The sequence below is a fragment of the Oncorhynchus masou genome, unplaced genomic scaffold (assembly GCF_036934945.1).
Source record: "Oncorhynchus masou masou isolate Uvic2021 unplaced genomic scaffold, UVic_Omas_1.1 unplaced_scaffold_1467, whole genome shotgun sequence".
In the NCBI taxonomy this organism is placed as follows: Eukaryota; Metazoa; Chordata; class Actinopteri; order Salmoniformes; family Salmonidae; genus Oncorhynchus; species Oncorhynchus masou.
In genome coordinates, this window is record NW_027004660.1 from 457 (window position 1) to 144,635 (window position 144,179).

Here is a 144,179-nt window from a genome sequence, read left to right on the forward strand (position 1 = left end):
TAGTCCAGGCCTGTATCTGACTATTTGATGTTTGTAGTTCCTAGCGTGGGACAGTCCAGGCCTGGTATCTGACTATGTGTTGTAGTTCCTAGCGTGGGACAGTCCAGGCCTGGTATCTGACTATTTGATGTGTTGTAGTTCCTAGCGTGGGACAGTCCAGGCCTGGTATCTGACTATATGATGTAGTTCCTTAGTCCAGGCCTGGTCTGACTATATCATGTGCTGTAGTTCCTAGCGTGGGACAGTCCAGGCCTGGTATCTGACTATATCATGTGTTGTAGTTCCTAGCGTGGGACAGTCCAGGCCTGGTATCTGACTATATCATGTGTTGTAGTTCCTAGCGTGGGACAGTCCAGGCCTGGTATCTGACTATTTGATGTGTTGTAGTTCCTAGCGTGGGACAGTCCAGGCCTGGTATCTGACTATGTGATGTGTTGTAGTTCCTAGCTTGTGACAGTCCAGGCCTGGTATCTGACGTGTGTTGACAGCGTGGGACAGTCCAGGCCTGGTATCTGACTATGTGATGTTGTAGTTCCTGGCGTGGGACAGTCCAGGCCTTGTATCTGACTGTGTGTTGTAGTTCCTAGCGTGGGACAGTCCAGGCCTGGTATCTGACTATGTGTTGTAGTTCCTAGTCAGTCCAGGCCTGGTATCTGACTATGTGATGTGTTGTAGTTCCTAGCGTGGGACAGTCCAGGCCTGGTATCTGACTATGTGTTGTAGTTCCTAGCGTGGGACAGTCCAGGCCTGGTATCTGACTATGTGATGTGTTGTAGTTCCTAGCGTGGGACAGTCCAGGCCTGGTATCTGACTATGTGTTGTAGTTCCTAGCGTGGGACAGTCCAGGCCTGGTATCTGACTATGTGATATTTTGTAGTTCCTAGCGTGGGACAGTCCAGGCCAGGTATCTGACTATGTGTTGTAGTTCCTAGCGTGGGACAGTCCAGGCCTGGTATCTGACTATGTTGAGTTCTGCTCCAGGCCAGGTATCTACTGTGGACTGCTGCCCTGTCTCACTGCTGCACTCTCACTGGACTGCACTCACTGCTGTACACAGGTACACACACACACACACACGTAGAGATAGAATGCTTATACAGTGGAATTCTGAAGTTTACATACACCTTAGCCAAATACGTTTAAACTCAGTTTTTCACAATTCCTGACATTTAATCCTAGTAAAAATTCCCTGTCTTTGGTCAGTTAGGATCACCACTTTATTTTAAGAATGTGAAATGTCAGAATAATAGTAGAGACAATTATTTATTTCAGATTTAATTTCTTTCATCACATTCCCAGTGGGTCAGAAGTTTGCAATCACTCAATTAGTATTTGGTAGCATTGCCTTTAAATTGTTTAACTTGGGTCAAACATTTCAGGTAGCCTTCCACAAACGTCCCACAGTAAGTTGGGTGAATTTTGGCCCATTCCTCCTGACAGAGCTGGTGTAACTGAGTCAGGTCTGTAGGCCTCCTTGCTCGCCCACAAATTGTCTCTGGGATTGAGGTCAGGGCTTTGTGATGGCCACTCCTACCTTGACTTTGTGGCCTTTTGCCACAAATTTGGAAGTATGCTTTGGGTCATTGTCCATTTGGAAGACCCATTTGCGACCTGGTTTAACTTCCTGACTGATGTCTTGAGATGTTGCTTCAATACATCCACATAATTTTCCTGCCTCATGAAGCAATCTATTTTGTGAAGTGCACCAGTCCCTCCTGCAGCAAAGCACCCCCACAACATGATGCTGCCACCCCCGTGCTTCACGGTTGGGATGGTGTTCTTCGGCTTGCAAGCCTCCCCCTTTTACCTCCAAACATAACGATGGTCATTATGGCCAAACAGTTCTATTTTTGTTTTATCATACCAGAGGACATTTCTCCAAAAAGTACGATCTTTGTCCCCATGTGCAGTTGCAAACCGTACTCTGGCTTTTTTATGGCAGTTTTTGAGCAGTGGCTTCTTCCTTGCTGAGCGGGACTTCAGGTTATGTCGATATAGGACTTGCCCTTTACTGTGGATATAGATCATTTTGTACACTTTTCGCACCAAAGTACATTCATAGGCTAATTGACATAATCTGAGTCAATCAGAATCTTCTAAAACCATGTCATTTTCTGAAATTGTCCAAGCTGTTAAAAGGCACAGTCAACTTGGTGTATGTAAACTTCTGACCCACAGGAATTGTGATACAGTGAATTATAAGTGAAATAATCTGTCTGTCAACAATTGTTGGAAAAATGACTTGTGTCATGCACAAAGTAGATGTCCTAACCGATTTGCCAAAACTATAGTTTGAAAATACAACCTAAGTGTATGTAAACTTCCGAGTTCAACTGTATACACAATAAATACGTAGTGTATTCTACGTTGATGTGTGTAAAGTATCTCTGTAAGATGGTGTAAAAACAAATCAATCAATAACATACACAATAAATACGTAGTGTGTTCTACGTTGATGTGTGTAAGGTATCTCTGTTGGGATGGTGTAGGGTACCTAGAGTGTAATAACAAATCAATCAATGACATACACAATGCTCCTAGAAGCATTTCAGGGAAACATCAGAGCAGTATAGAAATGTAACATGGTGATCTGTGCGTCAGGTCTGCAAGCTTCCCTGTGTCTGAGCCAGGGGGGCGTGGTCTGTCATCGCTGGAAGCTTTCCCGCCCCGCCCATAGAGGCCTCTTCCTGTTCCTGTTGAGAGGGGAGGCAGGGTCTGGTAATATCACTACTACTGTAATATTATAATACCACTACTGTAATATTACTACTGTAATGCTATAATACCACTACTACTGTAATACTGTAATACCACTACTACTGTAATATCACTACAACTGTCATACCACTACTACTGTAATACTATAATACCACTACTGTAATATTATAATACCACTACTGTAATATTATAATACCACTACTGTAATATTATAATACCACTACTGTAATATTACTAGTGTACTACCACTATTGTACTACTGTAATACCACTACTGTAATATTACTACTATAATACTGTACTACCACTACTACTGTAATAATATAATACCACTACTATAATACTGTAATATCACTACTACTATACTACTGTGATACCACTACTACTATAATACCACTAATACTATAATACCACTACTACTGTAATGCTATATTACCACTACTGTAATATTACAACTGTATTACCACTACTACTATAATACTGTAATACCACTACTACTATAATACTGTAATACCACTACTACTATAATACTGTAATACCACTACTACTATAATACTGTGATACTACTACTATAATACTATACTACCACTACTATAATAATGTAATACCACTACTACTGTAATACTTTAATACCACTACTATAATACTGTAATACCACTACTACTGTAATACTATAATTCCACTACTGTAATACACCTACTGCAATACTATAATACACCTACTGCAATACCACTACTGTAATACTGTAATACACCTACTGTAATAACTACTGTAATAATAATACACCTAGTACAGTACTGTAATACTATAATACACTGTAATACCAATACTGTAATACCAATACTACTGTAATACTATAATACACCTACTGTAATACCAATACTGTAATACCTACTGTAATACTGTAATACACCAGCACTGTAATACCACCTACTGTAATACTATAATACCACTACTGTAATACCAATACTACTGTAATGCCACTACTGTAATACTGTAATAACTACCCTACTACTATAATACTGTAATACTACTATAATACCACTACTGTAATGCCACTGTAATACTATAATACACCTACTGTAATACTATAATACCACCACTACTGTAATACCACTACTGTAATACACCTACTGTAATACTGTAATGCCACTACTGTAATACTGTAATGCCACCTACTGTAATGCCACTACTATAATACTGTAATGCCACTACTATAATACCACCTACTGTAATGCCACTACTACTGTAATGCCACTACTAATAATACTGTAATACTATAATGCCACTACTGTAATGCCACTACTGTAATGCCACTACTGTAATGCCACTACTATGTAATGCCACTGTAATGCCACTACTAATACTGTAATGCCACTACTGTAATACCACTACTGTAATACTACTATAATACTAATACCACTACTATAATGCCACTAATACTATAATGCTGTAATGCCACTACTGTAATACTGTAATGCCACTAATGTAATGCCACTATTAATGTAATACTGTAATACCACTACTGTAATGCCACTACTGTAATGGCACTACTATAATACTGTAATGTCACTACTATAATACTGTAATGCCAACTGTAATGCCACCAATACTGTAATGCCACTGTAATGCCACTACTGTAATACCACTACTGTAATACTGTAATGCCTACTAATACTGTAATGCCACTACTGTAAAACTAATGCCATTGCTGTAATACCACTGTAATACTGTAATGCCACTACTGTAATACTGTAATGCCACTACTGTAATGCCACTACTATAATACCACTACAGTAACATTACTGTATTTCTCCCCAGGTGATACCATGGACAGACTGAGCGTGCTCCATGACCTGCTGATGGAGGCAGCTGATTGGTCCAGAGTCATCCAATCAGCTCAAAGTGTTCCAGTGCTGCTGCACGTCTACTTCAACACAGTTACCACGGTAACACACACACACACAGGCTACAACCAGAATACATCAGAGATAAAACATGTATTTTGTGTATATAAGTATAGCTTTGATGTGTGTGTGTGTAGGTATCAGATGAGAGGTTGCTGGCCCAGCTGGTGTTGGTGCTATTGGAGAGAAGCAGTCTGTTGCTCAACATCCCCAAATACACTGCAGAGATACACAGGTCAGTACACACACTGCATCACACACTAATACACTGGTCAGGACACACACTGCATCACACACTAATACACTGGTCAGTACACACACTGCATCACACACTAATACACTGGTCAGGACACACACCGCATCACACACTAATACACTGGTCAGGACACACACTGCATCACACACTAATACACTGGTCAGGACACACACCGTATCACACACTAATACACTGGTCAGTACAAACACTGCATCACACACTAATACACTGGTCAGTACACACACTGCATCACACACTAATACACTGGTCAGGACACACACTGCATCACACACTAATACACTGGTCAGGACACACACTGCATCACACTAATACACTGGTCAGGACACACACTGCATCACACACTAATACACTGGTCAGTACACACACTGCATCACACTAATACACTGGTCAGGACACACACTGCATCACACACTAATACACTGGTCAGTACACACACTGATACACTGGTCAGGACACACACTGTATCACACACTAATACACTGGTCAGGACACACACTGCATCACACACTAATACACTGGTCACACTGGTCAGGTCAGGACACACTGCATCACACACTAATACACTGGTCAGTACACACACTGATACACTGGTCAGGACACACACTGCATCACACACTAATACACTGGTCAGTACACACACTGATACACTGGTCAGGACACACACTGTATCACACACTAATACACTGGTCAGTACACACACCGCATCACACTAATACACTGGTCAGTACACACACTGATACACTGGTCAGGACACACACTGTATCACACACTAATACACTGGTCAGGACACACACTGCATCACACACTAATACACTGGTCAGGACACACACTGCATCACACACTAATACACTGGTCAGTACACACACTGATACACTGGTCAGGACACACACTGCATCACACACTAATACACTGGTCAGTACACACACTGATACACTGGTCAGGACACACACTGTATCACACACTAATACACTGGTCAGTACACACACCGCATCACACTAATACACTGGTCAGAACACACACCGTATCACACACTAATACACTGGTCAGGACACACACCGCATCACACACTAATACACTGGTCAGGACACACACTGTATCACACACTAATACACTGGTCAGTACACACACTGCATCACACACTAATACACTGGTCAGTACACACACTGCATCACACACTAATACACTGGTCAGTACACAAACTGCATCACACACTAATACACTGGTCAGTACACACACTGCATCACACACTAATACACTGGTCAGTACACACACTGCATCACACTAATACACTGGTCAGTACACACACTGCATCACACACTAATACACTGGTCAGGACACACACTGCATCACACACTAATACACTGGTCAGTACACACACTGCATCACACACTAATACACTGGTCAGGACACACACCGTATCACACACTAATACACTGGTCAGTACACACACTAATACACTGGTCAGTACACACACTAATACACTGGTCAGGACACACACTAATACACTGGTCAGGACACACACTGCATCACACACTAATACACTGGTCAGTACACACACTGCATCACACACTAATACACTGGTCAGGACACACACCGTATCACACACTAATACACTGGTCAGTACACACACTAATACACTGGTCAGTACACACACTAATACACTGGTCAGGACACACACCGTATCACACACTAATACACTGGTCAGTACACACACCGTATCACACACTAATACACTGGTCAGTACACACACCGTATCACACACTAATACACTGGTCAGTACACACACCGTTACACACTAATACACAGGTCGGGACACACACCGTATCACACTAATACACTGGTCAGGACACACTGCATCACACACTAATACACTGGTCAGGCACACACACACTAATACACTGGTCAGACACACACCGCATCACACACTAATACACTGGTCAGGACACACACTGCATCACACACTAATACACTGGTCAGTACACACACCGTATCACACACTAATACACTGGTCAGGACACACACCGTTACACACTAATACACAGGTCGGGACACACACCGTATCACACTAATACACTGGTCAGGACACACACTGCATCACACACTAATACACTGGTCAGGACACACACTGCATCACACACTAATACACTGGTCAGGACACACACCGCATCACACACTAATACACTGGTCAGTACACACACTGCATCACACACTAATACACTGGTCAGTACACACACTGCATCACACACTAATACACAGGTCGGGACACACACCGTTACACACTAATACACTGGTCAGTACACACACCTGCATCACACACTAATACACTGGTCAGGACACACACTGCATCACACACTAATACACTGGTCAGTACACACACTGCATCACACACTAATACACTGGTCAGTACACACACTGCATCACACACTAATACACTGGTCAGTACACACACTGCATCACACACTAATACACTGGTCAGTACACACACTGCATCACACACTAATACACTGGTCAGTACACACACTGCATCACACACTAATACACTGGTCAGTACACACACTGCATCACACACTAATACACTGGTCAGGACACACACTGCATCACACACTAATACACTGGTCAGTACACACACTGCATCACACTAATACACTGGTCAGGACACACACTGCATCACACACTAATACACTGGTCAGTACACACACTGATACACTGGTCAGGACACACACTGTATCACACACTAATACACTGGTCAGTACACACACCGCATCACACTAATACACTGGTCAGAACACACACCGTATCACACACTAATACACTGGTCAGGACACACACCGCATCACACACTAATACACTGGTCAGGACACACACTGTATCACACACTAATACACTGGTCAGTACACACACTGCATCACACACTAATACACTGGTCAGTACACACACTGCATCACACACTAATACACTGGTCAGTACACAAACTGCATCACACACTAATACACTGGTCAGTACACACACTGCATCACACACTAATACACTGGTCAGTACACACACTGCATCACACTAATACACTGGTCAGTACACACACTGCATCACACACTAATACACTGGTCAGGACACACACTGCATCACACACTAATACACTGGTCAGTACACACACTGCATCACACACTAATACACTGGTCAGGACACACACCGTATCACACACTAATACACTGGTCAGTACACACACTAATACACTGGTCAGTACACACACTAATACACTGGTCAGGACACACACTAATACACTGGTCAGGACACACACTGCATCACACACTAATACACTGGTCAGTACACACACTGCATCACACACTAATACACTGGTCAGGACACACACCGTATCACACACTAATACACTGGTCAGTACACACACTAATACACTGGTCAGTACACACACTAATACACTGGTCAGGACACACACCGTATCACACACTAATACACTGGTCAGTACACACACCGTATCACACACTAATACACTGGTCAGTACACACACCGTATCACACACTAATACACTGGTCAGTACACACACCGTTACACACTAATACACAGGTCGGGACACACACCGTATCACACTAATACACTGGTCAGGACACACACTGCATCACACACTAATACACTGGTCAGGACACACACACTAATACACTGGTCAGACACACACCGCATCACACACTAATACACTGGTCAGGACACACACTGCATCACACACTAATACACTGGTCAGTACACACACCGTATCACACACTAATACACTGGTCAGGACACACACCGTTACACACTAATACACAGGTCGGGACACACACCGTATTACACTAATACACTGGTCAGGACACACACTGCATCACACACTAATACACTGGTCAGGACACACACTGCATCACACACTAATACACTGGTCAGGACACACACCGCATCACACACTAATACACTGGTCAGTACACACACTGCATCACACACTAATACACTGGTCAGTACACACACTGCATCACACACTAATACACAGGTCGGGACACACACCGTTACACACTAATACACTGGTCAGTACACACACCTGCATCACACACTAATACACTGGTCAGGACACACACTGCATCACACACTAATACACTGGTCAGTACACACACTGCATCACACACTAATACACTGGTCAGTACACACACTGCATCACACACTAATACACTGGTCAGTACACACACTGCATCACACACTAATACACTGGTCAGTACACACACTGCATCACACACTAATACACTGGTCAGTACACACACTGCATCACACACTAATACACTGGTCAGTACACACACTGCATCACACACTAATACACTGGTCAGGACACACACCGTATCACACACTAATACACTGGTCAGGACACACACTGCATCACACACTAATACACTGGTCAGGACACACACTGCATCACACACTAATACACTGGTCAGTACACACACTGCATCACACACTAATACACTGGTCAGGACACACACCGTATCACACACTAATACACTGGTCAGTACACACACTAATACACTGGTCAGGACACACACTAATACACAGGTCAGTACACACACCGCATCACACACTAATACACTGGTCAGGACACACACCGCATCACACACTAATACACTGGTCAGTACACACACTGCATCACACACTAATACACTGGTCAGTACACACACTGCATCACACACTAATACACTGGTCAGTACACACACCGTATCACACACTAATACACTGGTCAGACACACACCGCATCACACACTAATACACTGGTCAGTACACACACTGCATCACACACTAATACACTGGTCAGGACACACACTGCATCACACACTAATAGACTGGTCAGGACACACACTGCATCACACACTAATACACTGGTCAGTACACACACTGCATCACACACTAATACACTGGTCAGTACACACACTGATACACTGGTCAGGACACACACTGCATCACACACTAATACACTGGTCAGGACACACACTGCATCACACACTAATAGACTGGTCAGGACACACACTGCATCACACACTAATACACTGGTCAGTACACACACTGCATCACACACTAATACACTGGTCAGTACACACACCGTATCACACACTAATACACTGGTCAGTACACACACTGCATCACACACTAATACACTGGTCAGTACACACACTGATACACTGGTCAGTACACACACTGCATCACACACTAATACACTGGTCAGGACACACACCGTATCACACACTAATACACTGGTCAGGACACACACTGCATCACACACTAATACACTAGTCAGGACACACACTGCATCACACACTAATACACTGGTCAGTACACACACTGCATCACACACTAATACACTGGTCAGGACACACACTGCATCACACACTAATACACTGGTCAGGACACACACTGCATCACACACTAATACACTGGTCAGTACACACACTGATACACTGGTCAGGACACACACTGCATCACACACTAATACACTGGTCAGGACACACACTGCATCACACACTAATACACTGGTCAGTACACACACTGCATCACACACTAATACACTGGTCAGGACACACACCGTATCACACACTAATACACTGGTCAGTACACACACTAATACACTGGTCAGGACACACACTAATACACAGGTCAGTACACACACCGCATCACACACTAATACACTGGTCAGAACACACACCGCATCACACACTAATACACTGGTCAGTACACACACTGCATCACACACTAATACACTGGTCAGGACACACACTGCATCACACACTAATACACTGGTCAGTACACACACTGCATCACACACTAATACACTGGTCAGTACACACACCGTATCACACACTAATACACTGGTCAGACACACACCGCATCACACACTAATACACTGGTCAGTACACACACTGCATCACACACTAATACACTGGTCAGGACACACACTGCATCACACACTAATAGACTGGTCAGGACACACACCGCATCACACACTAATACACTGGTCAGGACACACACTGCATCACACACTAATACACTGGTCAGTACACACACTGCATCACACACTAATACACTGGTCAGTACACACACTGCATCACACACTAATACACTGGTCAGTACACACACTGATACACTGGTCAGGACACACACACTAATACACTGGTCAGGACACACACTGCATCACACACTAATACACAGGTCGGGACACACACCGTATCACACTAATACACTGGTCAGTACACACACTGCATCACACACTAATACACTGGTCAGTACACACACTGCATCACACACTGCATCACACACTAATACACTGGTCAGGACACACACTGCATCACACACTAATACACTGGTCAGTACACACACTGCATCACACACTAATACACTGGTCAGGACACACACTGCATCACACACTAATACACTGGTCAGGACACACACCGCATCACACACTAATACACTGGTCAGGACACACACTGCATCACACACTTATACACTGGTCAGTACACACACTGCATCACACACTAATACACTGGTCAGTACACACACTGCATCACACACTAATACACTGGTCAGTACACACACTGCATCACACACTAATACACTGGTCTGGACACACACTGCATCACACACTAATACACTGGTCAGGACACACACTGCATCACACACTAATACACTGGTCAGGACACACACTGCATCACACACTAATACACTGGTCAGTACACACACCGTATCACACACTAATACACTGGTCAGGACACACACCGTTACACACTAATACAATTGTCAGGACACACACTGCATCACACACTAATACACTGGTCAGGACACACACCGTATCACACACTAATACACTGGTCAGGACACACACTGCATCACACACTAATACACAGGTCGGGACACACACCGTTACACACTAATACACTGGTCAGGACACACACTGCATCACACACTAATACACAGGTCGGGACACACACCGTTACACACTAATACACTGGTCAGGACACACACTGCATCACACACTAATACACTGGTCAGTACACACACCGCATCACACACTAATACACTGGTCAGGACACACACTGCGTCACACACTAATACACTGGCCAGTACACACACTGCATCACACACTAATACACTGGTCAGTACACACACTGCATCACACACTAATACACTGGTCAGGACACACACTGCATCACACACTAATACACTGGTCAGGACACACACCGTATCACACACTAATACACTGGTCAGTACACACACTGCATCACACACTAATACACTGGTCAGGACACACACCGCATCACACACTAATACACTGGTCAGTACAAACACTGCATCTCACACTAATATACTGGCCAGTACACACACCGCATCACACACTAATACACTGGTCAGGACACACACTAATACACTGGTCAGTACACACACTGCATCTCACACTAATATACTGGCCAGTACACACACCGCATCACACACTAATACACTGGTCAGGACACACACTAATACACTGGTCAGTACACACACTGCATCTCACACTAATATACTTGTTAGAACACACACTGCATCACACACTAATACACTGGTCAGGACACACACCGTATCACACACTAATACACTGGCCAGGACACACACGTATCACACACTAATACACTGGTCAGGACACACACTGCATCACACACTAATACACTGGTCAGGACACACACCGTATCACACACTAATACACTGGTCAGTACACACACTGCATCACACTAATACACTGGTCAGTACACACACTGCATCACACACTAATACACTGGTCAGTACACACACTGCATCACACACTAATACACTGGTCAGGACACACACTGCATCACACACTAATACACTGGTCAGTACACACACTGCATCACACACTAATACACTGGTCAGTACACACACTGCATCACACACTAATACACTGGTTAGGACACACACCAGGACACACATATTTTGATTTAACACTTTTTATTTTGTATTTTTTTTTATTGTAAAAAATAAAGAAACACTGGAATGAGTAGGTGTGTCCAAACATTTGACTGGTCCTGTATATAAATATGGTATTTACATTTTAAATCTTTATAAATTTGAAAAGAATTCTAAAATCCTTTTTTGCGCTTCGTCATTAGGGGGTATTGTGATGTCATTATGGGGTATTGTGATGTCATGTTTTTGGTTGGACAGGTTTCTCACTTTCTTTCCTAGGTTTTTGCATTCTTCATCAAACCATTTGTCATTGTTTTTCATTTTCTAAGGTTGTCTGCTTGAAAACGTTAGATTTGATAGGGGAGCTGAAATGTCAATTATACTGTTTAGGTTTACTACTGCCAAGTTTGCACCTTCACTATTACAGTGAAATGTGATTCAGCAGTGATCTGAGAGAGGTGTCAGTGGGCTGACTGAATGCTCTGAGGGACTCTGGGTTAAGGTCAGTGATAGTAGTCTACAGTACTACTGCCAAGGGATGAGGTCAGGTGAGTGTGTACCTACGGTAAGAGTCCCCTTGAAGCCTATTGTACCATTGACTGTACAGACCCAGCATGCGACAAAGCTGCAGGAGTTGTGACCCGTTTTTGTTGGTTATGTTGTCGTAGTTGTGCCTAGGGGGGCATATGGTGGAGGGAATGCTGTCACCTCCAGGCAGGTGTTTGTCTCCCTGGGTGCTGAGGGTGTCAGATTCTTGTCCCGTTCTGGCATTTAGGTCTCCACAGACTATTACATGTCCCTGGGCCTGGAAATGGTTTATCTCCCCCTCTAGGATGGAGAAGTACCATGTTTCTTGTAGGATGACAATGTCTGTATTTCACATTTATTTGATGAAGTCTGGGTTCCTGCTCAGACCTTGTATATTCCAGGATGAGATAGTAAAAGCTTTGTTTTCCATAGTGTCTACCAATCTGCGTGCCACTTATAGTTTTCATATGTACATTTTTGTGAGTTTAATTTATAATAATGTCTTCATATCTCAAAGTTCTACTGCTTGAGCTCCTCTTCCTCTTATAGAATATTATCTCAAAAGTATTGTGGAGCTCCTAAATATAAAACAGTACCGGAACCCAAAATGAGTCAAGAACGATGTCGTTCTTGCAGCGGGTGATTCCCTGATCCACCTCTACACAGACGACACCATTCTGTATACATCTGGCCCTTCTTTGGACACTGTGTTAACAAACCTCCAAACGAGCTTCAATGCCATACAACACTCCTTTCATGGCCTCCAACTGCTCTTAAACGCTAGTAAAACTAAATGCATGCTCTTCAACCGATCACTACCCGCCCGCCCGACGAGCATCACTACTCTGGAGGGTTCTGACTTAGAATATGTGGACAACTATAAATACCTAGGTGTCTGGCTAGACTGTAAACTCTCTTTCCAGACTCGTATTCAACATATCCAATCCAAAATTAAATCTAGAATCGGCTTCTTATTTCACAACAAAGCCTCCTTCACTCACGCTGCCAAACTCCCTCGTAAAACTGACTATCCTACCGATCCTGGACTTGTCGATGTCATTTACAAAATAGCCTCCAACACTCTACTCAGCAAATTGGATGCAGTCTATCACAGTGCCATCCGTTTTGTCACCAAAGCCCCATATACCACCTACCACTGTGACCTGTACACTCGTCGGCTGGCCCTCGCTACATATTCGTTGCCTAACCCACTGGCTCCAGGTCATCTATAAGTCTTTGCTAGGTAAAGCTCCGCCTTATCTCAGCTCACTGGTCACCATAACACCCACCTGTAGCATGCACTCCAGCGGGTATATCACACTGGTCATCCCCAAAGCCAGCACCCCCTTTGGCTGCCTTTCCTTTCAGTTCTCTGCAGCCAGTGACTGGAACGAATTGCAAAAATCACTGAAGTTGGAGACTTATATCTCCCTCAATAACTTTAAGCATCAGCGAAACTGAGCAGCTTACCGACCGCTGCAGCTGTACATAGTCCATCTGTAAATAGCCCAACTACCTACCTCATCCCCATATCGGTTTGATTTTATTTTTTGCACACCAGTATTTCTACTTGCACATCATCATCTGCACATCTATCACTCCAGTGTTAATTTGCTAAATTGTAATTACTTTACTACTATGGCCTATTTATTACCTCACCTCCTCATGCCATTTGCACACACTGTATATAGACTTTTTTCTATTGTGTTATTGACTGTACGTTTGTTTACTCCATGTGTAACTCTGTGTGGTTAGGGGTTAGGGTTAGGGGTTAGGGTTAGTGTGTTATTGACTGTACGTTTGTTTACTCCATGTGTAACTCTGTTGTTTGGGTTAGGGGTTAGGGTTAGTGTGTTATTGACTGTACGTTTGTTTACTCCATGTGTAACTCTGTTGTTTGGGTTAGGGGTTAGGGTTAGGGGTTAGGGTTAGTGTGTTATTGACTGTACGTTTGTTTACTCCATGTGTAACTCTGTGTTGTTAGGGGTTAGGGTTAGGGGTTAGGGTTAGTGTGTTATTGACTGTACGTTTGTTTACTCCATGTGTAACTCTGGGTTAGGGTTAGGGTTAGGGTTAGTGTGTTATTGACTGTATGTTTGTTTACTCCATGTGTAACTCTGTGTTGTTTGGGTTAGGGTTAGGGTTAGTGTGTTATTGACTGTACATTTGTTTACTCCATGTCTAACTGTGTTGTTTGGGTTAGGGGTTGGGGTTAGGGTTAGTGTGTTATTTATTGTTTACTCCATGTGTAACTCTGTGTTGTTAGGGTTGGGGTTAGTGTGTTATTGACTGTACGTTTGTTTACTCCATGTGTAACTCTGTGTTTTTTGGGTTAGGGTTAGGGTTAGGGGTTAGGGTTAGTGTGTTATTGACTGTTTACTCCATGTGTAACTGTTGTTTGTGTCTCACTGCTTTATTTGCTTCATCCTGGCCAGGTCGCAGATGTAAATGAGAACTTGTTCTCAACTGGCCACCTGGTTAAATAAAGGTGAAATAAAATACAGAATAAAGGGAGGGTCTGTGCGGAAGATTAGGTTACTGACGTTCCCGTTTTTGTAGCAGTCAGCAAAAGTGTTTCTGGATTGTCCATGAGGAGCTTCTCTCTGTACTCTCTCGGTGCCTTGTCACGTTTAATATCTAAGGGGTACTGTACTGTGGTGATCCCTTCACAGTGCCCTGTAGATGATGTGGAGGGGGCTACCCTGTATATGTCCTTGTAAAATAATCCACCTTTTATACAACCCTCAGTCTATCTTTTGGAAAAACATGCTGAACAATTCGGGAGCTCATCTGCTCATTAACTCTCTATCTTTCCACTCTCTCTCTCGTTTCTCTCTCTCTCTCTCGTTTCTCTCTCATTTCTCTCTCTCTCTCGTTTCTCTCTCGTTTCTCTCTCTCTCTCGGTTCTCTTTTGATTTTCTCTCTTGTTTCTCTCTCTAGAGTTTTTAGCCACCACTTGTTGAAGCTGTGTAAGCTCCACCCCTCTCTGGTTGTGGACCAATCACGGGAGCTGCTGGAGTTTGCTGGAACCACCACTAACATCCACAGCAAAGAAGACCTGTACACACATGTGGTGAGAACTATATACTATACACTATAATACTATATACTATACACACATGTGGTGAGAACTATATACTATACACTATAATATACACACATGTGGTGAGAACTATATACTATATACTATAATATACACACATGTGGTGAGAACTATACACTATAATACTATATACTATACACACATGTGGTGAGAACTATATACTATAGTGCAAGTTCTCCCACTTAAAAATATGAGAGAGGCCTGTAATTTTCATCATAGGTACACTTAAGCTATGACAGGATTTAGGATTTTTAAAGAATTTATTTGCAAATTATGGTGGAAAATAAGTATTTGGTCAATAACAACAGTTTATCTCAATACTTTGTTACTTTGTTGGCAATGACAGAGGTCAAACATTTTCTGTAAGTCTTCACAAGGTTTTCACACACGAATATAAACACTGATATACACTCTACTATACACACTATACTATACACACTGATATAAACAATATACTATACACACTCTACTATACACACTGATATACACACTATACTATACACACTGATATACACACTATACTATACACACTGATATACACACTATACTATACACACTATACTATACACACTATACTATACACACTGATATACACACTATACTATACACACTGATATACACACTATACTATACACACTGATATACACACTATACTATACACACTGATATTCACACTGATATAAACAATATACTATACACACTCTACTATACACTACACACACTATGCTATACACACTGATATACACACTGATATACACACTATACTATACACACTGATATTCACACTATGATATAAACAATATACTATACACACTACACACACTATGCTATACATACTCACACTAGAGAAACCTTTACAGACACATGGTGACAGATCGAGACTGTGTGTGTGCCTGTGTGTGCCTGTGTGTGCCTGTGTGTGACTGTGTGTGTGCCTGTGTGTGCCTGTGTGTGACTGTGTGTGTACCTGTGTGTGACTGTGTGCCTTTGTGTGCCTTTGTGTGTCTGTGTGTGCGTGCTAGGTGTGGGTGCTAGGTGAGTACCTGTCGGTGTCATTTGACTCTCGGTGTTCCGTGGATCTGGTTACTTCCTGTTTCGAGGCATTGGAGGCAGTCCTCTTCGAGATCACTTCCTCTGGAAGCCCCTCCCCCAGGGTGGTTACCTCCTTACTGAGCGCGCTCGCTAAACTGGCTTCCCGTTCCCACGACCTCATACCCAGGTAACACACACACACACACACAATGGGCTTCCCATTCCCACGACCTCATACCCAGGTAACACACACACACACAATGGGTTTCTCGTTCCGACGACCTCATACCCAGGTAACACACACACACATACAATGGGCTTCCCGTTCCCACGACCTCATACCCAGGTAACACACACACACACAATGGGTTTCTCGTTTCCACGACCTCATACCCAGGTAACACACACACACACAATGGGTTTCTCGTTTCCACGACCTCATACCCAGGTAACACACACACACACACAATGGGTTTCTCGTTCCCACGACCTCATACCCAGGTAACACACACACAATGGGCTTTCAGAGTGTTGCATTATAGGTTTGAAATGGAACTTCAAGTCGCTCTAGTAGCTCCCTACCTACTGTACCATGCAGCCATCAGGCCTACAGGCTCACTGCTGTAGTAGCTCCCTACCTACTGTACCATGCAGCCATCAGGCCTACAGGCTCACTGCTGTAGTAGCTCCCTACCTACTGCACCATGCAGCCATCAGGCCTACAGGCTCACTGCTGTAGTAGCTCCCTACCTACTGTACCATGCAGCCATCAGGCCTACAGGCTCACTGCTGTAGTAGCTCCCTACCTACTGCACCATGCAGCCATCAGGCCTACAGGCTCACTGCTGTAGTAGCCCCTACCTACTGTACCATGCAGCCATCAGGCCTACAGGCTCACTGCTGTAGTAGCTCCCTACCTACTGCACCATGCAGCCATCAGGCCTACAGGCTCACTGCTGTAGTAGCTCCCCATACCTACTGTACCATGCAGCCATCAGGCCTACAGGCTCACTGCTGTAGTAGCTCCCCACCTACTGTACCATGCAGCCATCAGGCCTACAGGCTCACTGCTGTAGTAGCTCCCTACCTACTGTACCATGCAGCCATCAGGCCTACAGGCTCACTGCTGTAGTAGCTCCCTACCTACTGTACCATGCAGCCATCAGGCCTACAGGCTCACTGCTGTAGTAGCTCCCCACCTACTGTACCATGCAGCCATCAGGCCTACAGGCTCACTGCTGTAGTAGCTCCCTACCTACTGTACCATGCAGCCATCAGGCCTACAGGCTCACTGCTGTAGTAGCTCCCTACCTACTGTACCATGCAGCCATCAGGCCTACAGGCTCACTGCTGTAGTAGCTCCCTACCTACTGTACCATGCAGCCATCAGGCCTACAGGCTCACTGCTGTAGTAGCTCCCTACCTACTGTACCATGCAGCCATCAGGCCTACAGGCTCACTGCTGTAGTAGCTCCCTACCTACTGTACCATGCAGCCATCAGTCCTACTGCACCATGCAGCCATCAGGCCTACAGGCTACAGTCACGAATTACACACACTACAGCCAGTCACTACAGCCGTTCGTGTGTGTGTGTGTGTGTGTGTGTGTAGGGTTTCTCTGTTCCTCTCTAAGCTTCGTAGCGGAGCAGTCTCCTGGTGTGGCAGTGAGGAGGATGTTGTCGCCGTAGTGACCAGAGGGGAGGAGTTATGGTCGCTGCTGAAACTTCCGAGCGTGGCGCTGAGTGTTCTAACCCCGCCTTCCCTCGCCACCTCCCCCCGCTGGCACCGAGACGCCAACGCAACGCTGCCACCTCGACTCAGAACACTGACTGGCCTCACACACACACGCTAAAATATAATCACACATAGACCTTAAATCATTTATGTTCAAGAAATGTACTGTATGTTTTCAATATCTTGTTATTATACAGTGAGGGCCAAAAGTATTGGGACAGTGACATATTTTTGTTGTTGTGCACAACATAATCTGAAACACAACCAAAACAAACAGGAAATACATCCAACACGTTTGTAGAGTTACAAGCTTGATGTAGTTATTGAGTGCTAAGAATATGGGACCAAATACTAAACATTTGACTGATGTACTACACAAGTGCATTTTTCCCAATGCTTTTGGTCCCCTAAAATGGGGGGGAATATGTACAAAAATGCTGTAATTTCTAAATGTTTCACCTGATATGGACGGGAATAGCCTCAAATTAAAGCTGACATTCTGCACTTTAACCTCAGTCATTGTATCAACGTGGTGGAGTACAGAGCCTAAACAACAACAACGTGTTCCAATACTTTGAGCTCACTGTGTTTGTTTACTCACACAGACACATGTTTTATAGATCTCTTTTAATCAACAGTTTCTCTGATAGAAGATCATAGATATAGGACTGACTGAGCCATCTAGTTATAGTTAGCTCAGTCAGTCCTGTCTAGTATATCTATAATGACAGACATCTACAGTGCCTTCAGAAAGTATACATTTTGTGTTACAGCCTGAATTTAAATGTAAAGGTGTCAGTATAAAGGTACCACAGTATTACTCCTTAAAGGTGTCAGTATAAAGGTACCACAGTATTACCCCTTAAAGGTGTCAGTATAAAGGTACCACAGTATTACTCCTTAAAGGTGTCAGTATAAAGGCGCCACAGTATTACTCCTTAAAGGTACCACAGTATTACTCCTTAAAGGTGCCACAGTATTACCCCATAAAGGTGTCAGTATAAAGGTACCACAGTATTACTCCTTAAAGGTGTCAGTATAAAGGTACCACAGTATTACTCCTTAAAGGTGTCAGTATAACGGTACCACAGTATTACTCCTTAAAGGTGCCACAGTATTACTCCTTAAAGGTGTCAGTATAAAGGTACCACAGTATTACTCATTAAAGGTGTCCGTATAAAGGTACCACAGTATTACTCCTTAAAGGTGTCAGTATAAAGGTACCAGAGTATTACTCCTTAAAGGTGTCAGTATAAAGGTACCACAGTATTACTCCCTAAAGGTGTCAGTATAAAGGTACCAGAGTATTACTCCTTAAAGGTACCACAGTATTACTCTTTAAAGGTGTCAGTATAAAGGTACCACAGGATTACTTCTTAAAGGTGTCAGTATAAAGGTACCACAGTATTACTCCTTAAAGGTACCACAGTATTACTCCTTAAAGGTGTCAGTATAAAGGTACCACAGTATTACTCCCTAAAGGTGTCAGTATAAAGGTACCAGAGTATTACTCCTTAAAGGTACCACAGTATTACTCTTTAAAGGTGTCAGTATAAAGGTACCACAGGATTACTTCTTAAAGGTGTCAGTATAAAGGTACCACAGTATTACTCCTTAAAGGTACCACAGTATTACCCCTTAAAGGTGTCAGTATAAAGGTACCACAGTATTACTCCTTAAAGGTACCACAGTATTACTCCTTAAAGGTGTCAGTATAAAGGTACCACAGGATTACTTCTTAAAGGTGTCAGTATAAAGGTACCACAGTATTACTCCTTAATGGTACCACAGTGTTCCTCCTTAAAGGTGTCAGTATAAAGGTACCACAGTATTACTCCTTAAAGGTGTCCGTATAAAGGTACCACAGGATTACTCCTTAAAGGTGTCAGTATAAAGGTACCACAGTATTACTCCTTAAAGGTGTCAGTATAAAGGCGTCACAGTATTACTCCTTAAAGGTACCACAGTATTACTAATTAAAGGTGTCAGTATAAAGGTACCACAGTATTACTCCTTAAAGGTGTCAGTATAAAGGTACCACAGTATTACTCCTTAAAGGTACCACAGTATTACTAATTAAAGGTGTCAGTATAAAGGTACCACAGTATTACTAATTAAAGGTGTCAGTATAAAGGTACCACAGTATTACTAATTAAAGGTGTCAGTATAAAGGTACCACAGTATTACTAATTAAAGGTGTCAGTATAAAGGTACCACAGGATTACTCCTTAAAGGTGTCAGTATAAAGGTACCACAGTATTACTAATTAAAGGTGTCAGTATAAAGGTACCACAGTATTACTAATTAAAGGTGCCAGTATAAAGGTACCACAGGATTACTCCTTAAAGGTGTCAGTATTACTCCTTAAAGGTGTCAGTATAAAGGTACCACAGTATTACTCATTAAAGGTGCCACAGTATTACTCCTTAAAGGTGTCAGTATAAAGGTACGACAGTATTACTAATTAAAGGTGTCCGTATAAAGGTACCACAGTATTACTCCTTAAAGGTACCACAGTATTACTCCTTAAAGGTGTCAGTATAAAGGTACTACAGTATTACTCCTTAAAGGTGTCAGTATAAAGGTACCACAGTATTACTCCTTAAAGGTGTCAGTATAAAGGTACCACAGTATTACTAATTAAAGGTGCCAGTATAAAGGTACCACAGTATTACTAATTAAAGGTGTCAGTATAAAGGTACCACAGTATTACTCCTTAAAGGTGTCAGTATAAAGGTACCACAGTATTACTCCTAAAGGTACCACAGTATTACTCCTTAAAGGTGTCAGTATAAAGGTACCACAGTATTACTCATTAAAGGTGTCCGTATAAAGGTACCACAGTATTACTCCTTAAAGGTACCACAGTATTACTCCTTAAAGGTGTCAGTATAAAGGTACCACAGTATTACTAATTAAAGGTGTCAGTATAAAGGTACCACAGTATTACTAATTAAAGGTGCCAGTATAAAGGTACCACAGGATTACTCCTTAAAGGTGTCAGTATTACTCCTTAAAGGTGTCAGTATAAAGGTACCACAGTATTACTCATTAAAGGTGCCACAGTATTACTCCTTAAAGGTGTCAGTATAAAGGTACCACAGTATTACTAATTAAAGGTGTCCGTATAAAGGTACCACAGTATTACTCCTTAAAGGTACCACAGTATTACTCCTTAAAGGTGTCAGTATAAAGGTACCACAGTATTACTAATTAAAGGTGCCAGTATAAAGGTACCACAGTATTACTAATTAAAGGTGTCAGTATAAAGGTACCACAGTATTACTCCTTAAAGGTGTCAGTATAAAGGTACCACAGTATTACTCCTTAAAGGTACCACAGTATTACTCCTTAAAGGTGTCAGTATAAAGGTACCACAGTATTACTCATTAAAGGTGTCCGTATAAAGGTACCACAGTATTACTCCTTAAAGGTACCACAGTATTACTCCTTAAAGGTGTCAGTATAAAGGTACCACAGTATTACTAATTAAAGGTGTCAGTATAAAGGTACCACATTATTACTAATTAAAGGTGCCAGTATAAAGGTACCACAGGATTACTCCTTAAAGGTGTCAGTATTACTCCTTAAAGGTGTCAGTATAAAGGTACCACAGTATTACTCATTAAAGGTGCCACAGTATTACTCCTTAAAGGTGTCAGTATAAAGGTACCACAGTATTACTAATTAAAGGTGTCCGTATAAAGGTACCACAGTATTACTCCTTAAAGGTACCACAGTATTACTCCTTAAAGGTGTCAGTATAAAGGTACCACAGTATTACTCCTTAAAGGTGTCAGTATAAAGGTACCACAGTATTACTCCTTAAAGGTGTCAGTATAAAGGTACCACAGTATTACTAATTAAAGGTGCCAGTATAAAGGTACCACAGTATTACTAATTAAAGGTGTCAGTATAAAGGTACCACAGTATTACTCCTTAAAGGTGTCAGTATAAAGGTACCACAGTATTACTCCTTAAAGGTACCACAGTATTACTCCTTAAAGGTGTCAGTATAAAGGTACCACAGTATTACTCATTAAAGGTGTCCGTATAAAGGTACCACAGTATTACTCCTTAAAGGTGTCAGTATAAAGGTACCACAGTATTACTCCTTAAAGGTGTCAGTATAAAGGTACCACAGTATTACTCCTTAAAGGTACCACAGTATTACTCCTTAAAGGTGTCAGTATAAAGGTACCACAGTATTACTCCTTAAAGGTACCACAGTATTACTCCTTAAAGGTGTCAGTATAAAGGTACCACAGTATTACTCCTTAAAGGTACCACAGTATTACTCCTTAAAGGTGTCAGTATAAAGGTACCACAGTATTACTCCTTAAAGGTACCACAGTATTACTCCTTAAAGGTACCACAGTATTACTAATTAAAGGTGTCAGTATAAAGGTACCACAGTATTACTAATTAAAGGTGTCAGTATAAAGGTACCACAGTATTACTCCTTAAAGGTGTCAGTATAACGAGGTTGACTGTAGTGCAGGTCAGGTCTTCCTTCTGGTAGTTCACTGAATCCTGTCTCTAATTGGACAGAGATCCTTCTGGTAGTTCACTGAATCCTGTCTAATTGGACAGAGATCCTTCTGGTAGTTCACTGAATCCTGTCTCTAATTGGACAGAGATCCTTCTGGTAGTTCACTGAATCCTGTCTCTAATTGGACAGAGATCCTTCTGGTAGTTCACTGAATCCTGTCTCTAATTGGACAGAGATCCTTCTGGTAGTTCACTGAATCCTGTCTCTAATTGGACAGAGATCCTGGTAGTTCACTGAATCCTGTCTAATTGGACAGAGATCCTTCTGGCAGTTCACTGAATCCTGTCTCTAATTGGACAGAGATCCTTCTGGTAGTTCACTGAATCCTGTCTCTAATTGGACAGAGATCCTTCTGGTAGTTCACTGAATCCTGTCTCTAATTGGACAGAGATCCTTCTGGTAGTTCACTGAATCCTGTCTCTAATTGGACAGAGATCCTTCTGGTAGTTCACTGAATCCTGTCTCTAATTGGACAGAGATCCTTCTGGTAGTTCACTGAATCCTGTCTCTAATTGGACAGAGATCCTTCTGGTAGTTCACTGAATCCTGTCTCTAATTGGACAGAGATCCTTCTGGTAGTTCACTGAATCCTGTCTCTAATTGGACAGAGATCCTTCTGTAAGTTCATTGATTCCTGTCTCTAATTGGACAGAGATCCTTCTGGCAGTTCACTGAATCCTGTCTCTAATTGGACAGAGATCCTTCTGGTAGTTCACTGAATCCTGTCTCTAATTGGACAGAGATCCTTCTGGTAGTTCACTGAATCCTGTCTCTAATTGGACAGAGATCCTTCTGGCAGTTCACTGAATCCTGTCTCTAATTGGACAGAGATCCTTCTGGTAGTTCACTGATTCCTGTCTCTAATTGGACAGAGATCCTTCTGGTAGTTCACTGAATCCTGTCTCTAATTGGACAGAGATCCTTCTGGTAGTTCACTGAATCCTGTCTCTAATTGGACAGAGATCCTTCTGGCAGTTCACTGAATCCTGTCTCTAATTGGACAGAGATCCTTCTGGTAGTTCACTGAATCCTGTCTCTAATTGGACAGAGATCCTTCTGGTAGTTCACTGAATCCTGTCTCTAATTGGACAGAGATCCTTCTGGTAGTTCACTGAATCCTGTGTCTAATTGGACAGAGGTCCTTCTGGTAGTTCATTGATTCCTGTCTCTAATTGGACAAGGACAGAGATCCTTCTGGTAGTTCATTGATTCCTGTTTTCTAATTGGACAGAGATCCAATTCAAATTTTATTGGTCACATACACATGGTTAGCAGATGTTAATGCGAGTGTAGCGAAATGCTTGTGCTTCTAGTTCCGACAATGCAGTAATAACCAACGAGTAATCTAACCTAACAATTCCAAAACTACTATCCCTTTACACTTGTGTGTATAAGGTAAAGAATATGTACATAAAGATATATGGATGAGCGATGGCCGAACGGCCATATATAACCCATATCAACATATTAAGTGGCATTGTTTAAAGTGACTAGTGATACATTTTTCATCAATTTTGAATTATTAAAGTGGCTGGAGTTGAGTCAGTGTGTTGGCAGCAGCCACTCAATGTTAGTGGTGGCTGTTTAACAGTCTGATGGCCTTGAGATAGAAGCTGTTTTTCAGTCTCTCGGTCCCAGCTTTGATGCACCTGTACTGACCTCGCCTTCTGGATGATACCGGGGTGAACAGGCAGTGGCTCGGGTGGTTCTTGTCCTTGATGATCTTTATGGTAATTCATTGATTCCTGTCTCTAATTGGACAGAGATCCTTCAGTTCACTGATTCCTGTCTCTAATTGGACAGAGATCCTTCAGTTCACTGATTCCTGTTTCTAATTGGACAGAGATCCTTCAGTTCACTGATTCCTGTCTCTAATTGGACAGAGATCCTTCAGTTCACTGATTCCTGTCTCTAATTGGACAGAGATCCTTCTGGTAGTTGACTGATTCCTGTCTCTAATTGGACAGAGATCCTTCAATTCCCTGATTCCTGTCTCTAATTGGACAGAGATCCTTCAATTCCCTGTTTAGTTATCACCACGGTAGGTGTGTGTCTCAGTGTCCAGGTGTGTACAGGACCAGATCCCTGTTTAGCTAGCACCACGGTAGGTGTGTCTCAGTGTCCAGGTGTACAGGACCAGATCCCTGTTTAGTTATCACCACGGTAGGTGTGTCTCAGTGTCCAGGTGTGTACAGGACCAGATCCCTGTTTAGTTATCACCACGGTAGGTGTGTCTCAGTGTCCAGGTGTGTACAGGACCAGATCCCTGTTTAGCTAGCACCACGGTAGGTGTGTCTCAGTGTCCAGGTGTGTACAGGTGTCTCCAGATAGCGTAGTAGTGTGTAGCTGCTCCCATGGCAACGAACAGGTGCCAGATGGCGTGAGCGAATGGGACGACTCCATCGCTCTTAAAGAAGGCCACACCCACTACGTAGAAAATCCCACCCACCGCCAGCTCACACAAACCTGCCCTGTCCGCCTGCAACAAACACACACAAGATCGGGGTTTAGGGGATAAACTCCTTTGAAAACTTGAACATTGACTTTAGGTAAATGTTTCTGGACAATCAATGGTGTGTGTGTGTTACCATGGACAGGATGACAAGTGCAGGCCCCGCCCCCATGGCCACGTATCCTAGTAACTCCAACAGTTTATACCTGCAGGGAGTGACATCACCTGAGATTATTAACGTCAGGGAGAATGGTGTGTGTGTACATGCGAGCGTGTGTGTACATGCGAGCGTGTGAGTGTGTGTGTGTGTGGTACCTCTCGTGGAAGTAGAAGACGTATGTGGAGCCGATAACTGCCATGATCCAGATAATCCATCGCATGTGACTCGACCACGGACCCAACTCCCTCAGCATCAACCTAGAAACACATGACCACGGACCCAACTCCCTCAGCATCAACCTAGAAACACATGACCACGGACCCAACTCCCTCAGCATCAACCTAGAAACGCATGACCACGGACCCACCTCCCTCAGCATCAACCTAGAAACGCATGACCACGGACCCAACTCCCTCAGCATCAACCTGAAACACATGACCACGGACCCAACTCCCTCAGCATCAACCTAGAAACACATGACCACGGACCCAACTCCCGCAGCATCAACCTAGAAACACATGACCACGGACCCAACTCCCTCAGCATCAACCTAGAAACACATGACCACGGACCCAACTCCCTCAGCATCAACCTAGAAACACATGACCACGGACCCAACTCCCGCAGCATCAACCTAGAAACACATGACCACGGACCCAACTCCCTCAGCATCAACCTAGAAACACATGACCACGGACCCAACTCCCTCAGCATCAACCTAGAAACACATGACCACGGACCCAACTCCCTCAGCATCAACCTAGAAACACATGACCACGGACCCAACTCCCTCAGCATCAACCTAGAAACACATGACCACGGACCCAACTCCCTCAGCATCAACCTAGAAACACATGACCACGGACCCAACTCCCTCAGCATCAACCTAGAAACACATGACCACGGACCCAACTCCCTCAGCATCAACCTAGAAACACATGACCACGGACCCAACTCCCTCAGCATCAACCTAGAAACACATGACCACGGACCCAACTCCCGCAGCATCAACCTAGAAACACATGACCACGGACCCAACTCCCGCAGCATCAACCTAGAAACACATGACCACGGACCCAACTCCCGCAGCATCAACCTAGAAACACATGACCACGGACCCAACTACCTCAGCATCAACCTAGAAACACATGACCACGGACCCAACTCCCTCAGCATCAACCTAGAAACACATGACCACGGACCCAACTCCCTCAGCATCAACCTAGAAACACATGACCACGGACCCAACTCCCTCAGCATCAACCTAGAAACACATGACCACGGACCCAACTCCTCAGCATCAACCTAGAAACACATGACCACGGACCCAACTCCCTCAGCATCAACCTAGAAACACATGACCACGGACCCAACTCCCTCAGCATCAACCTGAAACACATGACCACGGACCCAACTCCTCAGCATCAACCTAGAAACACATGACCACGGACCCAACTCCTCAGCATCAACCTAGAAACACATGACCACGGACCCAACTCCCTCAGCATCAACCTAGAAACACATGACCACGGACCCAACTCCTCAGCATCAACCTAGAAACACATGACCACGGACCCAACTCCCTCAGCATCAACCTAGAAACACATGACCACGGACCCAACTCCCTCAGCATCAACCTAGAAACACATGACCACGGACCCAACTCCCCAGCATCAACCTAGAAACACATGACCACGGACCCAACTCCCTCAGCATCAACCTAGAAACGCATGACCACGGACCCAACTCCCGCAGCATCAACCTAGAAACACATGACCACGGACCCAACTCCCGCAGCATCAACCTAGAAACACATGACCACGGACCCAACTCCCTCAGCATCAACCTAGAAACACATGACCACGGACCCAACTCCCTCAGCATCAACCTAGAAACACATGACCACGGACCCAACTCCCTCAGCATCAACCTAGAAACACATGACCACGGACCCAACTCCCTCAGCATCAACCTAGAAACACATGACCACGGACCCAACTCCGCAGCATCAACCTAGAAACACATGACCACGGACCCAACTCCCTCAGCATCAACCTAGAAACACATGACCACGGACCCAACTCCCTCAGCATCAACCTAGAAACGCATGACCACGGACCCAACTCCCTCAGCATCAACCTAGAAACGCATGACCACGGACCCAACTCCCTCAGCATCAACCTAGAAACGCATGACCACGGACCCAACTCCCGCAGCATCAACCTAGAAACACATGACCACGGACCCAACTCCCGCAGCATCAACCTAGAAACACATGACCACGGACCCAACTCCCTCAGCATCAACCTGAAACACATGACCACGGACCCAACTCCCTCAGCATCAACCTAGAAACACATGACCACGGACCCAACTCCCTCAGCATCAACCTAGAAACACATGACCACGGACCCAACTCCCTCAGCATCAACCTAGAAACACATGACCACGGACCCAACTCCTCAGCATCAACCTAGAAACACACAACTCCTTCTGTCTCAGTATGGGGAACTTCATATGGAAGGTGTACGACAGTGTGATTGGTGGAATAAGTGGGTGGATCATAATCGACGGATGAAACATCAGCGCTCTGTGATTGGTCAGAAAGTTTTGATTGAGCGGTGTTGTTTTTTGTTTGTTAACGCGTTTTCATTGGTCAGTTCCTGTGTAGCGATAATGATGCTTTGTTCACGTAGTTTAGGAGAACTAACGTAGCAGGTTAGGAGAATTAGCGTAGCAGGTTAGGAGAATTAATGTAGCAGGTTAGGAGAATTAATGTAGCAGGTTAGGAGAATTGATGTAGCAGGTTAGGAGAATTAATGTAGCAGGTTAGGAGAATTGACATAGCAGGTTAGGAGAATTAACGTAGCAGGTTAGGAGAATTAATGTAGCAGGTTAGGAGAATTAACGTAGCAGGTTAGGAGAATTGACATAGCAGGTTAGGAGAATTAATGTAGCAGGTTAGAGAACTAACGTAGCAGGTTAGGAGAATTAATGTAGCAGGTTAGGAGAATTAGCGTAGCAGGTTAGGAGAATTAATGTAGCAGGTTAGGAGAATTGATGTAGTTGGTTAGGAGAATTGACATAGCAGGTTAGGAGAATTAATGTAGCAGGTTAGGAGAATTAGCGTAGCAGGTTAGGAGAATTAATGTAGCAGGTTAGAGAATTAACGTAGCAGGTTAGGAGAATTGACGTAGCAGGTTAGGAGAATTAACGTAGCAGGTTAGGAGAATTGACGTAGTTGGTTAGGAGAATTGACATGTAGAATTAATGTAGCAGGTTAGGAGAATTAATGTAGCAGGTTAGGAGAATTAGCGTAGCAGGTTAGGAGAATTAATGTAGCAGGTTAGAGAATTAGCGTAGCAGGTTAGGAGAATTGACGTAGCAGGTTAGGAGAATTGACATAGCAGGTTAGAGAATTAATGTAGCAGGTTAGAGAACTAATGTAGCAGGTTAGGAGAATTAGCGTAGCAGGTTAGGAGAATTAACGTAGCAGGTTAGGAGAATTGACATAGCAGGTTAGGAATTAATGTAGCAGGTTAGGAGAACTAACGTAGCAGGTTAGGAGAATTAATGTAGCAGGTTAGGAGAACTAACGTAGCAGGTTAGGAGAATTAATGTAGCAGGTTAGGAGAATTAACGTAGCAGGTTAGGAGAATTGACGTAGCAGGTTAGGAGAATTAGCGTAGCAGGTTAGAGAATTAATGTAGCAGGTTAGGAGAATTAGCGTAGCAGGTTAGGAGAATTGACGTAGCAGGTTAGGAGAATTAGCGTAGCAGGTTAGGAGAATTAATGTAGCAGGTTAGGAGAATTAGCGTAGCAGGTTAGGAGAATTAACGTAGCAGGTTAGGAGAATTGACGTAGTTGGTTAGGAGAATTGACGTAGTTGGTTAGGAGAATTGACATAGCAGGTTGGGAGAATTGATGTAGCAGGTTAGGAGAATTAATGTAGCAGGTTAGGAGAATTAATGTAGCAGGTTAGGAGAATTGACGTAGCAGGTTAGGAGAATTGACGTAGTTGGTTAGGAGAATTGACGTAGTTGGTTAGGAGAATTGACATAGCAGGTTAGGAGAATTGATGTAGCAGGTTAGGAGAATTGATGTAGCAGGTTAGGAGAATTAACTTAGCAGGTTAGGAGAATTGACGTAGCAGGTTAGGAGAATTGACGTAGCAGGTTAGGAGAATTAATGTAGCAGGTTAGGAGAATTGACGTAGCAGGTTAGGAGAATTGATGTAGCAGGTTAGGAGAATTGATGTAGCAGGTTAGTTATTAACGTAGCAGGTTAGAGAATTGACTTAGCAGGTTAGGAGAATTGACTTAGCAGGTTAGGAAAACTAATGTAGCAGGGGGTGTACACACACATATCTAAAAGGGGTGTACACACACACACACACCTACCAGGGGATGTACACACACACACACACACACACACACCTACCAGGATGTACACACACACACCTACCAGGGCGTGTACACACACACACACACACATCTAAAAGGGGTGTACACACACACACCTACCAGGGGTGCACACACACACACACACACCTACCAGGGGATGTACACACACACCTACCAGGGCGTGTACACACACACACATCTAAAAGGGGGTGTACATACACACCTACCAGGAGGTGCACAAACACACACACACACCTACCAGGGGTGTACACACACACACACACCTACCAGGGGATGTACACACACACACCTACCAGGGCGTGTACACACACACACACACATCTAAAAGGGGTGTACACACACACACTACCAGGGGGTGCACACACACACACACACACCTACCAGGGGGTGTACACACAAACACACACACCTGCCAGGGGGTGTACAGACACACACCTACCAGGGGGTGTATACACACATCTACCAGTGGGTGTATACACACACACACCTACCAGGGGTGTATACACACACACCTACCAGGGGTGCACACACACACACCTACCAGGGGGTGCACACACACACACACCTACCAGGGGTGTACACACACACACACCTACCAGGGGGTGTACACACACACCTACCAGGGGTACACACCAGGGGGTGTACACACACAAACACACACCTACCAGGGGTGTACACACACACACACCTACCAGGGGTGTACACACACACACCTACCAGGAGGTGTATACACACACACCTACCAGGGGGTGTATACACACACACCTACCAGTGGGTGTATACACACACACCCACCTACCAGTGGGTGTATACACACACACACCTACCAGGGGGTGTATACACACACACCTACCAGGGGATGTACACACACACACACACACCTACCAGGGGGTGTATACACAAACACACACACACACCTACCAGGGGGTGTATACACAAACACACACACACACCTACCAGGGGGTGTACACACACACACACCTACCAGGGGGTGTACACACACACACACCTACCAGGGGTGTACACACACACACCTACCAGGGGGTGTATACACACACACACACCTACCAGGGGTGTACACACACACACCTACCAGGTGGTGTATACACACTTACCAGGGGGTGTATACACACACACACCTACCAGGGGGTGTATACACACACACACACCTACCAGGGGGTGTACACACACACACCTACCAGGGGGTGTATACACACACCTACCAGGTGGTGTATACACACTTACCAGGGGGTGTATACACACACACACACACCTACCAGGGGGTGTAGGAAGCAGCGATGAAGAAGTAGATGGCCATTCTGTCACACATGTGGAAACGCTGCTCCACTCTACTGTAGAGAGACACACAGTTAGTATACACACACACAGTTAATATACACACACAGTTAATATACACACACACAGTTAATATACACACACACAGTTAGTATACACACACAGTTAATATACACACACACAGTTAGTATACACACACACAGTTAGTATACACACACAGTTAATATACACACACACAGTTAGTATACACACACACAGTTAATACACACACACAGTTAATATACACACACACAGTTAATATACACACAGTTAGTATACACACACACAGTTAGTATACACACACAGTTAGTATACACACACAGTTAATATACACACACAGTCAATATACACACACAGTTAGTATACACACACACAGTTAGTATACACACACACAGTTAGTATACACACACAGTTAATATACACACACACAGTTAATATACACACACACACACAGTTAGTATACACACACACACAGTTAGTATACACACACAGTTAATATACACACACACACACAGTTAGTATACACACACACACACAGTTAGTATACACACACAGTTAATATACACACACACAGTTAATATACACACACACACACAGTTAGTATACACACACAGTTAATATACACACACACAGTTAATATACACACACACACACAGTTAGTATACACACACAGTTAATATACACACACAGTTAATATACACACACAGTTAGTATACACACACAGTTAGTATACACACACACAGTTAATATACACACACAGTTAGTATACACACACAGTTAGTATACACACACAGTTAGTATACACACACACAGTTAGTATACACACACACAGTTAATATACACACACACAGTTAGTATACACACACAGTTAATATACACACACACAGTTAGTATACACACACAGTTAGTATACACACATACAGTTAGTATACACACATACAGTTAATATACACACACACAGTTAGTATACACACACGCAGTTAGTATACACACACGCAGTTAATATACACACACACAGTTAATATACACACACACAGTTAGTATACACACACAGTTAATATACACACACACAGTTAGTATACACACACAGTTAGTAAACACACACACAGTTAGTATACACACACACAGTTAATATACACACACACAGTTAGTATACACACACACAGTTAATATACACACACACAGTTAGTATACACACATACAGTTAATATACACACATACAGTTAATATACACACACACAGTTAATATACACACACACAGTTAGTATACACACACAGTTAGTATACACACACAGTTAGTATACACACACACAGTTAGTTCTTATACATGGTTATACACGGTTATTATACCTAGTTATTATACACTCAGTTATTATACTTGGTTATTATATTATTATACACAGTTATGAGTAACCATCACGCTGCATTTTGGTCCGCTCCTCCTTCAACAGAAGAAAGCCGTTACAGACTGTCTGTTCCTTGGTAGAAATGAATGAACTTATCGTCAGACTGGCTAGAATGCTTATCTACACAGGAAGACCTTGGCTCGGTCATAAATTATATTAAATTGGTAGGGAGACGATGTGGGAAGGCTTGAGATACTGCCTTTGTACCAGGTTGGGAGAAGAGACGGGTTGGTACTGGAACTAATGACGTCATTTTCAGTTTATAACCTGTGGTAAACTGTATCGTGTTCACTACTCTCGAGAATAAACGCTACTGATTGATTTTGAGACTGGTCTCTGTCCATTTTATGCAAATAAGGGTCTTACAAATTCTTAGGAGTGGGCAGAGTGTTTAATTAAATTAGTTAAATAAAACATAAAGGAATTTAATTCCTGTAACAGATGAACCTGGAAAAGATTCCCGAAGCAAGCTGGTCCTGGGGCTCTGTTCACAAACACAAACAGACCCCACAGAACCCCAGGACAGCAACACAATTAGACTCAACCAAATCATGTGAAAACAAAAAGATATTTACTTTGGAAAGAATTAACAAAAAAACAGAGCAAACAAGAATGCTCTTTGGCCCTAAACAGAGAGTACACAGTGGCCTGACCACTGTGAGAGAGTACACAATACCTGACCACTGTGACTGACCCACAATGAACAGAAGCTTTGACTATGTACTGTGAGCATAGCCTTGCTATTGAGAAAGGTCACACTGTTGGCTCTCAAGAGAAGACAGGCTATGTGCACACTGCCCACAAAATGATGTGGAAACTGAGCTGCATTTCCTAACCTCCTGTCCAATGTATGACCATATTAGAGACACAAATTTCCCTCAGATTACACAGATCCACAAATAATTTGAAAACATATCCAATTTTGATAAAGTCCCATATCTACTGGGTGAAATACCACAGTGTTCAATCACAGCAGCAAGATTTGTGACCTGTTGCCACAAGAAAAGGGCAACCAGTGAAGAACAAACACCAGTGTAAATACAACCCATATTTATGCTTATTTATTTTCCCTTGTGTACTTTAACCATTTGGACATCGTTACAACACTGTATATAGACATATGACATTTGAAATGTCTCTATTCCTTTGGAACTTCTGTGAGTGTAATGTTTACTGTTCAGTTTTTGTTGTCTATTTCATCTATTTCACTTGCAATGTAAACATATGTTTCCCACACCAATAAAGCCCCTTAAATTGATTTTGAAATTGAGATAAAGACTGAGATACTAACTAGAGGTGTCTGATGTTCCAGACCACGGTGTGAAACAGAGAGACTAACTGGAGGTGTCTGATCAGAGAGACTAACCGGAGGTGTCTGATCAGAGAGACTAACCGGAGGTGTCTGATCAGAGAGACTAACCGGAGGTGTCTGATCAGAGATACTAACTAGAGGTGTCTGATGTTCCAGACCACGGTGTGAAACAGAGAGACTAACTGGAGGTGTCTGATCAGAGAGACTAACCGGAGGTGTCTGATCAGAGATACTAACCGGAGGTGTCTGATGTTCCAGACCACGGTGTGAAACAGAGAGACTAACCGGAGGTGTCTGATCAGAGAGACTAACCGGAGGTGTCTGATCAGAGATACTAACTAGAGGTGTCTGATGTTCCAGACCACGGTGTGAAACAGAGAGACTAACCGGAGGTGTCTGATCAGAGATACTAACTAGAGGTGTCTGATGTTCCAGACCACGGTGTGAAACAGAAAGACTAACCAGAGGTGTCTGATCAGAGAGACTAACCGGAGGTGTCTGATCAGAGATACTAACTAGAGGTGTCTGATGTTCCAGACCACGGTGTGAAACAGAGAGACTAACTGGAGGTGTCTGATCAGAGATACTAACCGGAGGTGTCTGATGTTCCAGACCACGGTGTGAAACAGAGATACTAACCGGAGGTGTCTGATCAGAGAGACTAACCGGAGGTGTCTGATCAGAGAGACTAACCGGAGGTGTCTGATCAGAGATACTATCCGGAGGTGTCTGATCAGAGAGACTAACCGGAGGTGTCTGATCAGAGGGACTAACCGGAGGTGTCTGATGTTCCAGACCACGGTGTGAAACAGAGAGACTAACTGGAGGTGTCTGATCAGAGAGACTAACCGGAGGTGTCTGATCAGAGATACTAACCGGAGGTGTCTGATGTTCCAGACCACGGTGTGAAACAGAGAGACTAACTGGAGGTGTCTGATCAGAGAGACTAACCGGAGGTGTCTGATCAGAGATACTAACTAGAGGTGTCTGATGTTCCAGACCACGGTGTGAAACAGAGAGACTAACTGGAGGTGTCTGATCAGAGAGACTAACCGGAGGTGTCTGATCAGAGAGACTAACCGGAGGTGTCTGATCAGAGATACTAACTAGAGGTGTCTGATGTTCCAGACCACGGTGTGAAACAGAGAGACTAACCGGAGGTGTCTGATCAGAGAGACTAACCGGAGGTGTCTGATCAGAGATACTAACTAGAGGTGTCTGATGTTCCAGACCACGGTGTGAAACAGAGAGACTAACCGGAGGTGTCTGATCAGAGATACTAACTAGAGGTGTCTGATGTTCCAGACCACGGTGTGAAACAGAAAGACTAACCAGAGGTGTCTGATCAGAGAGACTAACCGGAGGTGTCTGATCAGAGATACTAACTAGAGGTGTCTGATGTTCCAGACCACGGTGTGAAACAGAGAGACTAACTGGAGGTGTCTGATCAGAGATACTAACCGGAGGTGTCTGATGTTCCAGACCACGGTGTGAAACAGAGATACTAACCGGAGGTGTCTGATCAGAGAGACTAACCGGAGGTGTCTGATCAGAGAGACTAACCGGAGGTGTCTGATCAGAGATACTATCCGGAGGTGTCTGATCAGAGAGACTAACCGGAGGTGTCTGATCAGAGGGACTAACCGGAGGTGTCTGATGTTCCAGACCACGGTGTGAAACAGAGAGACTAACTGGAGGTGTCTGATCAGAGAGACTAACCGGAGGTGTCTGATCAGAGATACTAACCGGAGGTGTCTGATGTTCCAGACCACGGTGTGAAACAGAGAGACTAACTGGAGGTGTCTGATCAGAGATACTAACCGGAGGTGTCTGATGTTCCAGACCACGGTGTGAAACAGAGATACTAACCGGAGGTGTCTGATCAGAGAGACTAACCGGAGGTGTCTGATCAGAGAGACTAACCAGAGGTGTCTGATCAGAGATACTATCCGGAGGTGTCTGATCAGAGAGACTAACCGGAGGTGTCTGATCAGAGGGACTAACCGGAGGTGTCTGATGTTCCAGACCACGGTGTGAAACAGAGAGACTAACTGGAGGTGTCTGATCAGAGAGACTAACCGGAGGTGTCTGATCAGAGATACTAACCGGAGGTGTCTGATGTTCCAGACCACGGTGTGAAACAGAGAGACTAACTGGAGGTGTCTGATCAGAGAGACTAACCGGAGGTGTCTGATCAGAGATACTAACTAGAGGTGTCTGATGTTCCAGACCACGGTGTGAAACAGAGAGACTAACTGGAGGTGTCTGATCAGAGAGACTAACCGGAGGTGTCTGATCAGAGAGACTAACCGGAGGTGTCTGATCAGAGATACTAACTAGAGGTGTCTGATGTTCCAGACCACGGTGTGAAACAGAGAGACTAACCGGAGGTGTCTGATCAGAGAGACTAACCGGAGGTGTCTGATCAGAGATACTAACTAGAGGTGTCTGATGTTCCAGACCACGGTGTGAAACAGAGAGACTAACCGGAGGTGTCTGATCAGAGATACTAACTAGAGGTGTCTGATGTTCCAGACCACGGTGTGAAACAGAAAGACTAACCAGAGGTGTCTGATCAGAGAGACTAACCGGAGGTGTCTGATCAGAGATACTAACTAGAGGTGTCTGATGTTCCAGACCACGGTGTGAAACAGAGAGACTAACTGGAGGTGTCTGATCAGAGATACTAACCGGAGGTGTCTGATGTTCCAGACCACGGTGTGAAACAGAGATACTAACCGGAGGTGTCTGATCAGAGAGACTAACCGGAGGTGTCTGATCAGAGAGACTAACCGGAGGTGTCTGATCAGAGATACTATCCGGAGGTGTCTGATCAGAGAGACTAACCGGAGGTGTCTGATCAGAGGGACTAACCGGAGGTGTCTGATGTTCCAGACCACGGTGTGAAACAGAGAGACTAACTGGAGGTGTCTGATCAGAGAGACTAACCGGAGGTGTCTGATCAGAGATACTAACCGGAGGTGTCTGATGTTCCAGACCACGGTGTGAAACAGAGAGACTAACTGGAGGTGTCTGATCAGAGAGACTAACCGGAGGTGTCTGATCAGAGATACTAACTAGAGGTGTCTGATGTTCCAGACCACGGTGTGGAACAGAGAGACTAACTGGAGGTGTCTGATCAGAGAGACTAACCGGAGGTGTCTGATCAGAGATACTAACTAGAGGTGTCTGATGTTCCAGACCACGGTGTGAAACAGAGAGACAATCCGGAGGTGTCTGATCAGAGATACTAACCGGAGGTGTCTGATCAGAGATACTAACCGGAGGTGTCTGATCAGAGATACTAACCGGAGGTGTCTGATCAGAGATACTAACCGGAGGTGTCTGATCAGAGATACTAACCGGAGGTGTCTGATCAGAGAGACTAACCGGAGGTGTCTGATCAGAGATACTAACTAGAGGTGTCTGATCAGAGATACTAACCGGAGGTGTCTGATCAGAGAGACTAACCGGAGGTGTCTGATCAGAGAGACTAACCGGAGGTGTCTGATCAGAGAGACTAACCGGAGGTGTCTGATCAGAGATACTAACCGGAGGTGTCTGGTCAGAGAGACTTACCGGAGGTGTCTGATCAGAGATACTAACCGGAGGTGTCTGATCAGAGATACTAACCGGAGGTGTCTGATCAGAGATACTAACCGGAGGTGTCTGATCAGAGATACTAACCGGAGGTGTCTGATCAGAGATACTAACCGGAGGTGTCTGATCAGAGAGACTAACCGGAGGTGTCTGATCAGAGATACTAACTAGAGGTGTCTGATCAGAGATACTAACCGGAGGTGTCTGATCAGAGAGACTAACCGGAGGTGTCTGATCAGAGAGACTAACCGAGGTGTCTGATCAGAGAGACTAACCGGAGGTGTCTGATCAGAGATACTAACCGGAGGTGTCTGGTCAGAGAGACTTACCGGAGGTGTCTGATCAGAGAGACTAACCGGAGGTGTCTGATCAGAGATACTAACTAGAGGTGTCTGATGTTCCAGACCACGGTGTGAAACAGAGAGACAATCCGGAGGTGTCTGATCAGAGATACTAACCGGAGGTGTCTGATCAGAGATACTAACCGGAGGTGTCTGATCAGAGATACTAACCGGAGGTGTCTGATCAGAGATACTAACCGGAGGTGTCTGATCAGAGATACTAACCGGAGGTGTCTGATCAGAGAGACTAACCGGAGGTGTCTGATCAGAGATACTAACTAGAGGTGTCTGATCAGAGATACTAACCGGAGGTGTCTGATCAGAGAGACTAACCGGAGGTGTCTGATCAGAGAGACTAACCGGAGGTGTCTGATCAGAGAGACTAACCGGAGGTGTCTGATCAGAGATACTAACCGGAGGTGTCTGGTCAGAGAGACTTACCGGAGGTGTCTGATCAGAGATACTAACCGGAGGTGTCTGATCAGAGATACTAACCGGAGGTGTCTGATCAGAGATACTAACCGGAGGTGTCTGATCAGAGATACTAACCGGAGGTGTCTGATCAGAGATACTAACCGGAGGTGTCTGATCAGAGAGACTAACCGGAGGTGTCTGATCAGAGATACTAACTAGAGGTGTCTGATCAGAGATACTAACCGGAGGTGTCTGATCAGAGAGACTAACCGGAGGTGTCTGATCAGAGAGACTAACCGGAGGTGTCTGATCAGAGAGACTAACCGGAGGTGTCTGATCAGAGATACTAACCGGAGGTGTCTGGTCAGAGAGACTTACCGGAGGTGTCTGATCAGAGATACTAACCGGAGGTGTCTGATCAGAGATACTAACCGGAGGTGTCTGATCAGAGAGACTAACCGGAGGTGTCTGATCAGAGATACTAACTAGAGGTGTCTGATCAGAGATACTAACCGGAGGTGTCTGATCAGAGAGACTAACCGGAGGTGTCTGATCAGAGAGACTAACCGGAGGTGTCTGATCAGAGAGACTAACCGGAGGTGTCTGATCAGAGATACTAACCGGAGGTGTCTGGTCAGAGAGACTTACCGGAGGTGTCTGATCAGAGATACTAACCGGAGGTGTCTGATCAGAGATACTAACCGGAGGTGTCTGATCAGAGATACTAACCGGAGGTGTCTGATCAGAGATACTAACCGGAGGTGTCTGATCAGAGATACTAACCGGAGGTGTCTGATCAGAGAGACTAACCGAGGTGTCTGATCAGAGATACTAACTAGAGGTGTCTGATCAGAGATACTAACCGGAGGTGTCTGATCAGAGAGACTAACCGAGGTGTCTGATCAGAGAGACTAACCGGAGGTGTCTGATCAGAGAGACTAACCGGAGGTGTCTGATCAGAGATACTAACCGGAGGTGTCTGGTCAGAGAGACTTACCGGAGGTGTCTGATCAGAGAGACTAACCGGAGGTGTCTGATCAGAGATACTAACTAGAGGTGTCTGATGTTCCAGACCACGGTGTGAAACAGAGAGACAATCCGGAGGTGTCTGATCAGAGATACTAACCGGAGGTGTCTGATCAGAGATACTAACCGGAGGTGTCTGATCAGAGATACTAACCGGAGGTGTCTGATCAGAGATACTAACCGGAGGTGTCTGATCAGAGATACTAACCGGAGGTGTCTGATCAGAGAGACTAACCGGAGGTGTCTGATCAGAGATACTAACTAGAGGTGTCTGATCAGAGATACTAACCGGAGGTGTCTGATCAGAGAGACTAACCGGAGGTGTCTGATCAGAGAGACTAACCGGAGGTGTCTGATCAGAGAGACTAACCGGAGGTGTCTGATCAGAGATACTAACCGGAGGTGTCTGGTCAGAGAGACTTACCGGAGGTGTCTGATCAGAGATACTAACCGGAGGTGTCTGATCAGAGATACTAACCGGAGGTGTCTGATCAGAGATACTAACCGGAGGTGTCTGATCAGAGATACTAACCGGAGGTGTCTGATCAGAGATACTAACCGGAGGTGTCTGATCAGAGAGACTAACCGGAGGTGTCTGATCAGAGATACTAACTAGAGGTGTCTGATCAGAGATACTAACCGGAGGTGTCTGATCAGAGAGACTAACCGGAGGTGTCTGATCAGAGAGACTAACCGGAGGTGTCTGATCAGAGAGACTAACCGGAGGTGTCTGATCAGAGATACTAACCGGAGGTGTCTGGTCAGAGAGACTTACCGGAGGTGTCTGATCAGAGATACTAACCGGAGGTGTCTGATCAGAGATACTAACCGGAGGTGTCTGATCAGAGATACTAACCGGAGGTGTCTGATCAGAGATACTAACCGGAGGTGTCTGATCAGAGATACTAACCGGAGGTGTCTGATCAGAGAGACTAACCGGAGGTGTCTGATCAGAGATACTAACTAGAGGTGTCTGATCAGAGATACTAACCGGAGGTGTCTGATCAGAGAGACTAACCGGAGGTGTCTGATCAGAGAGACTAACCGGAGGTGTCTGATCAGAGAGACTAACCGGAGGTGTCTGATCAGAGATACTAACCGGAGGTGTCTGGTCAGAGAGACTTACCGGAGGTGTCTGATCAGAGATACTAACCGGAGGTGTCTGATCAGAGAGACTAACCGGAGGTGTCTGATCAGAGAGACTAACCGGAGGTGTCTGATCAGAGAGACTAACCGGAGGTGTCTGATCAGAGATACTAACCGGAGGTGTCTGGTCAGAGAGACTTACCGGAGGTGTCTGATCAGAGATACTAACCGGAGGTGTCTGATCAGAGATACTAACCGGAGGTGTCTGATCAGAGAGACTAACCGGAGGTGTCTGATCAGAGATACTAACTAGAGGTGTCTGATCAGAGATACTAACCGGAGGTGTCTGATCAGAGAGACTAACCGGAGGTGTCTGATCAGAGAGACTAACCGGAGGTGTCTGATCAGAGAGACTAACCGGAGGTGTCTGATCAGAGATACTAACCGGAGGTGTCTGGTCAGAGAGACTTACCGGAGGTGTCTGATCAGAGATACTAACCGGAGGTGTCTGATCAGAGATACTAACCGGAGGTGTCTGATCAGAGATACTAACCGGAGGTGTCTGATCAGAGATACTAACCGGAGGTGTCTGATCAGAGATACTAACCGGAGGTGTCTGATCAGAGAGACTAACCGGAGGTGTCTGATCAGAGAGACTAACCGGAGGTGTCTGATCAGAGATACTAACCGGAGGTGTCTGGTCAGAGAGACTTACCGGAGGTGTCTGATCAGAGAGACTAACCGGAGGTGTCTGATCAGAGATACTAACTAGAGGTGTCTGATGTTCCAGACCACGGTGTGAAACAGAGAGACTAACCGGAGGTGTCTGATCAGAGATACTAACTAAAGGTGTCTGATGTTCCAGACCACGGTGTGAAACAGAAAGACTAACCAGAGGTGTCTGATCAGAGAGACTAACCGGAGGTGTCTGATCAGAGATACTAACTAGAGGTGTCTGATGTTCCAGACCACGGTGTGAAACAGAGAGACTAACTGGAGGTGTCTGATCAGAGAGACTAACCGGAGGTGTCTGATCAGAGAGACTAACCGGAGGTGTCTGATGTTCCAGACCACGGTGTGAAACAGAGAGACTAACTGGAGGTGTCTGATCAGAGAGACTAACCAGAGGTGTCTGATCAGAGATACTAACTAGAGGTGTCTGATGTTCCAGACCACGGTGTGAAACAGAGAGACTAACTGGAGGTGTCTGATCAGAGAGACTAACCGGAGGTGTCTGATCAGAGATACTAACTAGAGGTGTCTGATGTTCCAGACCACGGTGTGAAACAGAGAGACAATCCGGAGGTGTCTGATCAGAGATACTAACCGGAGGTGTCTGATCAGCGAGACTAACCGGAGGTGTCTGATCAGAGAGACTAACCGGAGGTGTCTGATCAGAGATACTAACCGGAGGTGTCTGATCAGAGATACTAACCGGAGGTGTCTGATCAGAGAGACTAACCGGAGGTGTCTGATCAGAGATACTAACCGGAGGTGTCTGATCAGAGAGACTAACCGGAGGTGTCTGATCAGAGAGACTAACCGGAGGTGTCTGATCAGAGATACTAACCGGAGGTGTCTGATCAGAGATACTAACCGGAGGTGTCTGATCAGAGATTCTAACCTGAGGTGTCTGATCAGAGAGACTAACCGGAGGTGTCTGATCAGAGAGACTAACCGGAGGTGTCTGATCAGAGATACTAACCGGAGGTGTCTGATCAGAGAGACTAACCGGAGGTGTCTGATCAGAGAGACTAACCGGAGGTGTCTGATGTTCCAGACCACGGTGTGAAACAGAGAGACAATCCGGAGGTGTCTGATCAGAGAGACTAACCGGAGGTGTCTGATCAGAGAGACTAACCGGAGGTGTCTGATCAGAGAGACTAACCGGAGGTGTCTGATCAGAGAGACTAACCGGAGGTGTCTGATCAGAGATACTAACCGGAGGTGTCTGATCAGAGATACTAACCGGAGGTGTCTGATCAGAGAGACTAACCGGAGGTGTCTGATCAGAGAGACTAACCGGAGGTGTCTGATCAGAGAGACTAACCGGAGGTGTCTGATCAGAGATACTAACCGGAGGTGTCTGATCAGAGAGACTAACCGGAGGTGTCTGATCAGAGATACTATCCGGAGGTGTCTGATCAGAGATACTAACCGGAGGTGTCTGATCAGAGATACTAACCGGAGGTGTCTGATCAGAGATACTAACCGGAGGTGTCTGATCAGAGATACTAACCGGAGGTGACTGATCAGAAATACTAACCGGAGGTGTCTGATCAGAGATACTAACTAGAGGTGTCTGATGTTCCAGACCACGGTGTGAAACAGAAAGACTAACCAGAGGTGTCTGATCAGAGATACTAACCGGAGGTGTCTGGTCAGAGAGACTTACCGGAGGTGTCTGATCAGAGAGACTAACCGGAGGTGTCTGATCAGAGATACTAACTAGAGGTGTCTGATGTTCCAGACCACGGTGTGAAACAGAGAGACAATCCGGAGGTGTCTGATCAGAGATACTAACCGGAGGTGTCTGATCAGAGATACTAACCGGAGGTGTCTGATCAGAGATACTAACCGGAGGTGTCTGATCAGAGATACTAACCGGAGGTGTCTGATCAGAGATACTAACCGGAGGTGTCTGATCAGAGAGACTAACCGGAGGTGTCTGATCAGAGATACTAACTAGAGGTGTCTGATCAGAGATACTAACCGGAGGTGTCTGATCAGAGAGACTAACCGGAGGTGTCTGATCAGAGAGACTAACCGGAGGTGTCTGATCAGAGAGACTAACCGGAGGTGTCTGATCAGAGATACTAACCGGAGGTGTCTGGTCAGAGAGACTTACCGGAGGTGTCTGATCAGAGATACTAACCGGAGGTGTCTGATCAGAGATACTAACCGGAGGTGTCTGATCAGAGATACTAACCGGAGGTGTCTGATCAGAGATACTAACCGGAGGTGTCTGATCAGAGATACTAACCGGAGGTGTCTGATCAGAGAGACTAACCGGAGGTGTCTGATCAGAGATACTAACTAGAGGTGTCTGATCAGAGATACTAACCGGAGGTGTCTGATCAGAGAGACTAACCGGAGGTGTCTGATCAGAGAGACTAACCGGAGGTGTCTGATCAGAGAGACTAACCGGAGGTGTCTGATCAGAGATACTAACCGGAGGTGTCTGGTCAGAGAGACTTACCGGAGGTGTCTGATCAGAGATACTAACCGGAGGTGTCTGATCAGAGATACTAACCGGAGGTGTCTGATCAGAGATACTAACCGGAGGTGTCTGATCAGAGATACTAACCGGAGGTGTCTGATCAGAGATACTAACCGGAGGTGTCTGATCAGAGATACTAACCGGAGGTGTCTGATCAGAGATACTAACTAGAGGTGTCTGATCAGAGATACTAACCGGAGGTGTCTGATCAGAGAGACTAACCGGAGGTGTCTGATCAGAGAGACTAACCGGAGGTGTCTGATCAGAGAGACTAACCGGAGGTGTCTGATCAGAGATACTAACCGGAGGTGTCTGATCAGAGAGACTAACCGGAGGTGTCTGATCAGAGATACTAACCGGAGGTGTCTGATCAGAGAGACTAACCGGAGGTGTCTGATCAGAGAGACTAACCGGAGGTGTCTGATCAGAGAGACTAACCGGAGGTGTCTGATCAGAGAGACTAACCGGAGGTGTCTGATCAGAGATACTAACCGGAGGTGTCTGATCAGAGATACTAACCGGAGGTGTCTGATCAGAGATACTAACCGGAGGTGTCTGATCAGAGAGACTAACCGGAGGTGTCTGATCAGAGATACTAACTAGGTGTCTGATCAGAGATACTAACTAGAGGTGTCTGATCAGAGAGACTAACCGGAGGTGTCTGATCAGAGAGACTAACCGGAGGTGTCTGATCAGAGAGACTAACCGGAGGTGTCTGATCAGAGAGACTAACCGGAGGTGTCTGATCAGAGATACTAACCGGAGGTGTCTGGTCAGAGAGACTTACCGGAGGTGTCTGATCAGAGATACTAACCGGAGGTGTCTGATCAGAGATACTAACCGGAGGTGTCTGATCAGAGATACTAACCGGAGGTGTCTGATCAGAGATACTAACCGGAGGTGTCTGATCAGAGATACTAACCGGAGGTGTCTGATCAGAGAGACTAACCGGAGGTGTCTGATCAGAGAGACTAACCGGAGGTGTCTGATCAGAGATACTAACCGGAGGTGTCTGGTCAGAGAGACTTACCGGAGGTGTCTGATCAGAGAGACTAACCGGAGGTGTCTGATCAGAGATACTAACTAGAGAAAGTGTCTGATGTTCCAGACCACGGTGTGAAACAGAGAGACTAACCGGAGGTGTCTGATCAGAGATACTAACTAAAGGTGTCTGATGTTCCAGACCACAGAAAGACTAACCAGAGGTGTGAAGTCAGAGAGACTAACCGGAGGTGTCTGATCAGAGATACTAACTAGAGGTGTCTGATGTTCCAGACCACGGTGTGAAACAGAGAGACTAACTGGAGGTGTCTGATCAGAGAGACTAACCGGAGGTGTCTGATCAGAGAGACTAACCGGAGGTGTCTGATGTTCCAGACCACGGTGTGAAACAGAGAGACTAACTGGAGGTGTCTGATCAGAGAGACTAACCAGAGGTGTCTGATCAGAGATACTAACTAGAGGTGTCTGATGTTCCAGACCACGGTGTGAAACAGAGAGACTAACTGGAGGTGTCTGATCAGAGAGACTAACCGGAGGTGTCTGATCAGAGATACTAACTAGAGGTGTCTGATGTTCCAGACCACGGTGTGAAACAGAGAGACAATCCGGAGGTGTCTGATCAGAGATACTAACCGGAGGTGTCTGATCAGAGACTAACCGGAGGTGTCTGATCAGAGAGACTAACCGGAGGTGTCTGATCAGAGATACTAACCGGAGGTGTCTGATCAGAGATACAACCGGTGTCTGATCAGAGAGACTAACCGGAGGTGTCTGATCAGAGATACTAACCGGAGGTGTCTGATCAGAGAGACTAACCGGAGGTGTCTGATCAGAGAGACTAACCTGATCAGAGGTGTCTGATCAGAGATACTAACCGGAGGTGTCTGATCAGAGATACTAACCGGAGGTGTCTGATCAGAGATTCTAACCTGAGGTGTCTGATCAGAGAGACTAACCGGAGGTGTCTGATCAGAGAGACTAACCGGAGGTGTCTGATCAGAGATACTAACCGGAGGTGTCTGATCAGAGAGACTAACCGGAGGTGTCTGATCAGAGAAACAGACTAACCGGAGGTGTCTGATGTTCCAGACCACGGTGTGAAACAGAGAGACAATCCGGAGGTGTCTGATCAGAGAGACTAACCGGAGGTGTCTGATCAGAGAGACTAACTGGAGGTGTCTGATCAGAGAGACTAACCGGAGGTGTCTGATCAGAGAGATCAACCGGAGGTGTCTGATCAGAGATACTAACCGGAGGTGTCTGATCAGAGATACTAACCGGAGGTGTCTGATCAGAGAGACTAACCGGAGGTGTCTGATCAGAGAGACTAACCGGAGGTGTCTGATCAGAGAGACTGATGTCTGATCAGAGATACTAACCGGAGGTGTCTGATCAGAGATACTGATCAGAGATACTATCCGGAGGTGTCTGATCAGAGATACTAACCGGAGGTGTCTGATCAGAGATACTAACCGAGGTGTCTGATCAGAGATACTAACCGGAGTGTCTGATCAGAGATACTAACCGGAGGTGACTGATCAGAAATACTAACCGGAGGTGTCTGATCAGAGATACTAACTAGAGGTGTCTGATGTTCCAGACCACGGTGTGAAACAGAAAGACTAACCAGAGGTGTCTGATCAGAGAGACTAACCGGAGGTGTCTGATCAGAGATACTAACCGGAGGTGTCTGATCAGAGAGACTAACCGGAGGTGTCTGATCAGAGATACTATCCGGAGGTGTCTGATCAGAGATACTAACCGGAGGTGTCTGATCAGAGATACTAACCGGAGGTGTCTGATCAGAGATACTAACCGGAGGTGACTGATCAGAAATACTAACCGGAGGTGTCTGATCAGAGATACTGACCGGAGGTGTCTGATCAGAGAGACTAACCGGAGGTGTCTGATCAGAGAGACTAACCGGAGGTGTCTGATCAGAGAGACTAACCGGAGGTGTCTGATCAGAGAGACTAACCGGAGGTGTCTGATCAGAGAGACTAACCGGAGGTGTCTGATCAGAGATACTAACCGGAGGTGTCTGATCTTCCAGGCCACGGTGTGGAACAGAGTGGAGGAGATGAATAGACCACTAAGCCCCGCCCCGTACAACCAGGCAGCAGCAGCCTGCCATTGGTCCACAGACAGGAAGTAGAGTACAGACCCGCCCACCAGGCTGGGGATGATCCAGAGCTGTGGAGGATCATGGGTAAACAAGGCATTATGGGTAGAAACAGGTACAGCAGGGTGAACAGCAGCTGTGTTTCCAGAGATAAGAGATGAATCTGTAGACAGGTTGTGTGTGTAACTCACTCCATGTGTGGCACAGTTGGCAGCGTGTTCGTAGTCTGTAGGCTGGTATCTCCTACTGGATGGAACTCTGCCATTCATGAACCTGGAACACACACACCCAGGATACTGTACATGTTGAATGTGTCTCCTGGCCTCTATAAGTAGTGTCAGACTGTCAGGTACTGCTGAGCTCTGACATCCACATTAAAACCTTACTTGGGCTCTATGCATAGCAGCCCATGCTTTTGTGTGTGTGTGTGTGTGTGTGTGTGTGTGTGTGTGTGTGTGTGTGTGTGTGTGTGTGTGTGTGTGTGTGTGTGTGTGTGTGTGTGTGTGTGTGTGTGTTTAATCAGCAGTAAATCTCTCAATCCCGGTTTACAGAGAGAGGCACATCTGGACATGTTATGAAACCACATTTCGTAAGTCAACACACACACAAGCATCGCAGGTTTCAGGGTAGTGCTTGCTGGACGCCAGGTCAGCTGTGCGTTATCTGATTCTACACAGGGTCCCTCGGGCCTAGCAGAAGCTGTGTGACAGGGTTAGGTTCAGGGTAGCTATTTACTTCCATGTTGTGGTTGGTTAGTTGCGTCATTCCACATATTGTGTTAAATCTATATAAGTATTTTCTCTAAATCCCTTTCAGTATTTATATATAAGATGATACATTTCCCCATATAAAGGTTTTATTTACCTAGAGAGGTACAGGGTGTGGAGGCTGCTCTAACAGACCTTATTCAGCTCATAAAGGTTTTAGTTACCTAGAGAGGTACAGGGTGTGGAGGCTGCTCTAACAGGCCTTATTCAGCTCATAAAGGTTTTAGTTACCTAGAGAGGTACAGGGTGTGGAGGCTGCTCTAACAGGCCTTATTCAGCTCATAAAGGTTTTAGTTACCTAGAGAGGTACAGGGTGTGGAGGCTGCTCTAACAGGCCTTATTCAGCTCATAAAGGTTTTATTTACCTAGAGAGGTACAGGGTGTGGAAGCTGCTCTAACAGGCCTTATTCAGCTCATAAAGGTTTTATTTACCTAGAGAGGTACAGGGTGTGGAGGCTGCTCTAACAGGCCTTACTCAGCTCATAAAGGTTTTAGTTACCTAGAGAGGTACAGGGTGTGGAGGCTGCTCTAACAGGCCTTACTCAGCTCATAAAGGTTTTAGTTACCTAGAGAGGTACAGGGTGTGGAGGCTGCTCTAACAGGCCTTATTCAGCTCATAAAGGTTTTATTTACCTAGAGAGGTACAGGGAGTGGAGGCTGCTCTAACAGGCCTTATTCAGCTCATAAAGGTTTTAGTTACCTAGAGAGGTACAGGGTGTGGAGGCTGCTCTAACAGGCCTTACTCAGCTCATAAAGGTTTTAGTTACCTAGAGAGGTACAGGGTGTGGAGGCTGCTCTAACAGGCCTTACTCAGCTCATAAAGGTTTTAGTTACCTAGAGAGGTACAGGGTGTGGAGGCTGCTCTAACAGGCCTTATTCAGCTCATAAAGGTTTTATTTACCTAGAGAGGTACAGGGAGTGGAGGCTGCTCTAACAGGCCTTATTCAGCTCATAAAGGTTTTATTTACCTAGAGAGGTACAGGGTGTGGAGGCTGCTCTAACAGGCCTTACTCAGCTCATAAAGGTTTTAGTTACCTAGAGAGGTACAGGGTGTGGAGGCTGCTCTAACAGGCCTTATTCAGCTCATAAAGGTTTTATTTACCTAGAGAGGTACAGGGAGTGGAGGCTGCTCGAACAGGCCTTATTCAGCTCATAAAGGTTTTAGTTACCTAGAGAGGTACAGGGTGTGGAGGCTGCTCTAACAGGCCTTATTCAGCTCATAAAGGTTTTAGTTACCTAGAGAGGTACAGGGTGTGGAGGCTGCTCTAACAGGCCTTATTCAGCTCATAAAGGTTTTAGTTACCTAGAGAGGTACAGGATGTGGAGGCTGCTCTAACAGGCCTTATTCAGCTCATAAAGGTTTTAGTTACCTAGAGAGGTACAGGGTGTGGAGGCTGCTCTAACAGGCCTTATTCAGCTCATAAAGGTTTTAGTTACCTAGAGAGGTACAGGATGTGGAGGCTGCTCTAACAGGCCTTATTCAGCTCATAAAGGTTTTATTTACCTAGAGAGGTACAGGGTGTGGAGGCTGCTCTAACAGGCCTTATTCAGCTCATAAAGGTTTTAGTTACCTAGAGAGGTACAGGATGTGGAGGCTGCTCTAACAGGCCTTATTCAGCTCATAAAGGTTTTAGTTACCTAGAGAGGTACAGGGTGTGGAGGCTGCTCTAACAGGCCTTATTCAGCTCATAAAGGTTTTAGTTACCTAGAGAGGGCCAGGATGTGGAGGCTGCTCTAACAGGCCTTATTCAGCTCATAAAGGTTTTAGTTACCTAGAGAGGTACAGGGTGTGGAGGCTGCTCTAACAGGCCTTATTCAGCTCATAAAGGTTTTAGTTACCTAGAGAGGTACAGGGTGTGGAGGCTGCTCTAACAGGCCTTATTCAGCTCATAAACGTTTTACTTACCTAGAGGTACAGGGTGTGGAGGCTGCTCTAACAGGCCTTACTCAGCTCATAAAGGTTTAGAGATGCTGATTAGTGAACTGAGATGTTAGAGCAACGCTGGAGCAAAAGCCTAGACTACCAGAGAGGATGGTTGGTCTCACTGTGGTCCATCACTCTCCTAGACTACCAGTATCTCTTCAGTAGCAGAGTGAGAGGATGGTTGGTCTCACTGTGGTCCATCACTCTCCTAGACTACCAGTATCTCTTCAGTAGCAGAGTGAGAGGATGGTTGGTCTCACTGTGGTCCATCACTCTCCTAGACTACCAGTATCTCTTTAGTAGCAGAGTGAGAGGATGGTTGGTCTCACTGTGGTCCATCACTCTACTAGACTACCAGTATCTCTTCAGTAGCAGAGTGAGAGGATGGTTGGTCTCACTGTGGTCCATCACTCTCCTAGACTACCAGTATCTCAGCTAACGGACAACAGGCGTGTGTGTCTCAGTGAGCCTGAAGGGACAAAGGCTCTGATCAGAGAAAGCATTGTTATGGTCCAAAAGAGGGGCACTCTGCCTCCAACTCTGCCTATATCTCCCCCTCCATTCTCTCACTCCCTCTCTCTACCTCCATCTTCCCCCTCTTTTTCTCTCCCCACTCTCTCCCTCTCTCTTCCTGTCTTTCTCTATCATTAGTGTGAGCGGCCAAGGCTGATCTAACGACCCTCCTATGGTATCAGCGTTACAATGGAGCACACACACTAGGGGGGTGGCTGTGTCTACCTCGGCTGGGCTTGAACTTTCACCTGCTCTCTCTCTCACATTCCGCTTGTTGCGTTAGAATGGGAAACTATAATCTACAGCAGTGACCAGAATGTTGGTAATGCTGAATATCAGACGTGGTGTGTGAACCACCGGGTCTTTAAATCTAAGAGGATCTGTTTCTGAATCCTGCTAGAGCAAGGCACACACACACACACACACACACACTTGTCCCCAAACGCATCGGTGCACATGGCTTCACATCAGCTAGCAAAACACCTATCTCCAACCGTCAACCAACATAACCCCAACCGTCAACCAACCCAACTCCAACCGCCAACCAACCTAACTCCAACCGTCAACCAACCTAACCCCAACCGTCAACCCAACCCCAACCAACCTAACTCCAACCGTCAACCAACCTAACTCCAACAGTCAACCAACCTAACCCCAACCGTCAACCCAACCCCAACCAACCTAACTCCAACCGTCAACCAACCCAACCCCAACCGTCAACCAACCTAACCCCAACCGTCAACCAACCTAACTCCAACCATCAACCAACCTAACCCCAACCGTCAACCCAACCCCAACCAACCTAACTCCAACCGTCAACCAACGCAACCCCAACCGTCAACCAACCCAACCCCAACCGTCAACCAACCTAACCCCAACCGTCAACCAACCTAACCCCAACCGTCAACCAACCCAACTCCATCCGTCAACCAACCCAACCCCAACCGTCAACCAACCTAACTCCAACCAAACTAACCCCAACCTAACTCCAACCAACCTAACTCCAACCGTCAACCAACCTAACCCCAACCGTCAACCAACCTAACTCCAACCAACCCAACCTAACCCCAACCGTCAACCAACCCAACTCCAACCGTCAACCAACCTATCTCCAACCGTCAACCAACCTAACCCCAACCGTCAACCAACCTAACTCCAAACCAACCTAACCCCAACCGCCAACCAACCTAACCCCAACCGCCAACCAACCTAACTCCAACCTAACCCCAACCAACCTAACTCCAACCAACAAACCTAACCATCAACCAACCCAACTCCAACCGTCAACCAACCTATCTCCAACCGTCAACCAACCTAACCCCAACCGTCAACCAACCCAACTCCAACCATCAACCAACATAACCACAACCGTCAACCAACCCAACTCCAACCGTCAACCAACCTAACTCCAACCGTCAACCAACCCAACTCCAACCGTCAACCAACCTAACTCCAACCGTCAACCAACCTGACTCCAACCAACCTAACCCCAACCGTCAACCAACCTAACCCCAACCGTCTAGCAACCTAACTCCAACTGTCAACCAACCCAACCTAACCCCAACTGTCAACCAACCTAACCCCATCCGTCGTTAGGTTGGTTGACGGTTGGGGTTAGGTTGGGTTGGTGGTTTGGTTGGTTGACGGTTGAACTAGGTTGGCTGACGGTTGAGTTAGGTTGTTGGAGAGTTAAGTTGACGGTTGGGGCCTAACCCCAACCGTCAACCAACCTAACCCCAAACGTCAACCAACCCAGCCTAACCCCAACTGTAAACCAACCTAACCCCAACCGTCAACCAACCTAACCCCAACCGTCAACCAACCTAACCCCAACCGTCAACCAACCTAACCCCAACCGTCAACCAACCTAACCCCAAACGTCAACCAACCTAACCCCAACCGTCAACCAACCTAACCCCAAACGTCAACCAACCTAACCCCAACCGTCAACCAACCTAACCCCAACCGTCAACCAACCTAACCCCAACTGTCAACCAACCTAACCCCAACCGTCAACCAACCGACAAACAACAATATTAGTTAAGTAGTTCAATAAAAGATCACTTTATCAAACATAACTTTATCAGAGATATATTAATTCCTCTGTCTAGAATAATATTCTGCCTACCTTCCATATCGGCTCTTCTTAAAGTCCATACCGGCGACAACATGTATTTATCTGTTTCACTTGCCCCCGTTACTGTTCTCAACTAGCGAGGCTGCAACGGATTTCCCTGTGCGTCTGAACACAAACAGGAGCACACACTGGGTGGGAGGGAGGGAGGGAGGGAGGGAGGGAGGGAGGGAGGGAGGGAGGGAGGGAGGGAGGGAGGGAGGGAGGGAGGGAGGGAGGGGGAGGGAGGAGGGAGGGAGGACTCACATACGCTGCTGTTACTCTGTTTATTATCTGTCCTGATTGACGAGTCACTTTTACCCATACCTACTCATTAACATCTGCTAACCATGTGACCATTAACATCTGCTAACCATGTGACCATTAACATCTGCTAACCATGTGTATGTGACCATTAACATCTGCTAACCATGTGTATGTGACCATTAACATCTGCTAACCATGTGACCATTAACATCTGCTAACCATGTGTATGTGACCATTAACATCTGCTAACCATGTGTATGTGACCATTAACATCTGCTAACCATGTGACCATTAACATCTGCTAACCATGTGACCATTAACATCTACTAACCATGTGTATGTGACCATTAACATCTGCTAACCATGTGTATGTGACCATTAACATCTGCTAACCATGTGTATGTGACCATTAACATCTGCTAACCATGTGACCATTAACATCTGCTAACCATGTGACCATTAACATCTGCTAACCATGTGTATGTGACCATTAACATCTGCTAACCGTGTGTATGTGACCATTAACATCTGCTAACCATGTGACCATTAACATCTGCTAACCATGTGTATGTGACCATTAACATCTGCATGTGACCATTAACATCTGCTAACCATGTGTATGTGACCATTAACATCTGCTAACCATGGGACCATTAACATCTGCTAACCATGTGACCATTAACATCTGCTAACCATGTGACCATTAACATCTGCTAACCATGTGACCATTAACATCTGCATGTGACCATTAACATCTGCTAACCATGTGTATGTGACCATTAACATCTGCTAACCATGTGTATGTGACCATTAACATCTGCTAACAATGTGTATGTGACCATTAACATCTGCTAACCATGTGTATGTGACCATTAACATCTGCTAACCATGTGTATGTGACCATTAACATCTGCTAACCATGTGTATGTGACCATTAACATCTGCTAACCATGTGACCATTACCATCTGCTAACCATGTGACCATTAACATCTGCTAACCATGTTTTAAATTGATTTGACTATTTCCTTTTTTTATTTCTCAAATTTGTCTAACTTTTTAACTCTGCATTGTTGTGAAAGGCATACATTCACATTCCTTCACATACAGCATGTATATATATATATTTATAATATACAGAGCCTTCGGAAAGTATTCAGACCCCTTGACTTTTTCCACATTGTTTTACGTTACAGCCTTATTCTAAAATTGATTAAATAAAATCCTCAGCAATCTACACTCAATAGCCCATAATTTCAGAGAAAAAAGGTTTTTAGAAATTAGTGCAAATGTATTAATAAAAAATAAAAAAAACAGATACCTTATTTACATCAGTATTCAGACCCTTTGTTATGAGACTCGACATTTAACTCAGTTGCATCCTGTTTCCATTGGTCATCCTAGAGATGTTTCTACAACTTGATTGGAGTCCACTTGTGGTAAATTCCAACAGTTGACAGAGCATTTCAGAGCAAAAACCAAGCCATGAGGTCGAAGTAATTGTCCGTAGAGTTCAGAGACAGAATTGAGTCGAGGCACAGATCTGGTGGAAGGGTACCAAAACATTCCTGTATCCTTGAAGGTCCCCAAGAACACAGTGGCCTCCATCATTCTTAAATGGAAGAAGTTTGGAACCGCCTAGACTCTTCCTAGAGCTGGCCGCCCGGCCAAACTGAGCAATCGGTGGAGAAGGGCCTTGGTCAGGGAGGTGACCATGAACCTGATGGTCACTCTGACAGAGCTCCAGAGTTCCTCTGTGGAGATGGTAGAACCTTCCAGAAGGATAACCATCTCTGCAGCACTCTACCAATAAGGCCTTTATGGTGGAGTGGCCAGACAGAAGCCACTCCTCAGTAAAAGGTACATGACAGCCTGCTTGAAGTTTGCCAAAGGCACCTAAAGACTCAAGATTCTCTGGTCTGATGAAACCAAGATGGAACTTTTGGGCCTGAATGCTGAGTGTCATGTCTGGAAGAAACCTGGTACCATCCCTAAGGTGAAGCATGGTGGTGGCAGCATCATGCTGTGGGGATGTTTTTCAGTGGCAGGGACTGGGAGACTAGTCAGGATCGAGGGAAAGATGAACGGCGCAAAGTACAGAGAGATCCTTATTGAAAACCTGATCCAGAACCTCAGACTGGGGCGAAGGTTCACCTTCCAACAGGACAATGACCCTAAGCATACAGCCAAGACAACGCAGGTGTGGCTTCGGGACAATCTCTGAATGTCCTTGAGTGGGCCAGCCAGAGCCCGGACTTAAACCCGATCGAACACCTCTGGAGAGACCTGAAAATAGCTGTGCAGCAATGCTCCCCATCCAACCTGACAGAGCTTGAGATGATCTGCAGAGAGGAATGGGAGAAACTCCCCAAATACAGGTGTGCCAAGCTTGTTGAACCATACCCAAGAAGACTAGAGGCTGTAATCACTGCCAAAGGTGCTTCAACAAAGTACTGAGTAAAAGGTCTGAATACTTGTAAATGTGATATTTCATTTTTTTACTTTAAATACATTTGCCAAAAATTTCGAAAAACCTGTTTTTGCTTTGTCATTATGGGGTATTGTGTGTAGATTGATGAGAAGGAAAAAAACGATTTAATAAATTTTAGAATAAGGCTGTAACGTAGAAAAATGTTGCTTTGTTGGTAAAGGGCTTGTAAGCAAGCATTTCACGGTAAGGTCTACTACACCTGTTGTATTCAAGGCATTGTAACAAGTACAATTTGATTTGAGTACATTATATTACAGTACAGTACATTACATTACCTTGACAACAACCACCGGGCATCTTGGACGCTGTCTCCAGTTCTTATACCGCAGTTGTCCAGTGTCTGAAATTATGAAAATGTATGTTGTCAGACTGCGCCATCTTCTGGTGACACGTACGGCAGAATATCAATCGTATAGCCACAGCCACAGAACAATGAGACAGTTATTTCACCGGATGTGTAAATATGAAGCATCCGGTTGGCGTTTCCACTCACTACCAAACATGGTGATGAGAGGAAGCACAGTGGCCGGCAGTGTGCTTCCTAACGGAAATCTCTGCCCACCTCCTTGCTTGTTCTGCCACCTATGATTGTGTTCCCATTGGAAACGACAGGCTCTGGTCTATATTGGGTTAGTTCATAAAATATTTGGTATAAGGTGGTCGTTGAACAGATTATTGTTTCAACTGAAACGAGATTCCGATAAATGTATAGATTTTTTGAGACGTTCCCATTAAGTGATTGTCATTTATCACACTTCTTCCATCCCCAAACACAACCGTAAACCAAACCTGTGAAATGGTGGAACGGCCCCTTTAAGAAACTGTCGCAAAACCCCGCTACCGCCCATGCGCAGAGAGGGGGCAACAGCGACGGAGAAAACAACAACAAGAGAACAGCGAGATGGCTCCATGATTACAGGCCAACTTCACTCTCACCCAGTTACTATCCACAACCTACCCGACTGCTGCTTTCTCACACGGCTGGATTAGATGGTGCCGGGCCCATGAACTTGGCTAGTCAGAGCGGGGAGACCGGCTGTAGCCAGCTCCTCTTCGCCAACTTTAACCAGGACAACACGTAAGGAAGGCCCGGGGAGAGGAGGACTGGGGAGAAGGGGGAGAGGAGGACTGGGGAGAAGGGGGAGAGGAGGACTGGGGAGAAGGGGGAGAGGAGGACTGGGGAGAAGGGAGAGGAGGACCGGGGAGAGATGCTAGTTTGCTGACAAGCTGTCTGATCATGTTGCCTACTTTAGCATCCATGTCGTCAGCCAGCTAAAACGCTAACCAGCCAGCTAGCTAAAGTGCCTGGATAAACAAGAAGCATAAACTAGTTGTCTAACACAAAAAGGCGAGGGGATTAATATGATAAAGTGTATTGATACCTGAACCAATATCTGGGCAAAGGACGATGAAAAGGCGAGATCTCCTCTCTGCCCAGAAAGCTACGGTTCACCTGGGCCCTCATGTATAAACGCTACACATTCACAGAATATGGCCCTAAACATGCGTGTACCAGTTTTCACGCACAGTCGGAAAACTGAACTTGACTTGAGAATGTGCTTATCCTCCCGTAAACTTTAGACCATGCGTATGTACTAATGTTGTATCACATCCGGCCGTGATTGGGAGTCCCATATGGCTGTGCACAAATCCCCGGTTTGGCCGGTGTAGGCCGTCATTGTGAATACGAATTTGTTCTTGACTGATTTGCCTAGTTAAATAAAATAAAATGTTTAAGTGTGCTGAGCGATTAGTGCTTTTTGAGGTCGTTTCCGTTCATTATAAAATAAATAACCTGTTTCGATTATTTTTTTAAAATGTTTATATTAAATGCATTATGAAATAATTACATTAAAATGATTAGCGCCTTTTAATGGAAATACCAAAGCCAAAATTGTGCACATTCAATTGCCAAAACATTGAAAATATACCACTGTCTCTGTCAGGTCCACATAGGAAATTACTAATAAATGATACATTTTTGTAAAGTTCTAATGCTACTGTCCCCACTACAACAACAAAAATACTTAAACACATGTAATGTTGTCCTTGAAACTTTTAATGTAAATACTGTAGAATTCCAATGGAGAACTGCTCCTACTGAGGAGTGTCAATATGGCTTAAAGCTTCTCAATGGCCAATACATAGCATCAGCAGGGTTTATATACATCATTGGTCTGTGTGTATCTAACCTAACTTAGCAGGCATAAAAGCACAGAGTTTCTAAACCTAAAGTGAATCCATTTTTGTCCAAGATGGAAAAGAACAGGCACAATGTATGATGGTCATTGTAGTTGATTAGTAAGTTTGAGCTGAACTTGGTTGAATATTTGCATAATGAAAACTTCAACTCCCTTCAGCGCCCAGCGTCCCATAGTTTTTTTTTAATTGAACCTTTATTTAACGAGGCAAGTCAGTTAAGAACACATTCTTATTTACAATGACGGCCTACCAGGGAACAGTGTGTTAACTGCCTTGTTCAGGGGCAGAACGACAGATTTGTACCTTGTTAGCTCAGAGATTTGATCCAGCAACCTTTCGGTTACTGGCCCAACGCTCCAGCCACTAGCCTATTTGACTTCTCTCGTAAATTATTTAATTTCTCTCTAGAGAAATGGTGTGTTGACCTCACAAAAACCCCTCAAACTAATAATTGAATCAACGTTGAAGTATTGCATTGCAACAAGGCAAAAGGAGCCTTGGGGAATATATGATGTCACTTTTATTCAGAACAAAGAAACAGGCAGCTCGGCCTAAATATAATAACAAGACGCAATCATTTGCTGTTTAGTGAGAAGAGCGGAAATCAATGTATTTTAAAATACATTTATTTTCACTAAGTATTTAGTAGTTTATTTTTGATACATTGATCTTTGATGGTGTTTTGATACATTGATCTTGGTGGTGTTTTGATACATTGATCTTGGTGGTGTTTTGATACAGCGATCTTGGTGGTGTTTTGATACAGTGATCTTTGTGGTGTTTTGATACATTGATCTTGGTGTTGTTTGGATACATTGATCTTGGTGGCGTTTTGATACAGTGATCTTGGTGGCGTTTTGATACATTGATCTTGGTGGTGTTTGGATACATTGATCTTGGTGGCGTTTTGATACATTGATCTTGGTGGCGTTTTGATACATTGATCTTGGTGGCGTTTTGATACATTGATCTTGATGGTGTTTTGATACATTGATATTGGTGATTTATACCCGTCCCTGGTGGAGTCTGTGAAAGTGGATGCCATTGCTGACCACTCTGGTCTTTCTGGGTAGTGGGATTGCAACACACACCGTGTGACCCAATGTCACTCAAACACACACTGTCATAGTCAGGCCAGTGTCACCAGCCTGTCTCTGTCTCTCTCCTCTAGGTCAGGTCAGTGTTACCAGCCTGTCTCTCTCTCATCAAGTCACGTATCTGTTCTAACGTGTGTGTGTGTCCTCTCTCCAGGTCTTTAGCTGTTGGAACCAAATCAGGCTACAAGTTCTTCTCCCTATCGTCTGTGGACAAGTTGGAGCAGATTTATGAATGCAGTGAGTATCAATATCATATGGATTTATGACGTGTGTGTATGTGTATATATAATATAATATATATATGAAATATTGCACTTACTAGATACCACACAGTCATAACCATCACTCTTAATGTTGTTTTACAGTAATATGGAATGGCTATATATTTACTATATATACAGGGCATTCAGGAAGCATTCAGACCCCTTGACCTTTTCCACGTTTTGTTACATTATAGCCTTATTCTAAAATGTATTAAATAGTTTTTCCCCCTCATCAATCTACACACAATACCCTATAATGACATCACAATACCCTATAATGACATCACAATACCCCATAATGACATCACAATACCCCATAATGACATCACAATACCCCATAATGACATCACAATACCCTATAATGACAAAGCAAAAACAAGTTTTTCGAAATTTTGATAATTTATCAAAATAATTTACATAAATATTCAGACCCTTTACTCTGTACTTTGTTGAAGCACCGTTGGCAGCGATTACAGCCTCAGGTCTTCTTGGGTATCACGCTAAAAGCTTGGCACACCTGTATTTAGGGAGTTTCTCCCATTCTTCTCTGCAGATCCTCTCAACCTCTGTCAGGTTGGATGGGGAGCGTCGCTGTACAGCTATTTTCAGGTCTCAAGAGATGTTTTATCTGGTTCAAGTCCGGGCTCTGGCTGGGCCACTCAAGGACATTCAGAGACTTGTCCCGAACCCACTCATGCGTTGTCTTGGCTGTGTGCTTAGGGTTGTTGTCCTGTTGGAAGTTGAACCTTCGCCCCCGTCTTAACCTGCTCCAGAGCCCTCAGGGCTTTTCATCAAGGACCTCTCTGCACTTTGCTCTGTTCATCTTTCCCTCGATCCTGACTAGTCTCCCAGCCCCTGTCGCTGAAAAACATCCACACCATGATGCTGCCACCACTGTGCTTCACCGTAGGGATGCTGCCACGACCATACTTCACTATAGGGATGGTGCCAGGTTTCCTCCAGACGTGACGCTTGGCATTCAAGCCAAAGAGTTCCATCTTGGTTTCATCAGACCAGAGAATCTTGAGTCTTTAGGTGCCTTTGGCAAACTCCAAGCAGGCTGTCATGTACCTTTTACTGAGGAGTGGCTTCTGTCTGGCCACTCCACCATAAAGGCCTTATTGGTAGAGTGCTGCAGAGATGGTTATCCTTCTGGAAGGTTCTCCCATCTCCACAGAGGAACTCTGGAGCTCTATCAGAGTGACCATCAGGTTCTTGGTTGACCTGACCAAGGCCCTTCTCCACCGATTGCTCAGTTTGGCCGGGCGGCCAGCTCTAGGATGAGTCTAGGTGGTTCCAAACTTCTTCCATTTAAGAATGATGGAGGCCACTGTGTTCTTGGGGACCTTCAATGCTAAATAAATGTTTTTATTTTTCATAAATTTGCAAACATAAAAAAAAAAAAGTTTTCGCTTATTTAGCAGAAATGTAAAAATAAAAAAGTTTTTGCTTTCTCATTATGGGGTATTGTGTGTAAATTGATGAGGGGAAAATGTAATCCATTTTAGAATAAGGCTGTAACGTAACCAAATGTGTAAAAAGTCGGGTCTGAACACCTTTCGAAGGCTCTGTTCCACAGACATGTATTCCACTCACAGTCCATACAGTCATCGTCCCCACTGTTCATGTAGGATCACTATAATATGGCTCTCTAGAATATTACAGCAACGGGGTTATGCTGTTTGGTACTAATGTGTGTGTGTGTGTGTGTGTGTGTGTGTGTGTGTGTGTGTGTGTGTGTGTGTGTGTGTGTGTGTGTGTGTGTGTGTGTGTGTGTGTGTATATGTGTGTGCGTGTGTGTGTGTGCGCGCGTGCAGCGGACACAGAGGATGTGTGTATTGTAGAGCGTCTGTTCAGCAGTAGTCTGGTGGCGATCGTCAGTCTGAAGGCTCCTAGGAAGCTGAAGGTCTGTCACTTCAAGAAGGGAACGGAGATCTGTAACTATAGTTACAGTAACACTATACTGGCTGTCAAGCTCAACAGACAGGTAGGAACACACACACCCAGTGATATGTGATGATGAGCAGGAGTGTGTGTTTCAGAGGCTGACAGTATGTCTGGACAGGTGTGTTAAACTCCTAGCTACAACACTACAACACTGAAGACTCCTGTGTGTGTTTCAGAGGCTGATAGTATGTCTGGAGGAATCTCTGTACATCCACAACATCAGAGACATGAAGGTCCTGCACACCATCAGAGAGACACCTCCCAACCCCTCAGGTATAACCCTTAACCTAGAACTACATCTGACCCAACCCCTCAGGTAAAACCCTTAACCTAGAACTACATCTGGAGACATGAAGGTCCTGCACACCATCAGAGAGACACCTCCCAACCCCTCAGGTATAACCCTTAACCTAGAACTACATCTGACCCAACCCCTCAGGTAAAACCCTTAACCTAGAACTACATCTGGAGACATGAAGGTCCTGCACACCATCAGAGAGACACCTCCCAACCCCTCAGGTATAACCCTTAACCTAGAACTACATCTGACCCAACCCCTCAGGTATAACCCTTAACCTAGAACTACATCTGGAGACATGAAGGTCCTGCACACCATCAGAGAGACACCTCCCAACCCCTCAGGTAAAAACCTTAACCTAGGACTAAATCCCAACGCGTATATATACTAAAGTATGTAGAAAACCTTTCAAATTAGTGGTTTCGGCTATTTCAGCCACACCCGTTTCAGACAGGTGTCTAAAATTGAGCACACCGCCATGGAATCTCCATAGACAAACATTGGCAATAGAATGGCCTTACTGAGGAGATCAGTGACTTTCAACACGCTCACAGAATGGGAAATGGTTTGTCGAGATTGGCGTGGAAGAACTTGACTGGCCTGCACAGAGCCCTGACCCCAACCCATTGAACACCTTTGGGATGAATTAGAACGCCGACTACGAGCCTAATCGCCCAACATCAGTGCCCGACCTCAGTACTGCTCTTGTGGCTGGATGGAAGCAAGTCCCCTCAGCAATGTTCCAACATCTAGTGGAACCTGAACCTGTTTAATCCAACTGTATTGTATTTAGCAGTTTTGTGTTCTCTCCTACTGTAATATCCATGTGTTCTCTCCCCAGGGTTGTGTGTTCTCTCCCCAGGGTTGTGTGTTCTCTCCCCAGGGTTGTGTGTTCTCTCCCCAGGGTTGTGTGTTCTCTCTCCAGGGTTGTGTGTTCTCTCTCCAGGGTTGTGTGTTCTCTCCCCAGGGTTGTGTGTTCTCTCCCCAGGGTTGTGTGTTCTCTCCCCAGAGTTGTGTGTTCTCTCCCCAGGGTTGTGTGTTCTCTCTCCAGGGTTGTGTGTTCTCTCCCCAGGGTTGTGTGTTCTCTCCCAGAGTTGTGTGTTCTCTCCCCAGGGTTGTGTGTTCTCTCCCCAGGGTTGTGTGTTCTCTCCCCAGGGTTGTGTGTTCTCTCCCCAGGGTTGTGTGTTCTCTCCCCAGGGTTGTGTGTTCTCTCCCCAGGGTTGTATGTTCTCTCCCCAGGGTTGTGTGTTCTCTCCCCAGGGTTGTGTGTTCTCTCCCCAGGGTTGTGTGTTCTCTCTCCAGGGTTGTGTGTTCTCTCCCCAGGGTTGTGTGTTCTCTCCCCAGGGTTGTGTGTTCTCTCCCCAGGGTTGTGTGTTCTCTCCCCAGGGTTGTATGTTTTCTCCTACTGTAATATCCATGTGTTCTCTCCCCAGGGTTGTGTGCTCTCTCCATCAGTAATGATAACTGTTACCTGGCCTACCCCGGCAGTGCTACAATAGGAGAGGTCCAGGTGTTCGACACGGTCAACCTGGTACTACACACACACACACACACACACACACACACACACACACACACACACACACACACACACACACACACACACACACACACACACATACAGTGCCTTGCGAAAGTATTCGGCCCCCTTGAACTTTGCGTGAGTGAAATCATTCAGAGATCCTCACTGAACTTCTGGAGAGAGTTTGCTGCACTGAAAGTAAAGGGGCTGAATAATTTTGCACGCCCAATTTTTCAGTTTTTGATTTGTTAAAAAAGTTTGAAATATCCAAAAAATGTCGTTCCACTTCATGATTGTGTCCCACTTGTTGTTGATTCTTCACAAAAAAAATACAGTTTTATATCTTTTTGTTTGAAGCCTGAAATGTGGCAAAAGGTCGCAAAGTTCAAGGGGTCCGAATACTTTCGCAAGGCACTGTACATATACACACACACACACACACACACACACACACACACACACACACACACACACACACACACACACACACACACACACACACACACACATTGAAGATGGCTAGCTCTACAACAACTGTGCTGTTTCAGTCTCTGTGTGTTTAACTGTCTTCAGAGGGCAGCCAACATGATCCCAGCCCATGACAGTCCATTAGCAGCTGTGGTGTTTGATGCTAGCGGAACCAAACTGGCCACAGCCTCGGAGAAGGTGGGACATTTTAAAATGTTACACTGAACTACTGAGGTGGTGTCAGCCGGTCCCTCTGCCCTGACCCTTAACCCTGACCCTTAACCCTGGCCCTTAACCCTGACCCTTAACCCTGACCCTTAACCCTGGCCTTTAGCCCTTAACCCTGACCCGTAACCCTGGCCCTTAACCCCGACCCTTAACCCTGACCCGTAACCCGTAACCCTGGCCCTTAACCCTGGTCCTTAACCCTGACCCTTAACCCTGGCCCTTAACCCTGACCCGTAACCCTGGCCCTTAACCCCGACCCTTAACCCTGGCCCTTAACCCCGATCCTTAACCCTGGCCCTTAACCCTGACCCTTAACCCTGACCCTTACCATACAAATACTATTTTCTATCCATCTTTATGGCCCTTAACCCCGACCCTTAACCCTGGCCTTTAACCCTGGCCCATAACCCTGGCCCATAACCCTGACCCTTAACCCTGACCCTTACCATATAGATACTATTCTCTTATCCATCTCTATGGCCCTTAACCCTGGCCCTTAACCCCGACCCTTAACCCTGACCCGTAACCCGTAACCCTGGCCCTTAACCCTGGTCCTTAACCCTGACCCTTAACCCTGGCCCTTAACCCTGACCCGTAACCCTGGCCCTTAACCCCGACCCTTAACCCTGACCCTTAACCCTGGCCCTTAACCCCGATCCTTAACCCTGGCCCTTAACCCTGGCCCTTAACCCTGACCCGTAACCCTGGCCCGTAACCCTGGCCCTTAACCCTGACCCTTAACCCCGACCCTTAAACCTGACCCTTACCATATAGATACTATTCTCTTATCCATCTCTATGGCCCTTAACCCAGGCCCTTAACCCCAACCCTTAACCCTGACCCTTAACCCTGGCCCTTAACCCCGACCCTTAACCCTGGCCCTTAACCCTGACCCGTAACCCTGACCCTTAACCCTGACCCTTAACCCTGACCCTTACCATACAAATACTATTTTCTATCCATCTTTATGGCCCTTAACCCCGACCCTTAACCCTGGCCTTTAACCCTGGCCCATAACCCTGGCCCATAACCCTGACCCTTAACCCTGACCCTTACCATATAGATACTATTCTCTTATCCATCTCTATGGCCCTTAACCCCGACCCTTAACCCTGACCTTTAACCCTGACCCTTACCATAGAGATACTATTCTCTATCCATCTCCCTGACCCTTAACCCTGACCCTTAACCCTGACCATACAGATACTATTTTCTATCCATCTCTATGGCCCTTAACCCTGGCCCTTAACCCTGGCCCTTAACCCTGACCCTTAACCCTGACCCTTAACCCTGGCCCTTAACCCCGACCCTTAACCCCGACCCTTAACCCCGACCCTTAACCCCGACCCTTAACCCTGGCCCTTAACCCCAACCCTTAACCCTGGCCCTTAACCCCGACCCTTAACCCTGACCCTTAACCCTGACCCTTACCATATAGATACTATTCGCTTATCCATCTCTATGGCCCTTAACCCTGGCCCTTAACCCCGACCCTTAAACCTGACCCTTAACCATACAGATACTATTTTCTATCCATCTCTATGGCCCTTAACCCTGGCCTTGGCCCTTAACCCTGGCCCTTAACCCTGGCTCTTAACCCTGGCCCTTAACCCTGGCCCTTAACCCTGGCCCTTAATCCCGGCCCTTAACCCCGACCCTAAACCCTGGCCCTTAACCCCGACCCTTAACCCTGGCCCTTAACCCCGACCCTTAACCCCGACCCTTAACCCCGACCCTTAACCCTGGCCCTTAACCCCGACCCTTAACCCTGGCCCTTAACCCTGACCCTTAACCCTGACCCTTAACCCTGGCCCTTAACCCCGCCCCTTAACCCCGACCCTTAACCCCGACCCTTAACCCTGGCCCTTAACCCCGACCCTTAACCCTGGCCCTTAACCCCGAACCTTAACCCTGACCCTTAACCCTGGCCCTTAACCCTGGCCCTTAACCCCGACCCTTAACCCCGACCCTTAACACCGACCCATAACACCGACCCATAACCCCGACCCTTAACCCCGGCCCTTAACCCCGACCCTTAACCCTGACCCTTATCCCCGGCCCTTAACCCCGACCCTTAACCCCGACCCTTAACCCTGACCCATAACCCTGGCCCTTAAACCCGACCCTTAACCCTGGCCCTTAACCCCGACCCTTAACCCTGACCCTTACCATATAGATACTATTCTCTTATCCTTCTCTATGGCCCTTAACCCTGGCCCTTAACCCTGACCCTTACCATATAGATACTATTCTCTCTCCATCTCCCTGACCCTTAACCCTGACCCTTACCATACAGATACTATTTTCTATCCATCTCTATGGCCCTTAACCCTGGCCCTTAACCCTGGCCCTTAACCCTGGCCCTTAACCCTGGCCCTTAACCCTGGCCCTTAACCCTGGCCCTTAATCCCGGCCCTTAACCCCGACCCTAAACCCTGGCCCTTAACCCTGGCCCTTAACCCCGGCCCTTAACCCCGACCCTTAACCCTGACCCTAACCCTGGCCCTTAACCCCGACCCTTAACCCTGGCCCTTAACCCTGGCCCTTAACCCCGACCCTTAACCCTGGCCCTTAACCCTGCCCTTAACCCCGGCCCTTAACCCCGACCCTTAACCCCGACCCTTAACCCTGACCCATAACCCTGGCCCTTAAACCCGACCCTTAACCCTGGCCCTTAACCCCGACCCTTAACCCTGACCCTTACCATACAGATACTATTTTCTATCCATCTCTATGGCCCTTAACCCTGGCCCTTAACCCTGGCCCTTAACCCTGGCCCTTAACCCTGGCCCTTAACCCTGGCCCTTAATCCCGGCCCTTAACCCCGACCCTAAACCCTGGCCCTTAACCCTGGCCCTTAACCCCGGCCCTTAACCCCGACCCTTAACCCTGACCCTTAACCCTGGCCCTTAACCCCGACCCTTAACCCTGGCCCTTAACCCTGGCCCTTAACCCCGACCCTTAACCCTGGCCCTTAACCCCGGCCCTTAACCCCGGCCCTAACCCCGACCCTTAACCCCGACCCTTAACCCTGACCCATAACCCTGGCCCTTAAACCCGACCCTTAACCCTGGCCCTTAACCCCGACCCTTAACCCTGACCCTTACCATACAGATACTATTTTCTATCCATCTCTATGGCCCTTAACCCTGGCCCTTAACCCTGGCCCTTAACCCTGGCCCTTAACCCTGGCCCTTAACCCTGGCCCTTAACCCTGGCCCTTAATCCCGGCCCTTAACCCCGACCCTAAACCCTGGCCCTTAACCCTGGCCCTTAACCCCGGCCCTTAACCCCGACCCTTAACCCTGACCCTTAACCCTGGCCCTTAACCCCGACCCTTAACCCTGGCCCTTAACCCTGGCCCTTAACCCCGACCCTTAACCCTGGCCCTTAACCCCGGCCCTTAACCCCGGCCCTTAACCCCGACCCTTAACCCCGACCCTTAACCCTGACCCATAACCCTGGCCCTTAAACCCGACCCTTAACCCTGGCCCTTAACCCCGACCCTTAACCCTGACCCTTACCATACAGATACTATTTTCTATCCATCTCCCTGACCCTTAACCCTGACCCTTACCATAGAGATACTATTCTCTATCCATCTCCCTGACCCTTAACCCTGACCCTTACCATAGAGATACTATTTTCTATCCATCTCTATGGCCCTTAACCCTGGCCCTTAACCCTGGCCCTTAACCCTGGCCCTTAACCCTGGCCTTTAACCCTGCCCCATTACCCTGGCCCATAACCCTGGCCCATAACCCTGGCCCTTAACCCTGACCCTTACCATATAGATACTATTCTCTTATCCATCTCTATGGCCCTTAACCCCGACCCTTAACCCTGACCCTTAACCCTGACCCTTACCATACAGATACTATTTTCTATCCATCTCTATGGCCCTTAACCCCGACCCTTAACCCTGACCCTTAACCCTGACCCTTACCATATAGATACTATTCTCTTATCCATCTCTATGGCCCTTAACCCCGACCCTTAACCCTGACCCTTAACCCTGACCCTTACCATATAGATACTATTCTCTTATCCATCTCTATGGCCCTTAACCCTGACCCTTATCACTGACCCTTAACCCTGACCCTTACCATACAGATACTATTCTCTATCCATCTCTATGGCCCTTACCCCTGGCCTTGGCCCTTAACCCTGACCCTTAACCCTGACCCTTAACACTGACCCTTAACCCTGACCCTTACCATACAAATACTATTTTCTATCCATCTTTATGGCCCTTAACCCCGACCCTTAACCCTGGCCTTTAACCCTGACCCATAACCCTGGCCCATAACCCTGGCCCATAACCCTGACCCTTAACCCTGACCCTTACCATATAGATACTATTCTCTTATCCATCTCTATGGCCCTTAACCCCGACCCTTAACCCTGACCCTTAACCCTGACCCTTACCATACAGATACTATTTTCTATCCATCTCTATGGCCCTTAACCCTGACCCTTAACCCCGACCCTTAACCCTGACCCTTACCATATAGATACTATTTTCTATCCATCTCTATGGCCCTTAACCCTGACCCTTAACCCCGACCCTTAACCCTGACCCTTACCATATAGATACTATTCTCTTATCCATCTCTATGGCCCTTAACCCTGACCCTTATCACTGACCCTTAACCCTGACCCTTACCATAGAGATACTATTCTCTATCCATCTCTATGGCCCTTAACCCTGGCCTTGGCCCTTAACCCTGACCCTTAACCCTGACCCTTAACCCTGGCCCTTAACCCTGGCCCTTAACCCTGGCCCTTAACCCTGGCCCTTAACCCTGGCCCTTAACCCTGGCCCTTAACCCTGGCCCTTAACCCTGGCCCTTAACCCTGACCCTTAACCCTGACCCTTACCATACAGATACTATTCTCTATCCATCTCTATGGCCCTTAACCCTGACCCTTAACCCTGACCCTTCCATGGTAGCAGATCTGATGGGTATTAACAGTGTAGTGGTGGACCGGCTGGAAGTGTGTGCGTTGTAACCTCGCTGTATCAGGGATCAGCTATCCTGTGTGTAATGTAACCGGTGTGTTCTGATAGGGTACGGTGATTCGTGTGTTCTCCATCCCTGAAGGACAGAAACTGTTTGAGTTCCGTCGAGGAGTCAAAAGGTAGGACTTCTTCTTCATCTCCCTCCTTCTCATTCCTTCTTCATCTCCCTCCTCCTCCTTCTCCTTCCTTCTTCTTCATCTCCCTCCTTCTTCATCTCCCTCCTCCTTCTTCTTCTCCCTCCTTCTTCTTCTCCCTCCTTCTTCTCCCTCATTCTTCTTCATCTCCCTCCTCCTCCTTCTCCTTCCTTCTTCTTCATCTCCCTCCTTCTTCATCTCCCTCCTCCTCCTCCTCCTTCCTCCTTCTTCATCTCCCTCCTTCTTCATCTCCCTCCTTCTCATTCCTTCTTCATCTCCCTCCTCCTCCTTCTCATTCCTTCTTCTCCATCTCCCTCCTTCTTCTCCATCTCCCTCCTCCTCCTTCTCCTCCTTCTTCTCCCTCCTTCTTCATCTCCCTCCTTCTTCATCTACCTCCTCCTCCTTCTCATTCCTTCTTCTTCTTCTCCCTCCTTCTTCATCTCCCTCCTCCTCCTTCTCATTCCTTCTCCTCCTTCTCCCTCCTTCTCCTCCTTCTTCTTCTCCCTCCTTCTCCCTCCGTCTTCTTCATCTCCTTCCTCCTCCTTCTCACTCCTTCATATCCCTCCTCCTTCTTCTCCCTCATTCTTCTTCATCTCCCTCCTCCTTCTTCTTCTCCCTCCTTCTTCATCTCACTCCTCCTTCTTCTCCCTCCTTCTTCATCTCCCTCCTCCTTCTTCTTCAAATCAAATCAAATGTATTTATATAGCCCTTCGTACATCAGCTGATATCTCAAAGTGCTGTACAGAAACCCAGCCTAAAACCCCAAACAGCAAGCAATGCAGGTGTAGAAGCACGGTGGCTAGGAAAAACTCCATAGAAAAGCCAAAACCTAGGAAGAAACCTAGAGAGGAACCAGGCTATGTGGGGTGGCCAGTCCTCTTCTGGCTGTGCTGTGTGGAGATTATAACAGAACATGGCCAAGATGTTCAAATGTTCATAAATGTTCTTCTTCATCTCCCTTCTTCATCTTCTCCCTCCTTCATCTCCCTCCTTCTTCTTCATCTCCCTCCTTCTTATTCTTCTCCCTCCTTCTTCTTCATCTCCCTCCTTCATCTCCCTCCTTCTTCTTCATCTCCCTCCTTCTTCTTCATCTCCCTCCTTCATCTCCCTCCTTCTTATTCTTCTCCCTCCTTCTTATTCTTCTCCCTCCTTCTTCTTCATCTCCCTCCTTCATCTCCCTCCTTCTTCTTCTCCCTCCTCCTTCATCTCCCTCCTCCTTCATCTCCCTCCTTCTTCTTCGTCTCCCTCCTTCTTCTTCATCTCCCTCCTTCTTCATCTCCCTCCTTCTTCATCTCCCTCCTTCATCTCCCTCCTCCTTCATCTCCCTCCTTCTTCATCTCCCTCCTCCTTCATCTCCCTCCTCCTTCATCTCCCTCCTCCTTCATCTCCCTCCTCCTTCATCTCCCTCCTCCTTCATCTCTCTCCTCCTTCGTCTCCCTCCTTCTTCTTCGTCTCCCTCCTTCTTCTTCATCTCCCTCCTTCTTATTCTCCCTCCTCCTTCATCTCCCTCCTCCTTCATCTCCCTCCTCCTTCATCTCCCTCCTCCTTCATCTCCCTCCTCCTTCGTCTCCCTCCTTCTTCTTCGTCCCCTCCTTCTTATTCATCTCCCTCCTCCTTCATCTCCCTCCTCCTTCATCTCCCTCCTTCTTCATCTCCCTCCTCCTTCATCTCCCTCCTCCTTCATCTCCCTCCTCCTTCATCTCCCTCCTCCTTCATCTCCCTCCTTCTTCATCTCCCTCCTCCTTCATCTCCCTCCTCCTTCATCTCCCTCCTCCTTCATCTCCCTCCTCCTTCGTCTCCCTCCTTCTTCTTCGTCTCCCTCCTTCTTCTTCATCTCCCTCCTTCTTCATCTCCCTCCTTCATCTCCCTCCTCCTTCATCTCCCTCCTCCTTCATCTCCCTCCTCCTTCATCTCCCTCCTTCATCTCCCTCCTCCTTCATCTCCCTCCTCCTTCATCTCCCTCCTCCTTCATCTCCCTCCTTCTTCATCTCCCTCCTCCTTCATCTCCCTCCTCCTTCATCTCCCTCCTCCTTCATCTCCCTCCTCCTTCATCTCCCTCCTTCTTCATCTCCCTCCTTCTTATTCTCCCTCCTTCTTCGTCTCCCTCCTCCTTCGTCTCCCTCCTTCTTCTTCGTCTCCCTCCTTCTTCTTCGTCTCCCTCCTTCTTCTTCATCTCCCTCCTTCTTCATCTCCTTCCTTCATCTCCCTCCTCCTTCATCTCCCTCCTCCTTCATCTCCCTCCTCCTTCATCTCCCTCCTCCTTCTCCTTCATTCCACTCTATATAGTAATATGTGTTTTAATAGTGGACAATATTAAATGAGCTACAGCTGAGTTCAGTCTGACACACTGAAGTGTGCGTGTGTGTGTGTGTGTGTGTGTGTGTGTGTGTGTGTGTGTGTGTGTGTGTGTGTGTGTGTGTGTGTGTGTGTGTGTGTGTGTGTGTGTGTGTGTGGGTGTGTGTTAGGTGTGTATCTATCTGTTCCCTGGCCTTCAGTATGGAAGGCCTCTACCTATCAGCATCCAGTAACACGGAGACGGTCCACATCTTCAAACTAGAGACGCAGAAAGAGAAGTAAGTACCCCCCGCTCCCCCACCTGGCTGCATTAGTCTGATTCTAGATGTTGTCCAGTATATTAACATGGTGTGTGTGTAGGCCAACAGAGGAGGTGTTGTCCTGTATATTAACATGGTGTGTGTGTAGGCCAACAGAGGAGATGTTGATTCTAGATGTTGTCCTGTATATTAACATGGTGTGTGTGTAGGTCAACAGAGGAGATGTTGATTCTAGATGTTGTCCTGTATATTAACATGGTGTGTGTGTAGGCCAACAGAGGAGGTGTTGTCCTGTATATTAACATGGTGTGTGTGTAGGCCAACAGAGGAGATGTCGTCCTGTATATTAACATGGTGTGTGTGTAGGTCAACAAAGGAGATGTTGATTCTAGATGTTGTCCTGTATATTAACATGGTGTGTGTGTAGGCCAACAGAGGAGATGTTGTCCTGTATATTAACATGGTGTGTGTGTAGGTCAACAGAGGAGATGTTGATTCTAGATGTTGTCCTGTATATTAACATGGTGTGTGTGTAGGTCAACAAAGGAGATGTTGATTCTAGATGTTGTCCTGTATATTAACATGGTGTGTGTGTAGGCCAACAGAGGAGGTGTTGTCCTGTATATTAACATGGTGTGTGTGTAGGCCAACAGAGGAGCCGACGACATGGGGTGGATACTTTGGGAAGGTCCTGATGGCGTCCACCACCTACCTGCCCTCTCAGGTGAGTGGGACTTCCTTTTGAGAGAGTGTGTGGTGTGTGTGTGTGTGTTGTCTGACCTTGTCTCCTCTGTGTGCGTCAGGTGACAGAGATGTTCACTCAGGGACGAGCCTTCGCCACCGTACGACTGCCCTTCTCTGGACACAAGAACATCTGTGCTCTGGCCCTGTAAGAACACCCACTAGAACGTTCTCTACCACACTCTAGAGCTGGGACCATATTCCCCCCACACACGAGAACGTTCTCTACCAGACTCTAGAGCTGGGATCATATTCCCCCCACACACGAGAACGTTCTCTACCAGACTCTAGAGCTGGGACCATATTCCCCCCCACACACTAGAACGTTCTCTACCAGACTCTAGAGCTGGGACCATGTTCCCCCCACACACCCACTAGAATGTTCTCTACCACACTCTAGAGCTGGGACCATATTCCCCCCACACACCCACGAGAACGTTCTCTACCACACTCTAGAGCTGGGACCATATTCTCCCCCACACACTAGAACGTTCTCGAACACACACTAACATCGCCCTGCTTTCCCCCAGTTTATCTGACGTTGGTCATTTGGGGGATTAGCCAACACAACATTCTTCCATATTGTTTGGTCGTCAGTAGTAACGTGCATTAATCTGCTTCCTGCAATGAAAGTATCGTCCCTGTTTCACTGCCTGCCCTCACTTCCTCTCCTCACTTCGTCTCCTCACGTCCTCTCCTCACTGCCTGCCCTTTGAGTTAGCAATCTATGTGTTTTGAGTTCCCACTTCCTCAGGGGGTGAATTATATAGCCTAGGCCAGTATTCACAAAAAAAAACAGCCAGGCAAATGAATCTCTAAAGAGACTAAATAAATCTGATCATTCTGGATCAGTCAGCCTAGAGCCCTCCCGTTAACGGAGAAGTCAGCCTAGAGCCCTCCCGTTAACGGAGAAGTCAGCCTAGAGCCCTCCCGTTAACGGAGAAGTCAGCCTAGAGCCCTCCCATTAACGGAGAAGTTAGCCTAGAGCCCTCCCGTTAACGGAGAAGTCAGCCTAGAGCCCTCCCGTTAACGGAGAAGTCAGCCTAGAGCCCTCCCATTAACGGAGAAGTCAGCCTAGAGCCCTCCCGTTAACGGAGAAGTCAGCCTAGAGCCCTCCCGTTAACAGAGAAGTCAGCCTAGAGCCCTCCCGTTAACGGAGAAGTCAGCCTAGAGCCCTCCCGTTAACGGAGAAGTCAGCCTAGAGCCCTCCCGTTAACAGAGAAGTCAGCCTAGAGCCCTCCCGTTAACGGAGAAGTCAGCCTAGAGCCCTCCCATTAACGAAGAAGTCAGCCTAGAGCCCTCCCGTTAACGGAGAAGTCAGCCTAGAGCCCTCCCGTTAACAGAGAAGTCAGCCTAGAGCCCTCCTGTTAACAGAGAAGTCAGCCTAGAGCCCTCCCGTTAACGGAGAAGTCAGCCTAGAGCCCTCCCGTTAACGGAGAAGTCAGCCTAGAGCCCTCCCGTTAACAGAGAAGTCAGCCTAGAGCCCTCCCGTTAACGGAGAAGTCAGCCTAGAGCCCTCCCATTAACGAAGAAGTCAGCCTAGAGCCCTCCCGTTAACGAAGAAGTCAGCCTAGAGCCCTCCCGTTAACGGAGAAGTCAGCCTAGAGCCCTCCCATTAACGAAGAAGTCAGCGTAGAGCCCTCCCGTTAACGGAGAAGTCAGCCTAGAGCCCTCCCGTTAACGAAGAAGTCAGCCTAGAGCCCTCCCGTTAACGGAGAAGTCAGCCTAGAGCCCTCCCGTTAACAGAGAAGTCAGCCTAGAGCCCTCCCGTTAACGGAGAAGTCAGCCTAGAGCCCTCCCGTTAACGGAGAAGTCAGCCTAGAGCCCTCCCATTAACGGAGAAGTCAGCCTAGAGCCCTCCCATTAACGGAGAAGTCGGCCTCGAGCCCTCCCATTAACGAAGAAGTCGGCCTAGAGCCCTCCCGTTAACGGAGAAGTCGGCCTAGAGCCCTCCCGTTAACGGAGAAGTCGGCCTAGAGCCCTCCCGTTAACGAGAAGTCAGCCTAGAGCCCTCCCGTTAACGGAGAAGTCGGCCTTGAGCCCTCCCGTTAACGAAGAAGTCGGCCTCGAGCCCTCCCCGTTAACGAAGAAGTCGGCCTAGAGCCCTCCCGTTAACGAAGAAGTCGGCCTCGATCCCTCCCCGTTAACGAAGAAGTCGGCCTAGAGCCCTCCCGTTAACGGAGAAGTCGGCCTAGAGCCCTCCCGTTAACGGAGAAGTCGGCCTAGAGCCCTCCCGTTAACGGAGAAGTCAGCCTAGAGCCCTCCCGTTAACGGAGAAGTCAGCCTAGAGCCCTCCCGTTAACGGAGAAGTCAGCCTAGAGCCCTCCCGTTAACGGAGAAGTCAGCCTAGAGCCCTCCCATTAACGGAGAAGTCGGCCTCGAGCCCTCCCATTAACGAAGAAGTCGGCCTCGAGCCCTCCCATTAACGAAGAAGTCAGCCTAGAGCCCTCCCATTAACGGAGAAGTCAGCCTAGAGCCCTCCCGTTAACGGAGAAGTCAGCCTAGAGCCCTCCCATTAACGGAGAAGTCAGCCTAGAGCCCTCCCATTAACGGAGAAGTCGGCCTCGAGCCCTCCCATTAACGAAGAAGTCAGCCTAGAGCCCTCCCATTAACGGAGAAGTTAGCCTAGAGCCCTCCCGTTAACGGAGAAGTCGGCCTAGAGCCCTCCCGTTAACGGAGAAGTCAGCCTAGAAAGTCGGCTGCCCTCCCATTAATGAAGAAGTCAGCCTAGAGCCCTCCCGTTAACGGAGAAGTCGGCCTAGAGCCCTCCCGTTAACGGAGAAGTCGGCCTAGAGCCCTCCCGTTAACGAGAAGTCAGCCTAGAGCCCTCCCGTTAACGGAGAAGTCGGCCTTGAGCCCTCCCGTTAACGAAGAAGTCGGCCTCGAGCCCTCCCCGTTAATGAAGAAGTCGGCCTAGAGCCCTCCCGTTAACGAAGAAGTCGGCCTCGATCCCTCCCCGTTAACGAAGAAGTCGGCCTAGAGCCCTCCCGTTAACGGAGAAGTCGGCCTAGAGCCCTCCCATTAACGGAGAAGTCGGCCTAGAGCGCTCCCATTAACGGACAAGTCAGCCTAGAGCCCTTCCATGTTAAAACAGACAAGTCGGCCTCGAGCCCTCCCTTTAACGGAGAAGTCGGCCTCGAGCCCTCCCGTTAACGGAGAAGTCGGCCTAGAGCCCTCCCATTAACGGAGAAGTCAGCCTAGAGCCCTCCCCGTTAAAATGGACAAGTCGGCCTAGAGCCCTCCCGTTAAAACCTCTAAGGGATAGTGAGACACTAGCGTCTCAAGTGGCCAATAGCCTCGGGAAATGCATAGCGCCAAATTCAAATAAAACGCGATAAAACTCAAACTTTCATTAAATCACACATGCAGGGTACTCAATTAAAGCTACACTCGTTGTGAATCCAGCCAACATGTCATATTTTAAAAATGCTTTTCGGCGAAAGCATGAGAAGCTATTATCTGATAGCATGCACCCCCCCTGAACCACCTGAACGAGTTGTAAACAAAAGAATTAGCGTAGCCGGCGCTACACAAAACGCTGAAATAAAATATAAAACATGCATTACCTTTGACAAGCTTCTTTGTTGGCACTCCAATATGTCCCATAAACATCACAATTGGGGTTAACCCTTACCCCCGTTAACGGAGAAGTCGACCTCGAGCCCTCCCCGTTAAACGGACAAGTTGGCCTCGAGCCCTCCCCGTTAAACGGACAAGTTGGCCTCGAGCCCTCCCACGTTAAAATGGACAAGTCGGCCTCGAGCCCTCCCACGTTAAAATGGACAAGTCGGCCTAGAGCCCTCCCTTTAACGGACAAGTCGGCCTGGAGCCCTCCCCGTTAAACGGACAGGTCGGCCTCGAGCCCTCCCCGTTAAACAGACAAGTCGGCCTCGAGCCCTCCCACGTTAACAGACAAGTTGGCCTCGAGCCCTCCCATTAACGGAGAAGTCGGCCTCGAGCCCTCCCCGTTAAACGGACAAGTCGGCCTCGAGCCCTCCCACGTTAAAACGGACAAGTCGGCCTCGAGCCCTCCCACGTTAAAACGGACAAGTCGGCCTCGAGCCCTCCCGTTAACGGAGAAGTCGGCCTCGAGCCCTCCCACGTTAAAACGGACAAGTCGGCCTCGAGCCCTCCCCGTTAAACGGACAAGTCGGCCTCGAGCCCTCCCCGTTAAACGGACAAGTCGGCCTCGAGCCCTCCCCGTTAAATGGACAGATCGGCCACGAGCCCTCCCCGTTAAACAGGCAGATCGGCCTCGAGCCCTCCCACGTTAAAACGGACAAGTCGGCCTCGAGCCCTCCCACGTTAAAACGGACAAGTCGGCCTCGAGCCCTCCCACGTTAAAACGGACAAGTCGGCCTCGAGCCCTCCCACGTTAAAACGGACAAGTCGGCCTCGAGCCCTCCCACGTTAAAACGGACAAGTCGGCCTCGAGCCCTCCCACGTTAAAACGGACAAGTCGGCCTTTTGGAAAGTAACTGTGAATAATAATATAGCACTGTAATGTTAATAGTGTTGTCATAATAATAGTGTTGTAATATAGTGTTGTAATATAGTGTTGTAATATAGTATGGTAATAATAATAGTGTTGTAATATAGTGTTGTAATATAGTGTGGTAATAATTATAGTGTTGTAACATAGTGTTGTAATAATAATAGTGTTGTAATATAGTGTTGTATTAATAATAGTGTTGTATTAATAATAGTGTTGTAATAATACTAGTGTTGTAATATAGTGTTGTAATAATAATAGTGTTGTAATATAGTGTTGTAATAATAATAGTGTTGTAATATAGTGTTGTATTAATAATAGTGTTGTAATAATAATAGTGTTGTATTAATAATAGTGTTGTAATAATAATAGTGTTGTATTACTAATAGTGTTGTAATAATAATAGTGTTGTATTAATAATAGTGTTGTTATAATAATAGTGTTGTAATAATAATAGTGTTGTAATAATAATAGTGTTGTATTAATAATAGTTTTGTAATAATAATAGTGTTGTTATATAGTGTTGTAATAATAATAGTGTTGTAATAATAATAGTGTTGTTATATAGTGTTGTACTAATAATAGTGTTGTAATAATAATAGTGTTGTATTAATAATAGTGTTGTAATAATAATAGTGTTGTATTAATAATAGTGTTGTAATAATAATAGTGTTGTTATATAGTGTTGTAATAATAATAGTGTTGTATTAATAATAGTGTTGTAATAATAATAGTGTTGTAATAATAATAGTGTTGTAATAATAATAGTGTTGTAATATAGTGTTGTAATAATAATAGTGTTGTAATAATAATAGTGTTGTATTAATAATAGTGTTGTATTAATAATAGTGTTGTATTAATAATAGTGTTGTAATAATAATAGTGTTGTATTAATAATAGTGTTGTAATAATAATAGTGTTGTAATAATAATAGTGTTGTAATAATAATAGTGTTGTAATAATAATAGTGTTGTATTAATAATAGTGTTGTAATAATAATAGTGTTGTTATATAGTGTTGTAATAATAATAGTGTTGTAATAATAATAGTGTTGTTATAATAATAGTGTTGTAATAATAATAGTGTTGTATTAATAATAGTGTTGTAATAATAATAGTGTTGTATTAATAATAGTGTTGTAATAATAATAGTGTTGTTATATAGTGTTGTAATAATAATAGTGTTGTAATAATAATAGTGTTGTATTAATAATAGTGTTGTAATAATAATAGTGTTGTATTAATAATAGTGTTGTAATAATAATAGTGTTGTATTAATAATAGTGTTGTAATAATAATAGTGTTGTATTAATAATAGTGTTGTAATAATAATAGTGTTGTTATATAGTGTTGTAATAATAATAGTGTTGTATTAATAATAGTGTTGTAATAATAATAGTGTTGTTATATAGTGTTGTAATAATAATAGTGTTGTATTAATAATAGTGTTGTAATAATAATAGTGTTGTAATAATAATAGTGTTGTATTAATAATAGTGTTGTAATAATAATAGTGTTGTTATATAGTGTTGTAATAATAATAGTGTTGTATTAATAATAGTGTTGTAATAATAATAGTGTTGTAATTATAATAGTGTTGTAATAATAATAGTGTTGTAATAATAATAGTGTTGTAATATAGTGTTGTAAAAGTAACAGTGTTGTATTAATAATAGTGTTGTAATTATAATAGTGTTGTTATATAGTGTTATAATAATAATAGCGTTGTATTAATAATAGTGTTGTAATAATAATAGTGTTGTAATAATAATAGTGTTGTATTAATAATAGTGTTGTAATAATAATAGTGTTGTTATATAGTGTTGTATTAATAATAGTGTTGTAATAATAATAGTGTTGTATTAATAATAGTGTTGTAATAATAATAGTGTTGTAATAATAATAGTGTTGTAATAATAATAGTGTTGTTATATAGTGTTGTATTAATAATAGTGTTGTAATAATAATAGTGTTGTATTAATAATAGTGTTGTAATAATAATAGTGTTGTATTAATAATAGTGTTGTAATAATAATAGTGTTGTTATATAGTGTTATAATAATAATAGCGTTGTATTAATAATAGTGTTGTAATAATAATAGTGTTGTAATAATAATAGTGTTGTTATATAGTGTTGTATTAATAATAGTGTTGTAATAATAATAGTGTTGTATTAATAATAGTGTTGTAATAATAATAGTGTTGTAATAATAATAGTGTTGTTATATAGTGTTGTATTAATAATATTGTTGTTATAATAACAGTGTTGTTATATAGTGTTGTATTAATAATAGTGTTGTAATAATAATAGTGTTGTAATATAGTGTTGTATTAATAATAGTTGTTATATAGTGTTGTATTAATAATATTGTTGTTAAAATAACAGTGTTGTAATATAGTGTTGTATTAATAATAGTGTTGTAATAATAATAGTGTTGTAATATAGTGTTGTATTAATAATAGTGTTGTATTAATAATAGTGTTGTAATAATAATAGTGTTGTATTAATAATAGTGTTGTATTAATAATAGTGTTGTAATAATAATAGTGTTGTAATAATAATAGTGTTGTAATAATAATAGCGTTGTAATAATAATAGTGTTGTATTAATAATAGTGTTGTTATATAGTGTTGTAATAATAATAATAGCGTTGTAATAATAATAGCGTTGTATTAATAATATTGTTGTAATAATAATAGTGTTGTATTAATAATAGTGTTGTTATATAGTGTTGTAATAATAATAGTGTTGTATTAATAATAGTGTTGTTATATAGTGTTGTAATAATAATAGTGTTGTAATAATAATAGTGTTGTAATAATAATAGTGTTGTATTAATAATAGTGTTGTATTAATAATAGAGTTGTATTAATAATAGTGTTGTTATATAGTGTTGTAATAATAATAGTGTTGTATTAATAATAGTGTTGTTATATAGTGTTGTAATAATAATAATAGCATTGTAATAATAATAGCGTTGTATTAATAATAGTGTTGTAATAATAATAGTGTTGTAATAATAATAGTGTTGTATTAATAATAGTGTTGTTATAATAATAGTGTTGTATTAATAATAGTGTTGTTATATAGTGTTGTAATAATAATAATAGCATTGTAATAATAATAGCGTTGTATTAATAATAGTGTTGTAATAATAATAGTGTTGTATTAATAATAGTGTTGTATTAATAATAGTGTTGTTATATAGTGTTGTAATAATAATAGTGTTGTATTAATAATAGTGTTGTAATAATAATAGTGTTGTAATAATAATAGTGTTGTATTAATAATAGAGTTGTATTAATAATAGTGTTGTATTAATAAGTGTTGTAATAATAATAATAGCATTGTAATAATAATAGCGTTGTATTAATAATAGTGTTGTAATAATAATAGTGTTGTAATTAAAATAGTGTTGTATTAATAATAGTGTTGTTATATAGTGTTGTATTAATAATAGTGTTGTAATAATAATAGTGTTGTAATAATAATAGTGTTGTTATATAGTGTTGTAATAATAATAGCGTTGTAATAATAATAGTGTTGTAATAATAATAGTGTTGTAATAATAATAGTGTTGTATTAATAAGTGTTGTAATAATAATAATAGCATTGTAATAATAATAGCGTTGTATTAATAATAGTGTTGTAATAATAATAGTGTTGTAATTAAAATAGTGTTGTATTAATAATAGTGTTGTTATATAGTGTTGTATTAATAATAGTGTTGTAATAATAATAGTGTTGTAATAATAATAGTGTTGTTATATAGTGTTGTATTAATAATAGTGTTGTAATAATAATAGTGTTGTAATAATAATAGTGTTGTTATATAGTGTTGTATTAATAATAGTGTTGTAATAATAATAGTGTTGTAATAATAATAGTGTTGTTATATAGTGTTGTAATAATAATAGCGTTGTAATAATAATAGTGTTGTAATAATAATAGTGTTGTAATAATAATAGTGTTGTTATATAGTGTTGTAATAATAATAGCGTTGTAATAATAATAGTGTTGTATTAATAATAGTGTTGTAATAATAATAGTGTTGTAATAATAATAGTGTTGTATTAATAATAGTGTTGTAATAATAATAGTGTTGTAATAATAATAGTGTTGTTATATAGTGTTGTAATAATAATAGCGTTGTAATAATAATAGTGTTGTAATAATAATAGTGTTGTAATATAGTGTTGTAATAATAATAGTGTTGTATTAATAATAGTGTTGTATTAATAATAGTGTTGTTATATAGTGTTGTAATAATAATAGTGTTGTATTAATAATAGTGTTGTAATAATAATAGTGTTGTAATAATAATAGTGTTGTAATAATAATAGTGTTGTAATAATAATAGTGTTGTAATAATAATAGTGTTGTTATATAGTGTTGTTATAATAATAGTGTTGTATTAATAATAGTGTTGTTATATAGTGTTGTAATAATAATAGTGTTGTAATAATAATAGTGTTGTAATAATAATAGTGTTGTTATATAGTGTTGTTATATAGTGTTGTAATAATAATAGTGTTGTGTTAATGTATTAGTCGTTATTCAGCAAAATGGGTAAATTTATCATGCTAACTTTTTGCCGATATCGCCAAGATCTAACACTCACACGCTGGGAAGCGCACACAGTCAGATGAGTCTGATTCAAGTTTGTGTGTGTGTGTGTGTGTGTGTGTGTGCGTGTAGGATCCAAAAGATTCCTCGTCTACTGGTAGCAGCAGCTGATGGATATCTGTACCTCTATAACCTGGACCCACAGGAGGGGGGAGAGTGTACCCTGATGAAACAACACAGGTAACAAACACCCTGATGAAACAAGACAGGTAACACACTGGTGAAACAAGACAGGTAACACACTGATAAAACAACACAGGTAACACACTGATGAAACAAGACAGGTAACACACTGGTGAAACAAGACAGGTAACACTGAAACAACACAGGTAAAACACACTAATGAAACAACACAGGTACCACCCTGATGAAACAACACAGGTAACACACTGATGAAGCAACACAGGTAACACACTGATGAAACAAGACAGGTAACACTGAAACAACACAGGTAACACTGAAACAACACAGATAACACTGAAACAACACAGATAACACTGAAACAACACAGGTAAAACACACTGATGAAACAACACAGGTAACACCCTGATGAAACAACGCAGGTAACACTGATGAAACAACACAGGTAACACTGAAACAACACAGGTAGCACTGAAACAACACAGGTAGCACTGAAACAACACAGGTAACACACTGATGAAACAACACAGGTAACACTGAAACAACACAGGTAACACTGAAACAACACAGGTAACACTGAAACAACACAGGTAACACTGAAACAACACAGGTAACACTGAAACAACACAGGTAACACACTGATGAAACAACACAGGTAACACTGAAACAACACTGGTAACACACTGATGAAACAACACTGGTAACACTGAAACAACACAGGTAAAACACACTGATGAAACAACACTGGTAACACTGAAACAACACAGGTAAAACTCTGATGAAACAACACAGGTAACACTGAAACAACACAGGTAACACACTGATGAAACAACACAGGTAACACTGAAACAACACAGGTAAAACACACTGATGAAACAACACTGTTAACACTGAAACAACACAGGTAACACACTGATGAAACAACACAGGTAACACTGAAACAACACTGGTAACACTGAAACAACACAGGTAACACACTGATAAAACAACACAGGTAACACTGAAACAACACAGGTAACACACTGATGAAACAACACAGGTAACACACTGATGAAACAACACAGGTAACACTGAAACAACACAGGTAACACACTGATGAAACAACACAGGTAACACACTGATGAAACAACACAGGTAACACTGAAACAACACAGGTAAAACACACTGATGAAACAACACAGGTAACACACTGATGAAACAACACAGGTAACACACTGATGAAACAACACAGGTAACACACTGGTGAAACAAGACAGGTAACACACTGATGAAACAAGACAGGTAACACTGAAACAACACAGGTAACACTGAAACAACACAGGTAAAACACACTGATGAAACAACACAGGTAACACTGAAACAACACAGGTAACACTGAAACAACACAGGTAACACACTGATGAAACAACACTGGTAACACTGGTAACACACTGAAACAACACTGGTAACACCCTGATGAAACAACACAGGTAACACCCTGATGAAACAACACTGGTAACACTGAAACAACACAGGTAACACACTGATGAAACAACACAGGTAACACCCTGATGAAACAACACTGGTAACACTGAAACAACACAGGTAGCACTGAAACAACACAGGTAACACTGAAACAACACTGGTAACACTGAAACAACACAGGTAGCACTGAAACAACACAGGTAGCACTGAAACAACACTGGTAACACACTGATGAAACAACACAGGTAACACCCTGATGAAACAACACTGGTAACACTGAAACAACACAGGTAGCACTGAAACAACACTGGTAACACCCTGATGAAACAACACAGGTAACACCCTGATGAAACAACACTGGTAACACTGAAACAACACAGGTAGCACTGAAACAACACAGGTAGCACTGAAACAACACTGGTAACACACTGATGAAACAACACTGGTAACACTGATGAAACAACACAGGTAACACTGAAACAACACAGGTAGCACTGAAACAACACAGGTAGCACTGAAACAACACAGGTAACACTGAAACAACACAGGTAACACTGAAACAACACAGGTAGCACTGAAACAACACAGGTAACACTGAAACAACGCAGGTAACACACTGATGAAACAACACAGGTAACACACTGATGAAACAACACAGGTAACACTGAAACAACACAGGTAACACACTGATGAAACAACACAGGTAACACACTGATGAAACAACACAGGTAACACTGAAACAACACAGGTAACACACTGATGAAACAACACAGCTAACACTGAAACAACACTGGTAACACCCTGATGAAACAACACAGGTAACACACTGATGAAACAACACAGGTAGCACTGAAACAACACAGGTAAAACACACTGATGAAACAACACTGGTAACACTGAAACAACACAGGTAACACTGAAACAACACAGGTAACACACTGATGAAACAACACAGGTAACACTGAAACAACACAGGTAACACACTGATGAAACAACACAGGTAACACACTGATGAAACAACACAGGTAACACTGAAACAACACAGGTAACACTGAAACAACACAGGTAAAACACACTGATGAAACAACACAGGTAACACACTGATGAAACAACACAGGTAACACACTGATGAAACAACACAGGTAACACTGAAACAACACAGGTAACACTGAAACAACACAGGTAAAACACACTGATGAAACAACACAGGTAACACTGAAACAACACAGGTAACACTGAAACAACACAGGTAACACCCTGATGAAACAACACAGGTAACACCCTGATGAAACAACACTGGTAACACTGAAACAACACAGGTAACACCCTGATGAAACAACACTGGTAACACTGAAACAACACAGGTAGCACTGAAACAACACTGGTAACACACTGATGAAACAACACTGGTAACACTGATGAAACAACACAGGTAACACTGAAACAACACAGGTAGCACTGAAACAACACAGGTAACACTGAAACAACACAGGTAACACTGAAACAACACAGGTAGCACTGAAACAACACAGGTAACACACTGATGAAACAACACAGGTAACACTGAAACAACACTGGTAACACACTGATGAAACAACACTGGTAACACTGAAACAACACAGGTAAAACACACTGATGAAACAACACTGGTAACACTGAAACAACACAGGTAAAACTCTGATGAAACAACACAGGTAACACTGAAACAACACAGGTAACACACTGATGAAACAACACAGGTAACACTGAAACAACACAGGTAAAACACACTGATGAAACAACACTGTTAACACTGAAACAACACAGGTAACACACTGATGAAACAACACAGGTAACACTGAAACAACACTGGTAACACTGAAACAACACAGGTAACACACTGATAAAACAACACAGGTAACACTGAAACAACACAGGTAACACACTGATGAAACAACACAGGTAACACACTGATGAAACAACACAGGTAACACTGAAACAACACAGGTAACACACTGATGAAACAACACAGGTAACACACTGATGAAACAACACAGGTAACACTGAAACAACACAGGTAAAACACACTGATGAAACAACACAGGTAACACACTGATGAAACAACACAGGTAACACACTGATGAAACAACACAGGTAACACACTGGTGAAACAAGACAGGTAACACACTGATGAAACAAGACAGGTAACACTGAAACAACACAGGTAACACTGAAACAACACAGGTAAAACACACTGATGAAACAACACAGGTAACACTGAAACAACACAGGTAACACTGAAACAACACAGGTAACACACTGATGAAACAACACTGGTAACACTGGTAACACACTGAAACAACACTGGTAACACCCTGATGAAACAACACAGGTAACACCCTGATGAAACAACACTGGTAACACTGAAACAACACAGGTAACACACTGATGAAACAACACAGGTAACACCCTGATGAAACAACACTGGTAACACTGAAACAACACAGGTAGCACTGAAACAACACAGGTAACACTGAAACAACACTGGTAACACTGAAACAACACAGGTAGCACTGAAACAACACAGGTAGCACTGAAACAACACTGGTAACACACTGATGAAACAACACAGGTAACACCCTGATGAAACAACACTGGTAACACTGAAACAACACAGGTAGCACTGAAACAACACAGGTAGCACTGAAACAACACTGGTAACACACTGATGAAACAACACTGGTAACACTGATGAAACAACACAGGTAACACTGAAACAACACAGGTAGCACTGAAACAACACAGGTAACACTGAAACAACACAGGTAACACTGAAACAACACAGGTAGCACTGAAACAACACAGGTAACACTGAAACAACGCAGGTAACACACTGATGAAACAACACAGGTAACACACTGATGAAACAACACAGGTAACACTGAAACAACACAGGTAACACACTGATGAAACAACACAGGTAACACACTGATGAAACAACACAGGTAACACTGAAACAACACAGGTAACACACTGATGAAACAACACAGCTAACACTGAAACAACACTGGTAACACCCTGATGAAACAACACAGGTAACACACTGATGAAACAACACAGGTAGCACTGAAACAACACAGGTAAAACACACTGATGAAACAACACTGGTAACACTGAAACAACACAGGTAACACTGAAACAACACAGGTAACACACTGATGAAACAACACAGGTAACACTGAAACAACACAGGTAACACACTGATGAAACAACACAGGTAACACACTGATGAAACAACACAGGTAACACTGAAACAACACAGGTAACACTGAAACAACACAGGTAAAACACACTGATGAAACAACACAGGTAACACACTGATGAAACAACACAGGTAACACACTGATGAAACAACACAGGTAACACTGAAACAACACAGGTAACACTGAAACAACACAGGTAAAACACACTGATGAAACAACACAGGTAACACTGAAACAACACAGGTAACACTGAAACAACACAGGTAACACCCTGATGAAACAACACAGGTAACACCCTGATGAAACAACACTGGTAACACTGAAACAACACAGGTAACACCCTGATGAAACAACACTGGTAACACTGAAACAACACAGGTAGCACTGAAACAACACTGGTAACACACTGATGAAACAACACTGGTAACACTGATGAAACAACACAGGTAACACTGAAACAACACAGGTAGCACTGAAACAACACAGGTAACACTGAAACAACACAGGTAACACTGAAACAACACAGGTAGCACTGAAACAACACAGGTAACACACTGATGAAACAACACAGGTAACACACTGATGAAACAACACAGGTAACACTGAAACAACACAGGTAACACACTGATGAAACAACACAGGTAACACACTGATGAAACAACACAGGTAACACTGAAACAACACAGGTAAAACATGGGTCGTGGGCTCCATTCCTCGATGCCAGGGTCATGGGCTCCATTCCTCGATGCCAGGGTCATGGGCTCCATTCCTCGATGCCAGGGTCGTGGGCTCCATTCCTCAATGCCAGGGTCGTGGGCTCCATTCCTCAATGCCAGTGTCGTGGGCTCCATTCCTCAATGCCAGGGTCGTGGGCTCCATTCCTCAATGCCAGGGTCGTGGGCTCCATTCCTCAATGCCAGGGTCGTGGGCTCCATTCCTCAATGCCAGGGTCGTGGGCTCCATTCCTCAATGCCAGGGTCGTGGGCTCCATTCCTCAATGCCAGGGTCGTGGGCTCCATTCCTCAATGCCAGTGTCGTGGGCTCCATTCCTCAATGCCAGGGTCGTGGGCTCCATTCCTCAATGCCAGGGTCGTGGGCTCCATTCCTCAATGCCAGGGTCATGGGCTCCATTCCTCAATGCCAGGGTCGTGGGCTCCATTCCTCAATGCCAGGGTCGTGGGCTCCATTCCTCAATGCCAGGGTCGTGGGCTCCATTCCTCAATGCCAGGGTCGTGTGCTCCATTCCTCAATGCCAGGGTCGTGGAATCCATTCCTCAATGCCAGGGTCGTGGGCTCCATTCCTCAATGCCAGGGTCGTGGAATCCATTCCTGCTCAGGCCACACATATGTACTCATTGAAAGTAGTTTGGATAAAAGTGTCTGTTAAATGGCATACAGTATATGAACTTAAATCATTCTGTGTTCATCAGGTTAGACGGCAGTGCTGAGCCGCCCAATGAGATCCTGGAACAGGGGTCACATGACCGACCCCTTACTGCACAGACCTACAACACTGCTGGGATGAAAGGTAAAGACACCCCAGGGCGCCGTTAGTCAAATTGGCACCGGACAACCTGGGCCGGCAGGTAGCCTTTTGGTTAGAGCGTTGGATCAGTAACCGAAAGGTTGCTGGATCAAATCCCTGAGAATGTCGTTCTGCCCTGAACAAGCCAGTCTCTTTATTTTTTTATTTATTTAACCTTTATTTAACGAGGGAAGTCAGTTAAGAACAAATTCTTCTTTACAATGATGGCCTACCAGGGAACAGTGGGTTCAGGGGTAGAATGACAGATTTTACCTTGTCAGCTCTGGGATTCGATCTATCACTGTGTGATTATTTATATATGTATAAAACAGCAAATGAAAAACATTGACAGGTCAGGGAATCAGCCTCAAGTTCATTCATCAGTGATTTAAAAACACCAATCTGGACAAGTTCTTCCAGTTTAAAAGTATTTTGTAAGGTGTTCCAAGACGATGGCGCAGAGTACATAAAAGCCCTTTTACCAAATTCAGTTGGGACATTTGGAACAGTTAGCAGGATAAAGTCCAGCGAACGAAGAGACGACCCACCACATTTCTGAACAATAAAAAGGTAGTAATCCCCAAATGGCTTTGTCAATAAAAGTCTACCAGTGACTGAGCCGACGAGGGACTAGAGAAGGCCAGACAACTCAGTGGTGCGTAAGGGTTTTGCAGTTTAAAATACATCTCAAAGTGCCATGGTAAAGAGTGTCAATTGATCTCAAACACTGAGCGGAAGCATTCATATATAAAATATCCCCATAGTCTAGTAAAGTCATAAATGTAGCTGATACTACTAGCCTCCTTCTGGCTTCAAAAGAAAAACAGGCCTTATTCCTAAAATGAAATCCCAATTTCAGCTTCAATTCTTTTGTAAGTTGTTGAATATGCAATTTAAAAGAGAGGACGTCATCAATCAAAATTCCAAGATATTTATATGAGGTTACAACCTCAGTCTCCTTGCCCTGACAGGTAGTATCCAAGATATTTATATGAGGTTACAACCTCAGTCTCCTTGCCCTGACAGGTAGTATCCAAGATATTTATATGAGGTTACAACCTCAGTCTCCTTGCCCTGACAGGTAGTATCCAAGATATTTATATGAGGTTACAACCTCAGTCTCCTTGCCCTGACAGGTAGTATCCAAGATATTTATATGAGGTTACAACCTCAGTCTCCTTGCCCTGACAGGTAGTATCCAAGATATTTATATGAGGTTACAACCTCAGTCTCCTTGCCCTGACAGGTAGTATCCAAGATATTTATATGAGGTTACAACCTCAGTCTCCTTGCCCTGACAGGTAGTATCCAAGATATTTATATGAGGTTACAACCTCAGTCTCCTTGCCCTGACAGGTAGTATCCAAGATATTTATATGAGGTTACAACCTCAGTCTCCTTGCCCTGACAGGTAGTATCCAAGATATTTATATGAGGTTACAACCTCAGTCTCCTTGCCCTGACAGGTAGTATCCAAGATATTTATATGAGGTTACAACCTCAGTCTCCTTGCCCTGACAGGTAGTAATAAGTGGAAGGTTCAGAGGTCTATTTCCAGCATTAGAAAACAACATTAGTTTAGTTTTGTCAGTATTGAGGATAAGCTTCAATTGACACAAGGTATGTTGAACAGTATAAAAAAACAGTTTGCATGTTCTGGAAAGCTTTTGTAAGAGACAAGGCACAACAGTAAATAACAGTATCATCAGCATAAAAATGAAGTTGTGCATTTTGGACATTTTTGTCTAAATCATTTATATAAATAGTGATTAAGAGAGGACCAAGTACAGAGCCTTGGGGCACACCTTTCAAGACAGACAATTTAACAGACATAAGCCCATCAAATTGGGGCGGCAGGGTAGCCTAGTGGTTAGAGCGTTGGACTAGTAACCGGAAGGTTACAAGTTCAAACCCCCCAGCTGACAAAGATCTGGAAATCAGCATTTGTCCTACCACTTTTAAAAGGGGGCGATCCAACTCTTTAAAAAAATTATAAGCCAATCTCAAAGCTGTCACCCCTGGTGCAAATACTTGAAACCCTTGTAAGTGAACAGCTAAAAGAGTTTTTATTTACTAACTCTATTTTATCAATGTATCAATAGGGCTTCAGGAAGAAGCATAGCACAATTACAGCAGCCATGAAGGTTTTAAATGATATCACTGAAGCCATTGACTAAAAACAGCACTGCGTCTCTGTCGTTCTGCCCCTGAACAGGCAGTTAACCTGTTCAAGAGGCCCACTGTTCCTAGGCCGTCATTGAAAATAAGAATTTGTTCTTAACTGACTTGCCAAGTTAAATAAAGGTTAAAAAAATTGAGTGCACTGAGTTCTATCAGACAGATAGTTAGCAAACCCTGCAACTGCATGCTCTGAAAGACCTACACTCTACAGTCTCTGCCTCAGTATAGCATGATCAACTGTATCAAAAGCCTTAGAGAGACCAATAAAAAGTGAGACGCAGTGCTGTTTTTTGTCAAGAGTACAGTATATACGTATACATATGAGATGAATAATGTAGGGTATGTAAACATTATATTAGGTAGCATTGTTTAAAGTGGCTAGTGATATATTTTACATCATTTCCCATCAATTCCCATTATTAAAGTGGCTGGAGTTGAGTCAGTGTCAGTGTGTTGGCAGCAGCCACTCAATGTTAGTGGTGGCTGTTTAACAGTCTGATGGCCTTGAGATAGAAGCTGTTTTTCAGTCTCTCGGTCCCAGCTTTGATGCACCTGTACTGACCTCGTCTTCTGGATGATAGCGGGGTGAACAGGCAGTGGCTCGGGTGGGTGTTGTCCTTGATGATCTTTATGGCCTTCCTGTAACATCGGGTGGTGTAGGTGTCCTGGAGGGCAGGTAGTTTGCCCCCGGTGATGCGTTGTGCAAACCTCACTACCCTCTGGAGAGCCTTACGGTTGTGGGCGGGGCAGTTGCCGTACCAGGCGGTGATATAGCCCGACAGGATGCTCTCGATTGTGCATCTGTAGAAGTTTGTGAGTGCTTTTGGTGACAAGCCGAATTTCTTCAGCCTCCTGAGGTTGAAGAGGCGCTGCTGTCTTCCTCTTGTTGACTGACTGGGCTGATCCAACAAGCCTTTCCATGGAGTTCTTCCTCTTGTTGACTGGGCTGATCCAACAAGCCTTTCCATGGAGTTCTTCCTTTTGTTGACTGGGCTGATCCAACAAGCCTTTCCATGGAGTTCTTCCTCTTGTTGACTGACTGGGCTGATCCAACAAGCCTTTCCATGGAGTTCTTCCTCTTGTTGACTGACTGGGCTGATCCAACAAGCCTTTCCATGTAGTTCTTCCTCTTGTTGACTGACTGGGCTGATCCAACAAGCCTTTCCATGTAGTTCTTCCTCTTGTTGACTGACTGGGCTGATCCAACAAGCCTTTCCATGGAGTTCTTCCTCTTGTTGACTGACTGGGCTGATCCAACAAGCCTTTCCATGGAGTTCTTCCTCTTGTTGACTGACTGGGCTGATCCAACAAGCCTTTCCATGTAGTTCCTCCTCTTGTTGACTGACTGGGCTGATCCAACAAGCCTTTCCATGGAGTTCTTCCTCTTGTTGACTGACTGGGCTGATCCAACAAACCTTTCCATGTAGTTCTTCCTCTTGTTGACTGACTGGGCTGATCCAACAAGCCTTTCCATGGAGTTCTTCCTCTTGTTGACTGGGCTGATCCAACAAGCCTTTCCATGGAGTTCTTCCTTTTGTTGACTGGGCTGATCCAACAAGCCTTTCCATGGAGTTCTTCCTCTTGTTGACTGACTGGGCTGATCCAACAAGCCTTTCCATGGAGTTCTTCCTCTTGTTGACTGACTGGGCTGATCCAACAAGCCTTTCCATGTAGTTCTTCCTCTTGTTGACTGACTGGGCTGATCCAACAAGCCTTTCCATGGAGTTCTTCCTCTTGTTGACTGACTGGGCTGATCCAACAAGCCTTTCCATGGAGTTCTTCCTCTTGTTGACTGACTGGGCTGATCCAACAAGCCTTTCCATGTAGTTCTTCCTCTTGTTGACTGACTGGGCTGATCCAACAAGCCTTTCCATGGAGTTCTTCCTCTTGTTGACTGACTGGGCTGATCCAACAAACCTTTCCATGTAGTTCTTCCTCTTGTTGACTGACTGGGCTGATCCAACAAGCCTTTCCATGGAGTTCTTCCTCTTGTTGACTGGGCTGATCCAACAAGCCTTTCCATGGAGTTCTTCCTTTTGTTGACTGGGCTGATCCAACAAGCCTTTCCATGGAGTTCTTCCTCTTGTTGACTGACTGGGCTGATCCAACAAGCCTTTCCATGGAGTTCTTCCTCTTGTTGACTGACTGGGCTGATCCAACAAGCCTTTCCATGTAGTTCTTCCTCTTGTTGACTGACTGGGCTGATCCAACAAGCCTTTCCATGGAGTTCTTCCTCTTGTTGACTGACTGGGCTGATCCAACAAGCCTTTCCATGTAGTTCTTCCTCTTGTTGACTGGGCTGATCCAACAAGCCTTTCCATGGAGTTCTTCCTCTTGTTGACTGACTGGGTTGATCCAACAAGCCTTTCCATGGAGTTCTTCCTCTTGTTGACTGACTGGGCTGATCCAACAAGCCTTTCCATGGAGTTCTTCCTCTTGTTGACTGACTGGGCTGATCCAACAAACCTTTCCATGTAGTTCTTCCTCTTGTTGACTGGGCTGATCCAACAAGCCTTTCCATGGAGTTCTTCCTCTTGTTGACTGACTGGGTTGATCCAACAAGCCTTTCCATGGAGTTCTTCCTCTTGTTGACTGACTGGGCTGATCCAACAAGCCTTTCCATGTAGTTCTTCCTTTTGTTGACTGGGCTGATCCAACAAGCCTTTCCATGTAGTTCTTCCTCTTGTTGACTGGGCTGATCCAACAAGCCTTTCCATGGAGTTCTTCCTTTTGTTGACTGGGCTGATCCAACAAGCCTTTCCATGGAGTTCTTCCTTTTGTTGACTGGGCTGATCCAACAAGCCTTTCCATGGAGTTCTTCCTCTTGTTGACTGACTGGGCTGATCCAACAAGCCTTTCCATGTAGTTCTTCCTCTTGTTGACTGACTGGGCTGATCCAACAAGCCTTTCCATGTAGTTCTTCCTCTTGTTGACTGACTGGGCTGATCCAACAAGCCTTTCCATGGAGTTCTTCCTCTTGTTGACTGACTGGGCTGATCCAAAACAAGCCTTTCCATGTAGTTCTTCCTCTTGTTGATTGACTGGGCTGATCCAACAAGCCTTTCCATGGAGTTCTTCCTCTTGTTGACTGACTGGGCTGATCCAACAAGCCTTTCCATGGAGTTCTTCCTCTTGTTGACTGACTGGGCTGATCCAACAAGCCTTTCCATGGAGTTCTTCCTCTTGTTGACTGGGCTGATCCAACAAGCCTTTCCATGGAGTTCTTCCTCTTGTTGACTGGGCTGATCCAACAAGCCTTTCCATGGAGTTCTTCCTCTTGTTGACTGACTGGGCTGATCCAACAAGCCTTTCCATGGAGTTCTTCCTCTTGTTGACTGACTGGGTTGATCCAACAAGCCTTTCCATGGAGTTCTTCCTCTTGTTGACTGACTGGGCTGATCCAACAAGCCTTTCCATGTAGTTCTTCCTCTTGTTGACTGACTGGGCTGAACCAACATGCCTTTCCATGGAGTTCTTCCTCTTGTTGACTGACTGGGCTGATCCAACAAGCCTTTCCATGGAGTTCTTCCTCTTGTTGACTGACTGGGCTGATCCAACAAACCTTTCCATGTAGTTCTTCCTCTTGTTGACTGGGCTGATCCAACAAGCCTTTCCATGGAGTTCTTCCTCTTGTTGACTGACTGGGCTGATCCAACAAGCCTTTCCATGTAGTTCTTCCTCTTGTTGACTGGGCTGATCCAACAAGCCTTTCCATGGAGTTCTTCCTCTTGTTGACTGACTGGGTTGATCCAACAAGCCTTTCCATGGAGTTCTTCCTCTTGTTGACTGACTGGGCTGATCCAACAAGCCTTTCCATGGAGTTCTTCCTCTTGTTGACTGACTGGGCTGATCCAACAAACCTTTCCATGTAGTTCTTCCTCTTGTTGACTGACTGGGCTGATCCAACAAGCCTTTCCATGGAGTTCTTCCTCTTGTTGACTGGGCTGATCCAACAAGCCTTTCCATGGAGTTCTTCCTTTTGTTGACTGGGCTGATCCAACAAGCCTTTCCATGGAGTTCTTCCTCTTGTTGACTGACTGGGCTGATCCAACAAGCCTTTCCATGGAGTTCTTCCTCTTGTTGACTGACTGGGCTGATCCAACAAGCCTTTCCATGTAGTTCTTCCTCTTGTTGACTGACTGGGCTGATCCAACAAGCCTTTCCATGGAGTTCTTCCTCTTGTTGACTGACTGGGCTGATCCAACAAGCCTTTCCATGGAGTTCTTCCTCTTGTTGACTGGGCTGATCCAACAAGCCTTTCCATGGAGTTCTTCCTCTTGTTGACTGACTGGGCTGATCCAACAAACCTTTCCATGTAGTTCTTCCTCTTGTTGACTGGGCTGATCCAACACGCCTTTCCATGGAGTTCTTCCTCTTGTTGACTGACTGGGTTGATCCAACAAGCCTTTCCATGGAGTTCTTCCTCTTGTTGACTGACTGGGCTGATCCAACAAGCCTTTCCATGGAGTTCTTCCTCTTGTTGACTGGGCTGATCCAACAAGCCTTTCCATGGAGTTCCTCCTCTTGTTGACTGACTGGGTTGATCCAACAAGCCTTTCCATGGAGTTCTTCCTCTTGTTGACTGACTGGGCTGATCCAACAAGCCTTTCCATGTAGTTCTTCCTTTTGTTGACTGGGCTGATCCAACAAGCCTTTCCATGTAGTTCTTCCTCTTGTTGACTGGGCTGATCCAACAAGCCTTTCCATGGAGTTCTTCCTTTTGTTGACTGGGCTGATCCAACAAGCCTTTCCATGGAGTTCTTCCTTTTGTTGACTGGGCTGATCCAACAAGCCTTTCCATGGAGTTCTTCCTCTTGTTGACTGACTGGGCTGATCCAACAAGCCTTTCCATGTAGTTCTTCCTCTTGTTGACTGACTGGGCTGATCCAACAAGCCTTTCCATGTAGTTCTTCCTCTTGTTGACTGACTGGGCTGATCCAACAAGCCTTTCCATGGAGTTCTTCCTCTTGTTGACTGACTGGGCTGATCCAAAACAAGCCTTTCCATGTAGTTCTTCCTCTTGTTGATTGACTGGGCTGATCCAACAAGCCTTTCCATGGAGTTCTTCCTCTTGTTGACTGACTGGGCTGATCCAACAAGCCTTTCCATGGAGTTCTTCCTCTTGTTGACTGACTGGGCTGATCCAACAAGCCTTTCCATGGAGTTCTTCCTCTTGTTGACTGGGCTGATCCAACAAGCCTTTCCATGGAGTTCTTCCTCTTGTTGACTGGGCTGATCCAACAAGCCTTTCCATGTAGTTCTTCCTCTTGTTGACTGACTGGGCTGATCCAACAAGCCTTTCCATGGAGTTCTTCCTCTTGTTGACTGACTGGGTTGATCCAACAAGCCTTTCCATGGAGTTCTTCCTCTTGTTGACTGACTGGGCTGATCCAACAAGCCTTTCCATGTAGTTCTTCCTCTTGTTGACTGACTGGGCTGAACCAACATGCCTTTCCATGGAGTTCTTCCTCTTGTTGACTGACTGGGCTGATCCAACAAACCTTTCCATGTAGTTCTTCCTCTTGTTGACTGGGCTGATCCAACAAGCCTTTCCATGGAGTTCTTCCTCTTGTTGACTGACTGGGTTGATCCAACAAGCCTTTCCATGGAGTTCTTCCTCTTGTTGACTGACTGGGCTGATCCAACAAGCCTTTCCATGGAGTTCTTCCTCTTGTTGACTGACTGGGTTGATCCAACAAGCCTTTCCATGGAGTTCTTCCTCTTGTTGACTGACTGGGCTGAGCCAAACATGGAAATTCAAATATGGGGGTGCAAACGTATATTTTTGCACGTCCACTTCTAACCATAAAATGATGATAATCAGCCCAGCTCCGTCCGGGTTTGGCTGGTGTAGGCCGTCATTGTTAATTAGAATTTGCTCTTAACTGACTTGCCTCGTAAAACACATTTATTTTTATAATCTATTGGATAATTTGTCGATTTTCACATATTTTTTTGCTAGTATGTGGATAAGAAAACAAAAAAAGATTATACTGTATACACTATGTAGTAGTAGTACTGTAGTACAGTAACAGCAGTGGTAGCATCAGGGTATTTCTCCAATGGGTAGCAGCAGGGTATCCCTCCACTGGGTAGCTTCATTATACTGTATACACTATGTAGTAGTAGTACTGTAGTACAGTAACAGCAGTGGTAGCAGCAGGGTATCCCTCCACTGGGTAGCAGCAGGGTATCCCTCCACTGGGTAGCATCATTATACTGTATACACTATGTAGTAGTAGTACTGTAGTACAGTAACAGCAGTGGTAGCATCAGGGTATCCCTCCACTGGGTAGCATCATTATACTGTATACACTATGTAGTAGTAGTACTGTAGTACAGTAACAGCAGTGGTAGCATCAGGGTATCCCTCCACTGGGTAGCAGCAGGGTATCCCTCCACTGGGTAGCATCATTATACTGTATACACTATGTAGTAGTAGTACTGTAGTACAGTAACAGCAGTGGTAGCATCAGGGTATCGCTCCACTGGGTAGCAGCAGGGTATGCCTCCACTGGGTAGCAGCAGGGTATCCCTCCACTTGGTCTGGTAGCAGCAGGGTATCGCTCTACTGGGTAGCAGCAGGGTATCCCTCCACTGGGTAGCAGCAGGGTATCCCTCCACTTGGTCTGGTAGCAGCAGGGTATCCCTCCACTGGGTAGCAGCAGGGTATCCCTCCACTGGGTAGCAGCAGGGTATCCCTCCACTGGGTAGCAGCAGGGTATCCCTCCACTGGGTAGCAGCAGGGTATCCCTCCACTGGGTAGCATCATTATACTGTATACACTATGTAGTAGTAGTACTGTAGTACAGTAACAGCAGTGGTAGCAGCAGGGTATCCCTCCACTGGGTAGCAGCAGGGTATCGCTCCACTGGGTAGCATCATTATACTGTATACACTATGTAGTAGTAGTACTGTAGTACAGTAACAGCAGTGGTAGCATCAGGGTATCCCTCCACTGGGTAGCATCATTATACTGTATACACTATGTAGTAGTAGTACTGTAGTACAGTAACAGCAGTGGTAGCATCAGGGTATCCCTCCACTGGGTAGCAGCAGGGTATCGCTCCACTGGGTAGCTGCGGAGTATCCCTCCACTGGGTAGCAGTAGGGTATCCCTCCACTGGGTAGCAGCAGGGTATCCCTCCACTTGGTCTGGTAGCAGCAGGGTATCCCTCCACTTGGTCTGGTAGCAGCAGGGTATCCCTCCACTGGGTAGCAGCAGGGTATCCCTCCACTGGGTAGCAGCAGGGTATCCCTCCACTGGGTAGCAGCAGGGTATCCCTCCACTTGGTCTGGTAGCAGCAGGGTATCCCTCCACTTGGTCTGGTAGCAGCAGGGTATCCCTCCACTGGGTAGCAGCAGGGTATCCCTCCACTTGGTCTGGTAGCAGCAGGGTATCCCTCCACTGGGTAGCTGCAGGGTATCCCTCCACTGGGTAGCAGCAGGGTATCCCTCCACTGGGTAGCAGCAGGGTATCCCTCCACTGGGTAGCAGCAGGGTATCCCTCCACTGGGTAGCAGCAGGGTATCCCTTCACTGGGTAGCAGCAGGGTATCCCTCCACTGGGTAGCAGCAGGGTATCCCTCCACTGGGTAGCAGCAGGGTATCCCTCCACTGGGTAGCAGCAGGGTATCCCTCCACTTGGTCTGGTAGCAGCAGGGTATCCCTCCACTTGGTCTGGTAGCAGCAGGGTATCCCTCCACTTGGTCTGGTAGCAGCAGGGTATCCCTCCACTGGGTCTGGTAGCAGCAGGGTATCCCTCCACTGGGTAGCAGCAGGGTATCCCTCCACTGGGTAGCAGCAGGGTATCCCTCCACTTGGTCTGGTAGCAGCAGGGTATCCCTCCACTTGGTCTGGTAGCAGCAGGGTATCCCTCCACTGGGTAGCAGCAGGGTATCCCTCCACTGGGTAGCAGCAGGGTATCCCTCCACTGGGTAGCTGCAGGGTATCCATCCACTGGGTAGCAGCAGGGTATCCCTCCACTTGGTCTGGTAGCAGCAGGGTATCCCTCCACTTGGTCTGGTAGCAGCAGGGTATCCCTCCACTTGGTCTGGTAGCAGCAGGGTATCCCTCCACTGGGTAGCAGCAGGGTATCCCTCCACTTGGTCTGGTAGCAGCAGGGTATCCCTCCACTGGGTAGCTGCAGGGTATCCCTCCACTGGGTAGCAGCAGGGTATCCCTCCACTGGGTAGCAGCAGGGTATCCCTCCACTGGGTAGCAGCAGGGTATCCCTCCACTGGGTAGCAGCAGGGTATCCCTCCACTGGGTAGCAGCAGGGTATCCCTCCACTGGGTAGCAGCAGGGTATCCCTCCACTGGGTAGCTGCAGGGTATCCATCCACTGGGTAGCAGTAGGGTATCCCTCCACTTGGTCTGGTAGCAGCAGGGTATCCCTCCACTGGGTAGCAGCAGGGTATCCCTCCACTTGGTCTGGTAGCAGTAGGGTATCCTTCCAATTGGTCTGGGTAGCAGCAGGGTATCCCTCCACTTGGTCTGGTAGCAGTAGGGTATCCCTCCACTGGGTAGCAGCAGGGTATCCCTCCAATTGGTCTGGGTAGCAGCAGGGTATCCCCCCACTTGGTCTGGTAGCAGCAGGGTATCCCCCCACTTGGTCTGGGTAGCAGCAGGGTATCCCTCCAATTGGTCTGGGTAGCAGCAGGGTATCCCCCCACTTGGTCTGGTAGCAGCAGGGTATCCCTCCACTTGGTCTGGTAGCAGCAGGGTATCCCTCCACTTGGTCTGGTAGCAGTAGGGTATCCCCCCACTTGGTCTGGTAGCAGCAGGGTATCCCTCCACTTGGTCTGGTAGCAGCAGGGTATCCCCCCACTTGGTCTGGTAGCAGTAGGGTATCCCCCCACTTGGTCTGGGTAGCAGCAGGGTATCCCCCACTTGGTCTGGTAGCAGTAGGGTATCCCCCACTTGGTCTGGGTAGCAGCAGGGTATCCCTCCACTTGGTCTGGGTAGCAGCAGGGTATCCCTCCACTTGGTCTGGGTAGCAGCAGGGTATCCCCCACTTGGTCTGGTAGCAGCAGGGTATCCCTCCACTTGGTCTGGTAGCAGCAGGGTATCCCCCACTTGGTCTGGTAGCAGCAGGGTATCCCCCACTTGGTCTGGTAGCAGCAGGGTATCCCTCCACTTGGTCTGGTAGCAGCAGGGTATCCTTCCAATTGGTCTGGGTAGCAGCAGGGTATCCCCCCACTTGGTCTGGTAGCAGCAGGGTATCCCCCACTTGGTCTGGGTAGCAGTAGGGTATCCCTCCACTTGGTCTGGTAGCAGCAGGGTATCCCTCCACTTGGTCTGGTAGCAGCAGTGTATCCCTCCACTTGGTCTGGTAGCAGCAGGGTATCCCCCCACTTGGTCTGGTAGCAGCAGGGTATCCCCCCACTTGGTCTGGTAGCAGCAGGGTATCCCCCACTTGGTCTGGGTAGCAGCAGGGTATCCCCCACTTGGTCTGGTAGCAGTAGGGTATCCCCCACTTGGTCTGGGTAGCAGCAGGGTATCCCTCCACTTGGTCTGGGTAGCAGCAGGGTATCCCTCCACTTCGTCTGGGTAGCAGCAGGGTATCCCTCCACTTGGTCTGGTAGCAGCAGGGTATCCCCCCACTTGGTCTGGTAGCAGCAGGGTATCCCCCCACTTGGTCTGGGTAGCAGCAGTGTATCCCCCCACTTGGTCTGGTAGCAGCAGGGTATCCCTCCACTTGGTCTGGTAGCAGCAGGGTATCCCTCCACTTGGTCTGGTAGCAGCAGTGTATCCCCCCACTTGGTCTGGTAGCAGCAGAGTATCCCTCCAATTGGTCTGGTAGCAGCAGGGTATCCCTCCACTTGGTCTGGTAGCAGCAGGGTATCCCTCCACTGGGTAGCAGCAGGGTATCCCCCCACTTGGTCTGGTAGCAGCAGGGTATCCTTCCAATTGGTCTGGGTAGCAGCAGGGTATCCCTCCACTTGGTCTGGTAGCAGCAGGGTATCCCTCCACTTGGTCTGGGTAGCAGCAGGGTATCCCTCCACTTGGTCTGGTAGCAGCAGGGTATCCCTCCACTTGGTCTGGTAGCAGCAGGGTATCCCTCCACTTGGTCTGGTAGCAGCAGGGTATCCCTCCACTTGGTCTGGGTAGCAGCAGGGTATCCCTCCACTTGGTCTGGTAGCAGCAGGGTATCCCTCCACTTGGTCTGGGTAGCAGCAGGGTATCCCTCCACTGGGTAGCAGTAGGGTATCCTTCCAATTGGTCTGGGTAGCAGTAGGGTATCCCTCCACTTGGTCTGGTGGGATACCCTGACTTCTGACCTCTAACCCATGTCCTCTCCTCAGGTTACTGTGAGGAGGCGGGTGCAGTGGGAGGGGCGGGACTAGAGGATGACCTCAGCGATTTGCGATTGGACGATGAGAATGAAGAGCAGCCGCCACTCATCCTGGAGACGGACTGACTGACAGCTACAGCAACCAATCAGAGAGCCCCTCTGGTGCTGCTAGGAACATGTAACATGGAGGGTGGGATTAAAAACTCTCAGCGTTCAACAGCGCCTCTGTCTGTCTGTCTGTCTGTGGATGTATACATGTTTCTCCCTCCCTCTAACTCCCTCCCTCCCCCTGTCTCCCTCCCTCCCTCTGTCCGCCTGTGCAGGTGACTCTTTAGCTTTGCATGTACATGTGCCAAGACCAGAACGCTACGCAACGCTCTAACAAGGACCTCTGAAGTGTGTGTGTGTGTGTGTGTGTGGGTGGGTGGGTGGGCTGAGCTGTAAATGTGTGTGCTGGGCATGTACATTAGCATACATTAGCTGCCCAGTCGCTCACTGGCTACCCAATCATATGAAGGCTCAGTGGACAAGCCTTGCCCCTTCTCTCTGAGGCCTTCAGACATTGGCAGATGAAATTGATTGACAGATCAGTCAGACCAGTGTCTGATTGGGCGAGGAATTTAATTCCATCATTGCTCTGAGGAATTTAATCCATAGAGATAGAGGACTCATCATGTATATCACCTGTTTTACCATGGCTATTGCCATCATCCACCATTTTAAAGTAGTCAACTGGGTGGGGATTACTATGGGTTGTATCTTCAATGGTGCTATCACAGACTCTAATGGCACAGATACAAAGATGATTCCTCTATCTACCTCTATGGTGTAACCAGGGATGTAGCTAGTGGTGAGTGATGTTTAGCCAATAGAGGCCTACATTCCTGGAGGTGATGTCTGATTTGATTGGTCAGGGCATGTCCACTGGGTCTCGTCAGACACATGCCTTCCCATGATCCTCTGGGGTGAGGCGGAGCGGCTGGACGGACGGGGTCACATGATCAGACGTTTTCTAATGATTCATGATTTTGTATAAAATGTGAAACGGTGTTGATTGCGAAATAAATAAAGTTCATGTTGATGTAACAGACATGTTTCTCTGTCCTTCATGTTGATGTCCTTTCTCTCTATAAGAGGACTCAAAACAAACTACAAATGCATCCAAGGAGTTTTGTAGAGTCACAAGCTTGATGTTGTCATTGCATGCAAGGGATATGGGACCAAATATATATGTGTATATGGAGGTAAAATAGTGCCTTAAGTGTACAAGCATGTAAAGTATGATTTGCACTTGTAAAATATGAGCTGCACCTGTATAATCAGTTTTGTAACTTCTGTTGGAAAGAAATGCAACACTCGCAAGGGTTAGTAACATGTTGTATGAAGAATACTTGGAAATGGAACTTGATATGTGAATACATTTAAATAAGATTTGCAAGAACGCAACTCCTTTACTTAACTTGCGACTGGTGAATCTTCTATGAATCAGAGCTCCATTGGCAGATGTGGAATCTGTGCGCTCTGAGTTGTGTTACTAATTTAGTGACTAACCTCTGCCAAAGGTTTCGTCGTAGTTAAGCATCAATGTAAGAGCTGCTCTACAAGCAGCAGAGAGAAACACCGCAGCTCTGGTAGGCAAAGGTTTTTCAACTGACCAATCAGGTCAAGTGTTGTCATTCTGGAATGCCCTTTCACGTTTTTACAAGGTTCCGGTCTGGAAGTACACTTTACACTGTCCTAAATATGAATAATATTTGTGAAAATTACTAGCAAAATAATATTCAGGGAATTTGAAATATACAGCAAGGCTTTGGTGAAGAAGATGACGGGAAGAATTAAAACAAGTATCCACATAGCATAACCGCTACAAAGCTGATGCTAGTGAGCTAGCCTCTTTTCTATTGAAATTGCATGGCTGGTTAGCGAGCTAGTTAGCAAGCATGAGAGCCTTCTGGCTAGCCTGTATCAAGGTTTTTTTTGGTCACTTGTAGATGAGCAGTGGAGCCATACAGTTTTCTGACCCTGTCCTCATTTTTGTTATCCCTGTACCTGAAGATACTTACCTTTAGTTACTTACCTGACGATACTGACCTTCAGTTACTTACCTGAAGATACTTACCTTTAGTTACTTACCTGAAGATACTTACCTTTAGTTTAGTTACTTACCTGAAGATACTTACCTTTAGTTTAGTTACTTACCTGAAGATACTTACCTTTAGTTTAGTTACTTACCTGAAGATACTTACCTTCAGTTACTTACCTGAAGATACTTACCTTTAGTTACTTACCTGACGATACTGACCTTCAGTTACTTACATGAAGATACTTACCTTTAGTTTAGTTACTTACCTGAAGATACTTACCTTCAGTTACTTACCTGAAGATACTTACCTTTAGTTACTTACCTGAAGATACTTACCTTTAGTTACTTACCTGAAGATACTTACCTTTAGTTACTTACCTGAAGATACTTACCTTTAGTTACTTACCTGAAGATACTTACCTTTAGTTACTTACCTGAAGATACTTAGTGTAGTTACTTACCTGAAGATACTTACCTTTAGTTACTTACCTGAAGATACTTAGTGTAGTTACTTACCTGAAGATACTTACCTTTAGTTACTTACCTGAAGATACTTACCTTTAGTTACTTACCTGAAGATACTTAGTGTAGTTACTTACCTGAAGATACTTACCTTCAGTTACTTACCTGAAGATACTTACCTTTAGTTACTTACCTGACGATACTGACCTTCAGTTACTTACATGAAGATACTTACCTTTAGTTTAGTTACTTACCTGAAGATACTTACCTTCAGTTACTTACCTGAAGATACTTACCTTTAGTTACTTACCTGAAGATACTTACCTTTAGTTACTTACCTGAAGATACTTACCTTTAGTTACTTACCTGAAGATACTTACCTTTAGTTACTTACCTGAAGATACTTACCTTTAGTTACTTACCTGAAGATACTTAGTGTAGTTACTTACCTGAAGATACTTACCTTTAGTTACTTACCTGAAGATACTTAGTGTAGTTACTTACCTGAAGATACTTACCTTTAGTTACTTACCTGAAGATACTTACCTTTAGTTACTTACCTGAAGATACTTAGTGTAGTTACTTACCTGAAGATACTTACCTTTAGTTACTTACCTGAAGATACTTAGTTTAGTTAGTTACCTGAAAATACTTACCTTTAGTTACTTACCTGAAGATACTTACCTTTAGTTTAGTTACTTACCTGAATATACGTACCTTTAGTTACTTACCTGAAGATACTTAGTTTAGTTAGTTACCTGAAGATACTTACCTTTAGTTTAGTTACTTACCTGAAGATACTTACCTTCAGTTACTTACCTGAAGATACTTAGTTTCGTTACTTACCTGATGATACTTAGTTTAGTTAGTTACCTGAAGATACTTACCTTCAGTTACTTACCTGAAGATACTTAGTGTAGTTAGTTACCTGAAGATACTTAGTGTAGTTAGTTACCTGAAGATGGACAACACCCTGTCGTTCTCAAATAACATCATGGCGGTGGCCCGTTCCTGTAGGTTCATGCTTTACAACATCCGCAGAGTACGACCCTCCCTCACACAGGAAGCGGCGCAGGTCCTAATCCAGGCACTTGTCATCTCCCGTCTGGATTACTGCAACTCGCTGTTGGCTGGGCTCCCTGCCTGTGCCATTAAACCCCTACAACTCATCCAGAACGCCGCAGCCCGTCTGGTGTTCAACCTTCCCAAGTTCTCTCATGTCACCCCGCTCCTCCGCTCTCTCCACTGGCTTCCAGTTGAAGCTCGCATCCGCTACAAGACCATGGTGCTTGCCTACGGAGCTGTGAGGGGAATGGCACCGCAGTACCTCCAGGCTCTGATCAGGCCCTACACCCAAACAAGGGCACTGCGTTCATCCACCTCTGGCCTGCTCGCCTCCCTACCACTGAGGAAGTACAGTTCCCGCTCAGCCCAGTCAAAACTGTTCGCTGCTCTGGCCCCCAATGGTGGAACAAACTCCTTCACGACGCCAGGACAGCGGAGTCAATCACCACCTTCCGGAGACACCTGAAACCCCACCTCTTCAAGGAATACCTAGGATAGGATAAGTAATCCTTCTCACCCCCCCCCTTAAATGATTTAGATGCACTATTGTAAAGTGGCTGTTCCACTGGATGTCAGAAGGTGAATTCACCAATTTGTAAGTCGCTCTGGATAAGAGCGTCTGCTAAATGACTTAAATGTAATGTAAATGTAGTGTAGTTAGTTACCTGAAGATATATATATATATATATATATATATATATATATATATCCCATTTAGAGATCTGTGGATACCTGTACATACTGGAAACCTGTGGAATAAAGTCTTAGTTTTTTACTCTTTTTTACTCTTTTGAATCTGTGGTCGTTTAACTGCAGTGAGTGACGCTCGTCTCCCATACAGCCTCAAGCTAAGCTTTCGCTGTCCCTACGACATCAACGAGCTATAATACCTGAGCCCCTGGTCATACAGCCTCAAGCTAAGCTTTCGCTGTCCCTACGACATCAACTAGCTATAATACCTGAGCCCCCGGTCGTACAGCCTCAAGCTAAGCTTTCGCTGTCCCTACGACATCAACGAGCTATAATACCTGAGCCCCTGGTCGTGCAGCCTCAAGCTAAGCTTTCGCTGTCCCTACGACATCAACGAGCTATAATACCTGAGCCCCTGGTCGTACAGCCTCAAGCTAAGCTTTCGCTGTCCCTACGACATCAACTAGCTATAATACCTGAGCCCCTGGTCGTACAGCCTCAAGCTAAGCTTTCGCTGTCCCTACGACATCAACTAGCTATAATACCTGAGCCCCTGGTCGTACAGCCTCAAGCTAAGCTTTCGCTGTCCCTACGACATCAACTAGCTATAATACCTGAGCCCCTGGTCGTGCAGCCTCAAGCTAAGCTTTCGCTGTCCCTACGACATCAACGAGCTATAATACCTGAGCCCCTGGTCATACAGCCTCAAGCTAAGCTTTCGCTGTCCCTACGACATCAACTAGCTATAATACCTGAGCCCTGGTCGTACAGCCTCAAGCTAAGCTTTCGCTGTCCCTACGACATCAACTAGCTATAATACCTGAGCCCCTGGTCGTACAGCCTCAAGCTAAGCTTTCGCTGTCCCTACGACATCAACTAGCTATAATACCTGAGCCCCTGGTCGTACAGCCTCAAGCTAAGCTTTCGCTGTCCCTACGACATCAACGAGCTATAATACCTGAGCCCCTGGTCGTGCAGCCTCAAGCTAAACTTTCGCTGTCCCTACGACATCAACGAGCTATAATACTTGAGCCCCTGGCCTACGACATCAACTAGCTATAATACCTGAGCCCCTGGCCTCCGACATCAGCTAGCTATAATACCTGAGCCCCTGGTCTACGACATCAACGAGCTATAATACTTGAGCCCCTGGTCTACGACATCAACGAGCTATAATACCTGAGCCCCTGGTCTACGACATCAACGAGCTATAATACCTGAGCCCCTGGTCGTGCAGCCTCAAGCTAAGCTTTCGCTGTCCCTACGACATCAACGAGCTATAATACCTGAGCCCCTGGTCATACAGCCTCAAGCTAAGCTTTCGCTGTCCCTACGACATCAACTAGCTATAATACCTGAGCCTCTGGCCTACGACATCAGCTAGCTATAATACCTGAGCCCCTGGTCTACGACATCAACGAGCTATAATACCTGAGCCCCTGGTCTACGACATCAAAGAGCTATAATACCTGAGCCCCTGGTCTACGACATCAACGAGCTATAATACCTGAGCCCCTGGTCGTACAGCCTCAAGCTAAGCTTTCGCTGTCCCTACGACATCAGCTAGCTATAATACCTGAGCCCCTGGTCTACGACATCAACTAGCTATAATACCTGAGCCCCTGGCCTACGACATCAGCTAGCTATAATACCTGAGCCCCTGGTCTACGACATCAACGAGCTATAATACCTGAGCCCCTGGTCTACGACATCAACGAGCTATAATACCTGAGCCCCTGGTCGTGCAGCCTCAAGCTAAGCTTTCGCTGTCCCTACGACATCAACGAGCTATAATACCTGAGCCCCTGGTCGTACAGCCTCAAGCTAAGCTTTCGCTGTCCCTACGACATCAGCTAGCTATAATACCTGAGCCCCTGGTCTACGACATCAACTAGCTATAATACCTGAGCCCCTGGCCTACGACAAGTGTGGCTCCTGTGTGGCTCAGTCGGTAGAGCATGGCGCTTGCAACGCCAAGCGTCGTGGGTTCGATTCCTGCTGGGGCCACCCATATGTAAAAGTAGTGGCCCCAGCCGACTTGTAAGTCGCTTTGGACAAAAGCGTCTGCTAAATGGGATATATTATTATATTATTATATTATTATTATTATTATTATTACATCAGCTAGCTATAATACCTGAGCCCCTGGTCTACGACATCAACGAGCTATAATACCTGAGCCCCTGGTCTACGACATCAACGAGCTATAATACCTGAGCCCCTGGTCGTGCAGCCTCAAGCTAAGCTTTTGCTGTCCCTACGACATCAACGAGCTATAATACCTGAGCCCCTGGTCGTACAGCCTCAAGCTAAGCTTTCGCTGTCCCTACGACATCAGCTAGCTATAATACCTGAGCCCCTGGTCGTACAGCCTCAAGCTAAGCTTTCGCTGTCCCTACGACATCAGCTAGCTATAATACCTGAGCCCCTGGCCTACGACATCAGCTAGCTATAATACCTGAGCCCCTGGTCGTGCAGCCTCAAGCTAAGCTTTCGCTGTCCCTACGACATCAACGAGCTATAATACCTGAGCCCCTGGTCGTACAGCCTCAAGCTAAGCTTTCGCTGTCCCTACGACATCAACGAGCTATAATACCTGAGCCCCTGGTCGTGCAGCCTCAAGCTAAGCTTTCGCTGTCCCTACGACATCAGCTAGCTATAATACCTGAGCCCCTGGTCGTGCAGCCTCAAGCTAAGCTTTCGCTGTCCCTACGACATCAACGAGCTATAATACCTGAGCCCCTGGTCGTGCAGCCTCAAGCTAAGCTTTCGCTGTCCCTACGACATCAACGAGCTATAATACCTGAGCCCCTGGTCGTGCAGCCTCAAGCTAAGCTTTCGCTGTCCCTACGACATCAACGAGCTATAATACCTGAGCCCCTGGTCGTGCAGCCTCAAGCTAAGCTTTCGCTGTCCCTACGACATCAACGAGCTATAATACCTGAGCCCCTGGTCGTACAGCCTCAAGCTAAGCTTTCGCTGTCCCTACGACATCAACGAGCTATAATACCTGAGCCCCTGGTCGTACAGCCTCAAGCTAAGCTTTCGCTGTCCCTACGACATCAACGAGCTATAATACCTGAGCCCCTGGTCGTGCAGCCTCAAGCTAAGCTTTCGCTGTCCCTACGACATCAACAAGCTATAATACCTGAGCCCCTGGTCGTGCAGCCTCAAGCTAAGCTTTCGCTGTCCCTACGACATCAACGAGCTATAATACCTGAGCCCCTGGTCGTACAGCCTCAAGCTAAGCTTTCGCTGTCCTTACGACATCAACGAGCTATAATACCTGAGCCCCTGGTCGTACAGCCTCAAGCTAAGCTTTCGCTGTCCCTACGACATCAACGAGCTATAATACCTGAGCCCCTGGTCGTGCAGCCTCAAGCTAAGCTTTCGCTGTCCCTACGACATCAACGAGCTATAATACCTGAGCCCCTGGTCGTGCAGCCTCAAGCTAAGCTTTCGCTGTCCCTACGACATCAACGAGCTATAATACCTGAGCCCCTGGTCGTGCAGCCTCAAGCTAAGCTTTCGCTGTCCCTACGACATCAGCTAGCTATAATACCTGAGCCCCTGGTCGTGCAGCCGATCCGACAGTAGCTGTGAACCCCTGGCCTACGACATCAACTAGCTAGCTATAATACCTGAGCCCCTGGTCGTGCAGCCGATCCGACAGTAGCTGTGAACCCCTGGCCTACGACATCAACTAGCTAGCTATAATACCTGAGCCCCTGGTCATGCAGCCGATCCGACAGTAGCTGTGAACCCCTGGCCTACGACATCAACGAGCTATAATACCTGAGCCCCTGGTCGTGCAGCCGATCAGACAGTAGCTGTGAACCCCTGGCCTACGACATCAACTAGCTATAATACCTGAGCCCCTGGTCGTGCAGCCTCAAGCTAAGCTTTCGCTGTCCCTACGACATCAACTAGCTATAATACCTGAGCCCCTGGTCGTGCAGCCGATCCGACAGTAGCTGTGAACCCCTGGCCTACGACATCAACTAGCTATAATACCTGAGCCCCTGGTCGTGCAGCCGATCAGACAGTAGCTGTGAACCCCTGGCCTACGACATCAACTAGCTATAATACCTGAGCCCCTGGTCGTGCAGCCGATCAGACAGTAGCTGTGAACCCCTGGCCTACGACATCAACTAGCTATAATACCTGAGCCCCTGGTCGTGCAGCCGATCAGACAGTAGCTGTGAACCCCTGGCCTACGACATCAACTAGCTAGCTATAATACCTGAGCCCCTGGTCGTGCAGCCGATCAGACAGTAGCTGTGAACCCCTGGCCTACGACATCAACTAGCTATAATACCTGAGCCCCTGGTCGTGCAGCCGATCAGACAGTAGCTGTGAACCCCTGGCCTACGACATCAACGAGCTATAATACCTGAGCCCCTGGTCGTGCAGCCGATCAGACAGTTGCTGTGAACCCCTGGCCTACGACATCAACGAGCTATAATACCTGAGCCCCTGGTCGTGCAGCCGATCAGACAGTAGCTGTGAACCCCTGGCCTACGACATCAACTAGCTATAATACCTGAGCCCCTGGTCGTGCAGCCGATCAGACAGTTGCTGTGAACCCCTGGCCTACGACATCAACGAGCTATAATACCTGAGCCCCTGGTCGTGCAGCCGATCAGACAGTAGCTGTGAACCCCTGGCCTACGACATCAACTAGCTATAATACCTGAGCCCCTGGTCGTGCAGCCGATCAGACAGTAGCTGTGAACCCCTGGCCTACGACATCAACTAGCTATAATACCTGAGCCCCTGGTCGTGCAGCCGATCCGACAGTAGCTGTGAACCCCTGGCCTAATTTCACCGGGCATGGCTATCTGTAAAGCCCTTTGTGACTGTTGATCAGGGCTGTCCTGATTAACATGAGACCAAAAGTCATACATTTGGAACAACAACAGTGAGTGTTGTGTGGAGGTTGTATAATTCTTATTTTGTTAATGTGAACATTTAGCTGGTCCGGAGTGGACTACATTTTAATTTAAATGATTCGCTAGGATGACTACCATCCATCATTATCCATGACAACCATTCATCATGCAATGCACCACCACTTTTCTAAAGAACATTCTTCAATCTATTGTACATGGAACAACAACGTATTCTATGTTTTCATGATTAATATTTCCCAGGGATTTGTCTGCCGTTGTAATCCTTGGGTGGGCCACCTCATCTTACTTTCAGGTCACCTCATCTTACTTTCAGGTCACCTCATCTTACTTTCAGGTCACCTCATCTTACTTTCAGGTCACCTCATCTTACTTTCAGGTCACATCTTACTTTCAGGTCACATCTTACTTTCAGGTCACCTCATCTTACTTTCAGGTCACCTCAGTCCAAACAGTGTAAAGAAATCAAATAAAATGCCGGGGTTCAAGCTGTTGGCCCACTGTGCCCCCATCAGGACAAATTGGTCACATCGCCCTAGGAGGAGCTACTTCTGTGGAGCTACTCCTTACAACGCTTGCCAAGTATCACACCTCAAAATTAAACAGATCATGCAATATGCATATTTTGGACTATTTTTAATGATGTTGACAACTTTAAATGTCAAGACAATAAGACAATATATTACAACAATATGGTCACAATAAGACAATATTTACAACAATATGGTCACAATAAGACAATATATTACAACAATATGGTCACAATAAGACAATATTTACAACAATATGGTCACAATAAGACAATATTTACAACAATATGGCCACAATAAGACAATATATTACAACAATATGGCCACAATAAGACAATATTTACAACAATATGGTCACAATAAGACAATATATTACAACAATATGGCCACAATAAGACAATATATTACAACAATATGGCCACAATAAGACAATATTTACAACAATATGGTCACAATAAGACAATATTTACAACAATATGGCCACAATAAGACAATATTTACAACAATTTGGCCACAATAAGCCAATATTTACAACAATATGGCCACAATAAGACAATGTTTTACAACAATATGGCCACAATTAGCCAATATATTACAACAATATGGTCACAATAAGACAATGTTTACAACAATATGGCCACAATAAGACAATGTTTACAACAATATGGCCACAATAAGACATTATTTACAACAATATGGCCACAATAAGACAATATTTTCCAAGACTCAACAACAATATGGACACAATAAGACAATGCGCTTGTTAGGGAGATTTTTTTCCTGTCTAACAGAGGCCACATGTGTCCAAACTGAACCATACTTTACAGGTTAGCTAGACTCATGTCCCTTAGTATGTGTCTCAAATTTCATCATTCTGAGTCAAATAGATCAAGAGATATAAACATGTACTCATTACATGGGGCGGCAGGGTAGCCTAGTGGTTAGAGCGTTGGACTAGTAACCGAAAGGTTGCAAGTTCAAACCCCCGAGCTGACAAGGTACAAATCTGACGTTCTGCCCCTGAACAGGCAGTTAACCCACTGTTCCCAGGCCGTCATTGAAAATAAGAATTTGTTCTTAACTGACTTGCCTAGTAAAATAAAGGTTAAAAAAATATATATATATAGCGCCACTGATTGGTCGATCTGAATGTGCTTGATTATGTTGAGTCTTGGCAGTACTTGGAACATGTGTACCAAGTTTGGTTACAGTGTGAATATCCGTGTCTGATTTATAGTCTTTAATGTTCCGGACCATGCCCACATGAATGTTTATTGTTCAGTAGCGGCCATGTTGTTGCATTGAGAGAGCTTGGTCCATAGATGCCACATGTCAAGGTTCATCCAGACCGGCACAGTGGTTCCGGAGAGGTTATTTAAGTGTTTCTCAACTAAATTCTAAATGGTGGAAAATCCACAATGGCGGACCTTATGGGCCTGTGAGGTAAATGTGTTCCTTGTGAGAAGAGGGATGGACGCACTGAATTTCAGAACTCTAGGACATATGGAGTGAGGGGCGTGACCTTTCAAAGTTTTCCATTTCAAACACCGGATATAGCGCCACCTTGTGGCCAATTGGCACGGGTATTGTATGAGAGGGTGTGAACTATGGGCTTTTACCATCATGTCAAGTTTCACCCTCCTCTGTCTTACCATCTCACGGGAATTTCCATGTTGATTTTCCTCGCAAGAAGAACCAATTATAATAATAATACTAATTAAAACAGCAAGCAGCAATGCCGGGGTTCAAGCTGTGTGCCCACTGTTCCACAATCAGGAAACATGTGGCTAATTTCCCTCGGATGAGTTACTTACGTACTATTTACCACGCTTGCCAAATATCAGAATTTAAAATCAAACTGCAATATTATTTGCTGCATTTTGTAACATTTTTCACCGATGTTGACGACTTGAAACCTCTTCTCCAGAACCTCTCGACCAATAAGAACCAAGTTTGGTACGTATTTATTATGGATCCCCGTTCACTGTTGCCAAGGCAGCAGCTCCTCTTCCTGGGGTCCAGCAAAATTAAGGAACTTTTGAAAACATTACAATGCATTTCACAATAGATTTCACAACACATTAAGTGTGTTGCCTCAGACCACTACTCTACTACCACATATCTACAACACGTTAAGTGTGTTCCCTCAGACCACTACTCTACTACCACATATCTACAATACATTAAGTGTTCCCTCAGACCACTACTCTACTACCACATATCTACAATACATTAAGTGTGTTCCCTCAGACCACTACTCTACTACCACATATCTACAATACATTAAGTGTGTTCCCTCAGACCACTACTCTACTACCACATATCTACAATACATTAAGTGTGTTCCCTCAGACCACTACTCTACTACCACATATCTACAATACATTAAGTGTGTTCCCTCAGACCACTACTCTACTACCACATATCTACAATACATTAAGTGTTCCCTCAGACCACTACTCTACTACCACATATCTACAATACATTAAGTGTGTTCCATCAGACCACTACTCTACAATACATTAAGTGTGTTCCCTCAGACCACTACTCTACTACCACATATCTACAATACATTAAGTGTGTTCCCTCAGACCACTACTCTACTACCACATATCTACAATACATTAAGTGTGTTCCATCAGACCACTACTCTACAATACATTAAGTGTGTTCCCTCAGACCACTACTCTACTACCACATATCTACAATACATTAAGTGTGTTCCCTCAGACCACTACTCTACTACCACATATCTACAATACATTAAGTGTGTTGCCTCAGACCACTACTCTACTACCACATATCTACAATACATTAAGTGTTCCCTCAGACCACTACTCTACTACCACATATCTACAATACATTAAGTGTGTTCCCTCAGACCACTACTCTACTACCACATATCTACAATACATTAAGTGTGTTCCCTCAGACCACTACTCTACAATACATTAAGTGTGTTCCCTCAGACCACTACTCTACTACCACATATCTACAATACATTAAGTGTGTTCCCTCAGACCACTACTCTACAATACATTAAGTGTGTTCCCTCAGACCACTACTCTACTACCACATATCTACAACACATTAAGTGTGTTCCCTCAGACCACTACTCTACTACCACATATCTACAATACATTAAGTGTGTTCCCACAGGCCACTACTCTACTACCACATATCTATAATACATTAAGTGTGTTACCTCAGACCACATATCTACAATACATTAAGTGTGTTCCCTCAGACCACTACTCTACTACCACATATCTATAATACATTAAGTGTGTTCCCTCAGACCACTACTCTACTACCACATATCTATAATACATTAAGTGTGTTCCCTCAGACCACTACTCTACTACCACATATCTACAATACATTAAGTGTGTTCCCTCAGACCACTACTCTACTACCACATATCTACAATACATTAAGTGTGTTCCCTCAGACCACTACTCTACAATACATTAAGTGTGTTACTTCAGACCACTACTCTACTACCACATATCTACAATACATTAAGTGTGTTCCCTCAGACCACATATCTATAATACATTAAGTGTGTTGCCTCAGACCACTACTCTACTACCACATATCTACAATACATTAAGTGTGTTCCCACAGGCCACTACTCTACTACCACATATCTATAATACATTAAGTGTGTTGCCTCAGACCACTACTCTACTGCCACATATCTATAATACATTAAGTGTGTTCCCTCAGACCACATATCTACAATACATTAAGTGTGTTCCCTCAGACCACTACTACCACATATCTATAATACATTAAGTGTGTTCCCTCAGACCACTACTCTACAATACATTAAGTGTGTTACTTCAGACCACTACTCTACTACCACATATCTACAATACATTAAGTGTGTTCCCTCAGACCACATATCTATAATACATTAAGTGTGTTGCCTCAGACCACTACTCTACTACCACATATCTACAATACATTAAGTGTGTTCCCACAGGCCACTACTCTACTACCACATATCTATAATACATTAAGTGTGTTGCCTCAGACCACTACTCTACTGCCACATATCTATAATACATTAAGTGTGTTCCCTCAGACCACATATCTACAATACATTAAGTGTGTTCCCTCAGACCACTACTACCACATATCTATAATACATTAAGTGTGTTCCCTCAGACCACTACTCTACTACCACATATCTACAATACATTAAGTGTGTTGCCTCAGACCACTACTCTACTACCACATATCTACAATACATTAAGTGTGTTCCCTCAGACCACTACTCTACTACCACATATCTACAATACATTAAGTGTTCCCTCAGACCACTACTCTACTACCACATATCTACAATACATTAAGTGTGTTCCCTCAGACCACTACTCTACTACCACATATCTACAATACATTAAGTGTTCCCTCAGACCACTACTACCACATATCTACAATACATTAAGTGTGTTCCCTCAGACCACTACTCTACTACCACATATCTACAATACATTAAGTGTGTTCCCTCAGACCACTACTCTACTGCCACATATCTACAATACATTAAGTGTGTTGCCTCAGACCACTGCTCTACTACCACATATCTACAATACATTAAGTGTGTTGCCTCAGACCACTACTCTACTACCACATATCTACAATACATTAAGTGTGTTACCTCAGACCACATATCTACAATACATTAAGTGTGTTCCCTCAGACCACTACTCTACTACCACATATCTACAATACATTAAGTGTGTTCCCTCAGACCACTACTCTACTACCACATATCTACAATACATTAAGTGTTCCCTCAGACCACTACTCTACAATACATTAAGTGTGTTCCCTCAGACCACTACTCTACTACCACATATCTACAATACATTAAGTGTGTTGCCTCAGACCACTACTCTACTACCACATATCTACAATACATTAAGTGTGTTCCCTCAGACCACTACTCTACTACCACATATCTACAGCACAAAATACACGTGTAGGTGTGTGTAGAGTGCGCTTCACACTCCCCGCTTTTCCAAAAGGTATATTTTGATCTGTTTTTTAAATCTGATTCTACTGCTGCATCAGTTACCTGATGTGGAATAGAGTTCCATGTAGTCACAGCTCTATGTAGTACTGTGGAATAGAGTTCCATGTAGTCATGGCTCTATGTAGTACTGTGGAATAGAGTTCCATGTAGTCATGGCTCTATGTAGTACTGTGGAATAGAGTTCCATGTAGTCATGGCTCTATGTAGTACTGTGGAATAGAGTTCCATGTAGTCATGGCTCTATGTAGTACTGTGGAATAGAGTTCCATGTAGTCATGTCTCTATGTAGTACTGTGGAATAGAGTTCCATGTAGTCATGGCTCTATGTAGTACTGTGGAATAGAGTTCCATGTAGTCATGGCTCTATGTAGTACTGTGGAATAGAGTTCCATGTAGTCATGGCTCTATGTAGTAGTGTGGAATAGAGTTCCATGTAGTCATGGCTCTATGTAGTACTGTGGAATAGAGCTCCATGTAGTCATGGCTCTATGTAGTACTGTGGAATAGAGTTCCATGTAGTCATGGCTCTATGTAGTACTGTGGAATAGAGTTCCATGTAGTCATGGCTCTATGTGGTACTGTGGAATAGAGTTCCATGTAGTCATGGCTCTATGTAGTACTGTGGAATAGAGTTCCATGTAGTCATGGCTCTATGTAGTACTGTGGAATAGAGTTCCATGTAGTCATGGCTCTATGTAGTACTGTGGAATAGAGTTCCATGTAGTCATGGCTCTATGTAGTACTGTGGAATAGAGTTCCATGTAGTCATGGCTCTATGTAGTACTGTGGAATAGAGTTCCATGTAGTCATGGCTCTATGTAGTACTGTGGAATAGAGTTCCATGTAGTCATGGCTCTATGTAGTACTGTGGAATAGAGTTCCATGTAGTCATGTCTCTATGTAGTACTGTGGAATAGAGTTCCATGTAGTCATGGCTCTATGTAGTACTGTGGAATAGAGTTCCATGTAGTCATGGCTCTATGTAGTACTGTGGAATAGAGTTCCATGTAGTCATGGCTCTATGTAGTAGTGTGGAATAGAGTTCCATGTAGTCATGGCTCTATGTAGTACTGTGGAATAGAGCTCCATGTAGTCATGGCTCTATGTAGTACTGTGGAATAGAGTTCCATGTAGTCATGGCTCTATGTAGTACTGTGGAATAGAGTTCCATGTAGTCATGGCTCTATGTGGTACTGTGGAATAGAGTTCCATGTAGTCATGGCTCTATGTAGTACTGTGGAATAGAGTTCCATGTAGTCATGGCTCTATGTAGTACTGTGGAATAGAGTTCCATGTAGTCATGGCTCTATGTAGTACTGTGGAATAGAGTTCCATGTAGTCATGGCTCTATGTAGTACTGTGGAATAGAGTTCCATGTAGTCATGGCTCTATGTAGTACTGTGGAATAGAGAACCATGTTGTCATGGCTCTATGTAGTACTGTGGAATAGAGTTCCATGTGGTCATGGCTCTATGTAGTACTGTGGAATAGAGTTCCATGTAGTCATGGCTCTATGTAGTACTGTGGAATAGAGTTCCATGTAGTCATGTCTCTATGTAGTACTGTGGAATAGAGTTCCATGTAGTCATGGCTCTATGTAGTACTGTGGAATAGAGTTCCATGTAGTCATGTCTCTATGTAGTACTGTGGAATAGAGTTCCATGTAGTCATGGCTCTATGTAGTACTGTGGAATAGAGTTCCATGTAGTCATGGCTCTATGTAGTACTGTGGAATAGAGTTCCATGTAGTCATGGCTCTATGTAGTAGTGTGGAATAGAGTTCCATGTAGTCATGGCTCTATGTAGTACTGTGGAATAGAGCTCCATGTAGTCATGGCTCTATGTAGTACTGTGGAATAGAGTTCCATGTAGTCATGGCTCTATGTAGTACTGTGGAATAGAGTTCCATGTAGTCATGGCTCTATGTGGTACTGTGGAATAGAGTTCCATGTAATCATGGCTCTATGTAGTACTGTGGAATAGAGTTCCATGTAGTCATGGCTCTATGTAGTACTGTGGAATAGAGTTCCATGTAGTCATGGCTCTATGTAGTACTGTGGAATAGAGTTCCATGTAGTCATGGCTCTATGTAGTACTGTGGAATAGAGTTCCATGTAGTCATGGCTCTATGTAGTACTGTGGAATAGAGAACCATGTTGTCATGGCTCTATGTAGTACTGTGGAATAGAGTTCCATGTGGTCATGGCTCTATGTAGTACTGTGGAATAGAGTTCCATGTAGTCATGGCTCTATGTAGTACTGTGGAATAGAGTTCCATGTAGTCATGGCTCTATGTAGTACTGTGGAATAGAGTTCCATGTAGTCATGGCTCTATGTAGTACTCTGGAATAGAGTTCCATGTAGTCATGGCTCTATGTAGTACTGTGGAATAGAGTTCCATGTAGTTCTGTGGAATAGAGTTCCATGTAGTCATGGCTCTATGTAGTACTGTGGAATAGAGTTCCATGTAGTCATGGCTCTATGTGGTACTGTGGAATAGAGTTCCATGTAGTCATGGCTCTATGTAGTACTGTGGAATAGAGTTCCATGTAGTCATGGCTCTATGTGGTACTGTGGAATAGAGTTCCATGTAGTCATGGCTCTATGTAGTACTGTGGAATAGAGTTCCATGTAGTCATGGCTCTATGTAGTACTGTGGAATATAGTTCCATGTAGTCATGGCTCTATGTAGTACTGTGGAATAGAGTTCCATGTAGCCATGGCTCTATGTAGTACTGTGGAATAGAGTTCCATGTAGTCATGGCTCTATGTAGTACTGTGGAATAGAGTTCCATGTAGTCATGGCTCTATGTAGTACTGTGGAATAGAGTTCCATGTAGTCATGGCTCTATGTAGTACTGTGGAATAGAGTTCCATGTAGTCATGGCTCTATGTAGTACTGTGGAATAGAGTTCCATGTAGTCATGGCTCTATGTAGTACTCTGGAATAGAGTTCCATGTAGTTCTGTGGAATAGAGTTCCATGTAGTCATGGCTCTATGTAGTACTGTGGAATAGAGTTCCATGTAGTCATGTCTCTATGTGGTACTGTGGAATAGAGTTCCATGTAGTCATGGCTCTATGTAGTACTGTGGAATAGAGTTCCATGTAGTCATGGCTCTATGTGGTACTGTTGAATAGAGTTCCATGTAGTCATGGCTCTATGTAGTACTGTGGAATAGAGTTCCATGTAGTCATGGCTCTATGTGGTACTGTGGAATAGAGTTCCATGTAGTCATGGCTCTATGTAGTACTGTGGAATAGAGTTCCATGTAGTCATGGCTCTATGTAGTACTGTGGAATAGAGTTCCATGTAGTCATGGCTCTATGTAGTACTGTGGAATAGAGTTCCTTGTAGTCATGGCTCTATGTAGTACTGTGGAATAGAGTTCCATGTAGTCATGGCTCTATGTAGTACTGTGGAATAGAGTTCCATGTAGTCATGGCTCTATGTAGTACTGTGGAATAGAGTTCCATGTAGTCATGGCTCTATGTAGTACTGTGGAATAGAGTTCCATGTAGTCATGGCTCTATGTAGTACTCTGGAATAGAGTTCCATGTAGTTCTGTGGAATAGAGTTCCATGTAGTCATGGCTCTATGTAGTACTGTGGAATAGAGTTCCATGTAGTCATGTCTCTATGTGGTACTGTGGAATAGAGTTCCATGTAGTCATGGCTCTATGTAGTACTGTGGAATAGAGTTCCATGTAGTCATGGCTCTATGTAGTACTGTGGAATAGAGTTCCATGTAGTCATGGCTCTATGTAGTACTGTGGAATAGAGTTCCATGTAGTCATGGCTCTATGTAGTACTCTGGAATAGAGTTCCATGTAGTTCTGTGGAATAGAGTTCCATGTAGTCATGGCTCTGTGTAGTACTGTGGAATAGAGTTCCATGTAGTCATGGCTCTATGTAGTACTGTGCAATAGAGTTCCATGTAGTCATGGCTCTATGGAGTACTGTGGAATAGAGTTCCATGTAGTCATGGCTCTATGTAGTACTCTGGAATAGAGTTCCATGTAGTTCTGTGGAATAGAGTTCCATGTAGTCATGGCTCTATGTAGTACTGTGGAATAGAGTTCCATGTAGTCATGTCTCTATGTGGTACTGTGGAATAGAGTTCCATGTAGTCATGGCTCTATGTAGTACTGTGGAATAGAGTTCCATGTAGTCATGGCTCTATGTAGTACTGTGGAATAGAGTTCCATGTAGTCATGGCTCTATGTAGTACTGTGGAATAGAGTTCCATGTAGTCATGGCTCTATGTAGTACTCTGGAATAGAGTTCCATGTAGTTCTGTGGAATAGAGTTCCATGTAGTCATGGCTCTGTGTAGTACTGTGGAATAGAGTTCCATGTAGTCATGGCTCTATGTAGTACTGTGCAATAGAGTTCCATGTAGTCATGTCTCTATGTGGTACTGTGGAATAGAGTTCCATGTAGTCATGGCTCTATGTAGTACTGTGGAATAGAGTTCCATGTAGTCATGGCTCTATGTAGTACTGTGGAATAGAGTTCCATGTAGTCATGGCTCTATGTAGTACTGTGGAATAGAGTTCCATGTAGTCATGGCTCTATGTAGTACTGTGGAATAGAGTTCCATGTAGTCATGGCTCTATGTAGTACTGTGGAATAGAGTTCCATGTAGTCATGGCTCTATGTAGTACTGTGCACCTCCCATAGTCTGTTCTGGACTTGGAGACTGTGAAGAGACCTCTGGTGCCATGTCTTGTGGGGTAGTCATGGGTGTCTGAGCGTGTGCCAGTAGTTTAAACAGACACCTTGGTGCATTCAGCATGTCAACACCTCTTACAAAAACAAGTAGTGATGAAGTCCATCTCTCCTTCACTTTGAGCCAGGAGAGATTGACATGCATATCATTAATGTTAGCTCTCTGTGTACATCTAAGGTCCAGACGTGATGCCCTGTTCTGAGCCAATTGGAATTTTCCTAAGCCCCTCTTTGTGGCACCTGACCACACGACTGAACAGTAGTCAGGGGTGACAAAACTAGGGCCTGTAGGACCTGCCTTGTTGATAGGGCTGTTGATGTCAGAGTAGCGCTTTATTATGGACAGACTTCTCCCCATCTTACCTACTGTTGTATCAACATGTTTTGACCATGACAGTTTACAATCCAGGGTTACTCCAAGCAGTTTAGTCACCTCCACTTGCTCTATTTCCACATAACCTAATGCATTCACTCCCCCTATACCCTATCTATACCTAACACAACCGAATGCATTCACTCCCCCTATACCCTATCTATACCAAACACAACCTAATGCATTCACTCCCCCTATACCCTATCTATACCAAACACAACCTAATGCATTCACTCCCCCTATACCCTATCTATACCTAATGCATTCACTCCCCCTATACCCTATCTATACCTAATGCATTCACTCCCCCTATACCCTATCTATACATAACACAACCGAATGCATTCACTCCCCCTATACCCTATCTATACCAAACACAACCTAATGCATTCACTCCCCTATACCCTATCTATACCAAACACAACCTAATGCATTCACTCCCCCTATACCCTATCTATACCTAACACAACCTAATGCATTCACTCCCCCTATACCCTATCTATACCTAACACAACCTAATGCATTCACTCCCCCTATACCCTATCTATACCTAACACAACCTAATGCATTCACTCCCCCTATACCCTATCTATACCTAATGCATTCACTCCCCCTATACCCTATCTATACCTAATGCATTAACTCCCCCTATACCCTATCTATACCTAATGCATTCACTCCCCCTATACCCTATCTATACCTAATGCATTCAATCCCCCTATACCCTATCTCTACCAAACACAACCTAATGCATTCACTCCCCCTATACCCTATCTATACCTAATGCATTCACTCCCCCTATACCCTATCTATACCAAACACAACCTAATGCATTCACTCCCCCTATACCCTATCTATACCTAACACAACCTAATGCATTCACTCCCCCTATACCCTATCTATACCAAACACAACCGAATGCATTCACTCCCCCTATACCCTATCTATACCTAACACAACCTAATGCATTCACTCCCCCTATACCCTATCTATACCAAACACAACCTAATGCATTCACTCCCCTTATACCCTATCTGTACCAAACACAACCTAATGCATTCACTCCCCCTATACCCTATCTATACCTAACACAACCTAATGCATTCACTCCCCCTATACCCTATCTATACCTAACACAACCTAATGCATTCACTCCCCCTATACCCTATCTATACCAAACACAACCTAATGCATTCACTCCCCCTATACCCTATCTATACTAAACACAACCTAATGCATTCACTCCCCCTATACCCTATCTATACCTAACACAACCGAATGCATTCACTCCCCCTATACCCTATCTGTACCAAACACAACCTAATGCATTCACTCCCCCTATACCCTATCTATACCTAATGCATTCACTCTCCCTATACCCTATCTATACCTAATGCATTCACTCCCCCTATACCCTATCTATACCAAACACAACCTAATGCATTCACTCCCCCTATACCCTATCTATACTAAACACAACCTAATGCATTCACTCCCCCTATACCCTATCTATACCAAACACAACCTAATGCATTCACTCCCCCTATACCCTACCTATACCAAACACAACCTAATGCATTCACTCCCCCTATACCCTATCTATACCTAACACAACCTAATGCATTCACTCCCCCTATACCCTATCTATACCTAACACAACCTAATGCATTCACTCCCCCTATACCCTATCTATACCAAACACAACCTAATGCATTCACTCCCCCTATACCCTATCTATACCTAACACAACCTAATGCATTCACTCCCCCTATACCCTATCTCTACCAAACACAACCAAATGCATTCACTCCCCCTATACCCTATCTATACCTAACACAACCTAATGCATTCACTCCCCCTATACCCTATCTATACCAAACACAACCTAATGCATTCACTCCCCCTATACCCTATCTATACCTAATGCATTCACTCCCCCTATACCCTATCTATACCTAATGCATTCACTCCCCCTATACCCTATCTATACCTAACACAACCTAATGCATTCACTCCCCCTATACCCTATCTCTACCAAACACAACCAAATGCACTCACTCCCCCTATACCCTATCTATACCTAACACAACCTAATGCATTCACTCCCCCTATACCCTATCTCTACCAAACACAACCAAATGCATTCACTCCCCCTATACCCTATCTATACCTAACACAACCTAATGCATTCACTCCCCCTATACCCTATCTATACCAAACACAACCTAATGCATTCACTCCCCTATACCCTATCTATACCTAACACAACCTAATGCATTCACTCCCCCTATACCCTATCTCTACCAAACACAACCAAATGCATTCACTCCCCCTATACCCTATCTATACCTAACACAACCTAATGCATTCACTCCCCCTATACCCTATCTATACCAAACACAACCTAATGCATTCACTCCCCCTATACCCTATCTATACCTAATGCATTCACTCCCCCTATACCCTATCTATACCTAATGCATTCACTCCCCCTATACCCTATCTATACCTAACACAACCTAATGCATTCACTCCCCCTATACCCTATCTCTACCAAACACAACCAAATGCATTCACTCCCCCTATACCCTATCTATACCTAACACAACCTAATGCATTCACTCCCCCTATACCCTATCTATACCAAACACAACTTAATGCATTCACTCCCCCTATACCCTATCTATACCTAACACAACCTAATGCATTCACTCCCCCTATACCCTATCTATACCTAATGCATTCACTCCCCCTATACCCTATCTCTACCAAACACAACCTAATGCATTCACTCCCCCTATACCCTGTCTATGCCTAATGCATTCACTCCCCCTATACCCTATCTATACCAAACACAACCTAATGCATTCACTCCCCCTATACCCTGTCTATGCCTAATGCATTCACTCCCCCTATACCCTATCTATACTTAATGCATTCACTCCCCCTATACCCTATCTATACTTAATGCATTCACTCTCCCTATACCCTGTCTATACCAAACACAACCTAATGCATTCACTCCCCCTATACCCTATCTATACCTAATGCATTCACTCCCCCTATACCCTGTCTATGCCTAATGCATTCACTCTCCCTATACCCTATCTATACCAAACACAACCTAATGCATTCACTCCCCCTATACCCTATCTATACCAAACACAACCTAATGCATTCACTCCCCCTATACCCTATCTATACCTAACACAACCTAATGCATTCACTTCCCCTATACCCTATCTATACCTAACACAACCTAATGCATTCACTCCCCCTATACCCTATCTATACCTAACACAACCTAATGCATTCACTCCCCCTATACCCTATCTATAGCAAACACAACCTAATGCATTCACTCCCCCTATACCCTATCTATACCTAACACAACCTAATGCATTCACTCCCCCTATACCCTATCTCTACCAAAAACAACCAAATGCATTCACTCCCCCTATACCCTATCTATACCTAACACAACCTAATGCATTCACTCCCCCTATACCCTATCTATACCAAACACAACCTAATGCATTCACTCCCCCTATACCCTATCTATACCTAATGCATTCACTCCCCTATACCCTATCTATACCTAATGCATTCACTCCCTATACCCTATCTATACCTAACACAACCTAATGCATTCACTCCCCCTATACCCTGTCTATGCCTAATGCATTCACTCCCCCTATACCCTATCTATACCTAACACAACCTAATGCATTCACTCCCCCTATACCCTATCTCTACCAAACACAACCAAATGCATTCACTCCCCCTATACCCTATCTATACCTAACACAACCTAATGCATTCACTCCCCCTATACCCTATCTATACCAAACACAACCTAATGCATTCACTCCCCCTATACCCTATCTATACCTAACACAACCTAATGCATTCACTCCCCCTATACCCTATCTATACCTAATGCATTCACTCCCCCTATACCCTATCTATACCTAACACAACCTAATGCATTCACTCCCCCTATACCCTATCTATACCTAATGCATTCACTCCCCCTATACCCTATCTCTACAAAACACAACCTAATGCATTCACTCCCCCTATACCCTGTCTATGCCTAATGCATTCACTCCCCCTATACCCTATCTATACCTAATGCATTCTCTCCCCCTATACCCTATCTCTACCAAACACAACCTAATGCATTCACTCCCCCTATACCCTGTCTATGCCTAATGCATTCACTCCCCCTATACCCTATCTATACTTAATGCATTCACTCCCCCTATACCCTATCTATACTTAATGCATTCACTCTCCCTATACCCTGTCTATACCAAACACAACCTAATGCATTCACTCCCCCTATACCCTGTCTATGCCTAATGCATTCACTCCCCCTATACCCTATCTATACCTAATGCATTCTCTCCCCCTATACCCTATCTCTACCAAACACAACCTAATGCATTCACTCCCCCTATACCCTGTCTATGCCTAATGCATTCACTCCCCCTATACCCTATCTATGCCTAATGCATTCACTCCCCCTATACCCTGTCTATACCAAACACAACCTAATGCATTCACTCCCCCTATACCCTATCTATACCAAACACAACCTAATGCATTCACTCCCCCTATACCCTGTCTATACCAAACACAACCTAATGCATTCACTCCCCCTATACCCTATCTATACCAAACACAACCTAATGCATTCACTCCCCCTATACCCTGTCTATACCAAACACAACCTAATGCATTCACTCCCCCTATACCCTATCTATACCAAACACAACCTAATGCATTCACTCCCCCTATACCCTGTCTATACCAAACACAACCTAATGCATTCACTCCCCCTATACCCTATCTATACCTAACACAACCTAATGCATTCACTCCCCCTATACCCTATCTATACTTAATGCATTCACTCCCCCTATACCTTATCTCTACCAAACACAACCTAATGCATTCACTCCCCCTATACCCTATCTATACCTAACACAACCTAATGCATTCACTCCCCCTATACCCTATCTATGCCTAATGCATTCACTCCCCCTATACCCTATCTCTACCAAACACAACCTAATGCATTCACTCCCCCTATACCCTATCTATACCTAATGCATTCACTCCCCCTATACCCTATCTATACCTAATGCATTCACTCCCCCTATACCCTATCTATGCCTAATGCATTCACTCCCCCTATACCCTATCTCTACCAAACACAACCTAATGCATTCACTCCCCCTATACCCTATCTATACCTAATGCATTCACTCCCCCTATACCCTATCTATGCCTAATGCATTCACTCCCCCTATACCCTATCTATGCCTAATGCATTCACTCCCCCTATACCCTGTCTATACCAAACACAACCTAATGCATTCACTCCCCCTATACTCTATCTATACCTAATGCATTCACTCCCCCTATACTCTATCTATACCTAATGCATTCACTCCCCTATACCCTATCTATACCTAATGCATTCACTCCCCCTATACCCTATCTATACCTAATGCATTCACTCCCCCTATACCCTATCTATACCTAATGCATTCACTCCCCTATACCCTATCTATACCTAATGCATTCACTCCCCCTATACCCTATCTATACCTAATGCATTCACTCCCCCTATACCCTATCTATACCTAATGCATTCACTCCCCCTATACCCTGTCTATACCAAACACAACCTAATGCATTCACTCCCCCTATACCCTGTCTATACCAAACACAACCTAATGCATTGACTCCCCCTATACTCTATCTATACCTAATGCATTCACTCCCCCTATACTCTATCTATACCTAATGCATTCACTCCCCTATACCCTATCTATACCTAATGCATTCACTCCCCCTATACCCTATCTATACCTAATGCATTCACTCCCCCTATACCCTATCTATACCTAATGCATTCACTCCCCCTATACCCTATCTATACCTAATGCATTCACTCCCCCTATACCCTGTCTATACCTAATGCATTCACTCCCCCTATACCCTGTCTATACCTAATGCATTCACTCCCCCTATACCCTATCTATACCTAATGCATTCACTCCCCCTATACCCTGTCTATACCAAACACAACCTAATGCTAAAGGGCTTGTGTTCATTTAGTTTGTGCAGTAAGCAGCATTATGAGAGAGTCCTTTGTTCCACAGCTAATCACACTAATGAACACTGCAACTAAAACAAAGCAGCTAAAACGACTAAAATAATCCATGCAACCTCACATGTTCTCTCCTTTACCCTCTCTTCCCTCTCCTTTACCCTCTCTTCCCTCTCCTTTACCCTCTCTTCCCTCTCCTTTACCCTCTCTTCCCTCTCCTTTACCCTCTCTTCCCTCTCCTTTACCCTCTCTTCCCTCCTTTACCCTCTCTTCCCTCTCCTTTACCCTCTCTTCCCTCTCCTTTACCCTCTCTTCCCTCTCCTTTACCCTCTCTTCCCTCTCCTTTACCCTCTCTCTATCCTTTACACTCTCTTCCCTCTCCTTTACCCTCTCTTCCCTCTCCTTTACCCTCTCTCTATCCTTTACACTCTCTTCCCTCTCCTTTACCCTCTCTTCCCTCTCCTTTACCCTCTCTTCCCTCTCCTTTACCCTCTCTTTCCTCCTTTACCCTCTCTTCCCTCCTTTACCCCCTCTCTATCCTTTACCCTCTCTTCCCTCTCCTTTACCCTCTCTTCCCTCTCTTCCCTCCTTTACCCTCTCTTCCCTCCTTTACCCCCTCTTCCCTCCTTTACCCCCTCTTCCCTCTCCTTTACCCTCTCTCTATCCTTTACACTCTCTTCCCTCTCTCTATCCTTTACCCTCTCTTCCCTCTCCTTTACCCTCTCTCCCTCTCTCTCTCTCTCCTTTACCCTCTCTTCCTCTCTCTCTCTCTCCTTTATCCTCTCTTCCCTCTCCTTTACCCTCTCTTCCCTCTCTCTCTCTCTCCTTTACCCTCTTCCCTCTCTCTCTCTCTCCTTTATCCTCTCTTCCCTCTCCTTTACCCTCTCTTCCCTCTCTTCCTCTCTCTCTCTCCTTTACCCTCTCTTCCCTCTCTCTCTCTCCTTTACCATCGCTTCCCCCTCTCTCTCTCCTTTACCCTCTCTTCCCTCTCCCTTTACCCTCTCTCTCTCCTTTACCCTCTCTTCCCTCTCCTTTATCCTCTCTCTCCTCCTTACCCTCTCTTCCCTCTCCTTTATCCTCTCTCTCTCTCCTTTACCCTCTCTTCCCTCTCCTTTATCCTCTCTCTCCTTTACCCTCTCTTCCCCTCTCTCTCTCCTTTACCCTCTCTTCCCTCTCCTTTACCCTCTCTCTCTCTCCTTTACCATCTCTTCCCTCTCCTTTACCCTCTCTCTCTCTCCTTTACCCTCTCTTCCCTCTCTCTCTCTCCTTTACCATCTCTTCCCCCTCTCTCTCTCCTTTACCCTCTCTTCCCTCTCCTTTACCCTTTCTCTCTCTCCTTTACCCTCTCTTCCCCCTCTCTCTCTCTCTCCTTTACCCTCTCTTCCCTCTCCTTTACCCTCTCTCTCTCCTTTACCATCTCTTCCCCCTCTCTCTCTCTCCTTTACCCTCTCTTCCCTCTCCTTTACCCTTTCTCTCTCTCCTTTACCCTCTCTTCCCCCTCTCTCTCTCCTTTACCCTCTCTTCCCTCTCCTTTACCCTCTCTTCCCTCCTTTCTCTCTCCTTTACCCTCTCTTCCCTCTCCTTTATCCTCTCTCTCTCTCCTTTATCCTCTTTCCCTCTCCTTTTACCCTCTCTTCCCTCTCCTTTACCCTCTCTTCCCTCTCTCTCTCTCCTTTACCCTCTCTTCCTCCTTTACCCTCTCTCTCCTTTACCATCTCTTCCCTCCTTTCTCTCTCCTTTACCCTCTCTTCCCTCCTTTACCATCTCTTCCCTCCTTTCTCTCTCCTTTACCCTCTCTTCCCTCCTTTACCCTCTCTCTCTCCTTTACCCTCTCTCTCTCTCCTTTACCCTCTCTTCCCTCTCCTTTACCCTCTCTCTCTCTCCTTTACCCTCTCTCTCTCTCCTTTACCCTCTCTCTCTCTCCTTTACCCTCTCTCTCTCTCCTTAACCCTCTCTTCCCTCTCCTTTACCCTCTCTCTCTCTCTCCTTTACCCTCTCTCTCTCTCCTTTATCCTCTCTCTCTCCTTTACCCTCTCTTCCCTCTCTCTCTCTCCTTTACCCTCTCTTCCCTCCTTTACCCTCTCTTCCCTCTCTCTCTCTCCTTTACCCTCTCTTCCTCTCCTTTACCCTCTCTCTCTCTCCTTACCCTCTTCCCTCTCCTTTACTCTCTCTTCCCTCTCTCTCCTTTACCCTCTCTTCCCTCTCTCACTCTCTCCTTTACTCTCTCTTCCCTCTCTCTCTCTCCTTTACCCTCTCTTCCCTCTCCTTTACCCTTTCTTCCCTCTCTCTCTCTCCTTTACCCTCTCTTCCCTCTCTCTCTCTCTCCTTTACCCTCTCTTCCCTCTCCTTTACCCTCTCTTCCCTCTCCTTTACCCTCTCTTCCCTCTCCTTTACCCTCTCTCTATCCTTTACACTCTCTTCCCTCTCCTTTACCCTCTCTTCCCTCTCCTTTACCCTCTCTTCCCTCTCCTTTACCCTCTCTTCCCTCTCCTTTACCCTCTCTTCCCTCTCCTTTACCCTCTCTTCCCTCTCCTTTACCCTCTCTCTATCCTTTACACTCTCTTCCCCTCTCCTTTACCCTCTCTTCCCTCTCCCTTTACCCTCTCTCTATCCTTTACACTCTCTTCCCTCTCCTTTACCCTCTCTTCCCCTCTCCTTTACCCTCTCTTCCCTCTCCTTTACCCTCTCTTTCCTCCTTTACCCTCTCTTCCCTCCTTTACCCCCTCTCTATCCTTTACCCTCTCTTCCCTCTCCTTTACCCTCTCTTCCCTCCTTTACCCTCTCTTCCCTCCTTTACCCCCTCTTCCCTCCTTTACCCCCTCTTCCCTCTCCTTTACCCTCTCTCTATCCTTTACACTCTCTTCCCTCTCTCTATCCTTTACCCTCTCTTCCCTCTCCTTTACCCTCTCTTCCCTCTCTCTCTCTCTCCTTTACCCTCTCTTCCCTCTCTCTCTCTCTCCTTTATCCTCTCTTCCCTCTCCTTTACCCTCTCTTCCCTCTCTCTCTCTCTCCTTTACCCTCTCTTCCCTCTCTCTCTCTCTCCTTTATCCTCTCTTCCCTCTCCTTTACCCTCTCTTCCCTCTCTTCCCTCTCTCTCTCTCCTTTACCCTCTCTTCCCTCTCTCTCTCTCCTTTACCATCGCTTCCCCCTCTCTCTCTCCTTTACCCTCTCTTCCCTCTCCTTTACCCTCTCTCTCTCTCCTTTACCCTCTCTTCCCTCTCCTTTATCCTCTCTCTCTCTCCTTTACCCTCTCTTCCCTCTCCTTTATCCTCTCTCTCTCTCCTTTACCCTCTCTTCCCTCTCCTTTATCCTCTCTCTCTCCTTTACCCTCTCTTCCCCCTCTCTCTCTCCTTTACCCTCTCTTCCCTCTCCTTTACCCTCTCTCTCTCTCCTTTACCATCTCTTCCCTCTCCTTTACCCTCTCTCTCTCTCCTTTACCCTCTCTTCCCTCTCTCTCTCTCCTTTACCATCTCTTCCCCCTCTCTCTCTCCTTTACCCTCTCTTCCCTCTCCTTTACCCTTTCTCTCTCTCCTTTACCCTCTCTTCCCCCTCTCTCTCTCTCTCCCTTTACCCTCTCTTCCTCTCCTTACCCTCTCTCTCTCCTTTACCATCTCTTCCCCCTCTCTCTCTCTCCTTTACCCTCTCTTCCCTCTCCTTTACCCTTTCTCTCTCTCCTTTACCCTCTCTTCCCCCTCTCTCTCTCCTTTACCCTCTCTTCCCTCTCCTTTACCCTCTCTTCCCTCCTTTCTCTCTCCTTTACCCTCTCTTCCCTCTCCTTTATCCTCTCTCTCTCTCCTTTATCCTCTCTTCCCTCTCCTTTACCCTCTCTTCCCTCTCCTTTACCCTCTCTTCCCTCTCTCTCTCCTTTACCCTCTCTTCCCTCCTTTACCCTCTCTCTCTCCTTTACCATCTCTTCCCTCCTTTCTCTCTCCTTTACCCTCTCTTCCCTCCTTTACCATCTCTTCCCTCCTTTCTCTCTCCTTTACCCTCTCTTCCCTCCTTTACCCTCTCTCTCTCCTTTACCCTCTCTCTCTCTCCTTTACCCTCTCTTCCCTCTCCTTTACCCTCTCTTCCCTCCTTTACCCTCTCTCTCTCCTTTACCCTCTCTCTCTCTCCTTTACCCTCTCTTCCCTCTCCTTTACCCTCTCTCTCTCTCCTTTACCCTCTCTCTCTCTCTCCTTTACCCTCTCTCTCTCCCTTTACCCTCTCTCTCTCTCCTTAACCCTCTCTCTTCCCTCTCCTTTACCCTCTCTCTCTCTCTCCTTACCCTCTCTCTCTCTCCTTATCCTCTCTCTCTCCTTTACCCTCTCTTCCCTCTCTCTCTCTCCTTTACCCTCTCTTCCTCCTTTACCCTCTCTTCCCTCTCTCTCTCCTTTACCCTCTCTTCCCTCTCCTTTACCCTCTCTCTCTCTCCTTTACCCTCTTCCCTCTCCTTTACTCTCTCTTCCCTCTCTCTCTCCTTTACCCTCTCTTCCCTCTCTCACTCTCTCCTTTACTCTCTCTTCCCTCTCTCTCTCTCCTTTACCCTCTCTTCCCTCTCCTTTACCCTTTCTTCCCTCTCTCTCTCCTTCTTTACCCTCTCTTCCCTCTCTCTCTCTCTCTCCTTTACCCTCTCTTCCCTCTCCTTTACCCTCTCTCTCTCTCCTTTACCCTCTCTCTCTCTCCTTTAAACTCTCTTCACTCTCGCTCTCTCCTTTACCCTCTCTTCCCTCCTTTCTCTCTCTCTCTCCTTTACCCTCTGTTCCCTCCCTCCTTTCTCTCTCTCTCTCCTTTACCCTCTCCTTCCATTCCTCCCTTCTCTCTCTCTCCTTCCTTCCTTTCCTTCTCTCTCTCTCTCCTTTACCCTCTCCTTCCATTCCTTTCTTCTCTCTCTCTCCTTCCTTCCTTTCCTTCTCTCTCTCTCCTTTACCCTCTCCTTCCATTCCTTCCTTCTCTCTCTCCTTCCTTCCTTTCCTTCTCTCTCTCTTCTTTACCCTCTCCTTCCATTCCTTCCTTCTCTCTCTCTCTTCTTTACCCTCTCCTTCCTTCCTTTCCTTCTCTCTCTCTCCTTTACCCTCTCCTTCCATTCCTTTCTTCTCTCTCTCTCCTTCCTTACTTTCCTTCTCTCTCTTCTTTACCCTCTCCTTCCTTCCTTTCCTTCTCTGTGTCTCTCCTTACTCTTTCCTCCCTCCCGCCTCCTTCTCTCTCCTTGCCGTTCACACTTAAAAAAAACATTTATCCTAAACAGTCCGATTTCCGAGCACGCCTATGTTTCCAGACCCGAGGAAGTATTTGCCATGTAACTTCAGGACATGCCTGTTTGAGCCAGTCCAGAACATAGAGATCCAATCAAATTACTAGAGGGGAAATGTCATAAACCGTCAAATTCCAGAATGGGGTGAAAATGGCAGCCACATTGGTCAGGGAGAAATCCAAACCATTCAAATTGGAATCCAGATTTTTCTTATGCATTAAAAGAAAAGGCATGTGATATCAGAAATGATGTAATATAATTATTGTCATCCGAAAATATTGTAATTTATACCATGCCATTGTTGAATGCAAATTTCTGAGTGGCTTGAATGGCATTCTAGAGCGTGTATTATTTCCCTTTATAAACAGGGTGGTTCGAGCCCTGAATGCTGATTGGCTGACAGCCGTGGTTACCACGGGCATGACAAAATATTTATTTTGACTGGTCTGATGACATTGATAACCAGGTTATAATAGCAATAAGGCACTTCAGGGGGTTGTGGTATATGGCCAATAAACCACGGCTGTATCCAAGCTCTCTGCGTTGCGTCGGGTTTGTTTGGTTACCAAGGCAACTACTGTAGATTACTGTAGAACTAGAACTGCTACTGTAGAAAACTTGCTAGATACTCAGTGGATCTACATTGTTCATCGTTTTCCATAGAATGCATAGCCACTCATTCATTATACCTTACATAATTAGAAATACAATTTATGGGTTTTATACTATTTTTTTATACTAAAATATATGTTTACAGACCATAAATGTCCATTTTTGTTTGTTGGCTGTGGTGGATTGACTGCATTGTTTGAATGTTGGCATTTAATTAAAATAATGGAAATCCTTCCTCTAAAACTGGCTAACACACATACAGTGCAGATAAATGATTTACATTCATTATTTTTTCACAATATCTTATATTACAGCACTGGGAAACCATGGTTGGTCGACTCCCTGACCAACATGGCCGCCCTTTAGACAATCATAAGACGGTTCACGTCCCTTCTAGTATTCTAATTCTATGGTCCAGAGCCACCGAAAATGTCCGTCTGTGTTGCGGCTCGGTCGGGACGGGGGATTTCGCCAGGAAATAATACACATTTAACCCCTGAAGAAGACAGACACAAGCCACATACACTGACAACCTAGAGTACTATCCCCCAGGAAGGAGTGTCGAGTTGGTGTGTTGGAGCGACACCAACAAAAAAACGGGAGTTTACAGTAACAGTTCTTCCGCTGTGATGTCGGGTCCTGGGTCTCGGAGGACCGGGTCCAGCATCAAAATCCGCCTGACAGGTAAACTAACTAAAACACCGTGAAAGCGCTTACGGTTTCATTTGTATTATTCGGGATTTAAAAGCCTGTAACAGGGGGTGGACAGAGCTACATTTCCGAGCCTGTCATGGCGCCAGCGACACTGGACAGGGTTCACATCCGGGGTTTCTCTATTTACTGACATCTAACGTTACGTACAATAGGTAACGTTAACTAGGCCTTAACTCTTATTAGTTAGTTCAAATAACTCAACAAACGGATGAGGATAGCTAGTTCGTGGACATTAACGTTATTAACCAGCTATTTAGATTGAAAGGCGTCTAATATTCGCCTGATTTAACAGGCTGGTTTGTCTCTGCCAAATGCCATTGTAACAGCCTCGTCCAAGGTGTTTGGCTAGTTAACTAACGGGAACAGTTAGTTAGTAGGTTAGTCATGAGCTGAATACTAACTAGACCTAACCAGTGTCCTAACTAGACCTAACCAGTGTCCTAACTAGACCTAACTAGACCTAACCAGTGTCCTAACTAGACCTAACCAGTGTCCTAACTAGACCTAACTAGACCTAACCAGTGTCCTAACTAGACCTAACCAGTGTCCTAACTGGACCTAACCAGTGTCCTAACTGGACCTAACCAGTGTCCTAACTGGACCTAACCAGTGTCCTAACTGGACCTAACCAGTGTCCTAACTAGACCTAACCAGTGTCCTAACTGGACCTAACCAGTGTCCTAACTGGACCTAACCAGTGTCCTAACTGGACCTAACCAGTGCCCTTCCTAGGCTATTTAGGAGCTATTCTAGCGAACTACTTCCCCTATAACTGACCTGCTCTCTACATTACCAAGATATCTAACCTGGCTAACCAGCTAGTGTTTAGAGATGTAGCTAGCTAGCTAACTGATCTCAAAGCAGCTAGTTGGTAGGGTTTCTAGAGCAAATTAAGCCGCTAAACTAAGTTGACTAATGTATACTCAGTAACGTTGGCTAGCACCTAGATAGTTTTTATTTTATTTTTTATAGTTGACTCGTTAGTAGTTAGCCAGACAATTCATCTGCTGGGTGTGTTTAGCAAGCATGTCACACCCAGAGTGTTGGCACACGTCTATTAGATAGCAAACCACACACAGTGTTGCTGTGTGAACCAGTGGACGAAGCTCAGACTGCAGAAAGACATCATCTCCATGTGAATAGAGACCCTGCCAGTCTGCACGGCTTCCATTAACTACTACAGTAACAGACATCGTTCCAGCTGTGTGTCCAAATAAGACCTGTATCTGTCACAAACAACAGGTGGGTTAGGGTCAGAGAGAGACAACAGGTGGGTTAGGGTCAGAGAGAGACAACAGGTGGGTTAGGGTCAGAGAGAGACAACAGGTGGGTTAGGGTCAGAGAGAGACAACAGGTGGGTTAGGGTCAGAGAGAGACAACAGGTGGGTTAGGGTCAGAGAGAGACAACAGGTGGGTTAGGGTCAGAGAGAGACAACAGGTGGGTTAGGGTCAGAGAGAGACAACAGGTGGGTTAGGCTCAGAGAGAGACAACAGGTGGGTTAGGGTCAGAGAGAGACAACAGGTGGGTTAGGGTCAGAGAGAGACAACAGGTGGGTTAGGGTCAGAGAGAGACAACAGGTGTAGGCTAACTGTGAAACACTTACTTCAGGGCCCTTACCATTTAATACTCTCAATGAGAACAGGTCACCACAGACACACTGAAATACACTACACACACATACACAGGATAGATGCTGAGAGAAGCTGTAGGGAGGAGGATGAGAGAGAAGCTGTAGGGAGGAGGATGAGAGAGAAGCTGTAGGGAGGAGGATGAGAGAGAAGCTGTAGTGAGGAGGATGAGAGAGAAGCTGTAGGGAGGAGGATGAGAGAGAAGCTGTAGGGAGGAGGATGAGAGAGAAGCTGTAGGGAGGAGGATGAGAGAGAAGCTGTAGGGAGGAGGATGAGAGAGAAGCTGTAGGGAGGAGGATGAGAGAGACGCTATAGGGAGGAGGGAGAGAGAGAGCTGTGGGAGGAGGATGAGAGAGAAGCTGTGGGGAGGAGGAGGAGAGAAGCTGAGGAGGATGAGAGAAGCTGTGGGGAGGAGGATGAGAGAGAGAAGCTGTGGGGAGGAGGATGAGAGAGAAGCTGTAGGGAGGAGGATGAGAGAGAAGCTGTAGGGAGGAGGATGAGAGGAAGCTGTAGGATGAGGATGAGAGAGAAGCTGTAGGGAGGAGGATGAGAGAGAAGCTGTAGGGAGGAGGATGAGAGAGAAGCTGTAGGGAGGAGGGTGAGAGAGAAGCTGTGGGGAGGAGGATGAGAGAGAAGCTGTGGGGAGGAGGATGAGAGAGAAGCTGTAGGGAGGAGGATGAGAGAGAAGCTGTAGGGAGGAGGATGAGAGAGAAGCTGTAGGGAGGAGGATGAGAGAGAAGCTGTAGGGAGGAGGATGAGAGAGAAGCTGTAGGGAGGAGGATGAGAGAAGCTGTAGGGAGGAATGCTGTAGGGAGGAGGATGAGAGAGAAGCTGTAGGGAGGAGGATGAGAGAGAAGCTGTAGGGAGGAGGATGAGAGAGACGCTATAGGGAGGAGGGAGAGAGAGAAGCTGTAGGGAGGAGGATGAGAGAGAAGCTGTAGGGAGGAGGATGAGAGAGAAGCTGTAGGGAGGAGGATGAGAGAAGCTGTAGGGATGAGGAGGAGGAGGAGGAGAGAGAAGCTGTAGGGATGAGGAGAGAGAAGCTGTAGGGAGGAGGTTGAGAGAGAAGCTGTGGGGATGAGGAGGTTGAGAGAAGCTGTAGGGATGAGGTTGAGAGAGAAGCTGTAGGGATGAGGTTGAGAGAGAAGCTGTAGGGATGAGGATGAGAGAGAAGCTGTGGGGATGAGGAGGGAGAGAAGGAGGGAAGCTGTGGGAGAGAAAGGTAGGGAGACGAAGAGTGAAGCTGTGGGAGAGAAAGGGAGGGAGGTGAAGAGGGAAGCTGTGGGCAGAGAAAGGGAGGGAGGTGAAGAGGGAAGCTGTGGGAGAGAAAGGGAGGGAGGTGAAGAGGGAAGCTGTGGGGGAGAAAGGGAGGGAGATGAAGAGGGAAGCTGTGGGAGAGAAAGGGAGGGAGGTGAAGAGGGAAGCTGTGGGGGAGAAAGGGAGGGAGATGAAGAGGGAAGCTGTGGGAGAGAAAGGGAGGGAGGTGAAGAGGGAAGCTGTGGGAGAGAAAGGGAGGGAGGTGAAGAGGGAAGCTGTGGGAGAGAGGGAGGGAGGTGAAGAGAGAGAAGCTGTGGGAGGGAGGGAGGGAGGTGAAGAGAGAGAAGCTGTGGGAGAGAGGGAGGGAGGGAGGTGAAGAGAGAAGCTGTGGGAGAGAGGGAGGGAGGTGAAGAGAGAAGCTGTGGGAGAGAGGGAGGGAGGTGAAGAGAGAAGCTGTGGGAGAGAGGGAGGGAGGTGAAGAGACATCTGTTGCTTGGCTTACAGCAGCCAGTCACTGATCTGATTGGCTGGCAGGCTGTCTGTAGTGACATCTGTTTGGTTGACTGACAGTTGTCTGTTCTGTGTTTTAGTCTTATGTGCCAAGAACCTTGCAAAGAAAGACTTCTTCCGTAAGTATCTCTGATCCCTCCTCCCTGTCTGTCTCCTTCTGTAAGTATCTCTGATCCCTCCTCTCTGTCTGTCTCCTTCTGTAAGTATCTCTGATCCCTCCTCCCTGTCTGTCTCCTTCTGTAAGTATCTCTGATCCCTCCTCCCTGTCTGTCTCCTTCTATAAGTATCTCTGATCCCTCCTCTCTGTCTGTCTCCTTCTGTAAGTATCTCTGATCCCTCTTCTCTGTCTGTCTCCTTCTGTAAGTATCTCTGTCTCCATCTTTCTTTGTCTTCCTCTCTCTTTCACATTCTACTTTATAATGTGCGTGTGCGTGTGCGTGTGCGTGTGCGTGTGTGTGTGTGTGTGCGCGTGTGCGTGTGCGTGTGTGTGTGTAGGGTTGCCGGACCCATTTGCAAAGGTAGTGGTGGATGGATCAGGACAGTGTCATTCTACAGACACAGTGAAGAGCACTCTGGACCCCAAATGGAACCAACACTATGACCTGTGAGTACACCCACTGCGGCCCACTGAAACCCACACACCCACTGAACAGCAAAATAAGGTTCTGAACCGGTTGATATCGTTTTAAGCACTGAGACCGGTCAGAGAATTCAGGGCCGTCACAGTGGGCGTTGGGTTATTGAGGGGCTGATTTCATGGGGCTACAGTCTGTTTCCCTTCCATTGATGACTTGTTTTTATTTTACTGGTCTCTCTTCTTGTCCGTTGTCTGTACCGTGCTGTGTTGTTGTGTTGCTGCTGTGTTGTTGTGTTGCTGCTGTGTTGTCATTAGTTGCTGCCATGTTGTTGTGTTGCTACCATGCTGTGTTGTCATGTGTTGCTGCTGTGTTGTCATCTTGTGTTGCTGCCATGCTGTGTTGTCATTAGTTGCTGCCATGTTGTTGTGTTGCTACCATGCTGTGTTGTCATGTGTTGCTGCTGTGTTGTCATGTGTTGCTGCCATGTTGTCATGTTGTGTTGCTACCATGCTGTGTTGTCATCTTGTTTTGCTACCATACTGTGTTGTCATCTTGTTTTGCTACCATACTGTGTTGTCATCTTGTGTTGCTAGCATGCTGTGTTGTCATCTTGTTTTGCTACCATACTGTGTTGTCATCTTGTTTTGCTACCATGCTGTGTTGTCATGTTGTGTTGCTACCATGCTGTGTTGTCATCTTGTTTTGCTACCATGCTGTGTTGTCATCTTGTGTTGCTAGCATGTTGTTGTCATGGTGTGCTGCTAGCATGCTGTGTTGCTATCATGTTGTTGCTGTGTTGCTAGCGGGCTGTGTTGCTACCATGTTGTTGTTGTGTTGCTAGCATGCTGTGTTGCTAGCACGCTGTGTTGCTAGCACGCTGTGTTGCTAGCACGCTGTGTTGCTAGCATGCTGTGTTGCTACCATGTTGTTGTTGTGTTGCTAGCGGGCTGTGTTGCTACCATGTTGTTGTTGTGTTGCTAGCGGGCTGTGTTGCTACCATGTTGTTGTTGTGTTGCTAGCATGCTGTGTTGCTAGCATGCTGTGTTGCTAGCGGGCTGTGTTGCTACCATGTTGTTGTTGTGTTGCTAGCATGCTGTGTTGCTAGCATGCTGTGTTGCTAGCATGCTGTGTTGCTAGCACGCTGTGTTGCTAGCACGCTGTGTTGTCATGTTTTCGTCTTGGGTCACTCTTCAGTGTCTCTCTTCTTTAAAAGTCCCAGCCCCGTCCCCTCAGGAGGCCTTTCGGTAGGCCGTCGTTGTAAATAAGACCTTGTCTTGACTGACGTGCCTAATTAAAGTTTAAATAAATTAAATAAAAACATTCTAAAAGTGCAGTAATGGTGTCATTCACGAGGCAGGAGGCCGTCGGAGCCCAACACACACGGTCTGTACACAGAGGCAGTAGACGGTCTGTTCACCGAGGCAGGAGGCCGTCGGAGCCCAACACACACGGCCTGTACACAGAGGCAGTAGACGGTCTGTTCACTGAGGCAGGAGGCCGTCGGAGCCCAACACACACGGCCTGTTCCCCGAGGCAGCGGACAGGCCTGTTCCCCGAGGCAGCGGACAGGCCTGTTCCCCGAGGCAGCGGACAGGCCTGTTCCCCGAGGCAGCGGACAGGCCTGTTCCCCGAGGCAGCAGACGGTCTTCTGGAAAGTCTTCTAGCCTGTAGGGACATTGTTTTATGAACATAATGCACAGTTTCAACATTTCTACATGACGTGTCACATTGTGTGAAGTTCAAATCAAATGTATTTGTCACATACATGGTTAGCAGATGTTAATGCGAGTGTAGCGAAATACTTGTGCTTCGAGTTCCGACAATGCAGTAATAACCAACGAGTAATCTAACCTAACAATTCCAAAACTACTACCTTATACACACAAGTGTAAAGGGATAAAGAATATGTACATAAAGATATATGAATGAGTGATGGTACAGAGCGGCATAGGCAAGATGCAGTAGATGGTATCGAGTACAGTATATACATATGAGATGAGTATGTAAACAAAGTGGCATAGTTAAAGTGGCTAGTGATATATTTTACCTCATTTCCCATCAATTCCCATTATTAAAGTGGCTGGAGTTGAGTCAGTGTGTTGGCAGCAGCCACTCAATGTTAGTGGTTGCTGTTTAACAGTCTGATGGCCTTGAGATAGAAGCTGTTTTTCAGTCTCTCGGTCCCAGCTTTGATGCACCTGTACTGACCTCGCCTTCTGGATGATAGCGGGGTGAACAGGCAGTGGCTCGGGTGGGTGTTGTCCTTGATGATCTTTATGGCCTTCCTGTGACATCGGGTGGTGTAGGTGTCCTGGAGGGCAGGTAGTTTGCCCCCGGTGATACGTTGTGCAGACCTCACTACCCTCTGGAGAGCCTTACGGTTGTGGGCGGAGCAGTTGCCGTACCACGCGGTGATACAGCCCGACAGGATTCTCTCGATTGTGCATCTGTAGAAGTTTGTGAGTGCTTTTGGTGACAATGTGTGTCCAGCATGATGAGTGGGGAGCTAACGTGATGAGTGGGGAGCTAACGTGATGAGTGGGGAGCGAACGTGATGAGTGGGGAACGAACGTGATGAGTGGGGAGCTAACGTGACGAGTGGGGAGCTAACGTGACGAGTGGGGAGCTAGCGTGACGGAGTGGGGAGCTAGCGTGACGGAGTGGGGAGCTAGCGTGACGGAGTGGGGAGCTAGCGTGACGGAGTGGGGAGCTAGCGTGACGGAGTGGGGAGCTAGCGTGACGGAGTGGGGAGCTAGCGTGACGGAGTGGGGAGCTAGCGTGACGAGTGGGGAGCTAGCGTGACGAGTGGGGAGCTAGCGTGTCGGAGTGGGGAGCTAGCGTGTCGGAGTGGGGAGCTAGCGTGACGGAGTGGGGAGCTAGCGTGACGGAGTACTGGTACCCTGTGTATATAACCTAGTTATCATTACTCAGTACTGGTACCCTGTGTATATAACCTAGTTATCATTACTCAGTACTGGTACCCTGTGTATATAGTCTAGTTATCATTAATCAGTACTGGTACCCTGTGTATAGAACCTAGTTATCGTTACTCAGTACTGGTACCCTGTGTATAGAACCTAGTTATCATTACTCAGTACTGGTACCCTGTGTATATAACCTAGTTATCATTACTCAGTACTGGTACCCTGTGTATATAACCTAGTTATCATTACTCAGTACTGGTACCCTGTGTATATAACCTAGTTATCGTGACTCAGTACTGGTACCCTGTGTATATAACCTAGTTATCATTACTCAGTACTGGTACCCTGTGTATATAACCTAGTTATCATTACTCAGTACTGGTACCCTGTGTATAGAACCTAGTTATCATTACTCAGTACTGGTACCCTGTGTATATAACCTAGTTATCATTACTCAGTACTGGTACCCTGTGTATAGAACCTAGTTATCGTTACTCAGTACTGGTACCCTGTGTATATAACCTAGTTATCATTACTCAGTACTGGTACCCTGTGTATAGAACCTAGTTATCGTTACTCAGTACTGGTACCCTGTGTATAGAACCTAGTTATCATTACTCAGTACTGGTACCCTGTGTATATAACCTAGTTATCATTACTCAGTACTGGTAGCTGCTCGCAAACACAGTAAAGTTTGAATGAATGCTTACGAGCCTGCAGCTGCCTACCACCGCTCAGTCAGACTGCTGTATCAAATATTAAATCATAGACTTAATTATAATATAATAACACACAGAAATACGAGCCTCGGGTCATTAATATGGTCAAATCCGTAAACTATCATTTCGAAAACAAAACGTTTATTCTTTCAGTGAAAGACGGTTCTGTATTTTATCTAACGGGTGGCATCCCTCAGTCTGAATATTGCTGTTACATTGTAACAACCAAACCAGCAACTTACCTTGGCTCCTTGCAGCCACAAGGTCATTTTGACGCTGCACCCGTGTACCAGGTGGTCATCCTGCCACTCAGTCTCCCCGTGGAGAGCAATGTACCAGGTGGTCATCCTGCCACTCAGTCTCCCCGTGGAGAGCAATGTACCAGGTGGTCATCCTGCCACTCAGTCTCCCCGTGGAGAGCAATGTACCAGGTGGTCACCCTGCCACTCAGTCTCCCCGTGGAGAGCAATGTACCAGGTGGTCACCCTGCCACTCAGTCTCCCCGTGGAGAGCAATGTACCAGGTGGTCATCCTGCCACTCAGTCTCCCCGTGAGAGCAATGTACCAGGTGGTCATCCTGCCACTCAGTCTCCCCGTGGAGAGCAATGTACCAGGTGGTCATCCTGCCACTCAGTCTCCCCGTGGAGAGCAATGTACCAGGTGGTCATCCTGCCACTCAGTCTCCCGTGGAGAGCAATGTACCAGGTGGTCATCCTGCCACTCAGTCTCCTCGTGGAGAGCAATGTACCAGGTGGTCATCCTGCCACTCAGTCTCCCCGTGGAGAGCAATGTACCAGGTGGTCATCCTGCCACTCAGTCTCCCGTGGAGAGCAATGTACCAGGTGGTCATCCTGCCACTCAGTCTCCCGTGGAGAGCAATGTACCAGGTGGTCATCCTGCCACTCAGTCTCCCCGTGGAGAGCAATGTACCAGGTGGTCATCCTGCCACTCAGTCTCCCCGTGGAGAGCAATGTACCAGGTGGTCATCCTGCCACTCAGTCTCCTCGTGGAGAGCAATGTACCAGGTGGTCATCCTGCCACTCAGTCTCCCCGTGGAGAGCAATGTACCAGGTGGTCATCCTGCCACTCAGTCTCCCCGTGGAGAGCAATGTACCAGGTGGTCATCCTGCCACTCAGTCTCCTCGTGGAGAAATGTAATCGGCCACAATCGGCGTCCAAGAAGGCCGATTTACCGATTGTTATGAAAACTTGAAATCGGCCCTAATTAATCTGTCGACCTCTAATCCTGACCCGTGTGTGTGTGTGTGTGTGTGTGTGTGTGTGTGTGTGTGTGTGTGTGTGTGTGTGTGTGTGTGTGTGTGTGTGTGTGTGTGTGTAGGTACATAGGGAAGACAGACTCCATCACCATCAGTGTGTGGAACCATAAGAAGATCCACAAGCGGCAGGGCGCCGGGTTCCTGGGCTGTATACGACTGCTGGCTAACTCCATCAGCAGACTGAAGGACACGGGCTGTAAGAGACACACACACACACACACACACACACACACACACACACACACACACACACAGGCTGTATACGACTGCTGGCTAACTCCATCAACTGAAACAGAGCAGTACCTTCTCCATACAGCTAGACTGACCATACCAGCTGAAACAGAGCAGTACCTCCTCCATACAGCTAGACTGACCATACCAGCTGAAACAGAGCAGTACCTTCTCCTCCATACAGCTAGACTGACCATACCAGCTGAAACAGAGCAGTACCTTCTCCATACAGCTAGACTGACCATACCAGCTGAAACAGAGCAGTACCTTCTCCATACAGCTAGACTGACCATACCAGCTGAAACAGAGCAGTACTCCTCCTCCCATACAGCTAGATTGACCATACCAGCTGAAACAGAGCAGTACCTTCTCCATACAGCTAGACTGACCATACCAGCTGAAACAGAGCAGTACCTTCTCCTCCATACAGCTAGACTGACCATACCAGCTGAAACAGAGCAGTACCTTCTCCATACAGCTAGACTGACCATACCAGCTGAAACAGAGCAGTACCTCCTCCATACAGCTAGATTGACCATACCAGCTGAAACAGAGCAGTACCTCCTCCATACAGCTAGACTGACCATACCAGCTGAAACAGAGCAGTACCTTCTCCTCCATACAGCTAGACTGACCATACCAGCTGAAACAGAGCAGTACCTCCTCCATACAGCTAGATTGACCATACCAGCTGAAACAGAGCAGTAGCTTGCTAGCTCTTTGCCCTGGTACTAGAGGCTCTGTACTGACCATACCAGAACTTTTTGGAGTTAGAGCTACAGGATGCAAATTTCTGCCTGAAGAAGCTGGCCTTTGCTTTCCTGACTGACTGAGTGTATTGGTTCCTGACTTCCCTGAACAGTTGCATATCGCGGGGACTGTTCGATGCTATTGCAGTCCGCCACAGGATGTTTTTGTGCTGGTCGAGGGCAGTCAGGTCTGGAGTGAACCAAGGGCTGTATCTGTTCTTAGTTCTGCATTTTTTGAACGGATCATGCTTATCTAAAATGGTGAGGAAGTTACTTTTAAAGAATAACCAGGCATCCTCAACTGACGGGATGAGGTCAATGTCCTTCCAGGATACCCGGGCCAGGTCGATTAGAAAGGCCTGCTCACAGAAGTGTTTTAGGGAGCGTTTGACAGTGATGAGGGGTGGTCGTTTGACTGCGGCTCCGTAGCGGATACAGGCAATGAGGCAGTGATCGCTGAGATCCTGGGTGAAGACAGCGGAGGTGTATTTGGAGGGCCAGTTGGTCAGGATGACGTCTATGAGGGTGCCCTTGTTTACAGATTTAGGGTTGTACCTGGTGGGTTCCTTGATGATTTGTGTGAGATTGAGGGCATCTAGCTTAGATTGTAGGACTGCCGGGGTGTTAAGCATATCCCAGTTTCGGTCACCTAACAGAACAAACTCTGAAGCTCAATAGGTGGCGATCAATTCACAAATGGTGTCCAGGGTACAGCTGGGAGCTGAGGGGGGTCGGTAGAAGGCGGCAACAGTGAGAGACTTATTTCTGGAGAGAGTCATTTTTAAAATTAGTAGTTCGAACTGTTTGGGTATGGACCTGGAAAGTATGACATTACTTTGCAGGCTATCTCTGCAGTAGACTGCAACTCTTCCCCCTTTGGCAGTTCTATCTTGACGGAAGATGTTATAGTTGGGTATGGAAATCTCAGAATTTTTGGTGGCCTTCCTAAGCCAGGATTCAGACATGGCAAGGACATCAGGGTTCGCAGAGTGTGCTAAAGCATTGAGTAAAACAAACTTAGGGAGGAGGCTTCAGATGTTAACATGCATGAAACCAAGGCTTTTTCGATCACAGAAGTCAACGAATGAGGGTGCCTGGGGACATGCAGGGCCTGGGTTTACCTCCACATCACCCGCGGAACAGAGAAGGAGTAGTATGAGGGTGCGGCTCAAGGCTATCAAAACTGGTCGCCTAGAGCGGTGGGGACAAAGAATAAAAGGAGCAGATTTCTGGGCATGGTAGCATATATTCAGGGCATAATGCGCAGACAGGGGTATGGTGGGGAGCGGGTACAGCGGAGGTAAGCCCAGGCACTGGGTGATGATGAGAGAGGTTGTATCTCTGGACATGCTGGCTGTAATGGGTGAGGTCACCGCATGTGTGGGAGGTGGGACAAAGGAGGTATCAGGGGTATGAAGAGTGGAACTAGGGGCTCCATTGTAAACTGAAACAATGATAACTAACCTGAACAACAGTATACAAGGCATATTGACATTTG

The 144,179-nt window shown here is 45.4% G+C and overlaps 4 protein-coding genes across 5 annotated transcripts in view; 3 read left to right on the forward strand and 1 right to left on the reverse strand.

Moving 5' to 3' along the window:
• Nucleotides 1-2,670: 2,670 nt before the first annotated feature.
• Nucleotides 2,671-20,071, forward strand: LOC135530950 (AP-5 complex subunit zeta-1-like). Its single transcript, XM_064959119.1, has 6 exons — nucleotides 2,671-2,718; nucleotides 4,539-4,666; nucleotides 4,762-4,859; nucleotides 16,338-16,470; nucleotides 17,523-17,719; nucleotides 19,144-20,071. Exons 2-6 carry the CDS (start codon nucleotides 4,547-4,549, stop codon nucleotides 19,382-19,384), a joined length of 789 nt encoding a protein of 262 aa, XP_064815191.1. The 5' UTR covers nucleotides 2,671-2,718; nucleotides 4,539-4,546; the 3' UTR covers nucleotides 19,385-20,071.
• Nucleotides 20,072-25,027: 4,956 nt separating this feature from the next.
• On the reverse strand, nucleotides 25,028-53,175 carry LOC135530951 (monocyte to macrophage differentiation factor 2-like). Its single transcript, XM_064959120.1, has 7 exons — nucleotides 53,051-53,175; nucleotides 47,910-47,991; nucleotides 47,629-47,789; nucleotides 32,132-32,206; nucleotides 26,586-26,687; nucleotides 26,407-26,476; nucleotides 25,028-26,297 (listed from the first exon to the last, which is right to left on the reverse strand). Exons 1-7 carry the CDS (start codon nucleotides 53,077-53,079, stop codon nucleotides 26,115-26,117), a joined length of 702 nt encoding a protein of 233 aa, XP_064815192.1. The 5' UTR covers nucleotides 53,080-53,175; the 3' UTR covers nucleotides 25,028-26,114.
• A 3,474-nt stretch (nucleotides 53,176-56,649) lies between these two features.
• Nucleotides 56,650-100,520, forward strand: LOC135530953 (WD repeat domain phosphoinositide-interacting protein 2). Of its 2 annotated transcripts, XM_064959121.1 has the most exons (13): nucleotides 56,650-56,869; nucleotides 59,245-59,327; nucleotides 61,171-61,340; nucleotides 61,477-61,573; nucleotides 63,032-63,129; nucleotides 63,694-63,786; nucleotides 68,888-68,958; nucleotides 71,439-71,546; nucleotides 72,174-72,252; nucleotides 72,332-72,417; nucleotides 81,460-81,567; nucleotides 87,665-87,762; nucleotides 100,246-100,520. In XM_064959121.1, exons 1-13 carry the CDS (start codon nucleotides 56,796-56,798, stop codon nucleotides 100,359-100,361), a joined length of 1,281 nt encoding a protein of 426 aa, XP_064815193.1. In that variant the 5' UTR covers nucleotides 56,650-56,795; the 3' UTR covers nucleotides 100,362-100,520. The 2 variants fall into 2 exon arrangements, with proteins under 2 accessions (XP_064815193.1, XP_064815194.1); XM_064959122.1 differs by lacking the exons at nucleotides 56,650-56,869; nucleotides 59,245-59,327; nucleotides 61,171-61,340; nucleotides 61,477-61,573 and adding an exon at nucleotides 61,882-61,942.
• A 31,992-nt stretch (nucleotides 100,521-132,512) lies between these two features.
• Nucleotides 132,513-144,179, forward strand: part of LOC135530954 (E3 ubiquitin-protein ligase SMURF1-like) — a gene marked incomplete at its 3' end in the record, with an annotated part of 12,901 nt that continues 1,234 nt past the window's right edge. Inside the window, exons 1-4 of the mRNA XM_064959123.1 lie at nucleotides 132,513-132,777; nucleotides 136,284-136,322; nucleotides 136,699-136,807; nucleotides 141,764-141,897. Of these exons, the coding sequence (XP_064815195.1) occupies nucleotides 132,723-132,777; nucleotides 136,284-136,322; nucleotides 136,699-136,807; nucleotides 141,764-141,897 (337 nt within the window). The remainder of the gene's footprint in view (nucleotides 132,778-136,283; nucleotides 136,323-136,698; nucleotides 136,808-141,763; nucleotides 141,898-144,179) is intronic.

What these genes read in the sequence shown, in the direction of transcription:
- LOC135530950 (XM_064959119.1), top strand. Translation starts at nt 4,547, where the DNA reads ATGGACAGACTGAGCGTGCTCCATGACCTGCTGATGGAGGCAGCTGAT. An exon ending in ACTTCAACACAGTTACCACG is followed by an intron (nt 4,667 to 4,761) that starts GTAACACACACA and finishes GTGTGTGTGTAG; the next exon opens with GTATCAGATGAGAGGTTGCT. An exon ending in AAGACCTGTACACACATGTG is followed by an intron (nt 16,471 to 17,522) that starts GTGAGAACTATA and finishes TGTGCGTGCTAG; the next exon opens with GTGTGGGTGCTAGGTGAGTA.
- LOC135530951 (XM_064959120.1), bottom strand. Translation starts at nt 53,079, where the DNA reads ATGGACTTTAAGAAGAGCCGATATGGAAG. An exon ending in TGGAAGATCAGACACCTCCG is followed by an intron (nt 32,207 to 47,628) that starts GTTAGTATCTCT and finishes GTCTCTCTACAG; the next exon opens with TAGAGTGGAGCAGCGTTTCC. An exon ending in GTCTTCTACTTCCACGAGAG is followed by an intron (nt 26,477 to 26,585) that starts GTACCACACACA and finishes CACTCCCTGCAG; the next exon opens with GTATAAACTGTTGGAGTTAC.
- LOC135530953 (XM_064959121.1), top strand. Translation starts at nt 56,796, where the DNA reads ATGAACTTGGCTAGTCAGAGCGGGGAGACCGGCTGTAGCCAGCTCCTC. An exon ending in CTGTCAAGCTCAACAGACAG is followed by an intron (nt 61,341 to 61,476) that starts GTAGGAACACAC and finishes TGTGTGTTTCAG; the next exon opens with AGGCTGATAGTATGTCTGGA. An exon ending in TGGCCACAGCCTCGGAGAAG is followed by an intron (nt 63,787 to 68,887) that starts GTGGGACATTTT and finishes GTGTTCTGATAG; the next exon opens with GGTACGGTGATTCGTGTGTT.